At 43.1% G+C, this 144179-nt stretch overlaps 2 protein-coding genes, 1 non-coding gene and 2 pseudogenes across 22 annotated transcripts; 2 read left to right on the forward strand and 3 right to left on the reverse strand.

Annotated features, from left to right (window-relative positions):
* The first annotated feature begins 21795 nt into the window (after positions 1-21795).
* On the forward strand, positions 21796-23130 carry LOC138085548 (tubulin alpha-1A chain-like; annotated as a pseudogene).
* A 1311-nt stretch (positions 23131-24441) lies between these two features.
* HNRNPH1 (heterogeneous nuclear ribonucleoprotein H1) lies at positions 24442-33456 on the forward strand. Of its 19 annotated transcripts, none has more exons than XM_068979908.1 (13): positions 24442-24459; positions 24919-25074; positions 26352-26507; positions 26718-26861; positions 28346-28484; positions 29435-29613; positions 29694-29765; positions 29822-29955; positions 30099-30234; positions 30632-30691; positions 30784-30873; positions 31530-31622; positions 32718-33456. In XM_068979908.1, the coding sequence occupies exons 2-13, from the start codon at positions 24978-24980 to the stop codon at positions 32834-32836; spliced, it is 1419 nt and encodes a 472-aa protein (XP_068836009.1). In that variant the 5' UTR covers positions 24442-24459; positions 24919-24977; the 3' UTR covers positions 32837-33456. The 19 variants fall into 19 exon arrangements, with proteins under 19 accessions (XP_068836009.1, XP_068836019.1, XP_068836018.1 ...); XM_068979918.1 differs by lacking the exon at positions 24442-24459 and adding an exon at positions 32076-32125 and having other exon boundaries at positions 24915-25074; positions 30784-30882; positions 32718-32846; XM_068979917.1 differs by lacking the exon at positions 24442-24459 and adding an exon at positions 32076-32125 and having other exon boundaries at positions 24915-25074; positions 32718-32846.
* Positions 33457-35985: 2529 nt separating this feature from the next.
* On the reverse strand, positions 35986-88537 carry RUFY1 (RUN and FYVE domain containing 1). 2 transcript variants are annotated; one of them, XM_068979526.1, is made up of 18 exons: positions 88458-88537; positions 88167-88340; positions 86706-86823; positions 82960-83061; positions 81270-81393; positions 76360-76421; positions 72750-72815; positions 67418-67487; positions 63475-63576; positions 62502-62618; positions 61957-62124; positions 50385-50482; positions 44575-44694; positions 43812-43941; positions 42114-42205; positions 39518-39566; positions 37765-37842; positions 35986-36572 (listed from the first exon to the last, which is right to left on the reverse strand). In XM_068979526.1, the coding sequence occupies exons 2-18, from the start codon at positions 88324-88326 to the stop codon at positions 36426-36428; spliced, it is 1803 nt and encodes a 600-aa protein (XP_068835627.1). In that variant the 5' UTR covers positions 88327-88340; positions 88458-88537; the 3' UTR covers positions 35986-36425. The 2 variants fall into 2 exon arrangements, with proteins under 2 accessions (XP_068835627.1, XP_068835626.1); XM_068979525.1 differs by having other exon boundaries at positions 42114-42208.
* Positions 46863-50217, reverse strand: LOC138085495 (keratin, type I cytoskeletal 18 pseudogene; annotated as a pseudogene).
* A 2043-nt stretch (positions 88538-90580) lies between the features above and the next one.
* On the reverse strand, positions 90581-90711 carry LOC138086720 (small nucleolar RNA SNORA11). Its single transcript, XR_011145426.1, has one exon. It is a non-coding gene; the product is annotated as a small nucleolar RNA SNORA11 (small nucleolar RNA).
* Between the last annotated feature and the right edge of the window lie 53468 nt (positions 90712-144179).

Consider the following 144179-nt stretch of genomic DNA (forward strand, 5'->3'; position numbering starts at 1 on the left):
AGAAATCTAATAGTGTTTGGCAAGCCTCTAAAGTGCTAGATTGATTGAGTTCATTTCTAAATCAAGTGCTTTAGGCTGGTATGAACACCATCCTTGAATGCCAGTGAAAGCCAGGGCATAGAAACGCCTGTGCCCTTTTGCCCCCCATAACGTGCTTTTTTTTTTAAAGTAACTAACAATTTTGTGATTCATTCCCCCACAGTACAGTTGACAGCTCTGTCTGTTTTTTTGTGAGAACCTTTAAAATCTCCCTTAATTTTTATTTTTCCCACAAATAATGTAAAAGAAAATACTTAAATGAAAGTGGAAATTTGTTAATTTTAAAACATCCTGTAAAAATTAATACAGAAAATATAATTGGTCATTTATATTTTTTAAAATAAGCTGAAAGATAAAGAACACAACAATTTACACACTTTATATTTCTCTTACATTGTCTGGAATCATACACCGTTCTTTTCTTTTTAAAGCACAATATTGAAACCTTTAAAAGGTATTTAAGGGTTTGGTCAAGTGAATATGATAAAGTGTATTTGTCTGTACAAAGAGAAACTGAAATCGTAGTCACTGTTATGTACTGACATTAGTTACAACCTAGTTTTAATTCTTAAAACAATTTTGATTAGCAAAGCTAAAAGGATGTTTCAGTTAAATGTTTTAAAGAGGTACAGATTTTTACAAGGACATAATATAAGTTATTGTTCTGTAGAAATATCCTGTTAAATATCGTATGTCCCTCCCTCTGTACACTTTGTGAAAAAAGTAAAATACATAAAAAGAAAATCATATAGGGATGTGTGACATTATTGTAATTGTGTACTTGAGAATAATGTGCAAAAATAAAAATCAGAATATTTTCCTGTTTAAAAAAAAAAAGAAAGAAAGGCAGATAGGGGAGTGGGGCCTAACCCTTGAGCCATAAGCAGACCTATAAAGAAGCATATCAACTAGTTACAATGAACGGACATTATTTGGTTCCTGACTTCAACCAAACAAAACAGCAACAAAAAACCCACTACCAAAAAAAGTAATGCAAAACAATAAGGGCAGGATTAAAAACAGATATTTGATAATATTTGATAATATTACAGAATTGCTAGGAAATTGCCTGGTGGTCCAGTGGTTGAGACTCAGCACTTCCACTGTTGGGCACCTGCATTTGATCCCTGGTTAGGGAACTAAGATCTCACAGGCTACATGGTATGACAAAAAAAAAAAAAGAATTGCTAAATTTTTGTAGGTGTGATATATAAGCATTAGATTCTTTTTAAAAATCTTCTTTAAGAACAATTTACTGGTGTATTTACAGATTAAAAAGATAAGATGTCTGGAATTTGTTTCCAAAGTCTTGGACTGAGTAGGTATAGTGGGTAAATGCACAGATGAAAAGGATTTGGTCTTCAGTGTTATGAAAGCTGGGTGATGAGTACATGAGGGTTCATCAGACTGTTCTCTAACTTTGTGTATAACTGATATTTTCTGTAATAAATTTCTTTTCAAAGGAATGAATAAGGAAGCCTTCATTTTCCTTGTAACCATTACAGAGGTTTAATTAGTAATTAGAAATCTCACAAAAAAACCCACCAAGCCTGGATGTCTGCATAGGCAGGCTCCATCAAATTGTCAAGGAACAGATCATTCCAGCCATAAAAGAACAAACTTATCTGGAAAACAGAAAGAGAACATTCCTCAGCTTTGAGGTCAAAACCAGCCAAGGACTGTATCAAAAAGAAAACCACAGGCCATTCTCACCAGAAGACAGAAGCAGTTAAACTAGAAGTTAGAAATAAACGCAAAATTTCCCGAGAATTAGCAAATCATCAGTGCATTCAAATTACAATGTGTCATTATTTAATTTATCCCAGGTATACAAAGATAAGTTAATGTTAGAAAATCTATAAATGTAATATACCATATAAACAGATTAAAGGAGAAAAAGTGTAGGATAATCTCAATAGATGCCCAAAATGTATTTGATAAATACTTTGTGCTCATGTGTGCTCAGTTGCTCAGTTTTATCCAGTTCTTTGCAACCACATAGACTGTAGCCTGCCAGGGTCTTCTGTCCATGGAATTTTCCAGACAAGAATACTGGAGTGGGTTGCCATTTCTTACTCCAGGGGATCAGACTGGAGTCTTCTGTGTCTCCTGCATTGGCAGGCAGATTCTTTATCACTATCTCATCATAAACTAGAAATAGAAATAAATTTCTAATTTGATAGAATATATCCTCCAAATACTTACAACATTCATTGTTTTTAAAATTTTAAGTATTATTTATTATCTCATCTACTTTTTGTAAACAACTGCATATATTTAAAGTATATAATCAGATGAGTTTTGGCTTATGTATATACCCGTGAAACCAACAATACAATCAAGTCATGAATATATTCATTACCCCCCAAACTTCTTTGTGTTCCTCAGTAATTTTTCCGTCCTACCCCTCCCTCAGGACACTACTACTCTACTTTTCGTCACATATAGATTATTAATAGTGTTTATTTTTTAGAAGTTTCTGCAAATGGATTTATTCAATATGTACTAAAAAAAAACACCCCACTTTCTTTTACCCTGCATACTATTTTGAGATTAATCTATATTGTTCTGTACATCAGCATTACTTTTTACAGTGAGTGATATCCATTGTATGGAATACCACAATTTGGTTATTCACCTATCAGTAGAAATTTGGGTTTTTCATAATTTTGGGCTATTAAGGAAAAAAGCTGCCAAGAACATTTGTGTACAAGCCTTTCTGTGGACATGTGTTTTTTCTTAAAAAAATTTTTTTTTTTATTTTGTCTTGGTGTTTAGCTGATGAAAGTGCTGTGACAGTTTCAGGTGAAGAACAAAGGGACTCAGCCATACATATCTCTATTCTCCCCTAAGCTCCCCTGCCATCTGAGGACATGTATTTTCATTTCTCTTGAGTATGCTAATTCTGTGTCTAAATTTTTTAGGAAGTCAGGCTATTTTCCAAAGAAGTTATTTTACATCCCTACTAGTAATGTATGAAAATTCCAGTTTCTCTACATTCTCATCAATACTTGTTATTTTCTGTGTTTTTTTAATCAGTGGATGAAATCTCAAAAAATCTCCATCCATACTCCTCTGAGGCTATGGCTGTGCTTACTAAGACTGCAGAGAAATCAATCCGTCTAATTCTATATTGATTAAATTAAAAATTGTGTGCACATTTATGTTTCCAGAGACAGAACTGTGAAGCAAGGTGTGTACATATATGTCTAGCTATACCCCTGTGCCTTCTACCACGATCCTTCCTCCCCATCTAGGGACATGTTTATATTAAAATTTTACATATACCTCTGTTGTTTCTATTTGAAAATACAAGCATATATATACTTGCATTTCTTTTCTTTCTTGGATCCTGCAGCATATGGTAAAATCTGTAAAGCCCCTTTGTAAAGTCAGGCCACTCAAAATGGCTGTTGTTTCGCCCTCTGTACATTCCCTGCTTGACCAGTCCTTGCTTCACGTGCCCCTCCTACTCACCTGACTATCCATTCCTCTTCACCATAGGGCTTAGTGGCTGCCTACCTGTTTGCTGCCTGCCCCAGTCACTGGTTTCCCTTGTCACTGATAAACCAACCTAATGTCAATTCCCCCTTATCTATAGTATTCTCCTTCTCCCCTCAGAAGTGAAGACTGCTGTTCCTGTCTTTCTGCCCTCTGCTGCACACAGTGGGATATTGCTCCAGGACTTTGCTTGAGGCTTCTAAGATTCCCTAGCCACTAAATTGTTGATGTTTCTGTCACTGTTGCTGGGCTCTTTCCTTAGGCTCATGGCTGGGCAATTACAAGGCTTGTAGACCTGTGGGTTACAGCCAAACACCCTTACTTTTTTCACTGAATGACCTATCCTGCAGGTAATGCCTCAGCAATACATAGATACTCCTTTTTCCCTTTCATAGCTGCAGTGATATTCTATTGGATAAAAGTGAAAGTTGCTCAGTTGTCTCCAACTCTTTGCAACCCCATGGATATACAGTCCATGGAATTCTCTAGGCAAGAATACTGGGGTGGGTAGCCTTTCCCTTCTCCGGGGGATCCTCCCAACCCAGGGATTGAACCCAGGTCTTCCACGTTGCAGGCAGATTCTTTACCAGCTGAGCCACAAGGGAAGCCCTTCTATTGGGTAAGGGTTGCATAATCTATTTCACTACGTATTTAATATTTAGATTTCTCTTGTCTCTTTTAAAATTGTGATGAAATACATGTAAAATTTATCATCCTAACTTTCTAAAATCTATAGTTCAGTGGCAAGAAGTACATTCACCTTCTTGTGCAACTGTAACCACCATCTATTTCCAGAAGTCTTTTCATATTGCAAAGCTGAAATTCTGGGACTTCCTTGATGATCCAGTGGTTAAGAATCCACCTACCAACTCAGGGGACACCGGTTCAATCCCTGTTCTTGGAAGATTCCACATGCTGCAGGACAATTAAGCCCAGGCACCACAGCTACTGAGCCCGTGCCCCACAACTACTGAAGTCCACTCACCCTAGAGTCTGTGCTTTGCAACAAAAGAAGCTGGTGCTCTTCAGCTGGAGAGCAGCCCTTGCTTGCTGCGACTAGAGAAAGCCCATGCGCAGCAACAAAGACTCAAGCACAGCCAAAAATAAATAAATTAAATAGATAAAATTACTTAAAAAAAAACCACACCTGAAATTCTGTAGCCATTAGACAACAACTTTCCATTTCTCCCTCCTCCACCCAGCCCTTGCTGACTATCATTCTATTGATACTTTCTGCTTGTATGAATTTGTCTAAGTACATCACATAAGTGGAATCATACAGTATTTATCCTTTTGTGACCGGCTTATTTCATTTATCACAATGTCCTCCAGAGTCATCTATGTTGCACCATGTGTAAGAATTTCCTTGCTTTTTCAGGTTGAGTAATGGTCTGTTGTCAGCGATCAATGCAAAGAAATAGAGGAAAAGAACAGAATGGGAAAGACTAGAGATCTCTTCAAGAAAATTAGAGATACCAAGGGAACATTTCATGCAAAGATGGGCTCGATAAAGGACAGAAATGGTCTGGACCTAACAGAAGCAGAAGATATTAAGAAGAGGTGGCAAGAATACACAGAAGAACTGTACAAAAAAGATCTTCACCACCCAGATAATCACGATGGTGTGATCACTCACCTAGAGCCAGACATCCTGGAATGTGAAGTCAAGTGGGCCTTAGAAAGCATCACTATGAACAAAGCTGGTGGAGGTGATGGAATTCCAGTAGAGCTATTTCAAATCCCGAAAGATGATGCTGTGAAAGTGCTGCACTCAATATGCCAGCAAATTTGGAAAACTCAGCAGTGGCCACAGGACTGGAAAAGGTGAGTTTTCATTCCAATCCCAAAGAAAGGCAATGCAAAAGAATACTCAAACTACTGCACAATTGCACTCATCTCACATGCTAGTAAAGTAATGCTCAAAATTCTCCAAGCCAGGCTTCAGCAATACGTAAACCGTGAACTTCCTGGTGTTCAAGCTGGTTTTCGAAAAGAGAGAGGAACCAGAGATCAAACTGCCAACATCCGCTGAATCATCAAAAAAGCAAGAGAGTTCCAGAAAAATATCTATTTCTGCTTTATTGACTATGCCAAACCCTTTGACAGTGTGGATCACAATAAACTGTGGAAAATTCTGAGACAGATGGGAATACTAGACCACCTGACCTGCCTCTTGAGAAATCTGTATGCAGGTCAGAAAGCAACAGTTAGAACTGGACATGGAACAACATACTGGTTCCAAATAGGAAAAAAAGTATGTTAAGGCTGTATATTGTCACCCTGCTTATTTAACTTACATGCAGAGTACATCATGAGAAATGCTGGACTGGAAGAAACACAAGCTGGAATCAGGATTTCCGGGAGAAATATTAATAACCTCAGATATGCAGATGACACCACCCTTATGGCAGAAAGTGAAGAGGAACTAAAAAGCCTCTTCATGAGAGTGAAAAAGCTGGCTTAAAGCTCAACATTCAGAAAACGAAGATCATGGCATCCGGTCCCATCACTTCGTGGGAAATAGATGGGGAAACAGTGGAAACAGTGTCAGACTTTATTTTTGGGGGCTCCAAAATCACTGCAGATGGTGACTGCAGCCATGAAATTAAAAGACGCTTACTCTTTGGAAGAAAAGTTATGACCAACCTAGATAGCATATTCAAAAGCAGAGACATTACTTTGCCAACTAAGGTCCGTCTAGTCAAGGCTATGGTTTTTCCAGTTGTCATGTATGGATGTGAGAGTTGGACTGTGAAGAAGGCTGAGCGCCAAAGAATTGATGTTTTTGAACTGTGGTGTTGGAGAAGACTCTTGAGAGTCCCTTGGACTGCAAGGAGATCCAACCAGTCCATTCTGAAGGAGATCAGCCCTGGGATTTCTTTGGAAGGAATGATGCTGAAGCTGAAACTCCAGTACTTTGGCCACCTCATGTGAAGAGTTGACTCATTGGCAAAAACCCTGATGCTGGGAGGGATTGGGGGCAGGAGGAGAAGGGGACGACAGAGGATGGGATGGCTGGATGGCATCACGGACTCGATGGACGTGAGTCTGAGTGAACTCCGGGAGTTGGTGATGAACAGGGAGGCCTGGCGTGCTGTGATTCATGGGGTCGCAAAGAGTCGGATACAGCTGAGCAACTGAACTGAACTGAAAGCAATCCTATGCTATTTTTTTTTAAGAAACTGCTATTTCCCATGGTGGTTGTATCATTTTACATTCCCACCAACGCTGCACAAGGGCTCCAGTTTCTCCACATCTTCACCAATGCTTATTTTCTGTTTTGTTTTGCTTAGTAGTTGTTACCCTAATGGGTGTGAAGCGGCGTCTCTCATTGTGGTTTTGTATTTCTTGTAATTAGCTAGTATAGTTTATATTGCGGTGAAGGGCCTGCGTGTGTGCGTGCTAAGTCGCTTCAGTTGTGTCCGACTCTTTGTGACACTTTGGACTGTATCCCACCAGGCTCCTCTGTCCATGGGGATTCTCCAGGCAAGAAAATACTGGAGTCTGTTGCCATGTCCTCCTCCAGGGGATCTTCCCAACCGAGGAGATGAACCCGCATCTTTATGTCTCCTGCATTGGCAGGCAGGTTCTTTACCATTAGCACCACCTGGGAGGCCAATGAAAAGCCTCGTGCCATGAAGATTCTTGTGCACAAGTTGGGTGCTCAATTTTGCTCATAATAACAGAAATACAAAATGAAAGTGTCCTAAGATGTCATCTCTCACCTGCAAGACCAGCAAAAACCCAAGTTTTTGCAACACACTTCGTTGCCAAGGCTGTGAGGAGGCTGGCACATAAATTGTTGGGGAAAATACAAAGTGGTACAACCTTCTGAGCATGAAGATTTGACATGTAGTATTGATACAATTGCATGCACCTTTACCCTTTACCCAGGCAATCCCACTTTCCAGAGTCTATCCCAAACACATACCAACTTTCCCCTAGTATAAATGGCCCTGATGTGAAGAGCTTGGTAGTAATTGTGTTTCCTTAGGGTCCTCTTGCTTCCTTCAGGTCCCTTTCTCAGGAGGGGTTCTGAGCTCATGTGCACCTCTTCAGACTCACCTAACCTCACTCATCTTTATTCTAGCCCTCACTGGGAAACCATCCTAAGCAGGTTTTGCACAGGTACAACTGGACAGAAGCTCCCTTTAGACTTGTGCTGGAAGAAGGGGTCAGGAGCCAATGGATAAATTCCTTTGGTCTGGATTTTCCTGGTGGTCCAGTGGTTAAGAATCCACCTGCCAATGCAGGGGACACGATTTCGATCCCTGGTCTGAGAAGACTCCACATATCACAGAGCAATTAAGCCTGTGCATCACAACTACTGAGACTGTGAGCTGCAACTACTGAAGCCTGTTCTCTGCAACAACAGAAGCTACCACGATGAGAAGCCCGTGCACCACAGCTCGAGAGTAGTCTCTGCTCGCCCACTTCAACTAGAGAAAGCCCAAGTGCAGCAACAAAGACCAAAAATACATAAATTATATACATATACATTCCTTCTGTCCTCCCCAGCAGGATGGTTTGGAGACATTTCATGATGAGCCCCAGAATAACCTAGGGGACTGAATGCAAAGAAGACCAGTTTGGTGACCAGGGGTTACGTTGGTTGTCTCTCTACTGCTCTCTCTCCTCATGGTCACCTGCTCAACCAACATCCCATAGGCTCTGCTTTCAGGGGAATCCAGGCCGAGTCCGATACAGAACATATACGCTATCAAAATGTTGTGTTAGCCATTTAGCTGTGTCCAACTCTTTGTCACCCCATGGACTGTAGGCATCTTGGCTCCTCTGTCCAGGGGATTCTCCAGGTAAGAATACTGGAGTGGGTTGCCATTTCCTTCTCCTTGTATCAAAATGATACAAGTTTATAAATGTGTCAAACAGTATGTTTAGTGTTTAAAGAGCAGGGGTCCTTATCCTGCCCCAGTGAAATTCCACAATGGTAACCAAGAACAATGGTTTCCAACCATTTTCAATGCACTAACAAGGAAAGGACTTCCCAGGCTAAATGAAGTCCCCAGGCCCAGCCTACCTTCAGGGTTCAGGTGGGAGTGTGTGGATGGGGCACCCCATGCTGGTTACATGCAGTCTGGAGTGGCTTGTGCCCCTTGGAGGGGCAGCACATATCCGGGTCTCGGTAGGACTCTGGGTTGGTTTGCATGTTCCTGCTCCTGAGACTTCTTTGAGCTTCTGGGCAACTGCTCTTCCTGGGGTCAGCCAGAAGCCCAAGACTTCTCCCTCACAACAGTCCTGGAATGTAGCTGCACCTTCTTTGCTGGAGGTTGCAACTCACTTAGTGTTCCTTTTGGCCAGGTGCCCTTGGTTCTCCCACTGGCTGGGGTGGAGGAAGGGGTATGGATTTTGGACATGGCCTGGAGTCTAGTTCCACTGTGCCCACTCATTGGATCTCTGACCACGCACATCTTTGAGCCTGTTTCTTGGAGACTTGGGCTTGTTGAAAAGCCCCATTGAGACGAGGATGGTGAAGCACGCAGAAATGAGGTTTGGCCATGAAACAGTCATTGAACCCAACTGCTTGAACTTTTATAACCCCGTTCTACTCTTTCCCAACCCTGGTCCCCTGCCTTGTGACTATCCCCCAAACATTGGCTCGTCTACTCAAGCGGAAACCCCCAACCCAGGGCCAATATCACTCCAAGTGACTTTGCCTAACCACGCACCTTGCTTTTCTTTTATACTAGCCCAGGGACATAGGGAAGTCTTAGATTTCTCAGACTCATGTGACTTAGTAATATGAGTAATATGAGACTCTAAAATAACTATTTGTCAAATTCTAGGACAAAAACACTGGGGCAGATAATACCCCAGTTGGCAGATTTAGCCCTGAAAGGGAAAAAGCCCTGCAAGGGGAACAGTGAGATGCGCCGGTGCTGCAGCCCGGTGCGGGTTATTATTCTCTGGCTGTGCCGGGTCCTAGCTGCTGTGCAGACTCGTCTCCGGCTGCCGAGAGTGGGGCTGGTCTCCAGCGGTGGGGCAGCTCTCGCCTCTTCTCTCGTTGCCGAGCGTGGGCTCTAGGTGCCAGGGCTTCCGCAGCTGTGGCTCACAGGCTGTAGGGCACAGGCCTAACAGTCGAGGCTCATAGGCCTGGTTGCTGCACAGCATGCGAGTCCTCCCAGACCAGGGAGGGAACCCTGTGTCTCTTGCATTGGCAGGCGGATTCCTCACCACTGCGCTGGCAGGTAAGCCCCCACAGTGGGTGTTGTTGACTGGACTGTGCTCTCTGGGGATGCCGCTTTGTCTCCTGACTGATCGGGACAGAATATTGGCTAGGAGGTGAGTCGTTCAAAGGCTAAGTGAAGCTTAGTAGAGCCACCGAGAGAGTGTTTGGCGTTTCCTCTTCCATGTGTGCTCACAAATACAGACACCCGACCTACTGGGCATACTTACTGTTCACTTGATATTTCTGGTTCTTCTCTTTCCAGGCTCATAAGATTTCATTCCTGGTGTCAGCTGGGAAAACAACCACAGAAACACAATGCGCAAACAGTGAGTTTCAGTTTTATTCAGGGACCCTTACTGAGGACTATAGCCTGGGAGACAGCCTCTCAAGATAGCTCTGCGGAACTCAGAAGCAGGAGAGGAACTAGGGCATATGCGGCCTTTCTGACTGAGAAACAGAGTCACACATACATCTTGGTAAAGCATCACTGCTAATCATAGAGAACAGACATCTCAAGTTAATAATTTTAGTGATTTTCTACGTATGGAAAGATGCAAGAATCTGGGGTCATTGAAATCTTTTTTTCTTTCTACAATCCTTTAGATAAGCATCTTAACTGTCTAGGAGCCACATATCTAAAACAGAGACGTCTTCATCCTATTTTTATCCATCCTGAATTCTCCTCAGGGCACACTGTTGCTGGGCAACTGCAGCTGTGGGTTGTTGACTTGATTTTTACAACTGGATGATGAGCAAGACTCTTTGTTCTTTTATGTTTACATTGGCCTCCTGAGGAAAGGTTTGACCATGTGACTTATTTGGTTAGTGAACTGTCAGTAGAAATATACGTGTCATTGCTAGACAGAAGTCTCTAAGGGCCAGAGTGGTGGTTCTGGATGGTGGAGCCTCCGTCCGCCTAAGTCCTTGAAAGAAGCAAGATGGAGCAAAACCCTGTAAAACTAAGATGAATGTGTGGTATGAGCAACGAGAAATCAACTTTTCCATGTTGAGCTACTGAGATTTGGGGTTGTGATTGCAGGATAATGTATCACATCTTGACTAATGGGCACTAAATCCTTTCTAAAGCTGCAATACTTTAGCCACATGATGCGAAGAAGTGACTCATTTGAAAAGACCCTAATGCTGGGAAAGATTGAAGGCAGGAGGAGAAGGGAATGACAGATGATGAGATGGTTAGATGGCATCACCGACTCGATGACATTTTGAGCAAACTCTGGGAGTTGATGATGGATCCTTGTCATGCTGGCATGCTGCAGTCCACGGGGTCGCAAAGAGTCAGATACAACTGAGCGACTGAACTGAAATCCTTTCTGAGACAAAACAGGACAAACAAGCAAGCAGACAGATTATTTCCCTTGAGACTGTGAGCCCTGAGAATCTAGAATTCCTTCTTGAAAAATGGATGACAGATCAAATTATCCTCAAATTCAAACATATCCTGTTCTGATCCCCATTTCTGCTGAAGCGAAACCAAGCTAACCTGCTCTTTAATGGTGACAGTCTCTCCGGATTTAGTCTTTGAGGGGATAATTCCTCAGTCTTTCCATTTTTCTTTCTTTCCTCCTTCTCATTCTGTAGCAGTCTGGGTTGCCTGTATTATCTCTATTCTCTGCTTCTTTGCCTACAGAATTGTGACTGTTTGGGTTCCATCTTTGGAGAAGGTGCCCCTTATCCTGGTTTAGGGATAAATCCTGACTTGTCTAAGGCAATCTCTGCAGAACCATCTCTCTGCCCTTGGCTGGCTGGGGCTGAGAACGTGACAAGGTTCTGACTGTGGAGACAGTGTGGGGTGGGGAGGTATTTGCCTTCAGGCTTTTTAAAAAAAACCAAAACAAAAACCAAACACCAAACAACAAAAACACAGGTTAAGAAATTGATTTTGTTATCCAAACAGTCTCCCAAAGAAAAATCCAGGCTCAGATGATTTCACTGGTCAATTTTATTAAAGTAGAAATAACAATCTCATACAAACACTTGCAGAAAACAGGAATGAGGAATGCTAAGGAAACCTGTTCTGAGGCTACCATTACCTATGAAGTCATTACAAAAAGAAAATTGCAGACCAATAGCCCTCACGAATACAGACTTAAATATCCCTATAAAACATTAGCAAGTCAAATCCAACATTCCATAAAATATAACACATTTATGACCAAGTAGGATTATCCCAAGGATGTAATGTTGTTTTAATACTTGAAAATCAGTCAATATATACTTCTCTCACTGACTGCATCCTTGTCAGCTCTGGAAATTACAGATCTATAAACTCTTACTCAAAATCCTTATGTTTCAGAATACAGAATTTTCTGGATTTAAGGAAATTCTATGACACTCCCAGAAGGCTCTGAGGTAGCATCTCTTAATCAAACACATTAACAGCTATCATAGCTTACAATCAGACAGTCAGTAGGTTAAAAATTAATTACACCTGTGGATGGTGGCTATGAGAGATGTGAAGATGCTGTTGTAATGACTGAGTTTAAGTCCTCCTAGGCAGTACTTCCAGAGAAGGCAATGGCACCCCACTTCAGTACTCTTGCCTGGAAAATCCTATGGACAGAGGAGCCTGGTAGGCTGCAGTCCATGGGGTCGCTGAGTCAGACATGACAGCGACTTCACTTTCACTTTTCACTTTCATGCATTGGAGAAGGAAATGGCAACCCACTCCAGAATCCCAGGGACGGGGGAGCCTGGTGGACTGCCGTCAGTGGGGTCCACAGAGTCGGACACGACTAATGCGACTTAGCAGCAGCAGCAGCAGCAGGCTATAAGGGGCTTCCCTGGTGGCTCAGAGGTTAAAGCGTCTGCCTGCAATGTGGGAGACCTGGGTTCGATCCCTGGGTCAGGAAGATCCCCTGGAGAAGGAAATGGCAACCCACTCCAGTATTCTTGCCTGGAGAATCCCATGGACGGAGGAGCCTGGTGGGTCACAAAGAGTCAGACACGACTGAGCAATATATAAGAAATATTCTCACCAAACAAGTTATGTGAAGACTGCAAAGAGCCTCATAGTAGCTCAGGTTAAGTCTTATGAACTGGCCTCAAATTTAACAAAGCCAAAACATTTTTCAGGTTTCCAGGACTTTATGAATTTTGGATTGGGAATAAATAAGGGATTGTGGACACAAATCGCTCTTAAATTTTAGCCAATCCTGCTGCTGCTATACTTTGCATTTCTCTCCTTGTTAGGCTGAACCCCTATTCATAAACTTTATAAGTAAAGTTCATAAGCCCCTATTCATAAAATATTTACATATCCTGTTTTTTTAAATTTGATCTGTTAAGAATTGTAGTATAATCACATATTAGGGGTTTTAACTTTTTGTCTTTCACATATTTTATAACTATTTTCTCATTTCCTTATGTATTTTATTTTCTACTAAAAAAACTCAAAATTTATGTGCAGTCAAAAAAAAAAAACTTATATATAAGAAGAGAGGAGGCTTCATGGTTTCCAGACTTTGGGAGGACTTTCCACCCCAAAGTTGTATTCTTTTTTTCCTCCCCTGCTATCTTGTTTTATATTTAAATATTTATTATGAAAACTTTAATACATCAGAAAAGTACTTTGGTGTTTGTGTTATTTCAGAGCACGTTTTCTGAACCACAGCACTACTGACACCTGGCCTTAGATGACTGTTTGTTGTGGGGGCTTTCCCGTGCGCTGCACGACGTTTAGCAGCATCCCTGGCATTTACCCACTACATGCCAATAGCAGGCCCCAGCTGTGACAACCAAAATGTCACCAGACACTGCCAAATGTCCTTTGGGGGTACAGTCCCCCCTAGGTGAGAACTGCTGGGTTACAGCCCAGCCTGGCTTTTACTTCTTTTCCCGGTAATCATGGCCTATAATGTCAACATCATTTGTCAGATTAATCATCTTTCCACTCAACAGTCTTAGCCATAGATTAATTTCCAAAATCTATCTGCAGCTACGTCTGAATTCTCTTGTCCTTCTCTTGGCCAGCTCTCCTCCACTACCATTCTCCTGTTCGCAGTGTTCTGGGGTCTACTCAGGCATCTGTTCTTCCTGTTGCACTTTATTGTTTTATGGACTTATTTCTGGCTGTTCTAGGTCTCTGCTCCTGTGCGAGGGCTTGCTCCCGTTTCCGGGGCAGGGTCTGCCTTCCTTGCAGTGTGGTGGCTTCCCTTTGCTGTGGAGCACGGACTCCAGGCGTGTGGGCCTCAGTAGTTGCTCTAGAGCGCAGGCCCCACAGTCGTGCTGCACGTGCTTAGTCGCTCTGCGACATGTGGGATCCTCCTGGACCAAGGATGGAACCTGTATCTCTTGTCCTGGCGGGTGGATTCTTTACCGCTGAACCACCAGGGAAGCCCTCCAATTGGACTTTGAGATCATTTAAACCAGCTCTAATTGCATGGTCTAGCTAGCCCCTCCAACACAATTTTAAGAAGTAGTGGACGTACTTGTCTTGATCTGAATTTTAGTGGAAACAACTTTGAGACTTTTATTTAGTTTGCTTTATACTTTTGAGTTTTGGTAAAAAGTCTCTTTTGTACTTAAGTATTTGACTTCTATTCCTATTTATGATTGTATTAGGGATAGAGACCTATCCATCAATCCTATTTATTGTTTATGGATATATGTAAGCATATGATTTTGTGAGAAAATGAATGATTCCTGGAATAAACCTGGTATTAATTTTCTGTTACTGCTGTAACAAATTACCACAAATTCAGTGGCTTACATCAACATATGTTTATTATATTACATTCTAAGACGACTGGTCTTGCATATGCCCTCCCTTAATCTTCGCTGCGTTTCTAGTCTGGCTTCCAGTCTTTTTGCTCAACCTAAACTGCTCTTGCAAAGGCACCAGAGACATATATTTTGGGACTTTGGTTCCTGTATCTTCTGAGTCCTCGCACCATAATTTTATGTTGTTGACCACACTGTTTCACCTGAAACCCTGTCCTTTGTTTCTGTGACCCTAATGCTTCCCAGGCTTTGCCCATCTTTCTGGTGACTCCCTTTCACTCTTTTGCTGTTTTCTCCCACTGACTCACTCATTCTTTCACTGACACAGACTCCCAATCTGTAATGTCTGTGATATCTGGTGATGGAATCCCTACGAGCCACTTCTCAAAGGTAAGCCCCTTAATTCATTCCTAAGGTTTAAAATATCATCTATATCCTGTGACGTCCACATTTTATATCCCATCTAGATTGCTCTTTTTAGCTTTAAACTCGTAAAATGTCAGCTAAGCTAGGACATCTCCACTTGGATATCTTGGAGGCATTTCAAATTTAACATTTTCAAAATGGATCTACTGACTTGCCCCCTTCTGTCTGCCTCCAGTGCTCCCCATCTTCATCTACCTCAGTGTGCCGACTTTCACATGGCCTTCTTCCTCCTTTCCTTAATTCATCTCTCAGCCAACAATTACTTGTTCACGCCTAGTACATACCAGGCACTCCATCTATTGTTAGCAATGGAATCAACATTCTAGTGTGGGGAACAGGCAATAAAAAGTAATTACATAAATAAATGAGATAATCACAGAGTGCAGAAACACTATGAAGGAAATGAATAGAGGAATTCGATACGGAAAAGCCTGAAGAAGGAGTTAGTGAGGATGAGCATTTGGGGAGAGTGCTCCAGGCAAAGGAAATACCATTTGCAAAGGCCTGTGGGTAGAAAACAGCAGAAAGGAAGTCAGTGTAGCTGGGGTATGGAAAAGGTGGTAGAAGAGTAATGGGGTTATGGAGATGTACACAGCATCCCATCATGCAGGACCCTGAGGACCATGGCAAAGAAATGATCCTCCCGGATAATCATGATGGTGTGATCACTCATCTACAGCCAGACATCCTGGAATGTGAAGTCAAGTGGGCCTTAGAAAGCATCACTACGAACAAAGCTAGTGGAGGTGATGGAATTCCAGTTGACCTGTTTCAAATCCTGAAAGATGATGCTGTGAAAGTGCCGCACTCAATATGCCAGCAAATTTGGAAAACTCAGCAGTGGCCACAGGACTGGAAAAGGTCAGTTTCATTTCAATCCCAAAGAAAGGCAATGCCAAAGAATGCTCAAACTACTGCACAATTGCACTCATCTCATATGCTAGCAAAGTAATGCTCAAAATTTTCCAAGCCAGGCTTCAGCAGTACTTGAGCCGTGAACTTGCTGATGTTCAAGCTGCTTTTCGAAAAGGCAGAGGAACCAGAGATCAAACTGCCAACATCCGCTGAATCATCAAAAAAGCAAGAGAGTTCCAGAAAAACATCTACTTCTGCTTTACTGACTGTGCCAAAGCCTTTGACTGTGTGGATCACAATAAATTGTGGAAAATTCTGAGAGAGGTGGGAATACCAGACCACCTGACCTTCCTCTTGAGAAATCTGTATCCAGGTCAGGAAGCAACAGTTAGAACTGGACATGGAACAACAGACTGGTTCCAAATAGGAAAAAGAGTACATCAAGGCTGTATATTGTCACCCTGCTTATTTAACTTATATGCAGAATACATCATGAGAAATGCTGGACTGGAAGAAACACAAGCTGGAATCAAGGTTGCCGGGAGAAATATCAATAACCTCAGATATGCAGATGACACCACCCTTATGGCAGAAAGTGAAGAGGAACTAAAAAGCCTCTTGATGAGAGTGAAAGAGGAGACTGAAAAAGTTGGCTTAAAGCTCAACATTCAGAAAATGAAGATGATGGCATCCGGTCCCATCACTTCATGGGAAATAGATGGGGAAACAGTGGAAACAGTGTCAGACTTTATTTTTTGGGCTCCAAAATCACTGCAGATGGTGACTGCAGCCATGAAATTAAAAGATGCTTACTCCTTGGAAGAAAAGTTATGACCAACCTAGATAGCATATTCAAAAGCAGAGACATTACTTTGCCAACTAAGGTCCGTCTAGTCAAGGCTATGGTTTTTCCAGTGGTCATGTATAGACATGAGAGTTGGACTGTGAAGAAGGCTGAGCGCTGAAGAGTTGATGCTTTTGAACTGTGGTGTTGGAGAAGACTCTTGAGAGTCCCTTGGACTGCAAGGAGATCCAACCAGTCCATTCTGAAGGACATCAGCCCTGGGATTTCTTTGGAAGGAATGATGCTAAAGCTGAAACTCCAGTACTTCGGCCACCTCATGCGAAGAGTTGACTCATTGGCAAAGACTCTGATGCTGGGAGGGACTGGGGGCAGGAGGAGAAGGGGACGACAGAGGATGGGATGGCTGGATGGCATCACTGACTTGGTGGACATGAGTCTGAGTAAACTCCGGGAGTTGGTGCTGGACAGGGAGGGCTGGCATGCTGCGATTCATGGGGTCTCAAAGAGTCGGACACGACTGAGCAACTGAACTGAACTGAACTGAACTGAAGTGCAGTGGGAGCCACTGAGGGTATAAAGCAGGGGAGTTACATGATATGATCTGCAGTGTTGAAAGATGACTCTGGATAATGGGCATGGGGTTTCTTTACGGGGTGATGAGAATGTTCTAGACCTAGAATATGATGGTTGGACAACTCAGTGAATATATGTTTTAAAAAATTGTGGACTTACCCGGTGATCCAGTAGTTGGGAGTACGCCTGCTAATGCAGGGAACATGGGTTTGATCCCTGGTTTGGGAGGATTCCACGTGCTGCAGGAGAACTAAGCCCATGCGCCAGAACTACCGAAGCCCATGAACCATTGCCTTGCAACAAGAGAAGCCACCGCCTTGCAGCTGGACAGTAACCTTTGCATGCCACAACTAGACAAAGCCTGTGGGAAGCAACGGAGACTCAGGGCAGCCAAAAGTTAAAAAAAAAAAAATGGCATGGCATGTGAATTGTATCTCAGAAAAACTATTGGCAGGGAGAAAAAAAAAAATCGTTCTTCCTGTGGTGAGAATGACCAGACAAAGGCCAAGAGTATAGCCAGGGAGATCAACTGTATTCCTCAGATGAGCGAAGCGATGCCCATGGATTAAGGGAGGATGTGGCGAGTGTCGGGCGAGGTAGGGGAGGAAAGAGGACTCCGTGTGAAATTATTCCCAGCACAGATGTAAGACTAATCTCGGAAGTGTATAAATTGGACTGTGTCACCGCACTCCTAGAGCCTTCAGTGGTTTCCCTCTGAAGGTAGAAGGAACCCCTCCCCGCTCATCGGGCGCTGGGGCTGCCACTCCTGCTTTGGAGTCTGCCACCCTCAAAGTCTCCCCTCTGCCAAATCACCCTCTTCTAACCAGGCCTGGTCACCTGTCAAATCCCAGTTTGAGTGCCACTTTCTCAGCAACTTTCTTATCCCTCAAATTACATGAGGGGCTCTTCCCATGATGCACAGCACTTGGCACAATCTGTAGTCATAGACTGAATTGCATATTTATTAATTTTTGCTTGTCTCCCCTCTAGACAGGGAGTTCCTAGGACCGGGATATTTTCTCCTGTGATCATGCCTCTAGGGCTCCTCCAAGAGCATGGCACGGGAATTGTACTGGAACATTTGTTGGGTGAATAAATTCATGAATAGAATCTATATGTGAAAGCTAGTAAGCAGTGGGTGAAGGAACCTTTCAAAGGGACAATGAAATTAAAAAGACTCAAAAATGTAAGGGGCAAACCATAGAATGAGAGAAAATATTTGCAAATCATTATCTGACAGGGGATTAATATCCAGAATATATAAAGAACCCTTAAAACTCAACAACAGAAAGGCCAAACAACCCAGTTCAAACATGGACAAAGGACATGAATAGACATTTCTCCAAAGGAGATATACAAATGGCCAGTAAGCACATGAAAAAAATGCTCAATGTCACTAAACATTAGGGAAATACAAATCGAAACCACAGTGAAATACTACTTCACACTCTTCAGGACGGTTACTGTCAAAAAACAAAAATAAACTCAGAAAATAGCAAGTGTTGGTGAAAATAAAGAGAGACTTCGAAGCCGCGTGTGTTGCTGAGAGGGATGTCAAATAGTTCAATCTAGGAATGGAATTGCTGAATCATCTGGTAATTTTTTAATATGGTAATTTTATGTTTAACTTTTTGAAGAACTGCCAAACTGTTTTCCATACAGACTGAAAGAATAGAAAGCAGAAAATCAAAGATAGTTGCACATCAAAGTTCAAAGCAGCACTACTTATAATAGCTAAAAGGTGGAACCGACACTTGAATGAATTAATGGATAAGCAAAATGTAGTATATATATACATATATATATATATATACACAACAGAATGTTATTCAGCTTTAAGGAAGAAAACTCTTGAGGACATGGAGAGGCCTTGAAAACAGTGTTAAGTGAAATAAACCATACACAAAAGGACAATTACTGTATGATTCCGCTTATATCAGGTAGTGTAATAGGCAAATTCCTGGAGACAGATAGTAGAACAGAGGTTACCAAGGGCTGAGGAGTTAAGCATGTACATGGTACAGAATTTCAGTGGAGAAGATGAAAAAGTTCTATAGATGGAGAGTGGAAATATTTGCACAACATTGTAAATGTACTGAATACCTCTGAGTTGTACATTTAAAATGGTAACTTTCATGTTACGTATATTTTATTATAATAAAAACATTATAAAAGGTAAGTAATGTTATTAGTTGGGCTCAGCTCGGTGGTAAAGAATCTGCCTGCAATGCAGGGGACTTGCAGGAGACAAGTCTGATCCCTGGACTGGGGAAGATCCCCTGGAATAGAAAATGGCAACCCACTCAGTATCCTTGCCTGGAGAATTCCAAGGACAGAGGAGCCTGGTGGGCTGTAGTCTACGGGATTGCAAAGAGTCGGACACGACTGAGAGACTGAACAATAACAACAGAGACTAGTCATCAGTACATTTTGAATTCATGGCTGAAGGATTCAACCACAGTTGAGTGTCCTGGCTGAAGCTGTGGGAAGCTTCAATATTCAGTATTCAGTAATCAGAATATTCTCAATATTCAGGGCCAATACCTTGAAGGTTCAGAACCAATGGCAGTCACATTTGGCCCAAAGGAGACATGCTGAGTGAACTGAAGAGAGGATGTTAAGATCCCCTTTCCAGGTGGCCACAGAAGCTGACTTTACTCCACCAGGAGCGCCGGGCCCTCGCCTTGGCCAGGACCTGGGCCTCCCTGTGGGGACCCCTTTGTTTCTCTGTTGCATGTAGAAAAAGCAAACGTATCAGAATACACAGAGTGGTTTAGATGGTTTCAAAGCCTGCACCAGGCGTTGGAGGAGCTCTTATTTAAGACAACTATGATCATGCTGATGAAAGGGTCGAGCCACGCTGCACCGGGTTGGAGCGGGCTTGAGACTCTGGACCTAGGTTCTCACAGCTGAACCACAGTCCCTGTCTTTACAGTTTCCAGCTTCAAAGTGGGGTTGCCTGGTCCCCATCACATTCTGAAGCAGTTGATGCTACAATATTAGGAGGATGGAGGAGACACATCCTAACATTCTCAATCCTTCCCACTCAGAAAACGGTCAAGTTTTAAAGCTACAAGTAATGTGTTTAGTATTGACAACTGCAAAGCAGAGAAGAGGGACTTCTCTGGAGGTCCAGGCGTTAAGAATCTCCACTCCCACTGCAGGGTGCATGGGCCCAATCCCTGGTTGGGGAGCTAAGAGTCTGTGCACAGCTCCATGCATGGCCAAAAGAGAGAGAGAGAGAGAGAAAATACACAGGAGAAGAAGAAGCTTACCCATGCCCCTATCACCTAGTCCCTGTAAGCACCTTGGATTCTATCTTTTCCATTCATGTAGAGTTTCTTCCCTATGCACGTGCATAATTATATTTCCAGGATGTTGAGCCATACTGTATTATTGCTTCATAAGTGAAGTCGCTCAGTCGTGTCTGACTCTTTGCAACCCCATGGACTGTAGCCTACCAGGCTCCTCCATCCATGGGATTTTCCAGGCAAGAGTACTGGAGTGGGGTGCCATTGCCTTCTCCAGAGCATGCTCCTGACCCAGGGATCGAACCTGGGTCTCCCACATTGTAGGCAGATGCTTTACCATCTGAGCCACCAGGGAAGTCTTAACAATGCATAATAAGGTTTCATTGTTTTTTTTTTTTCCACTCAACAAATATTGTGTCTTTCCAAAAACATACTTCTAGTCACCATTTTTAATAACTGCAAAGTATTCTACTACATACCTCAGTTTTTCTGAACTTTTTTTTCTCCCCGACGTGAAATATTTATAGCATAGGTACACCGTACCTCTTGTTTACGTACTGTGGCCAAAAACCATTGTAATAGCTTAGTTGTATTCTCTCCTCCTCACACTCAGGAATCAATTTTTCCCCTGTTGATGATGCATGATAAGGTTGTACCATAATTTATTCAATACACCATTTGACATTTAGGTTGCTTCTAAAATTTACCTGTTTCATGCTGTGATGAACATTCTCGTAAATTCTAAACTGTGCAAAAGTGGAAATGGAATGTTTGGGTCAAACGGGATGTATGTATTTTTTCAAACTTTTAAACTTTTTATTTTGTATTAGGATATAGCTGAATGTGTGGTAGTTTCAGGTGAACAGTGGAGGGATTTAGCCATATGTGTATCCATTCTCCCCCAAAACCCCCTCCCAAAGATGTGTATTTTTTAAAGACTTTGAATATATATTGCCAATAGCCCTCCTGTGTACCAGTCCAATGTGCACGGAATCCCACATCTTGGTGACTTCAGCCAAAATGCCCTCTATTCTCCTCTAGCTCCATTTGCAATCGAGGGCAAGCAGCATCACCATGCTTGTCCCATCTGAGTCCTCTTCACACCCAACAATAATTTTCCTTTTCAAACAAGTCCTACTGTACCCGGATGAAGACCTGCCAAGGCCTGCCGCATTTGGAGTTATCACCATTGTCAAGGCCTAAATGGCCTTTCAGGATTGGGCCTGGCCTACCGCTGTGACCTTATCTTGGATTATCTTCTTCTTCTATTCCATTTCCTCTTCAGTTTTCTCAAACCCATTAAAACTGGAAAACGGAGTGTGTTACTTGACTCTTAGCTCGTTGGGGATGGTAGCCAAGACCGGCGTCTACTTCTGTTGCCTGCGCCTGCTGAGCCGTAGCCCCCGCGTGTTGAGTGCGTCTCCATCCGAGTTGGCCAGGCTTGTGTCCAGATCCGCAATGCCTGCTGGGAGCTCTACTGCCTGGAACACGGCATCCAGCCCGATGGCCAGATGCCAAGTGACAAGACTGTTGGGGGAGAGGACTCCTTCAACACCTTCTTCAGTGAGACAGGTGCTGGCAAGCACGTGCCCAGAGCAGTGTTTGTAGACTTGGAACCGAGTCATTGATGAGGTTTGCACTGGCACCTACCGCCAGCTCTTCCACCCTGAGCAGCTCATCACAGGCAAAGAAGATGCTGCCAAGAGCTATGCCCGAGGTTACTACAACACTGGCAAGGAAATCACTGACCTTGTCTTGGACCGAATTTGGAAACTGGCTGACCAGTGCACAGGTCTTCAGGGCTTCTTGGTTTTCCACAGCTTTCGTGGAGGAACTGCTTTTGGGTTCACCTCCCTGCTGATGGGATGTCTCTCTGTCAATTATGGCAAGAAGTCCAAGCCGGAGTTCTCCATTTACCCAGCCCCCCAGGTTTCCACAGCTGCAAGTGAGCCCTACAACTCCATCCTTACCACCCACACCATCCTGGAGCACTCGGATTGTGCCTTCACGGGAGACAATGAGGCCATCCATGACATCTGTTGTAGAAATCTTGATACTGAGTGCCCAACCTACATGAATCTTAATCTCCTTCTTGGCCAGATAGTGTCCTCCATCACTGCTTCCCTGAGGTTTGATGGCGCCCTGAATGTGGATCGGACAGAGTTCCAGACCAACCTGGAGCCCTATCTCTGCATCCACTTCCCTCTGGCCACAGCTGTCATCTCTGCTGAGAAAGCCTATCCTGAACAGCTTTCTGTAGCAGAGCTCACCAATGCTTGCTTTGAGCCAGCCAACCAGATGGGGGAATGCAACCCTCACCATGGTGAATGCATGGCTTGCTCCCTCCTGTTGTACTGTGGTGACGTCGTTCCCAAAGATGTTAATGCTGCCACTGCCACCAAGCATAGCATCCAGTTTGTGGATTGGTGCTCCTCTGGCTTCAGGGTTGGCATTAATTATCAGCCTCCTACCGTGGTACCTGGTGGAGACTTGGCCAAAATAAAGTGAGCTGTGTGCATGCTGAGCAACACTACAACCATCACTGAGGCCTGGGCTCGCCTGGACTACAAGTTTGACCCTGATGCATGCTGAGCATGTCTTGGTTCACTGGTATGTGGGTGAGGGCATGGAGGAAGGAGAGTTTTCTGAGGCCCGTGAGGACATGGGTGCCCTCGAAAAGGATTATGAGGTTGTGTGGATTCTGTTGAAGAGAGGCAGAGGAAGGAGAGGAATACAAATTACCATTCCTTTGAGGCCTGCAGCATGTCATACTCAGAGCTTCAGCATTAGCTAGCTGACAGGCATAAAAACTTTGACTACACTGTCTTCGCTTTCAACTGTGATCATGGATTGCTTTTCCATGTGTATCTGTAAGACTCTTGTCCAGTCTCAAAATGAAGATTTTGAGGAAAAAAAAAAAAACAAACACAAAACCCCCCAAACTGGATGTGGCTTCTACACCATTGCAGGGGTGAAAACATGTTTTACTTGTATCTACCCATGGTGGTACTCAAGACAGACCTGTGCTGTGTTACCCCTGGCTTGAGGACAACTGGGATCAGACAAGGGGAGGACTGGGGGGCAACAGGAACGGTCCCAGTTTCTGCAGTGCTGCAGGAAATCTGGGATTATTCACTAGTCTCAAACATCTCTAGTGTCTTCTGAGCACACGGCGTGACCCACCTGCGGGGAAGCCATAACGGTTATCTGCTTAGCTTTGGCAGAATTAAGCGGGAGCCTGCTCGAGACAGGGGAGTCGGGCGCGCACCGGCGGCTCAACCTGCGCTCACGAGGCGCGGCGGGAAGCGGCATCCGGCGCCCCACTCTCGTGCGAGCGCCCGGCCGGCTGACCCGAGGCGAGGAAGCGGGGGTCGCAGGGCGGGAGTTCGTTAGGGCAAAAGCGGGGTACGGGACTGAGGCACGGGCACGGAGACCCCGCGTGGGTCCAAGCCCCAGGCCCAACGGCGGCAGGTAAGGGGCAGTGGCAGCGCGAAGGCCTTGGATGCGCTCCGGCTACCGCGGAGGTGGCTTCGGGCGCACAAGTATGCCGTGCCGCAGCGCCCGGTTGGTCACGGACTGGCTCTAGGGAGAAGAGGAGTACTGACGGCGCGAGGGCTGGGAGCCTCTGTACCTTCAGGTCGGGCAGGACTGCGGATAACACGCTAGGGACACCTCATCACAACCCTGAGCCCGAAACTCTCATACAGTTCCTATAAAGAACTGGCCGCCGCCATTCCCCTCCCCCTTCTGAAGGGTAAGTCGAGAGCAGTTTGAAGGAAGACGCATGCGCAGGAAACTAAAACCGCTAAGGCGCGCTAATCGCGGTAAGGCGCAGGCGCAAAACAGCCTAGTGGGTTTAAGGAGGTGGGTGGGGCTGAACCAAATACGCATGCGAATAATAATTAGCTGGCTGGAGTGGGCCGGCTCGTAAAACTACGCATGCGTCCGAGCTCTGTGTGACGCAAGAGGGCGGTGCGGGCACCTGGCTGCGCGTGCGCAGAGCTTGTTCAATGGGCCTTATTTAGGTTGCGCAGGCGCCCACTAGCCATTTCGTCTCAGCCGCGCCGAAGTTGTGTTTGCAGGTGAGTGTTTGTTGTTCGGTGTTTCCCACCCAGCGTCCCCCGAGGCTGTCAGTTTTGCGAGGATTGCTTGCCCCTAGGTCTGTGTAGAGCGTGAGGGTCTTTGGCAGGGTGAGGGCTGCCGTTAGGAGCCAGGAATGGTTCGCCGAGTTGCGGCAGGGCCGCTGAGGCCTGCAGGCCGCGCCGACTCTATTGTGTGAGATGTCGGAGGAGGCGGAGCGGAAGCGACCGCCGCCATTTCCTAGCCTCCACGCTGGCGCTAGGCCGGGTTCCCCCTCGGCTGGAGGCCACGATATCTGGTGCGCAGAGCGGCTTCGGGCGTCCGGCTGCTGGCAAGTGGGACACTCGTTGCTACATTCGCTGGGGTCGGAACGTCCTCACGGGCTCGACCCATCCTGAGGCTCCGCGGGCAGGCGGGCCGTCTCGAGAGCCGAGGGCTGTTTCATTTTAACGTTTTTCCAGGTCTGACTGCGGTCCCCCGTCTTGCAGTCTGATTCGACGCCAGCACCCACTAGGAGACCATGATGTTGGGCACCGAAGGCGGTGAGGGGTTCGTGGTGAAGGTCCGAGGCTTGCCTTGGTCCTGCTCTGCAGACGAAGTGCAGCGGTTTTTTTCTGGTGAGTCTGAAACGGAGGCTGGAGTTAAGCACCTGGGGCCGCAGGGCGGGCGAGCGAGGAGGCGACTGCAACGGCGGGGCCGAGCCCGTGGCGCCCCCTAGTGGGGCGCGGGCGGCAGCTGTTCCCGCTGTCGAGCGCGCCCAGCCGGCTGCGGTTACGCAATGGAAATTGCGAAAGCCCCACCCGCCCGGCGCTCTTGGGGGGGAATGCGGCCTCTGGTGGAATTTTTGGTTATCTTTTTAAGTATTTTTCTGTGGATTTCTTTTCTTACAAAGGATAAATGGGAATAGACCGGATTTTCCCCGCAATCTTGAAAAAATTTGCCGAGTAGCTCAGCAAATACCTTACAAATTTAAACTGCTAACACTTTTCAAATTTGGGTATTGATTTGAAAAGGGGCATTCTGTTTCAGAAAAAGAAAATTTCAATTCTTAGTTTAAGACAGTTTTCCTAATCGGGATTTGGTAATTGAAGAGTTCGTGGTCCTGCTCGCTTTACAGTCGAGGGCACTGAAACTCGGGAAAGTTTTCTTGCCTATGTAGCTTTTTTTCAGTATGTAGGTTTCCTTGAATGTCTGCCAAATGCCCGTGTTCTCAGTGTAAGATTAGACTGAAAGATAATATTTGGAAGAAATTTACAGGTTGGAAGGATATTTGTAGTATTGACTTACTATCTGAATTCAGTGTATGTAACGGAAAACGACCTGTAAAACAAGAAGCAAGTACATTGGAAGCCACCTTGCAGTGAGCAAGACTGGGTTTGGCTTCAGCTGTGCGTTTGGAGCATTTTAGCTTGGTAACATTGATCCCCTTTCAGGTGAGTATTGGCCCTGCAGTTCGGATTTGAGCAAGAACCTGATGTTGCTTCTAGTAAGGTAAAACTGTCAAATACCCCGAATCAAAAGTCCAAACCAAGTGTATTCAGAAAAGACCATAAAATCACAAAGTCCAGATTGAAAAATGTGCTGAGGAGTTATTAAAAGTATGTTTAATGGACACACATGAGTAATGAGTTGGAGATAAGTTCGGTAAGAAACTGCTTTGAATATTGGATTTTCTTGATGGATTGGGAATGTGTTTAGGGGAATAAAGTTTGGTCATGAGAGGAAAACTGCTTAATTACTAAGACGCCTTAGGAGTTAGTAACAATGTTGCTCATTCTAGGTTTTTTTGCAAATGACTTCCTTTGTAGTGGGGGTATGTATAGGCATTTTATCTGTATCACCCAGAGGTGGTTTTTCGTTTTAAATTCTGTATTAACGGTTGTTTTCTTTCCAGACTGCAAAATTCAAAATGGGGCTCAAGGTATTCGTTTCATCTACACCAGAGAAGGCAGACCGAGTGGAGAGGCTTTTGTTGAGCTTGAATCAGAAGATGAAGTCAAATTGGCCCTGAAAAAAGACAGAGAAACTATGGGACACAGATATGTTGAAGGTTTGATTTACGTTGCCCTAGTAACAGTAAATAAAACATTAAACGAAATAGAAATCTATCTTACCCCTTCTGAATTTTAGGTATTTGACCGCATGGAAATGGTCATCTAAGAGTTTATGGCAGCTCTTCCTAGATTATCTAAAGACCCAGGAAGTCTGAACATTGTTCTATAACTTTCCAAAGTTGACTAATTCTAAGCACCTCTTTCAGTATTCAAGTCAAACAACGTTGAAATGGATTGGGTGTTGAAGCATACTGGTCCAAATAGTCCTGACACGGCCAATGATGGCTTTGTACGGCTTAGAGGACTCCCCTTTGGATGTAGCAAGGAAGAAATTGTTCAGTTCTTCTCAGGTATGTAGTCGTGTTTGTTGTTGAGCAGTGAGTTCTGGCTAGCAGCTGGCAACATGTGATTGAATAGACTTAAAAGTTGAGAAGCTTAGGTATTTAAATAGGTTGTGAGTATATGCAGATGTTTTCTTCTTCCTGGAGACCGTCAAATAATTTAAGCCCATCTTAAAGGTGGATTTAAGCCCATCTTAAAGGTGGATTAATTATTTCCAAAATGCTAACTTTGCTTATATTTAGTATTGTAGTTCAGAGTAGATCTTTGAGGATTGTCCTCAACAACTTAACTACTTTCCTCACATTGCTGTTCAGCAAAACGCTTCACATTAAAGGTAAGATCCCTTAACATTAGATTAGTGTGTTAGGCTGCTGTAATTTATGGCAGGAGTCTGTATTGTAAGACACAGTAGGTACTGGGGCCAGAAATGTCTCTAATAATCTCATTCTGTTTATGCAAGAAAAAATAGGGAAACAATTAGCTTTAGCCAGGGAATTAAATTTACTGAAAGGAAGTGTAGGTTGAATGTAGTCTTAGTATCTGAAGTACAGAAACTGTTTTGAGATTGTTTTGGGCCTAAAGTATTTGAATGTTTAGCAGAATGTTAGAGCATATATTTTAAATATTGTTGCTTAATATTCTTGATGTTATAAATTGGAATTAACAAATCCTTTCATGGTTTAGTGTAGTATGTATTAAAATTTTGACTATTAGATATGTATCAAGTCCTAATGTTTTGCCAGAATTTTTGAAATCAAGTCTATTTTTACTGTTTTTGTCTAAATTGGTGAGAATTGAATGCTATCTGTCAACATCGTTAAATATGAACATAATTTCATATCTTCTAGGAAAGTGCTTTAAGTCCTTTTTGTAAGCTTGGGAATGTATCCACGGAAAGGATTTTTCATAGACGGAATTTCCAGAAGTGAATCATACCACTGTTAGAGAATGAGAGTGCATGCTTGTGCTGTGTTAGAGCAGTTGCTTGTTGAAAGCTTAGATTGTATGTTTGTCAATTGTATGACTAAGCAATGTTTCAATTTGTATATAAAATGTTTAAATATGTAATTTTTTAAAACTGAAGTTCCACTAACTTTAAAACATTGAAAAATATGAAATGAGGTAAAAGGTGTATCTTTGAATTTAGCAAAACTATTGTATTTAATGCTTGAAAATGTGTATAATTCTTGTATAATTCAACATTAAGTTGCATAGATAAATAAGTGTTCTTAATTGTTGAATTCTTAATGCATCCTGTGTTCAAAGTGTTTTCTTGTATACCATGTCATGGGATGTGTTAAGAATTGAGTTATAGTTTGTAATAATGGAACTTCATATTACTGCAATGCTTTTTTTAAAGAGTACTTGTTGAAAGCATACCATTCACCTAAAGTTAAAATTCTGGTTTATTTAAAGCTATAAGAAGAATCATTTCTGGGCTTGTGATGTTAATATTGCCCCCCTACTGGGGTTATTTGTCCTTGGGTTGAAGGGTTGGAAATCGTGCCAAATGGGATAACATTGCCGGTGGACTTCCAGGGGAGGAGTACGGGGGAGGCCTTCGTGCAGTTTGCTTCACAGGAAATAGCTGAAAAGGCTCTAAAGAAACACAAGGAAAGAATAGGGCACAGGTGGGGATGGATGGTTGGTTGGATTTGTCACTTTTCTTATGGTAAACAATTAAATCCATATTCTCTCTGCTTAGAATCAAGGGAAAAAAATCTGATTTCATAGTCTATTTGATATTTTGCCACAATTTTCAAACTTTTCCAGTGTCAAAAGTCTGATAGTACTTTCAGATTAAATTTTAGATTTTGAAATTGTCCCCAGTTAATTTGATCTACTTCACAATTTTGTAAGATTCCTAAGTAACCCCAGTCAGTGGAGTTGAGAGACTATGGTTTTAAAAATGTTAATGCAAACCTGGCTTTAGCTGTAATAACACCCACCTAGTAAATTAATATTACCATAAGAAAATGTGATACTTTCTGATCTTGTTTTTAAAGTTGAAATGCAACAAACTTTTTCTTGCTGTATAAATATTCTGCATATGTATTAATAAGCATAGCTTTCAAGAAATTGTCACAAAAGGTTTTATATTCTCTTTGCTTGTGACTATTTTTCATTGAAGCATGCGCTTACCTATGCTGATTCCTACTAAAAGCATAGGCTGGGGAATTTATTGGCGGAAGGATATGTGTAGTGTGGGCTAGACTGTTGGTGGAGGCTGGCTTTTTAGCCCACTTGCTATACATGATGCCAATGGATTTAAGACATGAAATGTTAAAAGTTGAGTGGAATTCTTTCCCTCCTAACACATTTACAGTACTCCTCTCTACCCCTAAGGTTGGGCGCTCTGCCTCAGAGGAGGACGTTTTTCTCCTATAAAGTTTACATTAAATCTTAAAATTGAGTGAATTTCTGGTCATTGCCTATGCAAATATAAGAAATCTGGCTTTAAATAGTAGTCAGTTTCATGGCTATGACTTCATTGTTTTCTTGTGTAACTAAATACCTGTATGAAATGAACTAATGTTTTCTCTCCCTCCCCCACCTCCCTTCCTCACGAACAATGCTTTAGGTATATCGAAATCTTTAAGAGCAGTCGAGCTGAAGTTAGAACTCACTATGATCCACCACGAAAACTTATGGCCATGCAGCGACCAGGTCCCTATGACAGACCTGGGGCTGGCAGAGGGTATAACAGCATTGGACGAGGAGCTGGCTTTGAAAGGATGAGGCGTGGTGCTTATGGTGGAGGTATGTAGACTGTGCACGTGTCGTGAGGTCTGTTCTTTGTGAGTGTTTTCATGTGGTGATAGTACTTTTTGTCTTTTCAGGTTATGGAGGCTATGATGATTATAATGGCTATAATGATGGCTATGGATTTGGGTCAGATAGATTCGGAAGAGGTAAGGTAAGAATTGAATTTCTCTTCTGAGGGATACTTACACTCTTGTTCATCTAGACCTCAATTACTGTTTTTCAGGAATGTCTGATCACAGATACGGGGATGGTGGCTCTACCTTCCAGAGCACAACAGGACACTGTGTACACATGCGGGGATTGCCTTACAGAGCCACTGAGAATGACATTTACAATGTAAGTGGAGGACGGGCTGGTGCATTGTCGGTTTCAGTATAGCAGTGAAAACGTGGTGGTTCTACTTAAGTGAAGCAGCATGTTAGAATTTTGTTTCTTGTAACAAGGTTTGATTTTGATTCTTTGAAATGCCTTGTATTTAGTTTTTTTCACCACTCAACCCTGTGAGAGTACATATTGAAATTGGTCCTGATGGCAGAGTAACTGGTGAAGCAGATGTCGAGTTTGCAACTCACGAAGATGCTGTGGCAGCTATGTCAAAAGACAAAGCAAATATGCGTAAGTGTGATTTAAGGATTTTGGGGTCTCTTTACAGGTAGTTGTGTGACTAATGATTATAATAGAGGAATACTGAGGATGTGAAAATTTTTTAATCCAGTGATAGGGTTCTGTGGATCTTTAAAAAGTTCTTGGGTTGCTGTGACTAAAACGAATTTGATAAGTTAATTTGATAAGAACACTGACTTAAGGTATATGCTTGATTGACAGACTTAAGCTATTTAGATGAATGCTTGACTGCTTTTTAAAACCTGCATGAATTAAATCACCTGAGAACAAGCAGCTAGGATTTTTATACTGAAAGTAATAAGTTCACAGATCTACTTAAAAGAACTTAAAAAGAGCTTATTTTTCTTTAACCAACAAATGTTTTCAAACTTTTTTTTTCTCATTTCAGAACACAGATATGTAGAACTCTTCTTGAATTCTACAGCAGGAGCAAGCGGTGGTGCTTACGGTAGCCAAATGCTAGGAGGCATGGGTTTGTGTAAATATCACTTTAGTGTCTTTTTTTTAAGCTAACCTTGTATGCCTTTTCTCTCATTTCAGAACACAGATATGTAGAACTCTTCTTGAATTCTACAGCAGGAGCAAGCGGTGGTGCTTATGGTAGCCAAATGATGGGAGGCATGGGCTTGTGTAAATATCGTTAGTTTTTTTAAAAACCAAAACATTTATATCTATATAAGTGAATTTATATAAGTTAAGTTATTTATAAGGGGTTTAGCAAAATTTAGGCAAAGAAAAGTTTTTATTTGAATAGTATGCTTTAAATGTCTGTGAGTTACATAAAATGCTTAGAATAGATAAGTTGGTTTGAAGTACTTTTGGGGGAGGGGACTGTAGAAAGAAATTAGTTGAATTGTAAGTATGAAGTATAAGCCTAAAGTATTTAGCAAAAAAGCACAGGATCAAAATAAATGGTTGGGCTTAATTAGGTGTTCAGTGATACCTGTGTATTGAAACACCCTTATTATATGGAATCATGGGGGGAAATCCCATTAAATCCAATTAAGCAGTTTCATAAGGTGTTGTCAAAATGCCTCTACTTAAGGAAATGTGGATTCAGTCCTGCTATGTATACTTTTGGCCTTGTGGTTTTTAAGTGTTTGACTAGCTCATACGATGGATAGAAAGGTAGTCTGGTCATAGGCAATAGGCAGAAGGTGGTACAGCAGGCTCTAGTGATACTAAGATCAAGACTGGAAAATAATAGATTTAGAATTACAAGCCGGGTACCATCAGGTACCACATTACATAAGAAACAGGGTTCTAATGCTGTCTTAACTTAACAGCAAACCAGTCCAGTTACGGTGGCCCGGCTAGCCAGCAGCTGAGTGGTGGTTATGGAGGCGGCTATGGTGGCCAGAGCAGCATGAGTGGATACGGTAAGTGTTCTTTTTTTAATATACTTAGAATAAGTTTCAGGCAGGTTTCTTTAGTTGGGAATGTTCAGGCTCCTTGTTTGGTAAAATTGGGTTATTAACTGTATGTTCTTGATCTTAATATAAATATTCAAATAGTTTAATTTTCAAAATCAATCATTGGGAGGGGGAAGTATTCTGTGAATTCAAAATAGTCAATATTGCAACTTTGAATAATGTTGAGCCAGAAAACATCTGCCTCCGTTTGTTAAAACATTAAAGTCTTTCTCTTTTTCTGTCTTTTTGTTAGCAGTAAATCCATGTTAGATGGAGGGAAAATTTAGAATGGTGGTTGGGTTCAAGACCGTATTTACTAGTCAGTTAACCTAGGATTGGTTTTATTAATTAATCTTTTCAGTTGGTCTAAAGAATGGTGATTTTGGTATTATAGTCTTACCCTACAAAATCCTTTTGCAGACCAAGTTTTACAGGAAAACTCCAGTGATTTTCAATCAAACATTGCATAGGTAAATATTTTCTCAAAAAATATAATTTAAATTCCCAATAGCAAATATTGATATGTTGTAATAACACTTTCTATAGCAGTCAATGGCTCTTATTTAACTCCATGGAGGCTGCCATCTTGGGCACAGTGAGTTGCCTTTAGTCCAACCTTGTTGTCTCACTTCCTGCCCACCATGAATAGGAAAAGCAAGAGATTGCCCCTGTGCTCCCTATTCATACATGCCATTCGATGGACACATTGTGAATGTTTACGGTAAATTTTTTTTAAAATGCTTTGTTTAGCTTTAAAAATGACATGAAGTAATTTTGCAATTTTTGAAAAACACTAGTTTTCCTTTAAACTTTTTTCAACGTTGATCCTGAAGCATCCAAATAAATGGTAGCACAAGAGTCTGGCAAGTTGGTACTGCAGAGAAAAGGGGTTTATTGAGACTTGTTTGGAGTCGGGAGTCCCTTTTCCCAAACATGCTTCTCGCCACTTGGACAGCAGCCATTTGTACTCGTATACTTTTTAAACTTTTTTTTGGAATGCTATATTTTAGTTGACTGCTAATCTGATGCTTATCCTGACTTGTCAAATTGATCTCTTTGCAGGCAGCCAAGGAGCAGTGAGCAGCAGCTACTACAGTAGTGGAAGCCGAGCATCTGTGGGAGTGAACGGAATGGGAGGGGTGTCTAGCATGTCCAGTATGAGTGGTGGATGGGGAATGTGATTGATCCTGGTCACTGACTCTTGGTCAACATTTTTTAAAAGAAAAACTTAAGTTTTAACAGTTTTGCAATACAAGCTTGTGATTTATGCTTACTCTAAGTGGAAATCAGGATTGTTTTAAAGACTTAAGGTTCAGTATTTTTGAACACATTCATCTAGGATGTAACAACTAGGTTGAGTAAACTATTACTGTTAAATAATTTTCAGCTTTTCTCAAGTTAGTTCTATTGTAGGATGTACTTAAGCAGTAAGTGTATTTAGGTTAAAGCAGTTGAATTATGTTAAATGTTGCTCTTACATTACATTGAACACTGTCTGGATGCATGTTGAAAGACATGCTTTTTTTTGTAAAACTCAATATAGGAGCTGTGTCTACAATTAAAAGTGAAACATTTGGCATGTTTGTTAATTCTAGTTTCATTTAATAACCTCTATGGCACGTAAGTTTAAGCTTTTTTTTTTTAAGTTAATGGGGGAAATTTGACACGCAATACCAATACTTTAGGATTTTGGTCTTGGTGTTTGTATGAAATTCTGAGGCCTTGATTTAAATTTTTCATTGTATTGTGATTTTCCTTTTAGGTGTATTGCGCTAAGTGAAACTTGTCGAATAAATCTTCCTTTTAGAAACTGCACTTTGTCTGGTCTGTGCTTCAGTGTCACGTGGACTGTTTCTTGGTGCTTTCTTGCTGCCTGGGGCGTAGGTGAACAGTGGCCTGCATCTCTGGCTGTGGCAGACAGGCTTGGCAGTTGTGGCTGTTGTGTAGATGTCTTCAGACTTTTCCTTCCAGTACAACTGAAGGTAAATTAAGCTTTGGGGTCCTGTGGAAGGTCGGTATGTTTGGCCTGGCTGCACAGGATGTGATCTGAATTGCCTTTGACTTGCTAAGCACTTGCACAAGGCCAAGGGGGAGGCAGAAGTGTCTTCTGTTACGCTCTGCATGTCTGTGGAAGCCTTAGCATGGCTGAGTAAGTGCCAGAGGCAATCTTGTGGCGTCTTTTGAATTTTGCTCCTTCTAGAAGGAGCTAGCTCATAGAGGACTTTGAAATGAGATTCAGTCTTTTGTTTTTGCTTTGCTCCTCAAGATCAAGTCTGCTTAGGAGCAAAATTACTTTAAGAGTATAAAGCTATCAAGTACTGAGAACAAATGATTACTTTTAACTCTAATTGAAATCTTTATCCATAGGTAAAACTCAGTGTCATTTGCTAGGAAGGTAGTAAGCAATACAGATATAGTTCTAGAATTACCTTCAGACACTTAACACTGGGAATTTGGGAATTGCCACTCATTCATCATCCCCCTGATGTAAACTGTTTGCTGCATGGAGGTTAGAATTCAGAATTGGAGCTGTGAACAAAGGCTTGTGCTGTTCAAAGCCATTTTTATTTGCTGACAGTGCTGAAGGGGGTGGTTAGTATGGTGAATGTAGAAAGACTGCTTAGAATGATAGCATTTCTTGACGATTGCAGTTGGCAGCGCTGCACAAAGATACACTGAAGTACTCTGCGTGTCCTCTTGGCCCTGCCACATGCTCTGAAAACTGGGTGCATACCTTCAGTTGGGTTGGGGATACCGAAGTATTCTAATGTTTTATAAGTTGTCTTCTGCAGGCTTGGAGAGAATTTTCTGGGGGTGCACTGTTCTAGTAATACCCTTGAGATCTTTACTTGGTCTGTGTCCGGGGAAATCAGGCACAAGGAGAGTGTTCCTTCATCTTCCCTAGTCCTTTAGTTTTTGGTTTTTTAACAAGGAACATCTTTGTTGAAACTTGAAAAAATGCCTAGAAACATTGTGTTTGTTTGGAACACTGTACTCCATGGACCAGCATCTTCACCTGGGAGTTTGTTAGGAATGGTCAGAGTCTCCAAACTTGGTGTCATTTATCATGACCCTTACCCCTCCACAATCTGTATTTAAGCTGGAGAAACACTGCCTTTTATCTGTCCCTTGTTGGCCCAAGTAAGGCAAAGTTTGCCAAACCAGAAACTCAGGGTTCCAAAGTTCAGTTACATAATGGATGTCTTAAATTTTTCTCCATGCAGCTAGATATTTAGTATCCGGCACAAGCACCCTTTGTGAGTGGTGCTTGGGGCATGGGGGCAGGGGCAGGTTTTAGAAGAAATCAGGATGATGAAGTGAGGTAGTGGTGGGAACTGTCAGAACTGTCTTGAGGCAGGAAGGTATCCTGTTCCCCTTCCGTGTGCAGATGAGACAGGCTGAGAAGTGACTTAACCTAAGGCTCCTCGGCAAGTTGCAGTAAAAATTGGGCACACTGCAAACAAGGTACAGACCTAATGCTAGACCAGTTGGCGGAAGTGTGGTATGTCAACTCTGGGAAAGTTGGGCCCTGAATGAGGTTAAGAAAGCTGCTCGGATTAGGGTAGGGAAGAGGAGAAAGTCCCTTTTTGCTGCCATGTGCTTCCTTAAATAGGACTAAAAGAATCTGCACTTGGGAATGAATGTAGCTTTGAAGCAGGGCACATGGTTTTGGAGGCTGGTCACACAGATCTGGGACCTAACGTCACCGCATCTTCATGTTTCCCATCCATAACAGTGTATTTAGGTGAGCGGATGTGGAATCGGCTAGGCTGTGGGTGTGCCTTGTGCTAGGACAGAGTACAGAAGGAAGGGAGAGCCAGACTCTCAAGCAGAGGCTGGACAGCCAAGGTCAGAACTCTGGTGGGAGATGGACTCGGGCACTGAAAAGAGGCCTTGCAGACAGATGGGGTGACCTGATTGTGTTACAGTACTTGTTAAACTTCTGTAACCTGAATACTCAAGGCCATTAACTGGTGGAGGGAAGTTAGGGGTGTGTGTGTGTGTACCCTGAAATCCAAAATGACTGCCTGGCAGGTGTTTTTCTATGGGCGCCTCCATCTGTAATTACACTAACTCCCTATTAGAGAAGGGAAGACATTCTGAGCTTTGGTGAGATACTTCCTCTAGGCCTGTTGATGAACAGCTCGGCTTGTCCTTTATTCATCTGGGCAGCAGCCTGCACCCCAGAACCCAGCAAGCTCAGGCCTCTACCTCAGATGCAGCCACCCTCACTGAGGGCCTCCAGTCCTGAAACGGGGCTTGTTCTGGGCATCCTGTGAAGCTGACATAAGCTTCCTTATTTATACCAGAATGGAAAATAAACAGTTTTATTGCAGGGCTAATGATGGATATTCACAAGGGTGTGAATTCTTGACTCTGAAGCAGGGGAAAGCATGCTGGAGTAGGAGGGAGGAAAAGGACCTGATTACTACAACTAGCTGGGCTGTTGCAAAAGAGGTTAATTCTTTGGAAATTGAAAAACAATAATAGCAAAATCATGAAGTTATATCTGAACCAAAGCCGGTGGTGTCAAGTGAGAATTTCAATCCAGAGGAGTTGATTCCGTACAGCTTGGAAAGGAGAGGCCTGTGTAGCTTCCAGTCCTGCGTGCTGCGTTCCAGAGGGCCAGCAGCTCAGCTTGGGAACCAACCTTCCAAGTCCCGGACCAACTCAAGACCCAGAGAGTTTGGCACTGTTCTGAGGCTGCCCACAGGCATGAAGGTCGGCTGGCAGCTGGTCTAGAAGGCAGGCCCTGCGGAGGCCCCTGCCTTAGGAGCTGGTGGAGGAAGAGCACCGCTGAAGGAGCAGGGTGTGGCAGCTGTCGCACACGCGGACTGGTCTGGGGTAGGAGGGCAGGGCCAGCTCATTGCTGGAGCACGCGTTGCAGAAGATGTGGCCGCAGTTCCGGCAGTGGTGCTGGAGGGTGAAAAGCGGCAGTTACCAACTGCTGTGCTGCCTGGGCCTGCACACCCACTCTAGCTGACCAACCTCAAAAAGCTTAATACGCTACAGTCCCTCCTCCAGAGGCTTGTATCATTTTGAAAGGGTCTCTTCTAGACCTCGTGTTCCCACATTTCTGTTCCTGTAAAATCGGGAGTGTTGGACGGGGCGTCTAATGGCATGAGTAAGGTTCTTTTTCTTTGTGTTTATTGGACTTGACAACTCTCAGTGAGTTGGTAGTCAATGATACTTCAAGTGCCTGGATATGTTCCCTGTAATTGCTGCATTCCATGGTGATGACCCAAGGTTTCTTTATCCAGCCACTCATGCTGCTGCTGCTAAGTCACTTCAGGCGTGTCTGACTCTGTGCGACCCCACAGAGGGCAGCCCACCAGGCTCCCCCATCCCTGGGATTCTCCAGGCAAGAACACTGGAGTGGGTTGCCATTTCCTTCTCCAATGCATGAAAATGAAAAGTGAAAGTGAAGTTGCTCAGTCGTGTTCTACTCTCAGCGACCCCGTGGACTGCAGCCTACCAGGCTCCTCTGTCCATGGGCTTTTCCAGGCAAGAGAACTGCAGTGGGGTGCCATTGCCTTCTCCAAGCCACTCATGAGAAGTCCTTTAATAAAGGCTCTCTGTTTTGTGTGGCATCTGTATCTTGCCCTGCCCAACTGGTCAATCAAGGCCTGGTCAACCTTGGACTGAAAGCTAGGCCCAAGATCACGTGTTCCTGGAACCTGAAGGCGGGCTACACAGGCGGAGGCAGATTCGCTGGACGCAAGTGCCCTGCCCAGATTGCCACCGGGATGCCTGTCTTAAGACTAACTGCCCATAGGTTCCTTATAGATTCTGGTTTTGCCTAACTAGGCCAGATTTTGGTCCTATTGCTCTCAAAGAATTTTCAGCTTATACACACACACACCTAGACCACTTCTGCAAACAAGCAGCCCCAACTCCCAAATTACTGACAGGACTGTGGTGGAGACAAGGCCTGTGCTAATGGGCTGAGGTCCCTGATGGGGGCAGGCTGTGAAGTCATCTGCCAGCAGACCAGTGAGCATGAACCCAATGCAGCGGGCCTAGTCCTACGGGCCTTCTCCAGAACCAGGGCCCAGGCAAAGTACCAACTTAGTCCCTGGGCGAGCAACTGGAGGGCTACCCCACATACCTTTCTCCGGGAGATGGAGAACTCCTTTTCACACTGCTTACAGTGTGTTGCTTCATCGTCTTTCAGCCAAGTATGGCCCTGAGGAAGAAAGAACACACAGTCCTATTTTATGGCTTGGCTCCTGATGAGCCTTTAGCTATGTTCATCCTTCAGCCCAGCAGCCACTGTCCCTAATAGCACCTGGTTTGCCTTTGAGGGACTGCCTCTTCTCCACTAGAAGTGGTCCCAGGATTGTCCCCCACCCTGACCACAGCTGGAGCTCATGTGCTGCAGCCTGCCTGTCCTGGGGCTTCCTTGTCTCCGCAGGTTGCCAGATTCTCCAGCCTTGCATTAACCTGAGACTCCTCCACTCCCTAAGGCCGAGGTGATCAGAATCAGGGTCTGGTGCTTGTAACTCCATCCCTGGCTGAGACATTATCCAAACTGCCCCCTAAACTGGCAGGAGGAAGATGGGCCAACCCTGGCTGCCAGACCAGAAAATCTGTGACAGCAGTCCCCGCTAAGAAAGAAGGGCAACGTGCTGCAGAGACAGGAGGTGCTTCTCCACACACACTGACGTCCTGATTCTCAGAGCTTCCTGGGGAAGCAGAGGAGGCAACTGAGGCTTAGAGAGATGCCTTTCTGGAAGTCTTTCTAAGGGAAAACCGAGATACGCATTTGCTCGGCTCAGAGACTGAGCTGTTCGAGGGTCAAGCGCCCCAGGCACCTTAATGGCGCCGTGGCTTCTGCTGACTGTCGCTTTCTTGATGACGCAGAGATATGACTAGGAGGTGCAGCACAGCCCCAGCATGCTTTCAGCCGTGGGCTCCACCGCTCCAGGAAGCTCCAGGGTCCCATTTCATGACTTCTATCCTCCCTCTAGCACTGTCAGCTGACATTATGTGCAAACACTTGTTTACATCTGCATGGGACAAAAACAGCTCACAGCAATGACATCTAAGGAGCTTTCCAGTCTACAAGGGAGGCTAAAATAAAACTGATGTGAACTGCAAGTCCAGGCTGCTGTTAGTTGCTATGACAACTTGCTGCTTCTAATCTGAGGCGGGCTGGTAATCAAGTGCCTAGAGACAGAAGGGTCTCTGCCCCAGCGTGCGCTGCAGGGTCCCTTGGGAAGAGGGCTGTCTGTACACTGCTGCCAGAGCAGAGCTCAGGCTGAGGGTCAGAAACTCCTGCCCTCTCCCACTCCACTCTCGGCCTCAGCAGGCTAGCTCCGCGCCACACTGGGCCACCTGGCCCACATGTCCCTGCTCCCTTAAGTGGCGTGTGCCGTTCTGCCCTCCCCAGAATGGTTCAGAAACGTGGCCCAGCTGAGGGCTTAAGTGGTCCCCGGAAATGGCCCCGGGCACTTTAACGGGACAATGTGGCCTCTAGCACCTTACCTGGAGGGAAAGGTCTTACTCTGATCATTAAAAAAAAAAAAAGACAACCTGGATCTCTTTCTACCACGTTTCATTTCCTTCATTAGGGCACCTATGATCTAGGTCTAACGTCAAACTGCAGCTGATGGCAGAGAGACCAGAACCAGAGGACCTTGACTCCTCCAGGACCAGTCCAGGCCCTGCCGCTTGTCCGCGCCACCATCTCAGCCTAGACACACAGTTCTGGGCAGCGTTTTCTTATCTGTAAATAAGTGATGGGAGCCAGGACTCAACCGCATATTCTCACGTGACTGCTGTGGGAAAACCTAAGAGCATGCTAAGAGCTGGCTGATAGCTACTAGGGGTGGTTCTTAATAACATTAATAGTCCAGTACCTTCAGTGCCTTATTTACTTCTTTGATGTCTTCCATCTTCAGCTTTGACCTTAAAAAAAGAGAGAGAGAAATTCATAGCCTCACTAAGAGAGACTTTCAAGCTCTCATGAAGTAAATCGACAGTCAACCTTTTGGCTTTGTGAGGGCAACAAGAGGAACGTGATAACATGAATTCTTACAGAATGACTTCTTCCCACCTTTTTACCATCCCTGAGTCATCTCACTGTATTGGCTCATGTCTGGGGAGGTCTTGAGGCTGAGCCTCTGGACCGAATCTGGCCCAAGATATACGCTATTGAGTTGCGGCAGGGTTTAAAAAGGCTTTGAAACAGTTACAATCATTTAACACCTGAGAATGACCTCATCAAAGCCCATGTTTCTGGCTTCTCTAAGCAACTGTTCCCACCTGTGACATGTGCGAGGGGCAGGGGCACTCCCTCGCCAGGTGCGGGACCCCTCGTCTGTAGGCCCCTCTGCCCCTCCTGCTGCCAGCTCTGTCTAGAACAGCCAGGCTCAGGGGGCACGGTTGCTTGTTCTTGTCTCATTCTCAGTCATTAATGGAAGCATAATTCCTTAGTTCTCCACATAGAAGACAGGACCGAACATGGTCTAAAATGGCAGAACTGAGCCAGATAGAGCAGAACACTATGTGTATGTCAAAGCCCTTCTTGAAGAGCTGACGTTAGCTTAAACTGTCACCGGATTCGCCTAGTCTAAGTGTCGGAGAGGAAGGCTCTGAGTCACAGGTTAGACTTCTAGGGAAGGATGAGGAAACCAAACATCAAAGCCTTTGAAAGAAAACACCCTGTGGCCTCCAGGAATGCTGGCAGGGGCTCCTCCCCTCCCCGCCCGGCTGCAGAAGCAGGCGGGGTAGACCGACACGGCCAGAGGCTGCCCGAGACACAGAAGAACTTCCCTGGGAAACATGATTTGAGCATTCAGATGTGTGTCTGCAGCTGGTGGAGGCATCTGACAGGAGGCTTTCCCTTCCCTGTCGTCTGGTGGGGGCTTGCACAAAGGAGGGAACGGGGAGAACCCGCGTCTCGCTGGCAGCGCTGACCCACCCCGGCTGTGAAGGGCACTCGGAAGGCTGCTCAGGGCAGGGGTGCCTTTCCAAGACAAGCCTTTGTCTGCTTTTCTGAGGCCTCTGCCTTACTAGGAGTGTCTCTCTAACTCTGCCGTTTGTCCAACGTGAAGAGGACAGGCAGGAGGAGAGAAATGGGGCGAGCCATGTGAGAAGTGGGAGGGCGCCCTGAGGATGCCTCCCTCTCTCTCTAAATAACGCTCGCATCCAAGAAGCGGCAGCATGTCAGCGTCCACAGCTGGTTCTCAGTTTCAGGGAGCACTGAGCTGGCCGGTGCTCTCTGAGAGCTGCCCCCAGGCGGGGGCGGTGCATGGCAAGCTCCGCCTGAAAGGGGGCAGGCAGCCCTCAGGGGAAGGGACCAGCGGCCCTGAGCTGGTCTAGAAAGAGCCGCTGAATGGGAAAGGAGGGCAGATGGGCAGCATCATCACATTAAACTACTGAAAAGACCACCTTCTCATCAGAGTCATAACATTCTCCCTTATACTTTTGTGGGCCAGCCCCCCGCACTGCTTGAGGCCTTCCAGCTTTGCAGACAGAAAGCTCCCAAGCTTGTGAACACCTGTGCACTACTCGAGTGTGTCTCATCTCCTCTCCACTGAGCTCCTGTCTCTGGCCAGTGTGTCCTGCTTTGGGCCTGAGCCAGGCTCTGCTGCTCACTGAGTCTGCACCAGGACTCAGGTGGGCCGTGAGTCAACCTGGGATCTCTGTGGAGGGACAGGAAAGAGGAACTCTCGTTCCTCTGACAGACAGCCCTGCTGGGGGCCAGGCCCACCTGCAAGGCAAGTGACAGAGAGGTAGTAACTGACTCCTGATGACTTTTTTGCTTAAGCCAGTTTGAACTGGATTTCTGTCACTAGCAACCAAAAGAGCTGTGACTTGAGAAAAAGCGACCCACTTTGTTTAAAAATGCAACAGTCACACAAATGGGCAAGTTCCACCGCCCGTGGTGTGACCTACCAGACTATCCAGAACAACCTGGCAGGACTGGGACGTCAGGGAGGAGACCTGTGCAGTCAGAGGGCAGACGGAGCCGCAGGGTGTGCACTCCCGCAGTATCACCCACCGGTCGGAGGCAGACAGACAGACTCTGGCAGATGCGAGTTTACAGGCTCCAGGGAGGGACGCGGTTGCCAGACTTGTACTGTGGCGGGCTCACAGTCTCAAGACACAGCACTCCCTCTGGAGCTAAACACACAACCCTCTTATCACCCATCTGGTTCCCCTGCGACACAGACAGTTTGTGACCGTAAGACTTCCTTCCGGTCACTAGAAAAGGGTGTTGTCGATGAATTAATTAACCCAAACCAGTGCTGTGTCCCTGAAGCCTGACTTCCTGGGCAGGGGGTTCCCCCTGAACAGCTGGCAGGCCTCCGATTGCCCTTCCCTCCTTGGACAAAAGGACACAGGTTTGCGGCTCGAGCGGTGCAGTGGGCGGGCTGGCGAGACTCTCTAGGGGGAGGGGGACCCGGTGGCCCTGATGCGGGTGGCAGACAAGGGGAGAGGGTTTCTTACTGGCTGAGGTGCAGACCCATTTCCTGGAGGGCTTGTTCCTGCTCATCACAGATCTTCTGTAACTCTGCCTTCTCGTCCTGGAGCTCCCGCAGCTCCTAAAACAAACAAACCAGGTGCCTGACACAGAACTCAAAGTCCTTTTTAAAAAAAAAGGTTTAGTCATCACAGTGACAAGCAGGTCGGAATGTTTCTTTTCTTTTCCTATTTTTCACTTTGGTCATGTCGCATGGCATGAAGGGTCTTAGTTCCTTGACCAGGGACTGAACCTTTACCCCTCTGCAGTGGAAGCATGGAGTCTTAGCCACTGGACCACCAGTGAAGTCCCTAGAAACAGTTTTGTTGTATCAGTCTCATTCACAACAGGGTTATTTCGAGAAACACTTGTGTGTTTCTCCAGAATGGACAATTGGAAGAGAAGCGCTTCATGAGTGGCTCTGCAGTGTGCAATGTGGGGCAGGAAACATTCAAAACAGATTGGCACCGTGCAAAAAAAGTTTTTTCTGTTTCTATTAAAAGTCAGATTTATATCAGGGAAAGCTAGTTTATAGGATAAACTGTTTTTTGGAAAGAGCTGGTCAAAATTTTCTGAAAATAAATGAGCAAGGCTGATGAAAGCCAAGATCTGGGATCTCCTTCATGGCCCTGAGGGTGGCAAGTCCTTCCAGGGGCCCTGAGCCATGGAGCGAAGCTCAGCGGGGACGATGCTGATGACTGTAAACTGGGGTGAGTGCACCTTGAGGACACAGGCTGGTGAGGGCAGAGACGAAGACCCGGAAAAGTAACTTGGTTTTCAGGGCTGATCCCAGGGCAAGCAGCAGGGCTTAAGGCCTGAGTGGTGGGCAGTTCCCACCTCAGCCACCCCTTGGCCTTCTGCCCTGGAGACAGTTTAACAAGGGCTCACAAGGCTTCCCAGTGAGGTCAGATATGCTGTTTGGTTCCTTTTGCAGGGTGTGTGTAATTCAAATCTTAGACCAAAGTATTCTGAAGTGAAGGGGGAGTGTTCCATCATGCAGAACTTTCTAGAAGTCCTTTCTTCCCATCTCTGAGCTTGAGTAGCTCCTGGAAAGCTCTCTCCTCACTAGCAACCCCCATGCTGGGCCTAGCAGGCTCTCCCATGAGGGACTCTAGGTACTCTCCAATAGAAATCAAAGGGCTTTTACCTCAGACTACAGTGGTGCCCGTAACCGTGCTCAACAAGACAAAACCCGTGTCTGGGAACCACCCCAGTGGCACGGGGAGGCCGTCTGGGGTCGCTGCCCAAGCCCTCCTTCCTCTGCTGCCACACCTGGGGCACACAGCCCCTCTCTGGTCTTTCACCGTGACGGTCCCTCACACTTCCTGGCGGCTCTGCACGGCTGGCCCTGGCTCACCATCCAGTTCTCTGCCTAACTGTCACTCTCTTCCCAGGCCACCCTCCACCCCGGTGTGGGGACACGCTCCTGTTTCCTTCTCTTCGTAGCCCTCAACACTGAACCTCTCTGGTTTGCTCGCTCTTTGTCTTTTCCTCCTGAAGCAGAGGCTCCGAGGATGTGGGAACAGTGCCCCAGACCCGGGGCCGGCGTGTGCACAGTGGGGACGGACTCTGCAGCCACAGGTTGAAGAGCCGTGCGTGCGTCTCACTTGCTGGCTGGGAGGCTATTGGGCAGGAGTTTCTGGAGATCTGGAAGCTCTTTTTCTCCCCAAGACAGCCCACCTTACCTTTTTTAATCCTTCTACTTGTTGTAGCTCTGCTCGGAGTAAAGAGGAAGTGTCTTTCTCATGCTGTAACTCTCGCTGAAGAGCTTGTCTTTGTTCTTTTTCTGATTTCAGCTCTTTCTCTAGACTTGCGCTGTTTTTGCACAGGGAACTTGAGTTAGTCTCAATGAGAGATCTTCATGGAAAAGCACAATCCACAGCCCGAGTCACCACATCAGAGACAGGGGATTCACCGCAATGTGAACTGTGATGTGAGCATACAGACCCTTCCACAAAGCACAGAAATAAGGCTCCCGCTCCCCCAGGGCCAACTGCACCTCCGTAACAAAGACCAGGAGCACGCCACAGAAGGCAGGCACAGGCACACATCTGACAGTTACACAAATGGGAAGGGAGGGAAACAGCGCCAACACTTGTGGCTGCACACAGAACCTACTACTGAGATGGAGATATTTATTCTGCAACACTCATCCTGCTTTTTAAAGGGGCCAGCTAACAGTGGAGGATACTGGGGGGGCTCGGGACAAGCAGGAAGCTACTAAGGGGTGGGGGTGAGTTTCAGTTTAATCCTGATGCCTTGCTCACCAGCTGAGTAGCCTTGGGGACTATACTGAGCCCCCATGAAGTCATTTTTCTCATTTGTGAAGCAGGGAATAGACACTTCATCTCTCATCCTAGTCCTAGCCTTGTAGGGGCCCCACTTGGGAGATGGCCTCCCCAGTCCTTGCCACACCACGAAGCCACGCGCTGCCTCTGGGGCTCCTACCACTGCTCATGCAGCTGGGCAAGCTGCTGCTGCAGGGCGCTGCTCCTCCCACCGAGCTCCTGCTGCAGCTTGCGGCTCCGCTCCTCGGCCCCCTGCCTCGCGCTCTCTGAGTGCCGTAACCTAGGCCAAAGGAACCAGATACTTGTAAGGAAAAGACCACGCCTCACATTTACCATGATTTTTGCATATCTTTGCTGGCTTTCATTTTTAAAAATTAATATATCATAAAATTGACTCCTTTGTGTGTATAATTCTATTTATACAGGTATAAATTCATGTAAGAATTACCACAAGCCATTCTAACAGGTGACATAGACTATTTCCATCACCCCGCAAAACACCTTACCACTGCCCCTTTGAGTCACACCTCTCCACCCCAAATGTCATATATTAATACACAGAATTCTATTTCACACAACCTTTTGAGACTGGCTTCTTTCTTTCAGCGTATCTTTGAGATCAATCCGAGTTTTTGTGTGTATTAGCGGCCATTCCTTTTTATGGCTGGGTAAAATTTCACTGGGTAGATGACCCGTTTATCCATTTGTTTGATGAAGGACATCTGAGTTGCTTCTAGATTTTGGCAATTATGAATAGAGATGCCGTAAGCATTTGTGCACAGGTTTTTTTGTGAACATGGGTTTTCACTCCTTTCGAGCAAACAGTCAGGAATGGGATTGTTGGATCCTATGAGAGGAGCATGTTTGGCTTTTCGCAGAGACTGTTTTCCAAAGCGCATTCCCACTAGTAACGTACGAGCGCTCCGGTTGTTTTGTAGCCTCACCAGCACCTGGTATTGTCATTAAAAAAATATTTCGCTGTTCTAATACGTGTGCAGTGGCATCTAATTGTGACTTTAATCTGTACTTCCCTAATGGCTAATGCTGAACAATTTTTAAAAGTGGAAATATAGTTGATTTTGGGAAAAAAGTTATGACCAACCTAGATAGCATATTAAAAAGCAGAGACATTACTTTGCTGACAAAGGTCCGTCTAGTCAAAGCTATGGTTTTTCCAGTAGTCATGTATGGATGTGAGCGCTGGACTGTAAAGAAAGCTGAGTGTCGAAGAATTGATGCTTTTGAACTGTGGTGTTGGAAAGGAAGACCCTTGAGAGCCCCTTGGACTGCAAGGAGATCCAACCAGTCCATCCTAAAGGAGATCAGTCCTGAATATACATTGGAAGGACTGATGCTGAAACGCCAGTACTTCGGCCACCTGATGTGAAGAACTGACTCACTGTAAAGCCCCTGATGCTGGGAAAGACTGAAGGCAGCAGGAGAAGGGGATGACAGAGGATGAGACAGTTGGATGGCGTCACCGACTCAATGGACCTGAGTTTGAGTAAACTCCAGGAGTTGGTGATGGACAGGCAAGCCTGGCGTGCTGGAATCCATGGGTTCGCAGAGTCAGACATGACTGAGTGACTGAACCGAACTGAACAAGATATTGAATATAGCTCCCTGTGCTATAAAGTATCAGAAAATCACCGTGTTTATCTAGTTTAAAGTGGTATATATCTATTAATCCCATTCTCCCAGTTTATCCCTCCCCACTTTCCCATTTGGTAACCATAAGTTTGTTTTCCTGGTCTTTTTCTGTTTTGTAAATAAGTTCATTTGTAACATTCGTTGTTTTTTTTTTTAGAAAGTGATATCATATATTTGTCTTTCTCTAACTTATTTTACTTGGTATGATAATCTCTAGGTTTATCCATGTTGTTCCAAATCAATATTTCGTTATTTTCTATGGCTGAGTAATATTCCACTGTACATATGTACCACATTTCTTCAGCCATTCATTAACTGATGGACACGAAGTTTGCTTCCATGTCTCAGTTACTGTAAACAATCTGCTATGAACACTGGGGATGCACAGGTCTTTTTGACTTAGAGCTTTCATCTTTTCTGGATATACACCCAAGAGCGGGACTGCTGGATCATACGGCAACTGTACTTTCAGTTTTTTAGAGAATCTCTATACTGTTTTCCATAGTGGCTGCACCAATTTTTTATTTCCACCAAGTAGAGGAGGGTTCCTCTTTCTCCACACCCTCTCCTGCATTTATCTGTAGACTTTCCATGTTGGCCCTTCTGACTGGTCTGAAATGACGCTTTACTGTAGTCTTGATTTGCATTTCTCATAAATAGCCATGTTGAGCATCTTTTCATCTGTCTCCTTTGAAGACATGTTTATTTAGGTCTTCAGCTCATTTTTTTTTTTTTAATGCAATAATGTCTCAACTTTTATTGGCCTCCTGCTCCACAGGGCACACTGCTTCTATTGATTCAATGCCTCAAAACTTCAGCGTCTGAGGCTTCAGACACCACTTTACTATCCACGAGCCTGAGGGTGGTGGTCTTCTGGATGGCTTGCATAGAGTTGCTGCTGTCCAGAGCATCATCAAGACTGACGTCTTCCCCATTTTCCAGCAGGTGGCAGGAGGTGTTGATCTCAGCCTCTAGCTTGACCTTGATGTTCAGCAGGGCCTCATATTACTAGGTCTAGCATTACCCCTCTGCCTTGGTCTGGGCTGCTCTGACTCCAGGTGCAGGAGGACCCCAATGGCCTGCTCCATCTGCATGGCATATCGGGCCTCCACCTCCCTCAGGCTGTTTTCCAAGCTGGCCTGCAGATTTCTCATGGAGGCCAGGTTGATCTCCAGGGACTAGATGGTATCTCTGCTCTGAGAAAGTCATCTCAGGAGCTCCTACCTCAGACTGTGTCAAGTGACCACTGTGGTGCTCTCCTTGATCTGCTGGGACCAGTACTGGTCTGGCTCCTCCTGGTTCTCCTGAGCCAGCTCATTGCACAGGGCCCAATGTCTGCCATGATCTTGTTGAGGTCCTGAGGTTTGAGGGCATCCAATTCTACGGTAACCCAGAGTTGGCAGTCTGGTTTTGCAGACCCTTTACTTCCTCCTCATGGTTCTTCTTTATGAAAAGCAGCTCCTGCTTGAGAGCCTCTGTCTCAGTCTTTGGCTGAAGCTGGGTGACACAGTGTCATCAATAACCTGCAGAGTCTGTGGATGTCACTTTCAACAGACTGGCGCATGGCCAGCTCTGCCTCATACTTGACTCTGAAGTCAGCAGCATCAAGATAGGATGGGGCATTGTCAATCTGTAGAACGACGCGGGCATTGTCCACAGAATTTGGAAAAATCTGAGCCCCTAGGTCCTCAGTGGTCTTCAAGTAATTCCGCCCCACCCCCCCGCCACCACTTCCCTGTCTCCTGAGAAACCTATTTGCAGGTCAAGAAGCAACAGTTAGACCCAGACATGGAACAACTGATTGGTTCCAAATCAGGAAAGGAGTGTGACAAGGCTGTATATTGTCACCCTGATTATTTAACTTACATGCAGAATACATCACACAAAATGCTAGGCTGAATGAATCACAAGGTGGAGTCAAGACTGCTGGGAGAAATATCAATAACCTCAGATATGCAGATGAATCCACCCTATTGGCAGAAAGTAAAGAGGATCTAAAGAGCCTCTTGAAAGAGGAGAGTGAAAAAGCTGGCTTGAAAAAGATTAGAAAAACTAAGACCATGGCATCGAGTCCCATCACTTCATGGCAAATAGAGGGGAAAAAGCGAAGCGGTGACAGATTTTATTTTCTTGGGGTCCAAAACCACTGCGGATGGTGACTGCAGCCATGAAATTAAAGATGCTTGCTTCTTGGAAGGAAAGCTGTGACCGACCTAGATAGTGTATTAGAAAGTACAGACATCACTTTGCTGACGAAAGTCTGTATAGTCAAGGCTATGGTTTTTCCAGTGGTCACATACAGATGTGAGAGCAGGACCATCAAGAAGGCTAAGTACCAAAGAAATGACGCCTTTGAACTGTAGTGCTGGAGGAGACTCTTGAGAGTCCTTTGGACTGCAAGGAGATCCAACCAGCCAATCCTAAAGGAAATCAGTCCTGAATATTCATTGGAAGGACTGATGCTGAAGCTGAAGCTCTAATACTTTGGCCACCTGATGCAAAGAGCAGACTCATTGGAACAGACCCTGATGCTAGGAAGAATCGAATGTAAAAGGAGATGGGGGCAGCAGAGAGTGAGATGGTTAGACAGATAGCATCACTGACTCAATGGACATGAATTTGACAAACTCCAGGAAATACTAGAGGACAGTGCCACAGTCTGTTGGGGTTGCAAAGAGTTGGACATGACTTATTAGCAACTGAACAACAACAACTTACATTTAAGTCTTTAAACTATTTTGAGTTTATTTTTGCATATAGCGTGAGGGAGTATTCTGACTTCACTGATTTACATGAGGCTGTCCAGCTTTGCTAACACTTGCTGAAGAGACCATCTTTTCTCCACTGTATATTCTAGCCTCCTTTGTCAGAGATTAATTGACGTAGGTGTGTGGGTTTATTTTTGGTCTCTCTATTCTGTCCATTGATCCATGTCTGTTTTTGTGCCAATACCATACTGTTCTGACTACTATCACTTTGTAGTATTGTCTGAAGTCTGGAAGGGTTATGACTCCAGCTTTGCTCTTTTCCCTCAGGATGGCTTTGGCATTCAGGGTCTTTCATGGTTGCATATAAATTTTAGGATTACTTGTTGCAGTTTTGTGAAAAATGTCATAGGTAATTTGATAGGGATCACATTAAGTCTATAGGTTGCTTTGGGTTGTATGGTCATTTTAACTATATTACTTCTTCCAATCCAAGAACATGGCATATCTTTACATTTCCTTGAATCATCTTCAAAGTCTTTCACCTCCTTGGTTAGGTTTATCCCTAGGGTTTTTTTTTTTTAATGTGATTTTAAACAGCAATTTTTTTCTTACTTTTTCTTTCTAATATTTCATAGTTAGTGTTAAGAAATCCAACAGATTTCTTGACTATCTTTTTGTGTGCTTATTTGCCCTCCATATGTCCTATTTGATGCAGGGTCTTTTCAAGTCTTTTGTCTGTGTTAGACTGGATTGTTCATTGAGAGTTCTTTATATATTCTAGATATGAGTCCTTTGTCAGATATGGGATTTTTATTCTCTTAGCGGTGTCTTCCACTGAACAAAAGTTTTAAATTTTGAGGAAGTTCAGTTTATCAAGTTTTTCTCTTATGAACAGAGCTTTTATGTCACATCTAACTCTTTGTCTAACCTAGGGCCACAAAGATTTTTCTCCTACGTTTTCTTCTAAAAGTTTTTAGTTTTAAGTTTTACATGTAGATTCATGATTCTTTTTAACTTTTATATAAAGGTGTGGTCTAAATTGAGGTTCATTGTTTGGCTTATGGATACCCAATTGTTTCCAATATCATCTATTGAAAAAACTATCCTTTCTCCATTGAAATGCCTTTGTACCTTTGTTAAAAAAAACAAACCAACCAGTCACCTATATTTGTAGGAGTCTTTTTTTTTTTTTTTTTACTGTATTCTGATCCCTTACTGGCCTGCTATTTATTCATTTACCTTTCATTTTTTGGTCATGCTGTGCGGCATGTAGTTCCCTGACCAGGGATCGAACCTCTGCCCCTTGCAATGCAAGTGCAGAGTCTTATCCACTAGACTGCCAGGCAAGTCCCTGACCTGATTTAAATGTGAGCTCACTGGATAGTTCTGACTCCCCGAGATGTCAAAGTGATATAGTAGCCCCAAAGTTGAATAACTGAATACATGCTTAGGCAAAACTAGGGAATCCAGTCCCCTTTCTGAGCAAGACTAAAGACCTGAAGGAAAGTCATTCCAACTTGTCTATGCTTTTGAGAGAGACTCTGAGTAAGTCTCCGGGCCCAGACCATGCCTAGTACCTTCTAGGGAATATCTGCCAGGAGGAAGTGTTTACCTTTCTTCCATTTGTTTCATGCTGGACATGACTTGATTGGTTTTTTCTTCAAAGGATGTAATGACTTCATTCTTCTGTTGTAAACTGCTCTCTGCATTCTATAAAAGCAAGGAAAGAGGGTCATTTTCTGCTTCTGTCTCACCCCCCTGCCTGTTCTGCACTACAAGAGGGTTCAACTGTTCTCTGTGTACTTTTTAAATAACACTTTCAAGAGTGTTCCATTAACTGCGGCTCTTCACTACAGAGCTGGGAGACAAACTAGGCCAACGTTCCCAGTGTCGTCAACGTAAAGAAAGGCAGAGGGGGACCGTCCTAGTGGTCCCGTGGGTAGGACTTGGCGTTTTCACTGCTGTGGCCTGGGTTCAGTCCCTAGTTAGGGAATTAAGATCTCGCAAGCCAAGCAGAGTGCTGAAAAAAAGGCAGAGAGGGAGGTAATGAAGCCCTGTGTTGGAACAGGCCAGATCCCTTTTTGAAAAGGAACTTCAGAGTCAGACCTGACTCAACATTGCTGAGCCTTCTCATGTGCCAGGCACCTCCAAGAGTTTCCATGAGTCTTGCAGAGTTCTCATGGTGGGCATTGTGAGCCCCCACTTCTCTGAGCAAGAGACGGAGGCTCGGGAGGAGAAAGCACCTGGGTAAAGGTTACAGCACAAATGCGGTGCAGCTGGGTTGGTACCCACACCCCCGTGACTTTCTCAGCCAAGCTTTCAGCTGTGGCAGACGCTGAGTGATCAAGAGGCAGCAAACAGACAGACAAACAAACATGTTTCTGTGTGTCTGCAAGAGACACTCTTAAATACAAGGAAACAGAAAGACTGAAGACAGAAAAAAGTACTGATATATTCCTAGGAATACACAGACTCTATTTTCTGGCTTTAACGTAATAAAACTAGGTGTAAGCAACGAAAGAATAGCTGAACATCTCACATCTGGAAATGGAATAGCATATAACTAAAATACATTGAGCTAAAAAAAGCAGAAGAGAAATTATGAAATAGAGCTGAAAGACAATGAAAACACTGCAGTATTTCATTACATTGAAGATGCATCCTAATTTTATATACCACTAAGAAAGGAAAAGACTGCTACTTGAAACACGTCATGACATTGACTATAAGACGTGTCCTAATTTCAGAGATGATATGAAAAATATGCTTTCTATTGGGTTGGCCACTAAGGTACTTTGGTTTTTAGGTAAGAAATAAAAGACATATTTTTCATTTTCAACAAGAACTTTACTGAACAACATGTTATTTTGTTCCACAACCTTCTGCCATTTTTCAGGCAACTTCATATTCCATCTTCCCCAAACTTTTTATCTTTTTGCACAAAGAAGTGTTGCAGGTGCCTTTTACATTCTTCCAAGTAACTGAATTTTTTTCCATGAAGAGAATTTTTTAAAGATTTAAATAAATGGAAATCCGAGAGTGCAGTGTCCGGTGAATACAGTGCATGAATCAGAACTTCCCAGCCAGGACTTTGCTGATGATCCAGCGGCTGAGAGCCCAGTGCAGGGGGCCCAGGTTTGATCCCTGCTCAGGGAAATAGATCCCACATGCAGCAACTAAAGATCCTGCATGCCACAATTAAGACTTGGCGGAGCCAAATAAATAAATAAAACCAAACAAAACCCTATCTTTTTTTTTTTTTCAAAGAAGAACTTCCCAACCAAGCTGTAACAGTTTTTACCTGGTCATCAAAGAAACATATGGTCTTGTGTTATCCTGATGGAAGACTATGCGTTTTCTGTTGACTAATTCTGGACACTTTCCATCAACAGCTGCTTTCAGTTGGTCTAATTGAGAGCAGTATTTATTGGAATTAATCGTTTGGCTTTTCTGGAAGGAGCTCATAATAGAGAACTCCCTTCTAATCCCACCATATATATAACACCTTCTTTGGATGAAGACCTGCTTTTGGCGAGGTTGGTGGTAGTTCATTTTGCTCACCCCATGATCTCTTCTATTCTATATTATTGTACAGTATCCACTTTTCATTGCCCTTCACAATTTGTTTTTAAAAAGGAATGTTTTTATTATGTTTCAGAAGAGAATGACATGTGGAAATACGGTCAAGAAGGTTTATTTCGCTTAACTTATGTGGAACCCAAGCCATTAAAATGATTAACATAACTAAGGGGGTGCAAATAATTTTCAACACTTAATTTGGATATTTTGAGTATGTCAGCTCTCTCTCATGTAATTCAACACTGATTGTTGTCAACTGATGTCTTGATTTAATCTCTATTGACTTCAACAGGTCCATCTAACTGGGGAGCATCATCCAGCAAGAAATCTCCAACAGGAAACTTCACAAACCACTTCTGACACAATTGACCAGCACTTTCTCCACACACTGCACACATACATTTTTCTGCATTTCAGTTGCATTATTACCTTCCTTGCAATAATAAATAACAACAACATGCCCAAAATGCTGCTTTTTCCCTTCCATCTTCAATATTAAAAGAGCTTTACAAAAATTCACCAATTTTGCTAAGTTTTTTTGAAAATGCAGGCCGATATGACAACTGTCATGATACAATCTAACAAAACTGTTTTGAGTGAAGTTAAAGATTAAATGTTGAGAGAGCTGTCTACTGGAAAAAACCAAACCAACCTTTTGGCCAACCCAATCAATGAAATACTTTGCTCACAATTTGAGTGCCATAGCTAAAGCAGTGAAGTGAAGTGAAGTCGCCGAGCCGTGTCCAGCTCTTTGTGACCCCATGGACTGTGGCCCACCAGGCTCCTCTGTCCATGGGATTTACCAGGCAAGAATACTGGAGTGGGTTGCCATTTCCTTCTCCAGGGGATCTTCCTGATCCAGGGATCAAACCCAGGTCTCCTGCACTATAGGCAGACTCTTTGCCGTCTGATCCACTGGGGAAGCCTAGCTAAAACAGAACTTGTGGGCAATTTTAAACTTTAAATAAAATATTTAATGAAATTAAAAAAAATAAAACAGATGAGGTAAGTATGCATTTCAGAAGCTGAAAATGAGCCACAGAGTAAACCGTAAGAAATAAGAAAGAATATAATGAAAGTGAAGGTAGAGATCAATGAAATAAGAAACAATAACAGTGCACAATAAGGAATATTAGGGAACACGCCAGTTCTTTGAAAAGATTATTAGAACGGATACAATTCTTGCAAGATTAGATAAGGAGGAAAGACAGAAAATGCAACAAGAAAACACTGAATTAAAGAGATTTAAAAATTCTGCAAAAGAATATTATAAACAATTATGAGCTAGAACACTTGAAAACCTAAATAAAATGAGACACATTTTGTGGAAAAGTATAAAATATACCAAAATTGGTCTGAGAAGAAATGGAAAATATGAATAAACCAGTAAGCATTCAATAAATTGAAATGGCAGTCCTAGTCTCCTTGACCCAAAAAGCCCAGCCCAGATGAATCCTATATTATGGATGGGATTCTCAAAACTTTTGGAGAATAAATACTTGCTATCTTATAAGAGTTACTTCTAAGAAAGAGAACAGGAAACCTTATTTTACAATGCCAGTCCAACCATGATTTTGAAGCCAAATAAGGTTAAAAAAAGTTAGAGGTCTGTCTCATGTATAAACATACATATCAGTTACATATTTAAATATATCATAATCAAGTAGGAATCCAGGAACGTTAATCTATAAATTGCCACATAAATAAGGAAGAAAAAGAACTGTTCTGTCACAATAGATAAAATGCAAAAAAGCCTAAAACATTTAATAAAGTTCAATTATTTATTTATGAGAAAAATCTCTGAGCAAAGAACTTCATGGACTTCTCTGGGGGTCCAGTGGTTAAGAATCTGCCTGAAAATGCAGGAGACATGGGTTCCATCCCTGATCACGGAAAATCACTCATGCCATGAGCAACTAAACCCGAGCGCCACAGCTGCTGAGGCTGTGCTCTAGAGCCCACGCACCGCAGCTACTGAAGCCCACGCGCCCTGTGCTCCACGACGGGAAGCCGCTGCAGGGAGAAGCCTGTGAGCGACAATCAGAGCAGCCTCTGCTCCACGCGGCGAGACGGAGCCCGTGCACAGCAACATAAATAAATAAATTTAAAAAAAAAGAACTCCTTTAATTCAGTAAAGATTACACACCAACCATCTAGTAAGCATTATTCTTGATGGGGAAATCTTTTTTAAAAATAATTTTATTTACATATTTTTGGCTGTGCTCAGTCTCGTTGCCGTGTGGGCTTTCCTCTAGTTGCAGAGAACAGGGGCTACTCTCTAGCTGCGGGGTGCAGGCTCCAGGGCGTGTGGACTTCAGCAGCTGTGGCTCCCAGGCTCCAGTGCACAGGCTTCATAGTTGGGGCACACGGGCTTGGTTGCTCCGGGGCATGTGGGATTTTTCCCAGTCAGGGATGGAACCCATGTTTCCTGCACTGGCAGGTGGATTCTCTTTTTTTTGATTTACAATGTCATGTTAGTTTCAGGCATACAGGAGAGTGATTTAGTTATTTATATATACACATATTTTCTATTTCAGATTCTTTTACAGGTTATTACAAAATAGAGTATAGCTCCCTGTGCTATCCAGTAGATCCTTGATGTTTATCTATTGGAGGGATTGGGGGCAGGAGGAGAAGGGGACGACAGAGGATGAGATGGCTGTGAGTCTGAGTGAACCCCAGGAGTTGGTGATGGACAAGGAGGCCTGGCGTGCTGCGATTCATGGGGTCGCAAAGAATCGGACTGAACTGAACTGAAGTGTATATATGTTAATCTCAACTTGCTAATTTATCCCTCCCCTGCTTTCCCTTTTGGTAGGGCAGGCGGAGTCTCTACCACTGAGCCACCAGGGAAGGCCTGATGGAGACAGTTTTACGTGCATTACCTTTAAGATCAGAATCACAAGTCTGCTCACTATTTCTGTTACTATTTAATGTAGTCATGGAGGCCGGTGCGAAGAGAAACAAAAATAATGGGCACAAGACTTGAGAGTGAAGAGATCTGTCTTTATCTGCCTACAATATGATTAATTACAACCAACAAGATCAATAGACTAACTATCAGAACCAGGTGGTGGGCAAGGTTGTCAAATGCAAGGTCAACCTATAAAGCACAAAAGCACTTCTCTATATTAGTAAGACCTCACTTGAAGATGCAGCCAAAATAAGGAAACCACCTCGCTGCCAGCAAGAACTAGACAGAATCAAGGAGCTCACCTGGAGAAAATGCAACTCTTACGGAATAAAAAGGACAAAAGGAGAGAAAGCTTTGAATTCAATGTAATTTCAACTTAGGAAATTCAGCTGGAGTTTTGAAAAAGGAAGTTTATACCTTATTCTAAAATATTTATCAAGAATCAGGCTACACTACAAAGTTACAGGAACCAAAGCAGCATGATGCTGGCACAAAACCAGAGAGAGATCAGTGGAACAGGAGAGAAAGCCCAGAAATAAACCCGCGCACTTATGGTCAATTAATCTACAGCAAAGGAGGAGAGAAAATGGAGAGAAGAACTGTCGCCTCAATAAGCGGTGCTGGGAAAGTGCCCAGCTACGTGTAAAAGAATGAGAATAATACATTTTCTAACACTATATACAAAGATAAACTCAAAATGGATTAAAGATCAAGGTATAACACTGGAAAACACAGGCAGAACACTGAGATAAATTGCAGCAATATTTTTTTGGATCCATCTCTTAGAGTAATGGAACCAAAAGTGAAAATTAACAAATGTGACCTTAATTAAACTTATAAGCTTTTGCACAGCAAAGGAAACCATAAACAAAATGAAAAGACAACCTATGGAATGGGAGAAAATATTTGCTGATGATGTGACCAACAGAGGGATTTTGAAAATACACCAACAGCCAGCGTTATAGTTGTTGTTCAGTCCCTAAGTCGTGTCCGACTCTTTGTGATCCCATGGACTGCAGCACGCCAGGCTCCCCTGTCTTTCACTGTCTCCCGGACTGCTCAGATTCACGTCCACTGAGTCAGTGAGGCTATTTCACCATCTCTTTCTCTGCTGCCCGCTTCTCTTTTTGCCTTCAATCTTTCCCAGCATCAGGATCTTTTCCAGTGAGCTGGCTCTCCACATTAGGCAGCCACAGTACTGGAGCTCCAGCTCCAACATTTACGCTTCCTCTTTGTGGCTTGCCTGTTCATATTTTTTGCCCCTTTTTCTTTTGGATTTCCTATCTTTCCCTTGTTGATGAGTAGTAATTCCATGTATAGTCTAAATATTAGTCCTTTACTGGTCTACAGATGGTAAATATCTTCTAGTCATCTACTATCCTTAAGTCCCTCGTTTTGATAGAGTCTAATGTGTTGATTTTTCACATATGGTTTGCACTTTGGAGGTTCTGTTTTAGAAACATTCTCATGCTTAGGTGACAAAGATATTCCACACTAGTTTACTCAGCCTCTCACATTTAGGTGTGTAATGTATCAAGAGTTAACTTTTGTATATGGCATTATCTAGGGATCCAGTGTTCTTCCAATGAATATTCAAGGTTGATTTCCTTTAGGATTCACTGGTTTGATCTCCTTGCAGTCCAAGGGACTCTCAAGAGTCTTCTCTATCATCACAGTTTGAAACCATCAATTCTTTGGCACTCAGTCGTCTTTATGGTCCAACTCTCACATCCGTACATGACTACTGGAAGACGAGAACCTTGACTATATGGACTTTTGTCGGCAAAGTGATGTCTTTGCTTTTTAATACGCTGTCTAGGTTTGTCACAGTTTTCCTTTCAAGAAGCAAGCATCTTTTTAGTTTCATGGCTGCAGTCACTATCTGTGGTGACTTTGGAGCCCAAGAAAATAAAATCTGTCACTGTTTCCACTGTTTTCCCATCTATTTGCCATGAAGTGATGGGTCTGGATGCCATGATCTTTGTTTTTGAATACTGAGGTTTTTTTTTAATTAACTTATTTATTTTAATTGGAGGCTAATTACTTTACAATATTGCGGTGGCTTTTGCCATACATTGACATGAATCAGCCACAGGAAAGGGGACTCAGGATGGGGGGACACATGTGTATCTGTGGCTGAATGCTGAGTTTTAAGCCAGCTTTTTCACTCTCTTTCATTTTCATCAAGAGGCTCTTTAGTTCCTCTTCACTTTCTGCATTAGAGTGGTATCATCTGGCTATCTGAGGCTGTTGATATTTCTCGTGGAAATCTTGACTCCAGCTTGTGATTCATCCAGCCCCCAGCATTTTCCAAGATGTACTCTGCATAGAAGTTAAATAAACAAAGTGACAATACATAGCCTTGTTGTACTCCTTTTCCAATTTGGAAGCAGTTAGGTTCTAACTGTGGCTTCTTGATCTGCATACAGATTTGTCAGGAGGCATGTAAGGTATTCTGCTATTCCCAGCTCTTTAAGAATTTTCCAGTTTGTTGTGACCTACAAAATCAAAGTCTTTGGCGTAGTCAATAAAGCAGAAGTGGATGTTTCTCTGGAATTTCCTTGCTTTCTCTATGATCCAATGAATGTTGGCAATTTGATCTTTGGTTCCTCTGTTTTTTCTAAACCTGGCTTGTACATCTGGAAGTTCTTGATTCATGTACTGCTGAAGCCTGGCTTCATGGATTTTGAGCATAACCTTACTAGCTTGCGAGATAAGCACAACTGACTAGTAGTTTGAACATTCTTTGGCATTGTCCTTCTTTGAGATTGGAATGAAAACTGACCTTTTCCAGTCTTGTGGCCAATGCTGACATATTGAGTACAACACTTTTACAGCATCATCTTTTAGGATTTTAAATAAATAGCTCAGCTGGAATTCCACCACCTCCACTAGCTTTGTTTGTAGTGCTAAGGCCCACTTGACTTCATACTCCAGGATGTCTGGCTTTAGGTTAGTGACCATACCGTCATGGTTATCCTGGTCATGAAGATCTTTTTTGTATAGTTCTTCTGTGTATCCTTGCCACCTCTTCTTAACCTCTTCTGGCTCTGTTTCTGTCCTTTATCGTGCCTATCCTTGCATGAAATATTCCCTTGATATCTCCAATTTTCTTGAAGAGTTCTTTAATCTTTCCCATTCTGTTGTCTTCCCCTATTTCTTTGCACTGTTTATTGAAGAAAGCCTTCCTATCTCTTCTTGATATATGAAAAACTTACATAGCTTAATATCAAAAAACCAAACAACCCAATCAAAAAATGGGCAGGAAACCTAATCAGACATTTCTCTGAAAGACATACAGATGGCCAACAGGCACATGAAAAGATGCTCAACATGGCTAATTATAGAGAAATGCAAATAAACACTACAGTGAAGTATTACCTCACACCAGTCAAAATGGGCATCATCAAAAAGTCTACAAATAATAAACACTGGAGAGGGTGTGGAGAAAAGGGAACCACCTGCACTGTTGCTGGGAATGTAAATCAGTACAGACGCTGGAAAACAATACGGAGATTCCTTAAAAAACTAAAAACAGAGTTACTATAAGATCCAGCAATTCCATTCCTGGGCATATATCTAGAAAAGATGAACGGTCTAATTAAAAAAGATATATGTTCACTGCAGCACTATTTACAATAGCCACGGCGTGGAAGCAACCTAAATATCTATCGACAGGTGAATGGATAAAGAAGATACGGTGTGTGTGTGTGTGTATATATATACATATAGTGCATACAGACACACATACAACGGAATATTGCTGTTGTTTAGTTGCTAAGTCGTGTCTGACTCTCTTGCATCCCCATGGGCTGCAGCCCGCCAGGCTCCTCTGTCCATGGGACTTCCCAGGCAAGAATACTGGAGTGGGTAGCCATTTCCTTCTCCAGGGATCTTCCTGACCCAGGCATCAGACCGGAGTCTCCTGCATTGGCAGGTGGATTCTTTACCACTAAGTCACCAGGGAAGCCCTACAGAGCCATAATAAGAAAGAAATAATGCTGTCTGTAGGAATATATATGGATGGACCTGGAGATCATCACTCTAAGTGAAGTCAGTCAGCCAAAGACAAATATCATACCACTTATATGTGGAATCTAAAAAAAGGATACAAATGAACTTATTTACAACACAGAAACAGAGTCAGACTTGGAGAAAAAACTTATGGTTACCAACGGGGAAAGGGGTAGGGAGGGCTACATTAGAAATTTATGGTTAACAGATATATATCACTATATATAAAACAGATAAAGGCCTACTGTATAGCACAGGGAACTATATTCAATAATTTATAATAACCTAAAATAGGAAAGAATCTGAAAAAGAATCATTTTACACCGGAAACTAACACAACATTGTGAATTAACTACACTTCAATTTAAAAGAAGATAAAAAAGAACAAACATTTATAAATAGATAAGTCAATCGGAAAATGAAGAGAGAAAACAGGGAAACATGGGCAGGCTTGACCAACATTATGGGCTGAGTCACATCCCTCCCAAACCTGTTATGTTCAAGTCCTAACCCTCAGTATGACCCAGGACCTCATTTGGAAGCAGGATCACTAACTGCAGACATAATTAATCAAGATGAAGTCACAAAGGGGTTGGGTGGGCTCCCTATACAATACGACTGGTGTCCTTATACAAAGGGGAGACGCGGACAGGCATGCGCACACAGGGAAAATGCTGTGTGGAGAGGAAGGCAGAGATGGGGTGGTAACTCCTTCAAGTAAAGGAATCCCTGAAATTGACAGCAACCACCAGAAGCTAGGAGAGACGGCTGGGACTGACGTTCTCACAACCCTCAGAGGAAACCACCCCGCCAATACCTGACGCTGAAACCTCTGGCCTCCAGCACTGTGAGGTGGCAAATTCTTGGTAAGCCACTCAGTTTGTGGTGTTCTATCATAGCAGCTAGAGCAAACTAACAGAACCAACCAGACATTAAAATCCACTACAAAGCTATGGCAATTAAAATAAACAAACCGTCAAGCAGAACAGAGACCTCAGAGACAGTTCCATTTATTTACATAGGAACTTGACACATGATGAAGGCGGCACCACACGCCAATAAGTGAACTTGAAGCAGTTTACTAGATGGACAAAAAGAACACGGGATCCCTGGGTAATGCCATATACAAAGGCTAACTCTTGATAACAGTACAAACCTAACGTGAAAGGTTGAGACAACTAGCGTGGACTATATCTGACACCTAGGCATGAGAAAGTTTCTAATACGAAACGTCCGAAGTGCAAACAAAGAAAGTGAAAGTGCAAGTCGCTCAGTCGTGTCTGACTCTTTGTGACTGCACGGACTATACAGCCCATGGAATTCTCCAGGCCAGAATACTGCAGTGGGTAGCCGTTTCCTTCTCCAGGGTATCTTCCCAACCCAGGTCTCCTGCATTTCAGGCAGATTCTTTACCAGCTGAGCCACAAGGGAAGCCCAAGAGTACTGAAGTGGATAGCCTATCCCTTCTCCAGTGGATCTTCTGGACCCAGGAATAGAACCAGGGTCTCCTGCATTGCAGGTGGATTCTTTGGGGGCTATCACGGAAGCCCCCAAAGTGCTAACCATATGTGAAAAATCAACACATTAGACTACATCAAAACCAGGGACTTAAGGACAGTAGATGACTAGAAGATACTTACAATCTGCAGACAGGTAAAGGACTAATATTTACACTATACATTACTACTCCTCAACAAGGAAAAGAGAAAACACAAAAGAAATAAAGGACAAAAAATATGAACAGGTAAGCCACAAAGAGGAAACATAAATGGCTAACTGCCACATGAAAGGAGGCTCAAGCTCACGAGACTGAGAAATGAATAGTAAAACAATTGTACACTCACTCACAATACAGGTGCCACATGGCACAGCTGCAGGGAGTGTGCGTTGGTGCAGCCCTTCTGGAAAGCAGTGTGGCTGGATTTGTGCAAACCAAGAACACAAAGGAAGAAAGAAGTGTCTGGCTGGAAGGACACTACGATTATGTCTGCCAGAGAGATTCTCCCAGGTTTCAAAGGGAGATGGGTACACTACTTGCCAGGGTGTGGCTTGTGCTAGCATAGTGAAGGAAGACCGTTTGTCCGTCACTGGGCAAGAAAGTGCAGTGGGTACACACACTGGGAAGCTAAACTGTACTACGAAGCCAACACCAGACAAGTACGCAGACGAATGTCACACTGAGGCAGAAAAAGGAAAAAGAGCGCCACAGCACAATACCACTGATGGAAACTAAAATTTGTATCTCCAAATGGTACACGTTTTAGAGTGACAAATACAAATGAAAAGATAAACGCTTTCGAATGTTGGGCTACAGAAAAGAGGATGGGAGTGGGGTGGGGGGTAAAAGGAAATAAGAAAACAGGCGGGATGTTTCTTTCTAGTGCTCCAACCAGGGATCCAAGTGTTGACTCAACCTTCTGCATCTGAAGCCCAGAGGGAGAAAGAGTGTGAAGCAGAATTCTAGCAGCGCTAGAGGGATGTGGGGGTGGTCCTTGGAATCCAACTATGCTGTGCTGACTCTGCACACAGGGGTTTGGCGATGCCAAAGCAGATATCATGAGCCTTGCGAGTTATGGCCGACATTAAGTCAAACTGTCACTTGCCCAAACTTGGAAGACGGAATCCATGCCCACTGTGTCAGGGCTCTGTGTGATATGGACACAAAGCCAATTCCCACCTGGACTTTGTGAAACATCTGTAAATTAATGGCCTTGACTTCCTCCAGCTGCTGGCGCAGGGCGACTAGAGTGTCCTGCTTTTCATGGGTGTCCTTTTCTAGCAGCTTCATTGCAATCTCCATTTCGGTTTTCATTCCAATCTGTAACTCCAGTTCTTTTTCGAGTTCCTTAAAGGATATTAATAAGGAGAATATTATTAAAGTAGGTCCGAGAAATGAACTTAACTGATACTGTATTTTGGGCCGTGCTGAAACTATGAAGGTCAGAATAGGTTAGGGAGATGCAGACAAGTCTGTCTGGAGCATAACTAGATTTAATTTTACCCCTTTTCTCATTTTACAATGAACACTGGCTCAGCAACAAGTCAACAGAAAGTAGGTAGGTGCCAATGAGGAATACTCCAGGAATATTTTTTTTAACACGTTAACAGCCTTATTTCCATAAAACTAATTCATTTTAAAGAAGGCTGAACCAGGTGTCTGCAAAGTGCTGATAGAAGTTAGCTCACAGGGAATGAACTGGGAAATCTTCCCGACACACTCACCAAGCGGGCTTTCCTCTCCTGCTTCAGCTGCTTCCACACATCGTTGTACATTTCATCCAGACCTTGCCGAGTCTGCTTGTAAGTCTCCAGCTCAACTTTTGTATCTTGTTTTGTTATCTGTGACCAAACAAGAGCACCAGAGGAATGGTGTGTTTACAAAGCAAGCTAACTACTGGGTTGGCCAAGTACAAAGTATTTTAACGCATTATTGGCTGGGGAATTATTGCAGAAACTAACACCTGTGACTGGCGATTTGTTATGTAAGTGAGTAATGAAACACTCTGGTCAATCACGTTCAGGTAACAAAAGATATATTAATACATCTCTGTTCAGTAAGTTGCTAAAATATACCAAATATATGTTTTAAAAAGTAGCATAATTTCTAATTTCTATTTTTTAAAATATAATAGAGAAAAGTTAAAAATTTAAAGATATTTTAATGTGTTTGAACTTGAAGGGTGAAAGCAAACTAGTAGATTTTTGAAAAGGTGGGCTCAGAAACTATTTAATTTTCCTTAAAACAGAAAAGTTGTTCTGAGTGGGAAAGGTCCCCATTCAATATTTATCTAGCATAATTTTTGGCACTGGGTAAATTTCGAGATAAATCAGATACAGTCTCTACCCTCAAGTCATTGGGTGAGACAGCTGCAAGTCAGCAGTTCTACAAAATAGCAAATGGCTTCTATAGTGGAGGGAGACGTGACGAGTGATGAGAACACAGGAGAAGGGCCCAGGACCACTGCTGGGCACCGGGGCAGCACCACAGGGGCCTGGGCGCACAAGAGGAGCTGAGGAGGGAACAGTAACTTTCACTTACAAAGGCCTAGAGGGACTTGGGAAACCCCAAGTGGTCCAGGTGGCCTGAGAGTGACATGAGGGTATCAAAGCATCTTTGAAACAGAGCATCTTTGCACGTTTCAAGCTTGAGGTCTGTGATGGACATGTCTGAGTGCCTGCAAGACCCATTTCTCACCTCTACGCTTTTTTCACTTTTCTCACGAATTAATTCATTTTGTTCTCTTAATTGTTGCTGTTCTTCTTGGAGTGAACAAATTCGGTCTGTTGCGGCTGAAAGCTTATTAAGAAAGATTTTTATATTTCTTAACATCAAAATGAATCTTACTGCTCAAATTAAAAGCTAACATTTAGCATCCTCAAAATTGACAATGCATTTTTACATATGTGAAATTTTGTTTTTTATCCTTGTTTTGAATTAGGTAATACGGTCACAAAGTTCCAAAGATAAAAAAACAGACAGCAAAATCTCTCTCCCACCCTTGCCCCAGTGATGTCTGCCCTTCCCAGGTACTCTTTCACAAAAATGACAATATACCATCTATTTCACATGGGCAAAGATTTATGGACACAAAATATTAGAAACGGCCTGAATGTCCAATACTAGAAATGGTTTAACAAATCACAGTGACAGCAAAAAAAGAAACAAGTAGTTATTAAAATATTTATAAAAACTTTTAATGACTTGAGAATATATTTATGATATAATAAAATAAAGAAGGTTATAGAGTATGTTCTCATGACTAATTTAAAAACAACAGCAACAGCAATGGACCTCCCTGGTGGGGGTAAAGACTTGGTGCTCCCAATGAAGGGGACACGGTTTTGATCCCTCATTGGCGAACTAACACCCCACGTGCCACATGGCACAGCCTAAAACAAAACAAAACAAAAACCCCACAACTTAAAAATGCTTAAGAAGAAAATCAAAAGCAAACAACCAAACAAAACTTAGGACACGATGGGGATGCTATATACCAAGTGTTGAAAAGAGCTGTCATTTAGCCAAGGGATTATGGGTTTCCTGCCCCCTCCCCGCCATTCTTTTTAGTTTTTCTAGCCAATGAGCAAAAGTATATCTTATCACTAGAGAGATAATTAATGAATGTGGGCGTATAATCACTACCAAACCACTAAAGATGTGCCTGAGGAAAACATCTTCCTTGCCTTGAATGAGTTAACATAGTTTAGGGAAAAGTGTACAGGGGCAGGTGCCTTCATGGGTGCCTACATTCACAAGTAGTGAATGCCCCAACCAGCCTGGCCTTATCCAGCCTCTGAACCAGCCTCGAGAGAGAAGGTGAGGCTGGGTAAGGAAAAAGAAGCAAGACGTGTGCCCCCAGTGTGTGGCTGTGCTCTTAGCGTCATTCACGAACGGGGGGCCCTGAAGCCTTCTCTTGGTCAATGCATCTAGGTCCACTCGGACTCAGAAGCCAGGACTGAGGTTTCTAAACATAACTTCTGTGCCCAAGCTAAAAACTGTAAGGCTTGAAAGGAGGTGCTAGTTGCTACAAGGGAAGAAGCAGGCAAAAACCATATGGTAATTCCAGTCCTACTCTCTGAGGACACAGAGAGCACGCCCTGAGTGAGAGGTGTACTTTTCTCTAAAGCACATTTTCTATTACAACTGTTTGCTTTTGAAGAAAAAACAACCCAGTTGTTCAGTTTCAAAAGCTAAATTAGACCTTCATTCAAAGTGTGCCAACTCCCCTCGGAGTGGGAGAAAATATTCGCAAACAAAGTAACTGATAAGGGATTAATCTCCAAAATATACAAACAACTCATGCAGCTCAGTATTAAAAAAAAAAAATCCAATCAACAAATTGGTAGAAGATGTAAACAGACATTTCTCCAAAGACATACAGATGGCCAAAAAGCACATGAAAAGATGCTTAACATCACTAACTACTAGAGAAATGCAAATCAAAACTACAGGTCAGAATGGCCATCGCACAAAACCTACAGACTGTAAATACCAGAGAGGGTGTGGATAAAAGGAAGCCCCCTTACACTGCTGGTGGGAATGTAAACTGGTGCAGCCACTGTGGAGAACAGCGTGGAGGTTGCTTAAAAAACTACTCCTAGAGCTGCCATGACCCAGCAATGCCAGGCCTGGGCGTGTAGCAGAGAAATCCAGAACGCGAGGTTCATGGACCCAGTGTTCACTGCCGCACTGACAAGAGCTGGGACACCGAGGCAGCCTGGATGTGCAGCAAGAGAGGAGGGATAAAGAAGGTGCGGGACATGTACTCAACGGAAAAGAAAAGAATGAAATGGTGCCAACTTGCAGAAACATGGATGGACCTAGAGACTGTCATATCGAGTGAGGTAAGTCAGACAGAGAAAGGCAAACATCACATGATACTGTTTATATGTGGAAACTAAAAAACGGGTACAAATGAACTTATATAGAAAATGGAAAGGGTTACAGATGTAGAAAACAAACTTATGGTTCCCAGGGGTAAAAGGGGGAGGAAAGGGGTAAACTGGGAGACAGACTAACATATGCACACTGCTGCATATAAAATAGTTAACTAATAAGGACCTACTGTATAGCACCGGGGAAGGCAATGGCACCCCACTCCAGTACTCTTGCCTGGAAAATCCCATAGATGGAACAGCCTGGTGGGCTGCAGTCCATGGGGTCGCTAGGAGTTGGACAGACTGAGGGACTTTACTTTCACTTTTCACTTTTATCCATTGGAGAAGGAAATGGCAGCCCACTCCAGTGTTCTTGCCTGGAGAATCCCAGGGACCAGGGAGCCTGGTGGGCTGCCATCTCTGGGGTCGCACAGAGTCGGCCACGACTGAAGTGACTTAGCAGTGAAGCACAGGGAACTCTACTTAATACTATGCAATGGTCTATATGGGAAAAGAATTGAAAGAGTGGGTGTGTGTATTTATATAACTAATTCACTTCGCTGTACACCTGAAACTAACATACCATTATAAACCAACTACTCTTCAATAAAAATGATTAAAAAACCCTAAAACAACAACAACAACAAAAAACAAAGCATGCCACCTCATCTGGGAAAGAGTGAATCTGCTTGTTCTAAAATCAACTAAGGTCTCTCTGAGTGCCTCTACATGCCAGGTGTCAGGCAAGGCACGTTTATGTGGTATTAACCTAATGTAATCTATACAGCACTACGGTAAGGCATGACTTATCACCCAATTTGGAGATGAGGAAGTGAGGCCCAAAGGCCCACTCCATCCCCAGAGGAATCTGAGTGCTCCAGTTCTAAATGCCATGAAGTCTCTCCTGTGACGCTCATCTTTGAACTTCCGCCTCCTCTCACAAATCTGAGCTCCTCTCCTGAAAGCTGTTCGGTCATGGCCCTGAGAAGAGTGTAGGAAGTCTGCAGTGAGCCTTACACTGGAGTCCTCACTAACAGGCGTGCTCCGCGACTCCTCCCGGCCGTGAGCTGCCCCACGCCATGGGCGGCCGTCCTCCGGCCGCTCTCGCAGCGCCTCCCTCCCAGCGAGAGCTGGGGGGCCCGAGCAGCCCGGGACCGCTACCTGCGGGCGCGCACCCCTCCTGCTAGCAGGAGGCGAGCTGTGTCCACCGAGCGGACGGCCGGGCGCGGGCAGCAAGCCTCTTCCTCGGCCTCAGCCCTCCTTCTTCCTGGCCCTTCATTCTCTCTCTTCCTAGTGAGAAAGCAGAGAAAGACCACACTGTGGGGAGACGGGCTCCATGCACCAGCGAGGCCGAACCACCAAAGAGGCGGGTAAGGGTACTTCCACCCCATGGCAGAGCCTGCGCCTTCCGACAGCAGCAAGACACACTCATCAAGGCACACGTGGTAAAAGAGGGAGAGAAAGCACGTTCACAAGAGGGCCTGCACTTGTCTCCTACTGGGCCACTGTGGCGTGACGAAGCCTAAGTCACCGAGAGCTGGCTTGCAGTCAGCTGCACTGGCTCATGGGAGTCCTGGCCAGGGCAGAACATAGACATTCCGAGGATGAGAAATTCTGAGAGCGCCTGTCCTGTCTGCAGTTCCACCCAAGGTTAGCACTTCCCATTCCTGTCAGTGAGCAGCCCTGGTGAAATATACCAACCATAGCATTTCTCTTAGCCTTGGGTCATTCTGGTTTAAGCATTTCAGGAAGTTACAAACCTCTTCTTGAAGCTTTGAATTAGTCTTTTCCAAGCCATCTATCTTGGTTTGAAGATCCCCAACTGTGCAGCTGTAAAACACAAAATATTAAGTAAATGTGAACCGATGAAGGTTGTCTTCCCAATTTTGAAACAATGAGAATAGAGATTTCCAGATTTCCTGTATGAAATGGAGAGTCAAAGGGTTTCCAATTAACTCATAGATGAGGATTCTAAATATATATGTATATTAATTGAAAAATTTTCAATGTTTTCTTCCCCAACTATGCTACCCATTCGTTTTTTAGCCAACTGGAAAGAAAACAAGAGTTTCTCCCAACACAATAGATGGGAACCATCCATCTAAAGTAATATTTATACCAAGATATTGGTACTTTTGGGTAGTAGGATCAAAGTTGATTTTTACATCTTTTTATACTTTGTCCCATTTTTCACATACTCTTCAAGTAACATGCTCTGCTTTCATACTGAAAAATATACAAAAAGCTAGTGTAGACTTCATAAACAACACCAATAGCTACAACAATAATAGTAGTAATTTTCTTTTTGGATGATGGCTCTCTTTTGAGGCTCTCTTTCGGTCTAAGCATTTTAAATGCATCAACTTATGTAATCCTCCCCACAATTCTGTGAGGCAAATTTTATTGTTAATCTGTATTACAGATGAGGAAACCATAAATTTACATCGAAAAACTGAGTTCAAACCCCTATGAACCCAGGAAGTCTGCCTCTAGAACCTGCACGTTTAGGCAACAGATCCTACTACCAAAAACTGAGGTTTTTTTGTGATGGGGATATGTACCAAGAAACAAATCTTTCAAGGCTAGTGAACCAAGGTTCAAGAATCGGGTGGAAGATAAAAATACAAATTGACACAAAATGAAAAGGCACAAAACAAAAGATATGGAAGGAATTACAAGTTTAAAGAGTATGGCATTTTTAATTCTGTACTGACTATATAACTCACAAAGTATCAACAAAATTGCTATTTTTTCTTAGGAAACATAAATTTCCAAACATAAATCTTAGAACAAATCTTAGAAAACATAAATTACCAAAAAAGATATATCCTCAAGAGGAGAATATCCTCACTAGAGAAGGGAATGGCAAACCACTTCAGTGTTCTTGCCTTGAGAACCCCATGAACAGTATGAAAAGGCAAAATGATAGGATACTGAAAGATGAACTCCCCAGGTCAGTAGGTGCCCAATATGCTACTGGAGATGAGTGGAGAAATAACTCCAGAAAGAATGAAGGGATGGAGCCCAAGCAAAAACAACTCCCAGTTGTGGATGGGACTGGTGATAGAAGCAAGTTTCGATGCTATAAAGAGCAATATTGCATAGGAACCTGGAATGTTAGGTCCAGGAATCAAGGCAAATTGGAAGTGGTCAAACAGGAGATGGCAAGAGTGAACGTCGACATTCTAGGAATCAGCGAACTAAGATGGATCGGAATGGGTGAATTTAACTCAGATGACCATTATATCTACTACTGTGGGTAGGAATCCCTTAGAGGAAATGGAGTAGCCATGAGTCAACAAAAGAGTCCGAAATGCAGTACTTGGATGCAGTCTCAAAAACAACAGAATGATTTCTGTTCGTTTCAAAGGCAAACCATTCAATATCACAGTAATCCAAGTCTATGCCCCGACCAGTAATGCTGAAGAAGCTGAAGTTGAACAGTTCTATGAAGACCTACAAGACCTTCTAGAACTAACACCCAAAAAAGATGTCCTTTTCATTATAGGGGACTGTAATGCAAAAGTAGGAAGTCAAGAGATACCTGGAGTAACAGGCAAATTTGGCCTTGGAGTACGGAATGAAGCAGGGCAAAGGCTAATAGAGTTCTGCCAACAGAATGCACTGGTCATAGCAAACACCCTCTTCCAACAACACAAGAGAAGACTCTACACGTGGACATCACCAGATGGTCAACACCAAAATCAGAGTGATTATATCCTTTGCAGCCAAAGATGGAGAAGCTCTATACAGTCAGCAAAAACAAGACTGGGAGCTGACTATGGTTCAGATCATGAACTCCTTATTGCCAAATTCAGACTTAAATTGAAGAAAGTGGAGAAAACCACTAGACCATTCAGGTACGACCTAAATCAAATCCCTTATGACTATACAGTGGAAGTGAGAAATAGATTTAAGGGACTAGATCTGATAGATAGAGTGCCTGATGAACTATGGACAGAGGTTCACAACACTGTACAGGAGACAGGAATCAAGACCATCCCCATGGAAAAGAAATGCAAAAAAGAAAATGGATGTCTGAAGAGGCCTTACAAATAGCTGTGAAAAGAAGAGAAGCGAAAAGCAAAGGAGAAAAGGAAAGATATATCCATCTGAATGCAGAGTTCCAAAGAATAGCAAGGAGAGATAAGAAAGCCTTCCTCAGCGATCGATGCAAAGAAATAGAGGAAAACAATAGAATGGGAAAGACTAGAGATCTCTTCAGAAAATTAAAGAGATACCAAGGGAATATTTCATACAAAGATGGGCTGAATAAAGGACATAAATGGTAGGGACCTAATAGAACCAGAAAATATTAAGAAGAGGTGGCAAGAATACACAGAAGAACTGTACAAAAAAGATTTTCACGACCCAGATAATCACGATGGTGTAATCACTCACCTAGAGCCAGACATCCTGGAATGTGAAGTCAAGTGGGCCTTAGGAAGCATCACTAAGAACAAAGCTAGTGGAGGTGATGGAATTCCAGTTGAGCTATTTCAAATCCTGAAAGATGATGCTGTGAAAGTGCTACACTCAAGATGCCAGCAAATCTGTAAAACTCAGCAGTGGCCACAGGACTGGAAAAGGTCAGTTTTCATTCCAATCCCAAAGAAAGGCAATGCCAGAGAATGCTCAAACTACTGCACAATTGCACGCATCTCACACGCTAGCAAAGTAATGCTCAAAATTCTCCAAGCCAGGCTTCAGCAATACGTGAACTGTGATGTTCAAGCTGGTTTTAGAAAAGGCAGAGGAACCAGAGATCAAATTGCCAACATCCAATGTATCATCAAAATAGCAACAGAGTTCCTGAAAAACATCTATTTCTGCTTTATTGACTATGCCAAACCCTTTGACTGTGTGGATCACAATAAACTATGGAAAATTCTGAAAGAGATGGGAATACCAGACCACCTGACCTGCCTCTTGAGAAATCTGTATGCAGGTCAGGAAGCAACAGTTAGAACTGGACGTGGAACAACAGACTGGTTCCAAATAGGAAAAGGAGTATGTCAAGGCTGTATATTGCCACCCTGCTTATTTATCTTATATGCAGAGAACATCATGAGAAATGCTGGGGTGGAAGAAGCACAAGCTGGAATCAAGATTGCCGGGAGAAATATCAATAACCTCAGATATGCAGATGACACCACCCTTATGGCAGAAAGTGAAGAGGAACTGAAAGCCTCTTGATGAGAGTGAAAGAGGAGAGTGAAAAAGTTGGCTTAAAGCTTAACATTCAGAAACTAAGATCATGGCATCCGGTCCATCACCTCATGGGAAATAGATGGGGAAACAGTGGCTAACTTTATTTTTCTGGGCTCCAAAATCACTGCAGATGGTGATTGTAGCCATGAAATTAAAAGACGCTTACTCCTTGGAAGGAAAGTTATGACCAATTTACATAGCATATTCAAAAGCAGAGACATTACGTTGCCAACAAAGGTCTGTCTAGTCAAGGCTATGGTTTTTTCAGTGGTCATGTATGGGTGTGAGAGTTGAAGTATAAAGAAAGCTGAGCGCCGAAGAATTGATGCTTTTGAACTGTGGTGCTGGAGAAGACTCTTGAGAGTCCCCTGGACTGCAAGGAGATTCAACCAGTCCATCCTAAAGGAGATCAGTCCTGGGTGTTCATTGGTAGGACTGATGTTGAAACTGAAACTCCAATACTTTGGCCACCTGATGCAAAGAGCTGATTCATTTGAAAAGACCCTGATGCTGGGAAAGATTGAGGGCAGGAGGAGAAGGGGACGACAGAGGATGAGAAGGTTGGATAGCATCACTGACTCAATGGACATGGGTTTGGGTGGACTCCAGGAGTTGGTCATGGACAGGGAGGCCTGGCGTGCTGCACTTCATGGGGTTGCAAAGAGTCGGACACAAGTGAGTGACTGAACTGAACTGAACAAGAGGAGAAAAGCTAGATGAACTAACAACCAAGGAAAGATTGAAAAGCTGGCAAAGGATTGCCACTATACAGGCGCTTCAGATTTTCAAGGAGCTCATGAAGCAGAAGGTATTCCCAGGCACAGAAATAAGGCAAAGCTTTCTGATTCATTTTGCGAGGCTGCACTGAGACCATACCAGAAGGAAAACGATGGAACAATTACATTAGATTATGCCTTAAGAGAATGATTAAATCATTAAAGCTATGATCAAGTAGTTTATCCCTGTGGAAAAAATACATTAGTAAACTGTATCATGTCAATAGATTAAGGGACAAAAGTCAAGCTTAACTTAAAGAATGCTAAAAGGCGTTTGATAAAATTCAACATGTACTTCTTACAAAAGTTTTCAATAAACTAGGAATGAATTAAGAATCTCTCTCTCAAAACAATAGTCAGCATCATACCTCAGAGAGTTCAGAAATATGCTTCCTACATACTCCTTCCTTACATAAAGGATCTGAACACACCAGATCCTTTGCCTGATTCATTGGCTTTGGGGGTCACAGAGGGTGCTCCCATAGAGCACTGCTAATGTGCACAGTAAATTTTCTAAATGGGTTGAGGGTTCAGAGAGAGAATTGTATCTCCCAAAAATGTTAGGCTGAGAATCTCCATCCATTCCCCTCAACACCTGCAGCAACTAGTGTTTCATGACACACAGGAGCAGCTTTCCAGTTAAAAAGAAAACTCAAGATAAAGATACCTGCTTTCAAAAAAAAAAAAAAACAAAAAAAACTTGCTATTAAATCACTACTGAATTGCTTTCAAAGGTCTAACCCAGTAGTTTTCAACTCCTTTTCCTGCTCAGCACACTGGAGGGATGTGTGCTGATTCCCAGCAGCAATAGTGCTTTGTAGGCAGTGATCTCCAACTAAGTTGTTGTAGGCTGATGGGTGGAGAGTCAGGTTTCATTCATTGCTCTCTAAGTTACATAACTACACAGAACAAGGGACCAAAGGATTCCCCAAAGCTCTTTATCAAGAAATCATACTTCTATAACCTGTACACATGAGCACTGAATGACAATCTTTCTTCCTGATTAGGAAAAAAGTTAGTTATAAATATACGGCAACTCAAGAAAGTCCCATGAGGCAATCATTGGGCACTGAGAATGAACACTGGACAAAGAAGGGAGTCCTACCTTAAGTGCCGGTTAAGTTCTTCCACATAATTTTTTTGATCAAGGACATCTGTGATTCTTTCGTGCCTTTAAAAAAGGGCATAAAAATAGAGAAATTATTTTTTTGCAGTGAACAGGTTTAAAAAATGCATTTACTTATTTGGCTGCGTTTGGTCTTTTTGATGTGGCATATGGACTCTCCAGTTGTGGCGCGCGGGCTTAGTTGCTTCCTGACGTGTAGGATGTTAGTTCCCTGACCCACGATGGAACCTGTGTCCCCTGCATTATCAGATGGATTATTTTTACCACTGGGACACCAGCGAAGTCCCAAGGAATTCCTTTTACTCAGGGCTAATACTCTGTAATTGTCCCCCAACCTTCCAATTACATTGTCTGAGGACCAACGTCATTAATGCCATCAGGAGACCAAGAGACAGTCAGAGTGGAGTCACGTCTACACGGTCCTGAGTGAACCAGCATGACTGGCTGGGAAGACATGGAACACACTGGAAACGCTGCCTGGAAAGGACCCTCCCTACAGATGGTCCTCCCACCTCATCCCTAGCATTTGAGAATGCCACCAGGATGCAAGGTGGAAACACCAAAATCCATACGCGAATGGCTCCTGAGGTAGGAGATGAAGCAGCCCTTGGTATGCTGAAGGAAAAGAAGTTGGCTCATAAAAGAAGATCACAAGACTCTTCAAAACACAAAGCTCATTAGTCTGGGTTTGAAAAAAAAAAAAAGACATTGGGAATTCCTTGGTGGTCCAGTGGTTAGGGCTCTGTGCTTTCAATGCCAAGGGGGTGGGTTCAATTCCTGGTTAGGGAACTAAGATCCTCAAATCCATGCAGTGTGACAAATAAAACAAAACAACAACAAAAAATGGCATATATATTTATATATATAAAAAAAAGACTAACATTTTAAAGTTAGCCTCCCCCCACCAATTTCTTTACATACGTATGTATGTAAATGAGATTATTCAACCCACACTCATGCCACAGGTGCTGGATTTACTGGTCAGTATAGTTTATTATTATTATTTTAACCTTTCTGCCCTCACATAGCTTTCCCAGGTGACACATACTGAGAGCCTGTTGAGTAGCCTCTGTGCATATAGTCATAATATCGATCTATATTTTTATATATAGTATATGCAATTAAAATATAAAACAGATTTGGAGGTTTAAAAAAAATGGGATATATATACTTCTCAGTATTATACTTTTCTCACTCAATAATACCTGTGGAAATCCCTCTAAATCTACTATACACTAGGTAAGATTTGCTTTTTCTCATGTCTGTGTAATATACCACAGTGTGGAATATTTTGGATTTTCCACAATTCATTCAATTACAGATGTCCCTAAGTGTCCACAGGGGACGTGTTCCAAAACCTCTGTGGATACCAAAATCTGCAACTGCTCAAGTCTCTCACACACATGGCATAGCACGGCTGACCCTCTATATCTGTGGGTTCAACATCTGCAGGTATGAAAGGCTGACTGCATTCCCTTCAAGGTGGATCATCAGCTCATTTCCAGTTCTTTTCCACATTAAGAATATATTTTTAATTCCAAGTGAGCAAATCTTAGTACTCTGTGTGCATAAAGCATGCCTTCCTTGGTAAGGTGCACTGCCAGGATACTGAGACCAGGAGAGTCCTCAGTACGAAGGTGTGTGAACGACAAGTGGTGGATGTTTCTGGTAGAGGATTCAAACACAGCCCAAGGGTTTACAGTGAGACCCTCCCACACCTGTGCTCAGGTCCGTGTGCCTCTCTAGAAGTGACCCATGTATATGGAAGTACAACACAGAAACACAAGTGTTAGGTCTTCTTTATTATAACATAGATTTTAGCATGGTATACACATTGTTTGCTTTTCTTTCTCTTCTGTCTCTTTTTTCAGGGTGACTTCTCTTAATGCTCTTGTTAACAAGATGCATCCTTGTTAACAAGGATGAAGTAGTTACATGCGGCGTGAAAAGGCATCCAAGACACACTGTGATCAGAGTAAGTCTAGTGGCAACCTAAATATGTAATAGTGCTTTTCCATTTACATCCAAACAATCTATAAAGCAAATTACACTACCAACAAATATACATCTGCAAGGCATTAAAAAAAAAAAGACTTGGAAGGAGTCATGCATGAGTAGCTTCCTCTGAAGAAGGAGGCGGGGAGTGGGACTGAGATGGAGACTGGGGGATAGTGTGGATGGGGAAATTGCCCTTGTACGCTCTCTTCTTCCTCAGAGCCTAATTCCTCAAACAACAAGAACAGTAACGTATTACCATTGTCATTAAAAACAGCTATAATAAAAACTAAAATTTCAAACAGTGCAAAAACAAAAGTAGCATTCTTTGTCAGCAGTTACATGAAAGGATGCTCAACATCACTAATTATCAGGAAATGCAAAACAAAACTGCAATATGGCAACACCTCATACCTGTTAGAATGGTTGTCACTGAAAAGACAAGAAATAATACGTGTTGGCCAGGAAGCAGAGAAAAGAGAACTCTTGTGGAGTATTGGTGGGAATGTAAATGAGTACAGCCACTATGGAAAACAGTATGGCATTTTCTCAAAAAATTAAAAATAGAACTACTAAATGATTCAGCAATTCCACTTCTGGGTATTTACCCAAATAAAGTGAAAACTTACATGAATACATATATGCACCCCCATATTCACGGGAGCATTACTTACAATAGCCAAGATACAGCAACAACCTTCCTGATAGCTCAGTTGGTAAATCAGGAATCTGCCTGCAGTGCAGAAGACCCCGGTTTGATTCCCGGGTTGGGAAGATCCACTGGAGAAGGGATAGGCTACCCACTCCAGTATTCTTGCCTGGAGAATTCCATGGACTGTATTTTCCATGGGGTTGTAAGGAGTCAGACACAACTGAGTGACTTCCACTTCACTCCTTTAGAGCAACAACCTAAGTGTCCATCAGTAGATGAATGAAGAAAATGTAGTATATTTATATAATAAAATAGTATTCATCCATAAAAAAAATCCTACCATTTCTGACAACATGAGTGGATTTGAGGGCATTATGCTAAGTGAAATAAGAAAAATAGTGAAAGACAAATACCTTATGATCTTACTTATATGTGGAATCTAAAACAAACACAGAACCAAGCTCACAGATACAGGGACTGGTGGTGGTTGCCAGAGGCTGGGGAGTGGGGGAGAAAGGGAATGGGGTCACAAGGTACAAACTTCCAGTTATAAAATAAAGGAGGCTTAGCGAGGCAACGTGCAGCATGGTGACTACCGTTAACAGCATTTTATATATATAGTTAACGAATATAATTAAGTATAGCTAGTGACTATAGTTAATAGTACAACTGCATATTTGAAAGTTGCTAAGACAGTAGATCCAAAAAGCTCTTGTCACAAGAAAAAAATTCTTTTGTAACTAACTATGTTAAGGTCATGGATGTACGCTAGATGTACTGTGGTGATCACTTTACAATACATACAAGTATCAGACCATTAGGTTGTACACCTGAAAATAATATAATGTTATATGTCAATTACACCTCAGTTTTTGAAAGAGTAGCATTCTTTGCTAGAATTTCATTAAAATCACGAAGAGCAGCATACAATGCAGAACTTACTCTTTGCCGCCATCTAGATCCTGCACGTCTTTAATGTAGAGAGAAAAATCGATCACTCCAACCTGATTGAAAGAAAAGGCACCAGTGTAAATGGAAGATAATTCCCCCACTTTCCACACACCTTACTACCTTTAAAATGCATGGTGTTTATACGCCTATCTCCTTCCTAAACAGTCAGTTACATGGATGAGCTTAAAGTAGCAATCAAGCAAACAAACCGAAAGAAAAATAACCCCATCATCTTCGAGAAGAAAAACTTACTAAAAATCAGAATTCAAGGGAATATTCTGAAGTTTTACCACTTAGTAATGATTAGTTTTTCTGTCTTCATTCAACAATCAAATTGTTGACAAAGATCAACAAAGTTCTTCGGGTACAAAGTAATTAAAAAAAAAAAAAGAGAGAGAGAGACCTGGATCTTTCAAGCGGTGACCTCAGCTGATAACTCTGACTCCTTCTTTCCCCAAGTTGGGATGAAAAGGTCCAGTCTGTATTTCAGGGAAAATTCTCTGCTATAGGGAACTAGGGAGGTCCAAGATCCCTCAACATCTCAAAGTTAGGCGCTTTGTCCAGAAATAAAGCACCTGAGACAGAGTGAATGAGAGCCCTAGCCTGCCACCACGGACTCCAGTGAAAGTGAAGCCATTCCTTTGAAATACAGGATAATTGGGTCCATCAAGACAGAAATATGTAAATCAATCACATTGTAGCCATATTGCAGAACCCTCTGCAACCATAACAAAGAACACAGGGAATGAAAATGTAATGAAACGAAGAAAGCTCCAGGATAAAATTTTAAGTCAAAGAATACTATGTACAGCATTAACCCCAATTATATATATAGAGAATAGCAACCCCACTTATGTTAAAAGCCAAAGCTGTATGTGACGTCTTCTGCAACTTCCCTGCTGAGCCTCCCACCAATCTCCATTCCCAACCCTTGAACCCGGGTGGCCTTACTACCTGTCTTAACGAGCAGAAAGCAGCAGGAAGGAGGCTGTGACTTTTCAGCTAGGTTAACAAAGGCAGTACACACTTCGTCCTGGCTCTTTCCCTTGGGCACATGCCTCTGAAGTTCTGAGCTTCTACGGGGAAAGTCTGGCTACCTTGAGGCACCACGCTGGAGACCATGTGGAGAGGGCAAATGCAGACAGAGATGCCCAGGAAACCCCTGCTGCTCCAGCGCCTGCTCACTGCCCTTCTCAACTCAGAGGGCAGTGACAGCACATGCCTTCAGCCACTTCAGTCCTAGCCACCAACTGCCCATAATCACAGGTGTGCTTCAGAATCAACCTGCTGAGCCCAGCTAACCATCAACGATGAGTGACTGCTATTTTTAGTGTGACTGTTAATTTGTTACACTGCAATAGAAAGCCAGGAAAGATTTAGTCAGGAACAAAAACCTATGTACACATAAAGGCATAGAAAAAGTAGTCCCTCAAGTTTTTACATCACCTGTGGGGACAAAGTGGGACTGAAGGAGGAGGAGAAAAGGGAAGCTTGAATTTCACTTTTCACTTTACATGCTTCTATAATTGCTTAATTTTTTTCAACAAGCATGTACTTCTTCTATAATACAAAAAAGAGTAAAAAAAATATATACATTTGCCTGGAAAAAAGGAAACTATAGAAAGAATGAGAAAGAATTAATACCCAAAGTAGAAATTAATGGGACTAGAAGACAAATAAAGTCCTCCTCCCAAAGCAGGAGTGATGAGTAAAGAGCGAGATCTGGGTTTCGAGCTCAATGTGGCAGACAAACTCTGTCATGTGTACAATATTACAATTTGGAAATGTGAGATTTTAAAAAGCTGCAAGAAAATACTCTCATGCAACTAACAGAGGAGATCTGAATGAAATAAATGATTTCTGGAAAAATATAAATGACTAAAGGTTTTCATAAGGCTTGCTGCTGCTGCTGCTGCTTAGGAAACCAATAAACTGACCAAAGCGGTGCAAAAAATAAAAGTGGTCAAAGTATGCAGATCATAAAGAGCTGAAATGGTTATACCAGCAAGTTTCAACAAACATTTAAAGAAAAATAATTCTTGCTATAACCAACTTTTGCAGAAAATAAGAACGAAAAGAATATTATCCAGCTTATTTTATGAGGTTATACAATCCTGATACTGAAAAGTTACAAAGACAGTATAGAAAGGGAAGATTCAGACAACTGTCGCTTGTAAGTAGAAACACAAAAATCCCAAATAAACCACAGACATTAAGTCTAGGAATACACTAAAAGTATATGTACGATGACCAAATAAGATTTATTTTAAGAATGCAGGAATAATATCACAATAGGAAGCCCAAGAATTAATTCAAGTATAATTATGGGCTAAAAATGGACATGACATCTCAATAGATGCCAGAAAGTGTTGGACAGCATTCAATATTCATTTTTTAAAAATTAATTTCTTTATTTTAATTGGAGGCTAATTCCTTTACAATATTGAGGTGGTTTTTGTCATAGGGGTTGGGACGGCAGCACACATGTACACCTATGCCTGATACACGTCAATATTCATTTTTAAATAAAAATGCAAAGTTAGAAGAGAACAGCACTTTCTAAACATGAGAAAGAGGGTCTCTCAGACAGCAGCAGCAAATACTCATGCTTCATAGTGACATGCAAGAGGCATTATGTGGACGATAAGAATAGGCCAGGGGCTCAACCACATCTATTATTTAATAAAAATCCCAGACAAATTTTTATTTTGGAATCCGACAAAATAAATGATGTTCAAGGTCATCTGGCAGAATAGAAAATGGACAGCCTCAACTAAATCTGAAAATGTGGCATAACAAAGTAGGTAGGAGGTGAACTGCCAGAGCATGAAACACACTATATGGCTTCGGTAGTTAAAAGGCTATGTTACTAGCATAGAAATAAAAAGATCCAGAGACTAAACAGAGAGTCTACAAATAAGCCTCTGAGTATAATGGATATTTCAACACATGATCAAGGTGGAATTTCAAATTAGTAGGCAAAATAATGATATTTGATACATGATACTGAAAGAACTGGTTTACTACTGTACTTACAGGGAAAACAAACCCTGAGAGAGCAGAAAAAAATTTTATAACAAATATTCTGACAAACGGTAAATATCCTTATCTATAATAAAGGAGTGGAAAAAGATGGAATATTCAAAAAAATGGGCAAAGGATATGAACAGGTGAACCACTGATGGCTTGTTTAATGTTTGTAATACAAAATGAAAAAACCTTGTATGATATTTATAATAAAACATGAAAAAAAAAACCAACAACTCCATCATCCTAGTTTCAAAAACACAAATTTGAGATGAAGAGTTTTTTCTGTCTGGTTGAAAAAGACCAAGAATGCTCACATGCTTTCACAACACTCATGCAGAACTTGTACAGTCTGACGCAGCAATCTCAAAACTTATCCTGAGAAAATAAACGGACAAGACTTAAACACAAGTATAAGGATATTCATAACACTGTCATTATAACATGAAAATGACTTACATTAATAAGTACCGGTTAGGGAGGGAAAATCAAGAAGGAGGGGATATATATATTATATATATAATTATATGTATATATATAAAATTATGACTGATTTGTGTTGTTGTATGGCAGAAAACAACACAACACTGTAAAGCAATTATCTTTCAATTAAAAAAAGTATTGGTTAAATAAATTATTGTCTATTCATAAAATGGATGACTCACATGGTCATTTTAAATGGTTTATATCTCTTGACATCAAGAGCTGTGTGGAACACACTGTTAAATAAAGAAATTGCAAAATGGTGTTCTTGGAATAATCACATTTTGGTTTAATGAAAAAAGAAAGCTCCAAACATCTGCCTCTGAGATACAAAGATACACACACACTCACACCTTTTATTCATGTGCTGGAAGGATATATCCCAAAATTTAACACTGAATCAGCTGTTTCTATGAAACGGGACAATATGTGATACTTTGTTTCTTTTCAAAAAAACTTCTTAAAAAAAAAAAAAACTTCTTTATATTTTTTGAAAAATATTCAACAGGCCAAAACAAGAAAACTACTGGCGAAAAAAAGAAGCTGATCTGGTCATGGAGGGATTGGGGAAGCTTTAGATTCATGTTCAAACATGTAGTGGGAAGAAGGTGGGGCAGCGGCCCAGCCACAGTTCCTGATGCCCTGAAGTGGGGTGGAGGTTATAATGGGGCAGAGTGTCTGGATTTACAGCCTCCAGCACCTCGAGCTTAGGCCTCAGCCCTGGCTACTGGCTCCCGTGCAGGAGGAAAAGCCCATCACAAGGCTGTCTCCAGCAAGGGGCACTCTGCACCTCACGGCCTGAAAATTCCTGCTCCGTTTTACCATCTGACTTTCCAAATCTCTCCTGAGTCTGTTTTCCCACTCCTCAAGCAGACTTGTCTGCCCCAGACTTCCTGACTTATCTGCTTCATGTTTCTCCATTCCCCATTCTTGGCTGCTTCTAACTCATGACCCGGATAGTTGCTAGCTTCAACTTTCTCAATCTCAGGCCTGACCATTTCAATGTACTGCCTAAAAACCTCCAATGGTTCCCGAAGTTCCAGGGACAAAAGCTGAAGCCTCTAACATGGCGCTGATGATGTAACACCTGGGCCGGCCTCCACCTCCACCTCACTCACTGAGCAGGCTGTGTCCTAGCCACGGAGAACCATTTCCTGTTCCCAGACATGCCCTGCTGTCTGTGTGTGCCTTTGTGCCTTTGTCCGAGCTATTTTTCGCTCTTCCCTGAGACTTTTGCCAGCTGTTCCAGCTTTGGGCCAGCACAGCACCCTGCACAGCCCTTTACCAGATACCCCCTGCCATCTGCCCCTTCTTGCACACGTCTGCAAATCCAATGTAAAATCCCTGGCCCAAATAAGACATTTGATCTAGAGTCAAAAGTCCCACCTTACCTGAGAATCCAAGTCTTCTCCTTTTAAGCAGAGGTTGGCATCAAGCACATTGAGTCCCACCAGCAGACCAACAATCACCGTCCCTTCTTCCTCCATCATTAATGCCTCAGGCTCGTAGAACTCACTGAAAGAGATGGATAACACCGGAACACCTTCACCACCTGCTACTGGACCTATCCTGACTTTTCACCTCTTAGCTCGTGGCCTGGCTGCCAGTTTCACCAGCAGCCAGAGGCTGCCTTGTGTGCATGCCCTTCTGCCTTTTATTCCCTCTCTCACTCTAAGTTCTGTGATCTCTTCCCTCTCCTCTCTTCCTGGGGCTTAGAATGGACCCCTCCCACCTCTGGTCTAAGGTTAACTTCTCTGGTTGGACCCTGGACCCCAGCTCTTCTCATTAGGCCCCTGTGTTCCTAAACGCCACTCTGTCCCTCTTGTCCACCTGGCTGCTTCTTTCGTCTTCCTACGTGAACTACTTCTACACTCACATTCATGTCAACATGAAGTGCAATCCTGTGATCTCCACCGCCCCCGACCCGGAACAACACTCTTCCCTCTCTCCCGCGTCCCGGGGAACACTGCCTGCTTTGACTCCCTTCCCTCCCAGTCCCCCTGGCCACGTGTAGTGAGGCTCCATCCGTCAACGTGCTGGTCACCAGCGATTAGCTAATATACCAGCGTGTGTGTGAGTGCATAAGAACTTGCTATCCTCAGAATTATTTATTTATTATCGTTTATTTTTGGCAGTGAGCCATGTGGGATCTTGGTTCCCAGGCCAGGAGTGAAAGCTGTGCCCTCAACAGTGGAAGTGTGAAGTCTGCACCACTGGACCAGGAGGGCAGTCCCAGAACTAGCTGTTTAGAACAAAATCCGTACCTCAAAGTTATTCAGTATAACGGTCAGAGAAGAGTACAAGGTACGTAAATTATCTGAAATCAGTATTTATCATGAAAGCATTTGTTCAGTAATAAGCCATGACTTGAAAACAATCGAAAATTTTGGATGATAGGCCATACTGTAAAAGATATTTTTATTTCAGTTAGATAAGAGCATTACCTCTATAAAGATTTTTTTCCTCATAAATTCTCATATCATAGAGAAAATTCCTCTTATAATGATGTCCTTTGTCTAAAAAGTTATAAATATAAAAAATGAATCCAGTCATAAATTTCAGAGATAGTTTGTCTTTACTGATGCCAAGAGATATAAAAGTTTACAAACTGAATATGGAATCCTAAAGTAGGTAATCTAGGTATGTTCTCTTATAAAAAGCAGGGTTTTACAATTTAAAATTGCCCACTGAATCTAGCTCAAGCCATTTCCCCCCTATTATCACCCAATCAAATACTATTTTGTTGAAACTTAATGGAGTATGCTGTCAGTTACCCGATCTTAGGTATTTTTGAAGAATTACCTTCAAAATGAAAATATGAATCTTCATTCATAAAGATTTCAGACAGTGCTCAAAAAAAAATTCTGCTATTTAAAAAGTAAGCCACAGAATAATTACACTTCATAATAATCTGAATAAAAACTGTACAGGCTTGTTCAGGTTTTTGCATTAACATCTTACAGAGAAACATGAATGAACCATTTGGCCAAGTCAATACATTCGTATTTCAATTCCTAATGATGTACAAAACTATGTCCTAATTACGAAGCAAAAACTAAGCGAAGATAGGTGATGAAATACCTCAAGAGATTTTTATTGTCTACAAGCACTTTCAGATAATCTGCCAGTTTCTTCTGCATGAGTGCAAGATAAAGCCAAGCTCTGCCCCTTCCCACAGCCGTCCTGTAATGCAAACAGAGGATCAGCCTATTAAAGCATTACAACAGCAAAAACAAACGGAAAAAAAGCCAACTTAGCCAAGGGGAAATACACACACACACACACACACACACACGCACACGCTTGTGAATGCAAAGCTTCCCTGGGGGTTGCAGGATCACTCTGGGAAGGCTGAGGAAATGGCTCACTGCATTTTTTTTTGGACTACTTGAAGTCTATATCATAGGCATACATTTCCCTCCCTCCCCCTCAAAAAAAAAAACACACACACACACAACAAAACCAGCAAAATATTTAAGCCAGAAACATCTGATTTCTGGAACAAATACAATTAGATAAAACTTTGTATGTACTCATAAATTTCACAGGAAGCCAGGAAATACCAGGTTAGATTGTATCATGGATAAACATGCTTTTACATTTATTAAAGTACTGAACTCACAAGATTTCTAAGGCATTAGCTGGAAATTTATCACGTCGAGTTTATTTTTGGCACAGTAAAATACACACAATATGAAGCTTACCACCTCATCCATTTCTAAGTGTACTGTTTAGTACTGTTGGGCACATTCACGTGGCTGTGCAACCAGTCTCAAAGGTACAATTTTGATAAGATCTGTTTCAAAAGAAAAACAAAAAAGCCTCCCAAATATAGACCTAGCACTATTGAAGGAAAAAAAGATACTGTTCTAAGCAGAGTAACTGCATTTGTAATGTCCAAGAGAGCATTAGCGGTACTGCTGTAATCAATATCTGCCTCAAAGGGCTAGAAGGCACACAACTTAATATAAAAGGCTTTGGATTCCCCCCACCTTTCAATAAATGATGTGAAGTTCCAGTAAAAGAAGAAAAGAAATAGGAAAAATGCACACTGACATGTCCTGCTTGGTGGGGGTACAAACTGGCACAATTCTTCCAGCAGCAACTTAATGCCAAGCAGTTTCTCAAAGTTCTGCATCTAGCAACGTAAGGCAGTAACTGAGGATGTACACAAAGATGTGTGTTGGGTTTGGTCAGCACTGCAGTTTGGAAAATGAGGATTTGAAGACAACCACGAAGCCCAAAGTGGGAGGGGCTACACAACAGAACGCTATGTGCTCACTTCAAAAACAAAGTTGCGGATGAATATTCAATATGGAAAAAGGTTTAAAGTCTACTATTAAATGGGAAAAAAGCTACAGTATGTACAGTTTAATACTTGGTGTTTTCCCCAGTTCTCCTCTGTTCATTAATATACTGCTCCTAGTTAAGGTTCACTTCCCAAACATTTTTCTGCACTGGAAATAAACACTAATTTTTTTTCCCTTCTTACAAAAATATTAGTATGTTACATATGCCATTCACTGAATATCTGTCATTTTGCCATTCTTTCTGTACACAGGGAATTTCCTGTTTATGTTTTCATAGCTTTAAGGTGTTTCACTATTGGACTGTGCCATGACTTATTTACCTAGTTTTTAATCTAGGCCATTTCTAATCTTCTGCTGTTACAAATAATGCTGCAACAGACATTTCTGTACATGTGTCATTTTCACATGTTAGGTCTATGAGATAAAAGCCCTAGAAGAGGAATTACTAGGTCAAAAGGGAGACGCACTGGTGGCTTCCGTGGTTAGCGCCAAACCGTCTTCCATGAGGAGCGCAACAGTGATGCCACTCGGGGAGGCAAAGGCGAATTAAAATAGAATCTTCTTTATTTGTCTGCCTGACTTTGTACTGAAAGGATCTACAAGGATATTGACCAAGATATTAATTGTAGTTTTGTTTTTTCTGAGTAGTAAGCTAATAGAAGCACCTTTTTTGCTTGTTCTTATTTCCTAATTAAAAATTATGTAATAAGAAAAAAGACTGTTTTTAATTTCCAAAAAAGGAGAGAACCTTGTCTGTTGTCTGGGTTTAAATGCCAATACGTGAAATCGTATTCGTTGTAAAACAGTATGTTTAATAATGAACCATGATATGAAAACAATGAAAAGTTCTGGGTACTGGGCCACACTGTAAAAGACATTTTTATCTCAATTAGACAAGGAAATTAAACTCCAGAGAGAGGACTCTCAGGACTCAAAGTCTGTCCTGCAAGTTTCAAACTACCTCAGAGCAAACAGTCTCTATTCTCCAAAAAATACTAATCATAACTTCCAAAATACTGTAGAAATTTTAGAACTTTTGCTGCTGTTTCATGAAATAGTAAAAACACCACAGCTCTTTATGGAGCAAAGCCAGTAGTCTTTTCTCACATGGCTCCCAAAAGGCTACTACTCCAGAGGCATCAAGAAGAGGGAGCTACTCTGTATTTTCTTTTTGGCAGTCAAAGGCAGGATTTTGATACTTAAAACTAGTTACTTGTTTAGCATCCACAGTGTTAATAAGGGAACAGAAGCAGTGAGTTCAGCTGAAAAGAAGCTCTTTGTTAGCATAACAAGACTTCAGAAATGCCCCTGTGCCTAAGTGGAAGTAGAAGCCTGAGTGCAGGAGAAGGCAGAACCCTGCTCTATCCGATCAGAGCACCCAAGGACAGGGTCTCTAGAGGGAGCGAGCTGGCTGGAAGGGATGGACAGTAGGACCACACACAGAACAACTGAAGAAACAAGGCAGATGTGGGAGGCTCGTGACAGTGACAAGTAAAAGGGCTAGTTGCTCAGTCATGTCCAACTCCTTGAGACCCCATGGACTGTAGTCTGCCCATGCAATTTTCCAGGCAAGAATACTGAGTTGGTATCTATTTCCTTCTCCAGGGGATCTCCCCACCCAGGGATCGAACCCGCATCTCCTGCATCGCAGGCAGGTTCTTTACTATCTGAGCCACCAGGGAAGCCCAGGAAGATCACAGCTGGTGGGGGTGGCGGGGTGGGGTGGTGTCACCAAATAAATATATGAAAGTCTGTCACCTGCTATAGGCTTTCACCTTAGGTGGCACAGGCCCACAGGGCTGAACCCAGGTCAGAGACAGAAGGCTTAAATCCTCAGCAGCAAATGAGTTTAGCAAGATGCAGAGGGTTTCAGAGGCCAGGAGACCTGTGTTCTCTTCCTGGTTCCACCACTCAGTTGCCAAAGGACCTTAAGCAAGTTACTTAACCACTCTGAGTCTCAGTTTCTGCACTTGCAGATGGGAACACCAACAGCTTAGCTCCTAGGGATTTGTGGAGGATGAAATGAAATAATGAAGTGCTAAGGCATTGTCCTTAGCACAATGCCTGGCACTTGGCAGGGCCTTAGTCATGGCGGCTAATGCAATTACCCTAAAATGGAATGGGCTGGCTCTGCAGAAGGTCAAAGAGAGCCTGGACAGTTAGGTTCCTTGTGGAAGACTCTGCAGGGGGCTCTTGTATCGACCCCAAGATCTCCTTCTCCTCCTGGAACTGCTCTTGCAGTGACAATACTTTTTCATTACAGAACCTTGTATGACAAGCAGGAATCACGGTCCTCATTTTAAAGAAAAGGAAACTGAGGCTCAGAATGGGGCAAATTTTGCTCGTTTATGTGGAGATTGAGCAGCAGAGCTGAGACTAAAGTCTAAGTAAAGTGTGGCTTGTGCTACAGTCTGTTCTAAATTAGAAGATGCTTTATTAGCAAGGAATTGAGAAATGGATAAATACAAGGGAGTTTTTTTTTTAAACATCAAATTGATGTAACTACTTCTCACTCACTTTAATTCTGGTAGATTTCTGACACTAGTGGCTATATCTGATGCTTCTGGACAAAGTTTCTCCACCAGCTCCAAAGGACCAAAGAAAGATTTATTTTGGCCAATAAAACTCTTCTTAACTAAAAGGGAAAACAGAAGTATTATTCATAAGAACAGTTTGCAAAACGTCTTCAGGCGCCCTCAGTCTCTCTCCCAAAAGCCAAATGAAAGCTATGGAGCTGCCCTGCTTACTTCTTCTGATTCAGTCTTGGGGACTGGGAGAAGCCAAGTACCAAATGAGCTCTCCCTGCTTCTGATGACAGGGTTTTTCTGTCATACCCATTATGCTCCCTCAAGTATTTATTGCCCACAAAATAAAACAAGTGCTCAAATAATCATCTATGAAATCCTTGCCCTTCTCCCTCTTACCTGATGCCAAAGTCAATTCTTGATTGACTTTGTCAAATCATCATCACCATCCCTCATCTGAACTGCTGCCAATAACCTCCTAATGGGTTTCCTTGCTCCTAATATTGTTACCACCCCACCTTTCTAATTTGTTCTCCACATAGGTGAAAGTTTTTTTTTTTTTAATGTAGGTTAGATCTTATTTTTCCATGGCTGAAAATCCTCCAAATACTCATGAAATAAAATCCAACTCCTAACTTGACCTTTAAAGGCCAACGTGATTCAGCCCATCCCAACTACCCTGACCTCCTCTCCTCCTGCTTGGCATGCCTCACTTACCTGGTGTCTTCAAACCAAAGTTGGTCCCACTCAAGACCTCTGCACCTGTTTTGTTTTTCTAGAAAGGCTCTTGCCCCAAACCTTTGCATAGTTGACTCCTTCTCTCCTTTAGCTCTCAGCTCACATTTCACTCCCTAGAAAGACCTTCCCCCTTTACCCTAACTGGAAAGATTTTCCCTTGATTCTCTATCTTTTAACCAATCTTGCATCCCTGAATTAGTAGCATTTTGCAACTATTTTGCTTCTGAATTTGTTGTCTTATCTCCTCTCTAGAACTGTGCTGTCCAAGGTAGCCACTAGCCACAAGTGGTACTGAAATGTAGCCAGTGCAACTGAGATATGCTGTTAAGTGTAAAATACACAGTGGATCTTTAAGCCTCACTTTAAAAAAGAATGCAAACTATCTCACTAATAAGGTTTATACTGACTATACATGTCAAAATGATACTATTTTGGCTATATTGGGTTCAATAAAATAAATTACTAAAACTTCATGCGTTTCTGCTTTTTAAAAACGTGGCTACTAGGATCTCGGAAATTACACATGTGGCTTGCATGGCATTTCTACTGGACAGCGCTGCTCTAGAATGTCATGTCTTGTGGGCAGGGATCTTGTTTGTTTTGTGCACAGCTGTTATCCCAGCACCCAGAACAATGTTTGGCATTGAAGAGGCTGAGCGAACTTAGCCTGAATTTTCACGCCCCCGAAGCCCCCCGCCCCACCGCCGCGGCTCACCTCTCAGCCCATGTTTGAGGCAATGCTCCAGCACTACAAAGAACTGCTGCAGGGGGGCATGATCTGCATCCAGGCTGCGGCCCAGGCTCAGGGCAGACTGGAGCAAGACCTTGATGCTGAGTTTCATCATGTGCATCAGGTTGACACGCTCCTCCATCATCTGGCCCTTGGAAGCTGGGGAGCGGAAGCAGGGACAGCTTCGTTAGTGCACTGAATGCAGTCCCGGGTGAGGAGGCTAGACGCAGAACAACGAAGGGAAGACCCGTCGGCTGGTCTGCTCTGAGCACTCACGTGCGGATTAACTGGAGTTCTCAGCCAACCGGCCCCTAACCCCGGGAGGTCACAGGCTCCCCGGGCGGCTGAGGAGGTGGGTCAGTCTCCGAAGGCTTCTCCCAGGTAGCTCCGCGCGTTGCTACGGCGACGGCCCTATCAGCACTCACTGCGATTGGTGTCTCCCACGCCCTTATTCCATTTTCGACCAATGGAACGATGCATACTCCAGAAAGCCTTGCCCTAAGCTAGAAGGCTTGCTGGGAAAGTGATCTACCCCCTCCCGTTCCTATTGGAGGAGTCCAGCTCGAGGCCACGCCCCCAGAGCGCGCGGGCGCCATTTTGACTTCTCTGCCAGGAGGGAGGTGGCGGCTTCCGGGCTTGCTTGGGGTGGGTCGTATACTAGCCAGAGGGATTCTTGAGCCAGCTGTTTTGTCTGTGAGTGCCACCCGGAGCATTCGGGGAAGCACCCATCCCTTGGTACAGGGCTCAAATTCTCGTTGCCCGTCTTTCATACACAATTAGTGGACTGTTAGTTTCACAGTTCTTTTGTAAGGCAAAACTTAGAATAAAATGCAAGCACTATAAACTGGTTCAATTAATAAAAGTTCAATCATTCAAGGTTTTTTTAATCTTTATTTTATTACTATTATAAATAATTATAAAATATAATGTGCTATGAAGTTTCTTTGTATTAATTGTATTTATACTTAATAACCACTGGAGTTCAGCAATCTTTCATTAGATTATTTTTCATTTTGTTAGGTCTCATTTCAGTTCTCCATCTCCTCTGTTCATGGGATTCTCCAGGCAAGAATACTGGAGTGGACTGCCATTTTCTTCTCCAGGGCATCTTCCCAACCCAGGGATCCAAGGCCCGTCTCTTGCATTGGCAGGCGAATTCTTTACCACTGAGCCAAGAGGAAAGCTCATTTAATATGTAAAAATGTATAAAGGTGAAACAAATTTTGCTAAAAAGTCTACCCTGAGTTAATTTTTTTTGGGGGGGGGAGAATTTTTTTTTTTTAATAGTTGTAAGTTTATAACAAAATTGACCGGAAGGTACAGAAATTCCCTTCCCTCACATGCATCTGGAGAAGGCAATAGCAACCCACTCCAGTACTCTTGCCTAGAAAATCCCATGGACGGAGGAGCTTGGTGGGCTGCAGTCCATGGGGTCCCTGTGAGTCGGACACAACTGAGTGAGTTCACGTTCACTTTTCACTTTCATGCATTGGAGAAGGAAATGGCAACCCACTCCAGTGCTCTTGCCTGGAGAATCCCAGGGACAGGGGAGCCTCGTGGGCTGCCGTCTATGGGGTCGCACATGACTGAAGCAACTTAGCAGCAGCAGCTGCACATGCATCAGTTCAGTTCAGTCGCTCAGTTGTGTCCGACTCTTTGTGACTCCATGAACCGCAGTTCGCCAGGCCTCCCTGTCCATCACCAACTCCTGGAGTTTACCCAAACTCATGTCCATTCAGTCCGTGATGCCATCCAACCATCTCATCCTCTGTCCTCCCCTTCTCCTCCTGCCCTCAATCTTTCCCAGCATCAGGGTCTTTTCAAATGAGTCAGCTCTTCACATCAGGTGGACAAAGTATTGGAGTTTCAGCTTCAACATCAGTCCTTCCAATGAACATGCATAGCTGTTATCAAGACTGGAACTTTTTTTTTAAAATAAGGATGAACGGCATTGACACATGATAATCAAGGTCCCAGCTCATCCTCTATGTTCGCTGATGAAGTAAGTAGTATTGCACCTTCTCTGGGTTTGGACAAAAGTATAACATCATTACATTATAATGACGTCATTATAATGTCATTCAAAGTATTTTCACTGCTCATAAAAACTTCTGTACTCTGTCTATGCATCTCCCTGCTAACTCCAGGCAACCATTGATCTTTTTATTGTCTCCATAGTTTTGCCTTTTCCAGAATGGCATTTAGTTGGAATCTATTTTTCTTTTTTCTTTCTCCTTGACAGGTTCAAAGCCTTTTTAAGACCACTCATGGCCGACCCATGCACGGATCAGAACGGCTCTAGGTGGCAAGCTCCCTGACTAAGCACTGCAGCTCTTCTTCCAGTATCGAGACCTGTCCCACTGGTCCTGCCCAGCAGCCACATGGAGGTGAACAAGGACACAGTTTGGATATTTGTTCATTGACACACTAGAAGATTTTGTGCCTCTTGTCACAGTGAACCCAGATTCCTGTCTGGTGGGTTGCAAACAGATGAGCCATTTATTTAGGCCTTCTGCTCTATGTGCAACCCAATCCATGACAAATTCTTACCAAGTGACCTCTCAAGCCCTGGAAACTGTCACTCTGGAAATTAAAACTGTTATAGACCCTCAAACTATAACCTACTTCCCGCAGGAAAATAAGCCCTGGTTGGTGCACCCCTCTCTCTGCACCAATGCCACCTTTTGGTCTTTTAAATGTTTGCCCCTTGGATTGGAGGATGGGGCGGGGAGTATATGGTTGTTTACCAGTTGTTCATTATATATGTTAAGCAGACTTTCATGTTTATTGTTTCTTAGTATTATTTCTATGACTTGCCTGTTAAATCTTTTAACTTTCTTGATTTGTTTGCTTTTGTCTTATGGGTCTGTGTATTGTGGATATTAATCCTTTGTTTACCCGCTTTCTTTCATCAGCAATAATTAATATGGATATATAGTTAAAAGAGCATATATGTGTATAGCTAAATTGAAAAGAATGATACTATGACTGTGAATTTATAATACAAGTATTAAGTAAATATGAATGAAACTCAAGACAGCCTGGGACTGAAAATGCTAGATTCTCAGCAAAACCCAAGAAGACAGCTATTGGGAAAGAAAAACTGGTCTAAATATTTCATCTTGGTTTTGGAAAAATAAAAACGGATTTTAAGTAAAGCATCTGGGTGGGGATGGTATATTTTAAATATTGAGAGACTCCTATGTATTATTTATAAATCTGAAAAGTTTAATGAGATGGGTGATTGGGTGCAGTCTCAAAAAGGCAGAATGATCTCTGTTTGTTTCCAAGGCAAACCATTCAATATCACAGTAATCCAAGTTGATGCCCCAACCACTAATGCTGAAGAAGGTGAAGTTGAACGGTTCTATGGGGACCTACAAGACCTTCTAGAACTAACACCAAAAAAAGATGTCCTTTTCATCATAGGGGACTGAAATGCAAAAGAAGGAAGTCAAGAGATACCTGGAGTAACAGGCAAGGTTGGCCTTGGAATACAAAATGAAGCAGGGCAAAGGCTCACAGAGTTTTGCCAAGAGAACTCACTGGTCATAGCAAACACCCTCTTCCAACAACACAAGAGACGACTACATGTGGACATCACCGGGGGGTCAAAAATGAAATCAGACTGATTATATTATTTGCAGTGAAAGATGGAGAAACTCTATACAGTCAGGAAAAACAAGACTGGGAGCTGACTCAGATCATCCTTATTGTCAAATTCAGACTTAAATTGAAGAAAGTAGGGAAAACCACTAGACCATTCAGGTATGACCTAAATCAAATCCCTTATGATTATACAGTGGAAGTCACTCAGTCGTGTCCGACTCTTTGTGACCCCGTGGATTGTCCATGGAATTCTCCAGGCCAGAATACTGGGGTGGGTAGCTGGTTCCTCCTCCAGGGGATCTTCACAACCCAGGGATCGAACCCAGGTCTCCTGCTTGGCAGGCAGATTCTTTACCACTGAGCCACCTGGGAAGCCCCTGATTATACAGTGGAAGTGACAAATAGATTCAAGGGATTAGATCTGATAGAGTGCCTGAAGAACTATGGATGGAGGTTCATGATGTTGTACAGGAGGAGGTGATCAAAACCGTCCCCAAGGAAAAACATGCAAAAAGGCAAAATGGTTGTCCGAGGAGGCCTTACAAATAGTTGAGAAAAGAAGAGAAGTGAAAGGCAAAGGAGAAAAGGAATGATATATCCATCTGAATGCAGTTCCAAAGATTAGCAAGGAGAGATAAGAAAGCCTTCCTAAGTGATCAATGCAAAGAAATAGAGGAAAACAATAGAATGGGAAAGACTAGAGATCTCTTCAAGATAATAAGAGATACCAAGGGAACATTTCATGCAAAGATGGACACAATTAAGGACAGAAATGATATGGACCTAACAGAAGCAGAAGATACTAAGAAGAGGTGGCAAGAATACACAGAAGAAAATACACGAAAAAGATCTTAATGACCCAGATAACCACGATGGTGTGATCACTCACCTAGAGGCAGACATCCTGGAGTGTGAAGTCAAGTGGGCCTTAGGAAGCGTCACTACGAACAAAGCTAGTGGAGGTGATGAGATTCCAGCTGAACTATTTCAAATCCTAAAAGATGATGTTGTGAAAGTGTGGCACTCAATACGTTATCAAATTTGGAAAACTAGGCAGTGGCCACAGGACTGGGAAAGGTCAGTTTTCATTCCAATCTGAAAGAAAGGCAATGCCAAAGAATGTTCACACTACTGCACAATTGCACTCATCTCACACGCTAGTAAAGTAATGCTCAGAATTCTCCAAGCCAGGCTTCAACAGTACATGAACCAAGCACTTGCAGATGTTCAAGTGGATTTAGAAAAGGCAGAGGAACCGGAGGTCAAATTGCCAACATCTGTTGAATAATCGTAAAAGCAAGAGAGTTCCAGAAAAACATCTACTTCTGCTTTATTGACTGCATTAAAGCCTTTGACTGTGTGGATTACAACCAACTGTGGAAAATTCCTGAAGAGATGGGAATACCAGACCACTTGACCTGCCTCCTGAGAAATCTGTATGCAGGTCAAGAAGCGAGTTAGAACCAGACATGGAACAACAGACTGGTTCCAGATTGGGAAAGGAGTATGTCAAGCCTGTATATTGTCACTGTGCTTATTTAACTTCTATGCAGAGTACGTTATGTGAAATGTTGGGCTGGATGAATCACAAGCTGGAATCAAGATTTCCAGAAGAATTATCTATAACCTCAGATATGCAGATGATACCACGTTTATGGCAGAAAGCGAAGAAGAACTAAAGAGCCTCTTGATGAAAGAGGAGCGTGAAAAAGCTGGCTTAAAACTTAACATTCAAAAAACTAAGATCATGGCATCTGGTCCCATCACTTCGTGGCAAATAGATGGGGAGGTAATGGAAACAGTGAGAGACTTTATTTTCATGGCTCCAGAATCACTGCAGATGGTGACTGCAGCCACAAAAAACACTTGCTCCTTGGAAGAAAAGCTATGACCAACCTAGACAGCATATTAAAAAGAAGAGACATTACTTTACCAACAAAGGCTCATCTAGTCAAAGCTATGGTCTTTATGTAGTCATGTATGGATGTGAGAGTTGGACTATAAGGAAAGATGAGCACCAAAGAATTGATGCTTTTGAACTGTGGTGCTGGAGAAGACTCTTGAGAGTCCCTTGGCCTGCAAGGAGATCAAACCAGTCAATCCTAAAGGAAGTCAGTCCTGAATATTCATTGGAAGGACTGATGTTGAAGCTGAAACTCCAGTACTTTGGGCACCTGATTCAAAGAACTGACTCATTGGAAAAAACCCCTGACGCCAGGAAAGATTGAAGACAGGAGGAGGAGGGGACGACAGAGGATGAGATGGTTGGATGGCATCACCAACTCAGTGGACATGAGTTTGAGCAAGCTCCGGGAGCTGGTGATGGACAGGGAAGCCTGCCGTGCTGCAGTCCATGGCGTTGCACAGTCAGACTCAACTGAGCGTCTTAACTAACTGATACTTAAAGAAGATACCAATCCCTAGGGTATAAACGAAGTCTAGTGGTCTTTGAATGGGAATAAATATGCAGGAAGTCCTGCAGAGGGCTAGGCAGGTCCAGATATTTTGAGGAAATTGATTTTTAGATCCTCAGGTTTCACAGGCACTCTTTCTTTACCCACTCTATGGAAGAATCACAGTTCACTCCTTGTCCCATATCTTCCTCCTGAGGCACTGACCTGAGGTGCAGAAAGTACCACATACCAGATAGGGGTGAAGCTTCCTTTGATGATTAATCAGATCACTAAAAACTATTCCAGTCTTTCATTTGCTGAACTTAGTTAAAGAAACTTGACCTTGGGGGAGAGGAGTGGTTTCTACCCATCTGCTGGGTATCCTGAATTTAGAAAGTTTTTTTAAAAAAATTTATCTACAAGTAAAAATATATGTAATTGTTTTTGGTTGGTCTCAATACTTATTCCTTGGATGTGCCATTAACTTGATGGACATGTTCTCTAAATTAAATAAGCCAAGCTGCAGCCCTTGAAGAACATGTACACTAACTCTTTTTTATTAATTCTGGCCACATCTTGGCATGTGAAACCCTAGTTCCCTGATCAGGGATCAGACACGTGTGCCCTGTGGTGCAAGTGCTCAGTCCGAACTGCTGGACCACCAGGGAATTTCCTAAAGTCTTTTTGTCAAAACACAATGTATTGGCAAGATATAATGATATAAGCAATGTTTAGATGTCTCCAACCATTTTGAGTATCTAGGTTAAACAAAGTGAAAGAATTATAAGGCATAATTATAATTTGATAGGTCTTGGTAAAGCCATTTTTGGAGAACTTCCCAGAAAGAGAAATATCTTTAATGTTTGCAAGAAAGGTGATTTTCATTCGAACAAAATGAAAATCTGAACAAAAATTTTTTTGATCAAAAAAATGTTTTTAGATCAATGTGATTTGGGGCATATAGTTTAGAAGGAGTTCAAAGACCTGAATAACATTACTATAACAAAGCTGTCCATTTCATATCTGAGTTACTTTATTGTACAGGAGAAATTAACACAAGATTGTAAATCAGCTGTACTTAAATAAAAAATTTTAAAATGTTTGGTAGAATTTACAAATGGGGGAAAACAAACCAACCTGTTCAGTCCTGTTTTTTATTTATATGAGTTAGAGTTCTCAAGGATCACATCTATTAAAAAAACAAAAATAAAATTGATGCTGAGTTCCATCACATTTACATCAGTAAATCATGTATATTCATCTGCATTTTTTTAAATTAGAAAAGACACCATTCAGTTCATTAAGAGAAGTAATTCCAAGAAAAAATTATGTATAATTACTTATAAAATTATATTTGTATCCCTTTCGAGTAGTCATGTATGGATGTGAAAGCTGGACTGTGAAGAAGGCTGAGCACCAAAGAATTGATGCTTTTGAACTGTGGTGTTGGAGAAGACTCTTGAGAGTCCCTTGGACTGCAAGGAGATCTAACCAGTCCATTCTGAAGGAGATCAGCCCTGGGATTTCTTTGGAAGGAATGATGCCAAAGCTGAAACTTCAGTACTTTGGCCACCTCATGCGAAGAGTTGACTCATTGGAAAAGACTCTGATGCTGGGAGGGATTGGGGGCAGGAGGAGAAGGGGACGACAGAGGATGAGATGGCTGGATGGCATCACTGACTCGATGGACGTGAGTCTGAGTGAACTCCAGGAGTTGGTGATGGACAGGGAGGCCTGGCATGCTGCAATTCATGGGGTCGCAAAGAGTTGGACACGACTGAGCAACTGAACTGAACTGAATCAACTTCGGATTACTAATAATTTTAATGGTAATTCATTATAGAAGAAAAAAATTTTTATACACACAGAGCTAAAGTCACAAGAAAAGTTTATTATATTTCAATTAATTTACAAATTTTTTCTGAGATGTATGATAGGATGACCAATAAAAAAATTTAAAACATACATTAAGTGGATTGGAAATTCAAGGAATAAACGGGAAAAGTGCAAAATTTACAAATATTAAATAATTTTATTATTAACTAGATGGCAGAGTTATCAAGTTGTTAAGGCATTGATCACTTGATACACTTAAAATAATGATACAGTGGTTTTATTTTAAAAAATCAATTTTTACAATAAACCAAAACGTTTATTGAAAATTATGATGAATTTTATGTATCACCTTTAAAAGTTGAAGTTTTTTTAAGGGGGTCATGTGAACAAAAAATGTGAAGACTAGTGTTTCAGGAAGTGGCTCCTACAGTCATTCTTGGGAACACAGTAGTGTTTTGCAGCCATCTCATCCATTCCCCAGTTAGGTTAGTCACCAATTCCCATTCGAGCACAATTTAGAGTCATGGAAAATTTGATTGGAAGGAACTTTAAGTTGTTTCATTTCTCCATATTACTAGCTTTGTGACCTTGGCTAAGCTATTTACATCTCTAAGCTTCATTAATAATAGTCCAACACAGCACACAGAATATCATAAAATTCTACACTTATTGAATTGCCAAGTAAATGGTCTGATCAGGGATCTCGACCTTGACTGTCACAGAGGGGCTGAGCCTGTAACATAGAAGAGTGACCCAGTGAGAGGAAAAGCTGGAGAAGACATAAAGACACCTTGCTAGAGGAATGCTAACTGATCATGTATGCCAGATGGGAGTTAGAAGAAACTGGGATCTGGATTTTTAATAGAAAACCTGGTAATTGGCTAAAAAAAAAAAAACCTAAATGCTTTTACACTGTGCAGGATGGGAAAAAAAATGCAGCTACCAGCGCAAACATCTCAGAGGGATGCCAGTGTGTTGTAACCTTGGTATAGAGAATACATATTCAGGAGAGTGGGCTCTACAGAATTTTTTTTATTGGGTTCTGAATTAAAGAGAAGTAACTAGAGTCTTTATAAATTTGAGTTTTCGTTTTGATTAGCCCTTTGGTGTCTCAAAAGATCTTATAATACAGTATGGTGTTACGCTGTCCTGACAAGAAACCCATTTTACACTTTCGTAATTTTCCAGAATTTTCACTTATCATCTCAATGGTAACTTAAGGAGTTCAGCAATATGCAATGAAAAAGGCACTGTACTTCATTTTAGAAGGAGGCATATTACTTTGCGCAGTGGAGCTCTCACACATGGAAAATAAAATTTGCCACTGGAAGACAACCAAGAAAGGCATAATATAACCCCACTTACCTAATGGCAACTATATATCTAAATACTTTTAAAATTAAAGAGTGACTTCTTCAGTGAGTTTTGTTACTCATCCTTTAGAAAAAGAATACCCCCAAACCAAACAACTACAGAGAATGCAGTCATTGTGGCAAGCTGTGCTACCAGACCCATGTGGGTTAACATTTTAATACAAGTCGTTTCATGACATTCCACAGCATCTTCCTTACACCTGGATCACCACAAAAGCTATCTGGCAAGAGCGCTGCTCATATGCAGTCTCTGCTCCTTCACCGCTCCCTCTGAACTCTCTCTGACCTCACTGCTTTTGTAAGCAGATAAGCAGATCAAAGGAAAAGAAATGAGCCAGCCCTGGCTGGAGTGGTGACCACTATCTTCTGACCTGCTTTTCTGAGGCCTCTGCAGAGCATGTTACCTGGGGTTCAGTTCCTTTTCCCCATTCCCACTCCTGCTCTATCTGATGACTTCAAATCTGGCTTACCATTGGGAAACCGGTCACATAGCTCACGCCAGCTGTTCCCCACCCTTTCGCCCTCAGTAAGCCATGCTCACGACTTTTGCCAGATTTCAGTGGCAGCTGTTTACTTAATTGACTAAAAAATCCATATGTATATTATAGCATATTACAACATTATTTAAAAACATCAAGGCATTGAGGTGATGTAACTAAGCACTGGCTTGAGAGGTAGCTTGTCTTGGTTCAAGTTCTGGCTTTGCCATTTCTAAGTAACTTGGTCAATTTACTTTTTAATTCAGCCTCCCTCTTTATAAACAAGGAATAATAATGGTATCTATCACATGGGGCAGGCTACATGAGTGGAGGCACGAAGTCCACCACTCCTTCCCATGGCCCTGCTGCTGCTGCTAAGTCACTTCAGTCGTGTCCAACTCCGTGTGACCCCATAGACGGCAGCCCACCAGGCTCCCCCGTCCCTGGGATTCTCCAGGCAAGAACACTGGAGTGGGTTGCCATTTCCTTCTCCAATGCAGGAAAGTGAAAAGTGAAAGGGAAGTCGCTTAGTCGTGTCCGACTCTTCGTGACCCCATGGACTGCAGCCTACCAGGCTCCTCCGTCCATGGCATTCTCCAGGCAAGAGTGGGGTGCCATTGCCTTCTCCAATGAAAAACGCATTGTACTTCACTTTGGAAGGAGGCATATTACTTTGTGTAGTGGTGGTCTCATGGCCTTCTCCCATGGCCCTAAGGGACTGCAATTTCCTGCAGGGATGCAGTCCCCATACGGTTGGGCGGGTGAGAAGTCCCTGCCCAGTTCCTGTCTAATGTGCTGTGGTGCTGGCAGCCTGAGGCAGGCCGGTGGACACCGGGCCCCGCCCTGAGAGTCAAACGGCATGACATCAACCCTCCCTGGGGCAGCATGGTCATCCAGTATGTCACACACAGGTAGGGAGAAGCCCGAGGGAAGTTCAAGTGGACCAGAGTGGCAGAGAACCTGTCCCACGGAGACAGTGGGAGATGGGACCACACAGGAGCCCAGCTCCAAGGCCCCACACCTGTTCCTTTGTCCCATCAGACTTCACTTAACACAAATTTAAAGATAAGAGTTTCTATCGTGGGTACTTCTGAGGGCCTGGCCCTGCGCAATCATACTGATTAAAGCCTGCACTTCATGAACATCATGAAGCCAGTTCAGCTATCACCTAAGATTACCGTCAAGATGAAATGAACTAATATATGTACAGATTTAAGACTAATATCTGTCACCTAGGAAGCACTATATAAGTGCTGCTTATTATTTATAGCATTACCATAAATAGAAAAGTATTTTTCAAATATTTGTTCAAATATTATTCTGTGCTAGGCACAGTTCTAGGCACTGGCACATTTCCTCGCCAAACAGCTAACATTATTTGCTTACTGACAAGCCTCTAAGAAGACCTTGGGCCTTGACTCCCTGGACTGAACACCAGTGGGTGGGCATACAGTCAAAACGTGTAAAGGTGGCAATTTAGTGGGAACTAGATTCCTGAGTTAAATAGGTTCCTTCATTACCTTCTAGTCCTACTTTCTATTGCCAGAGAGATACAGTTTCCTATCTCAAAACAAGTGAGATTTTAAACTTTATCAATCTTTCTTGGCCATTGAAACTATCACAATTCACTATCTGTGCTTTCTACATCAAATATACATTGGATAGGATGGAATCAAGAAACCTCACAGGCACACTATAATACTTCTTAGGGAGTACTTCACAGTCTTAAGTGAGCTCTGCCCCATAGCACTATGATGAAATGTTCTCAGGTCACAATCCAACACAGTAGCCTCTAGCTACATGTAGATTACTGAGCACTTAAAATGTGGCTGTTGTGACTGAGGAACTGAATTTTTAACCGTTAAACATCACATGTGGGTAGTGGCTATTGTATTGGTTGGCAGAGCTCTAAATATTTGGCTTTACAGGACTTTCTAAGTCACATTGTGTCAATCATTTAATGTTTCCATTCTTACTCATGTGCTGAAATATTCTAGATGACAAAGGCTTAAAAGAGTTGACTATAAGAGATCATTGAAGGCTATAAGAACTTTGTGAATCACAAAATTCCTATTTTACAGACTGGAAAATGTGATGACTTGCCTGTATCATACAGCTTGTTGGTTGTAGTGGTCGCCTGGAATTAGAATGGGAAAGACTAGAGATCTCTTCAAGAAAATTAGAGATACTAAGGGAACATTACATGCAAAGATGAACACAATAAAGGACAGAAATGGTACGGATCTAACAGAAGCGGAAGATATTAAGAAGAGGTGGCAAGAATACACAGAAGAACTATACAAAAGGATCTTCATGACCCAGATAACCACAATGGTGTGATCATTCACCTAGAGCCAGACATCCTGGAGTGCAAAGTCAAGTATGCCTTAGGAAGCATCACTATGAACAAAGCTAGTGGAGGTGATGGAATTCCAGTTGAGCTAGTTCAAATCCTGAAAGATGATGCTGTGAAAGTGCTGCATTCAAGATGCCAGCAAATCTGGAAAACTCAGCAGTGGCCACAGGACTGGAAAAGGTCAGTTTTCATTCCTATCCCAAAGAAAGGCAATGCCAAAGAGTGCTCAAACTACCGCACAATTGCACTCATCACACACACTAGTAAAGTAACGCTCCAAGTTCTCCAAGCCAGACTTCAACAGTACTTGAACCAAGCACTTCCAGATGTTCAAGCTGGATTTAGAAAAGGCAGATGAACCAGAGGTCAAACTGCCAACATCTGTTGGATCACTGAAAAAACAAGAGAGTTCCAGAAAAATATCTACTTCTGCTTTATAGACTACGCCAAAGCCTTTGACTATATGGATCACAACAAACTGTGGATAATTCTTAAAAGAGATGGGAGTACCACCAGATCACCTGACCTTCTTCATGAGAAATCTGTATGCAGGTCAAGAAGCAACAGTTAGAACTGGACATGAAACAACAGACTGGTTCCAAATTGGGAAAGGAGTATGTCAAGGGTGTATATTGTCACCCTGCTTATTTAACTTATATGTAGAGTACATCATGCAAAATGTCAGGCTGGATGAAGCACAAGCTGGAATCAAGACTGCTGGGTGAAATATCAATAGCCTCACAAAGGCAGATGACACCACCCTTATGGCAGAAAGTGAAGAAGAACTAAAGAGCTTCTTGATGAAAGTGAAAGAGGAGAGTGAAAAAGTTAGCTTAACTAAGATCATGGCATCCAGTCCCATCACTTCATGGCAAATAGATGGAGAAACAATGGAAACAGTGAAAGACTATTTTTATGGGCTCCAAATTCACTGTAGATGGTGACTACAGCCATGAAATTAAAAGATGCTTACTCCTTGGAAGGAAAGCTATGACCAACCTAGACAGCACATTAAAAAGCAGAGACATTACTGACAAAGGTCTGTCTAGTCAAAGCTATGGTTTTTCCAGTAGTCATATACGGATATGAGAGTTGGACTATAAAGAAAGCTGAGCGCCGAAGAACTGATGCTTTTCAACTGTGGTCTTTAAGACTCTTGGGAGTCCGCTTGGACTGTAAGGAGATCAAACCATTCAATCCTAAAGGGAATTATTCCTGAAAATTTATTTGAAGGACTGATGCTAAAGCTGAAACTCCAATACTTCGGCCATGTGATGTGAAGAACCAATTCATTGGAAAAGACCCTAATGCTGGGAAAGATCGAAGGTGGGAGGAGAAGGGGACGTCAGAGGATGAGATGGTTGGATGGCATTACCAACACGATGGACATTAGTTTGCGTAGGCTCTGGAGTTGGTGATGGACAGGGAGGCTTGGCGTGCTGCAGTCCATGGGGTTGCAAAGAGTCCTACAGGACTGAGCGACTGAACTGAACTGAACCGAACCCTCACCCTCTAAACTCCATCTGGTGTTCTGACTCCGCGGTGAGTCGGTATGCGCCATCAACAACTGGAGATGTGAGCTGGGATGGAAGTTTGAGATTTAAAGCAGAGAAAAGTACATTTTCATTTCCTAAGTAAGTCTTTTAAAAATAAAGAAGGACTAAACTTAAATCCGTCCATTTTTTAGTATGAAGTTTACCAATGAGAATAAGAATGCTGTCTGGGGCACACCATAGGAAGTGAAATTGCTCCAATCTCAGGCCACCCACGCCCAGGTATTTATCTTGACTCGGACGCACGGTGTAAAGAAAACTGACGAGTAGTTACGCGTGTTAACAACCTGTCTAACAAGCTGAGTCAGTTAAACAGTCTTGCCAGCCTGGCACCCGTGGCAAAACAACCACCTGTCTGATGGAAAGCTCACGCCGCGTGCCCGGCTGGAGCCTACCTGCGCGCATCGCGTCGTCCGCGCCGCCGTCCGCGCCGCCCAGGCTCGCGGCCGCGCGCAGCGCGCTCCCGCAGCTGGCCGACAGGCTGCCTGTGGCCCTCCGCGCCAGGGTCAGGATGGGTGCGGACCAGGCTTCCGTCGCCGCCCGCGACTTCGCCGCCCTCCGCAGTTCGCCTGGGCCCGGCACCTGGCTCCGGTCCACGATCTCAAACTCTTCTCCCGGCTCCGGCCCCGGCTCCGGCCCCGGCCGGCAGCCGTCGCCCCCGTCAGCCATTTTGGCCGTGTCACGTGCCCCCGGCGGGCGGCGGGCGAGGCGCTGGCGGGCGCGCGGGGGGCGCGTTTACGTCCTCGCCGCTCGTTTTCGTGTTCGCGCCCGGTTTTCTTCCTCCTCACAGTTCTACTCTCCTTTCTCTCAGTTTAGAAAAGCTCGGGAAGGCGCAAGTCATAAAATAAGCATCCACGTTCTCATCAGCTGGGGGGACTTGTTTCCGTTGAAGTTCCTCTTGGGTTTTCTCCCTTTTTCGTGGTTCCTCCTATAACAGAGCCCCAAAGGCCGTAGTTTTCTTTGTGACAGAATTCCCTCTTTTAAATTTTCATTTCATATTTTGCTTTGCTTAGCCATTATTCTGGGGGTAGTTTTCAGAACAAGCCCTAAAAGAGCGGGTAAGGAAACTCTGGAACAGTTCAGGCAGGAAGGCAGGACTTAAAAAAAATTAAATAACTGAAAACTGACAACTTGGCAGTGTTCTTTTGAACATAACTGTGGTGGAATGGGAAGCAGAAGGTCCGGTTGCTTTTGACCAGTCGCTCAGTCGTGTCTGACTTTTTGCAACCCTAGGGACCGCAGGACATCAGGTTTCCCTGTCCCTTACTGACTCCTGGAGTTCGCTGAAACTCTTGTTCATTGAGTCACTCGATGCCATCTAACCATCTCATCCTCTGTCTCCTCCTTCTTCTCCTCCCTTCAATCTTTCCCAGCATCAGAGTCTTTTTCCAGTGAGTCAGCTGTTCCCATCAGGTGGCCAAAGTATGGGAGCTTCAGCATCAGTCCTTCCCATGGATGTTCAGGGTTGAGTGCCTTTAGGTCTGACTGGTTTGATAACCTTGCTGTCCAAAAGACTCTCGAAAGTCTTCTCCAACGCCACAGTTCAAAACCATCAATTCTTCAGCACTCAGCCTTCTTTATGGTCCAACTCTCACATCCATACATGACTATTGGAAAAACCACAGCTTTGACTATATGGCCTGTTGTCGTCGGCAAAGTGATGGCTTCGCTTTTTAATACGCGTTCTAGGTCAGTAGTAGCTCTTTTTTCAAGGAGCAGGCATTTTTAATTTCATGGCTGCAGTCACCATCTGCAGTTGTTTTGGAGCCCAAGAAAATTAAGTCTCACTGTTTCCATTTTTTCCTCATGTATTTGCCATTAGGTGATAGGACTCGATGCCATGGTCTTAGTTTTTTGAATGTTGAGTTTTAGGCCAACATTTTGGATTAAAAAGAGAACGAGCCAACTCTCCTCTTTCACCCTGGGCAAGAGGCTCTTTAATTTTTAAAAAAATTTATTTATTTTTTAATTGAAGGATAATTGCTTTACAGAATTTTGTTGTTGTCTGTCAAACCTGAACATGAATCAGCCATAGGTATACATATATCCTCTCCCTTTTGAACCTCCCTCCCATTTCCCTCCCCATCCCACCCCTCTGGGTTGATGTATGTGTGTGTGTGATCTGCTCAGTCGTGTCTGACTCTGTGACCCCATGGACTGTAGCCTGCCGGGCTTCCCTGTCCATGGAATTCTCCAGGCAAGAATACAGGAGTGGATTGCCATTCCCTTCTCCAGAGGAACTTTTCAACCCAGGGATCAAACCCTGGTCTCTTGCATCACAGGCAGATTCTTTACCATTTGAGCTACAGAGAAGTCCCAGGTTTATACAGAACCCCTGTTTGAGTTTCCTGAGTCATACAGCAAATTCCCCTTGGCTCTCTATTTTACATATGGTAATGTAAGTTTCCACGTTACACTTTCCATACATCTCGCCCTCTCCTCCCCTCTCCCCGTGTCCATAAGTCTGTTCTCTATGTCTGTTTGTCCATTGCTGACCTGTAAATAAGTTCTTCAGTACCATTTTTTTAGAGTCCATATATATGTGTTAGAATACGATATTTATCTTTCTCTTTCTGACTTACTTCACTCTGTATAATAGGTTCTAGGTTCATCCACCTCATTAGAATGGACTCAAATGCATTCCTCTTTATGGCTGAGTAATATTCCATTGTGTATATGTACCACAACTTTTTATTTAGTTCCTCTTCACTTTCTGCCAGTAGGGTGGTGTCATCTGCATATCTGAGGTTATTGATATTTCTCCTATCAGTCTTGATTCCAGCTTGAGCTTTGTCCAGCCTGGCATTTTTTATGATGTACTCTGCATATAAGTTAAATAAGCAGAGTGACATACACAGCCATGATACTCCGGTCCCAATTTTGAACCAGTTCATTGTTCCATGTCTGGTTCTAACTGTTGCTTCTTGACCTGCATACAGGTTTCTTAAGAGGCAGGTAAGGGGTCTGGTATTCCCATTTCTTTAAGAATTTCTGACAGTTTGTTGTGATCCACACAGAAAAGAGGCTTTAGCGTAGTCAATGAATTAGATGATCTTCTGGAATTCAATTGCTTTTCCTATGATCCAACAGTTCAGTTCAGTTTAGTTCAGTCGCTCAGTCGTGTCCGACTCTTTGCAACCCCATGGACTGCAGCACTCCAAGCCTCCCTGTCCATTTCACCACTCCTGGAGTTTACTCAAACTCATGTCCATTGAGTTGGTGATGCCATGCAACCATCTCATCCTCTGTCATCCCCTTCTCTTGCTTTCAATCTTTCCCAGCATTAAGGTATTTTCAAATGAGTCAGTTCTTCACATCAGGTGGCCAAAGTATTGGAGTTTCAGCTTCAACATCAGTCCTTCCAATGAACATTCAGGACTGATTTCCTTTAGGATGACTGATTGGATCTCCTTGCAGTCCAAGGGACTCTCAAGAGTCTTCTCCAACACCACAATTCAAAAGTATCAATTCTTCAGTGCTCACAGGACTAATGGAAAAATCATAGCCTTGACTAGATGGACCTTTGTTGGCAAAGTAATGTCTCTGCTTTTTAACATGCTGTCTAGGTTGGTCATGGAGAAGGCAATGGCAACCCACTCCAGTACTCTTGCCTGGAAAATCCCATGGACAGAGGAGCCTGGAAGGCTGCAGTCCATGGGATCGCTGAGGGTGGGACACGACTGAGCGACTTCACTTTCACTTTTCACGTTCATGCATTGGAGAAGGAAATGGCAACCTACTCCAGTGTTCTTGCCTGGAGAATCCCAGGGGCAGGGGAGCCTGGTGGGCTGCCGTCTATGGGATCACACAGAGTCGGACACGACTGAAGTGACTTAGCAGCTAGGTTGGTCATAGCTTTCTTTCCAAGGAGTAAGTGTCTTTTAATTTCTTGGCCGCAATCACCATCTGCAGTGATTTTGGAGCCCCTCAAAATAAAGTCTTCCACTGTTTCTCCATCTATTTGCCATGAAGTGATGGGACCGGATGCCATGATCTTTGTTTTCTGAATGTTGAGCTTTAAGCTAACTTTTTCACTGTCCTCTTTCACTTTCATCAAGAGGCTCTTTAGTTTTTCTTCACTTTCTGCCATAAGGGTGGTGTCATCTGCATATCTGAGGTTATTGATATTTTTCCTGGCAATCTAGACTCCAGCTTGTGCTTTATCCACCTGACATTTTGCATGATGTACTCTACATATAAGTTAACTAAGCAGGGTGACAGTAAACAGCCTTAACGTACTCCTTTCCCAATTTGAAACCAGTTCATTGTCCATGTTCAATTCAAACTGTTGCTTCTTGACCTGCATACAGGTTTCACAGGCATTGGGCAGCTGGTCTGGTATTCCCATTTCTCTATAAATTTCCAGTTTGTTGTGATCCACACAGTCAGAGGCTTTGGGGTAGTCAATCAAGCAAAAGTAGATGTTTTTCTGGAACTCTTGTTTTTTTATGATCCAACGGATGTTGGCAATTTGATCTCTGGTTCCTCTGCCTTTTCTGAATCCAAGTTGAACATCTGGAAGTGCTTGGTTCATGTACTTTTGAAGCCTCGCTTGGAGAATTTTGGGCATTGTTTTACTAGCATGTGTGATGAGTGCAATTGTACAGTAGTTTGAAGATTCTTTGGCATTGCCTTTCTTTGAGATTGGAATGAAAACTCACCTTTTCCAGTCCTGTGGCCACTGCTGAGTTTTCCACATTTGCTGGCATATTGAATCCAGCAATTTCACAGCATCATCTTTTAAGATTTGAACTAGCTCAACTGGAATTCCACCACCTCCACTAGGTTTGTTCGTAGTGATACTTCCTAAGGCCCACTTGACTTCACACTCCAGGATGTCTGGCTCTAGGTGAGTGATCACACCATCGTGATTATCTTGGTCATGAAGATCTTTTTTGTACATTTCTTTTGTGTATTCTTGCCACCTCTTCTTAATATCTTCTGCTTCTGTTAGGTCCATACCATTTCCATCCTTTATTGTGCTCATCTTTGCATGAAATGTTCCCTTGGTGTCTCTTATTATCTTGAAGAGATTTCTAGTCTTTCCACTTCTATTGTTTTCCTCTATTTCTTTGCATTGATCACTTAGGAAGGCTTTCTTATCTCTCCTTGCTATTCTTTGGAACTCTGCATTCAGATGGGTATATCTTTCCTTTTCTCTTTTGCCTTTCACTTCTCTTCTTTTCTCAGCTATTTGCAAAGCCTTCTCTGACAACCATTTTGCCTTTTTTCATTTCTTTTTCTTGGGGGTGGTTTTGATCACTGCCTCCTGTACAGTGTCCTGAACCTTCATCCATAGTTCTTCAGGTACTCTTTCTATCAGATCTAATTCCTTGATCCTGTTTGTCACTTTCACTGTATAATTGCAAGGGATTTGATTTAGGTCGCAACTGAATGGTCTAGTGGTTTTCCCTACTTTCTTCAATTTAAGTCTGAATTTGGCATAAGGAGTTCATGATCTGAGCCACAGTCAGCTCCCAGTCTTGTTTTTGCTGACTGTATGAAGATTCTCCATCTTAGGCTGCAAAGAATATAATCAATCTGATTTCGTTTTTGACCCCCTGGTGATGTCCATATGTAGAGTTGTCTCTTGTGTTGTTGGAAGAGGGTGTTTGCTATGACCAGTGAGTTCTCTTGGCAAAACTCTGTTAGCCTTTGCCCTGCATCATTTTGTACTCAAAGGCCAGTTTTACTCCAGGTATCTCTTGACTTTCTACTTTTGCATTCCAGTCCCCTATAATGAAAAGGACATCTTTTTTTGGTGTTAGTTCTAGAAGGTCTTGTAGGTCTCCATAGAACCATTCAACTTCAGTTTCTTCGGCATTAGTTGTTGGGGCATCAACTTGGATTACTGTGATATTGAATGGTTTGCCTTCGAAACAAACAGAGATCATTCTGTCATTTTTGAGATTACAATTCAGACTCTTTTGTTGACTATAAGGGCCACTCCATTTCTTCTGTGGCTTCCCTGATGGCTCAGATGGTAAAGAATCCACCTGCAATGCAGGAGACCCAGTTTGATTGCTGGGTTGGGAAGATCCGCTGGAGAAGGGATAGGCTACCCACTCCAATATTCTTGGGCTTCCCTTGTGGCTCATCTGGTAAAGAATCTGCCTGCAATGCGGGAGACTTGGGTTCGATCCCTGGATTGGGAAGATCCCCTGGAGAAGGGAAAGGCTACCCACTTCAGTATTCTGGCCTAGAGAATTCTATGGATTGTATAGTCCATGGGGTTGCAAAGAGTCAAACACGACTGAGCGACTTTCACTTTCCATTTCTTCTAAGGGATTCTTGCCCACAGTAATAGATATAATGGTCATCTGAATTAAATTCACCCATTCTGGTCCATTTTAGTTCACTGATTTCTAAGATGTCAATGTTCACTCTTGCCATCTCCTGTTTGACCACTTCCAGTTTATCTTGATTCATTGACCTAATATTCCAGGTTCCTATGCAGTATTGTTCTTTGCAGCATCAGACTTTACTTCTATCACCAGTTACATCCGCAACTGGGCATTGTTTTTGCTTTGACTTAGCCTCTTTATTCTTTCTGGAGCTAATTCTTTGGTCTCCTCCAGAAGCATATTGGGCATCTACTGACCTGGGAAGTTCATCTTTCAGTGTCATATCCTTTTGCCTTTTCATACTGCTCATGGGGCTGTCAGGGCAAGAATAATGAAGTGATTTGCCATTCCCTTCTGCACATTTTGTCAGAACTCTCCACCATGACCTGTCCATCCTGGGTGGCCCTACACAGCATGGCTCATAGTTTCATTGAGTTAGATAAGGCTATGATCCAAGTGGTCAGTTTGGTTAGTTGCCGGGGGCCAGCGTGAGGAACTCCGCCCATGGCAGTTAGTTTTTGTGGTTTCCATTCTGTCTTCCCTCTGATGGATGAAGATGGGAGGTTTGTGGAAGCTTCATGATGGGAGGGACTGGCTGTGGGAGAATCTGAGTCTTGCTCTCATGGGTGGGGCCAGGCACAGTAAATCTTTAATCCAACTTTCTGTTGATGGGTGGGGCTGTGTCCCCTCCCTGTAGTTTGGCTTGAGGTGACCTCCTTTGAAATATGAAATTCATATTGTAGGTTTATTTCTCTTTTATATTATGCTTATGACATTGTATTAATTTTTTTTTGTAATTTTGAGTGTTCATAGGTTTATTATATATGTTTCATTTCAGAATAGCAAGTGGAATATTATAAAATCTGTATTTTTGATAGGTGGGCAATTGAGTTTGCATGAATTTATCTTAATGGTCCTAGCAAAGTGAAAGTGAAAGTCATCTCGTCGTGTCTGACTCTTTGTGACCCCATTCCATATAGTCCATGGAATTCTCCAGGCCAGAATACTGAAGTGGGTAGCCTTCCCTTCTCCAGGTGATCTTCACAACCCAGGGATCAAACCCATGTCTCCCACATTGCAGGTGGATTCATTACCAGCTGAGTGACAAGGGGAAGCCCCAAAAGAAACATGGCAATTCTAGGTTCTTTCAATTTTTACTGTATACGAGATCAACTTTGGATAAAACTTGCTAAGGAGGTTCTGGTGAAGAGGATATGTCTGACTATTTTAGGTACAAATAGTGAAATTTAGATGATACTCTAATGTATTTGTTATGTTTTTTCTATAATTTTCCATGTGCTAGAAATATTCGATAATGATTAAAAAGTTCCTACCCCAAAATAGTAAAGCAGAAGTAGATGTTTTACTGGAATTTGCTAGCTTTTTATATGATTCAGTGAATATTGGCAATTTGGTCTCTGGTTCCTCTGCCTTTTCTAAATCCAGCTTGAATATCTGGAAGTTCTCAGTTCATGTACTGCTGAAGCCTGGCTTGAAGAATTTTGAGCATTACTTTGCAAGTGTGTGAGATGAGTGCAATTGTACAGTAGTTTGAGCATTCTTTGGCATTGCCTTTCTTTGGGATTGGAATGAAAACTGACCGTTTCCAGTCCTGTGGCCACTGCTGAGTTTTCCAGATTTGCTGTCATGTTGAGTGCAGTACTTTCACAGCATCATCATTCAGGATTTGAAATAGCTCAACTGGAATTCCATCACCTCCACTAGCTTTGTTCATAGTGATGCTTCCTAAGGCCCACTTGACTTCGCACTCCAGGATATCTGACTTTAGGTGAGTGATCACACCATAGTGGTTATCTTTTTTTTTTTAATAAGGCCTTTTTTTCTATAGTTTTTCTGTGTATTCTTGCCACCTCTTCTTAATATCTTCTGCTTCTACTTCTGCTTTATTGACTATGCCAAAGCCTTTGACTGTGTGGATCACAACAAACTGTGGAAAATTCTTAAAGAGATGGGAATGCCAGACCACCTTACCTGCCTCTTGAGAAATCTGTATTCAGGTCAAGAAGCAACAGTTAGAATCGTACAACAGACTGGTTCCAAATTGGGAAAGGAGTACATCAAGGTTGTATATTGTCACTCTGCTTATTTAACTTATATGCAGAGTACATCATGAGAAATGCTGGACTGGAAGAAACACAAATTGGAATCAAGATTGCCAGGAGAAATATCAATAACCTCAGATATGCAGATGACACCACCTTTATGGCAGAAAGTGAAGAAGAACTGAAAAGCCTCTTGGTGAAAGTGAAAAGGGAGAGTGAAAAAGTTGGCTTAAAACTCAACATTCAGAAAATTAAGATCATGACATCTGGTTCCATCACGTCATGGCAAATAGTTGGAGAAATAATGAAAACAGTGAGAGACTTCGTTTTCTTGGGCTCCAAAATCACTGCAGATGGTGAGTGCAGCCATGAAATTAAAAGACACTTGCTCCTTGGAAGAAAAGTTATGACCAACCTAGCCAGCATATTAAAAAGAAGAGACATTACTTGGCTGACAGAGGTCTGTCTAGTCAAAGCTATGGTTTTTCCAGTAGTCATGTATGGATTTGGGATTTGGACCATAAAGAAAGCTGAGCACCAAAGAATTGGTGCTTTTGAACTGTGGTGTTGGAGAAGATTCTTGAGAGTCCCTTGGATAGCAAGGAGATCAAACCAGTCAATCCTAAAGGAGATCAGTCCTGAATATTCACTGGAAGGACTGATGCTGAAGCTGGAGCTCCAATGCTTTGGCCACCTAATGGGAAGAACTGACTCACTGGAAAAGATCCTGATGCTGGGAAAGATTGAAGGCAGGAAGAGAAGGGGACAACAGAGAATGAGATGGTCAGATGACATCAACAACATGATGAACATGAGTTTGAGCAGCCTCCAGGACTTGGAGATGAACAGGGAAGCCTGGCGAGCTGCAGTCCATGGGGTTACAAACAGTCGGACACAGCCGAGTGACTGAACACAAAGCACGTACATGTTCACACACATGCATACTACATCTTCTTTATTCATTCATCTGTTGATGGACACTTAAGTTGTTTCCGTGACTTGGTTCATATGTCTTTTCAAATTAGAATTTTTGTCTGTTCTGAATATATGCCCAGAAATGCACCCCAACATTTTTAACAAATGCCTTTTTTCTGGTTAGGCCTAGACATTTTTCTCCCTTCTCTGACTTATTTCTTGTGGCTTGGGTTTCATGCATCTGCTCCCTCTTGAGCCTGATCCATCCTGTGCCCATTGCAGTCACTCTCACTTAAAAAGAATCCTTTGGAGGATTCTCATCACATTTCTTAGACTCCATGTCTCACATCAGGCCCTGCATTTCTTTGGCCAGTGCCCCTGCCTGAGTGGATTCTTGCCTGGTTTGTAGTCACTCGCCAGGACATTTCCTTGTGCCAAGAAGGCTGAGTGCCGAAGAATTGATGCTTTTGAACTGTGGTGTTGGAGAAGACTCTTGAGAGTCCCTTGGACTGCAAGGAGATCCAACCAGTCCATTCTAAAGGAGATCGGTCCTGGGTGTTTTTTGAAAGGACTGATGCTAAAGCTGAAACTCCAGTACTTTGGCCACCTCATGCAAAGAGTTGACTCATTGGAAAAGACTCTGATGCTGGGAGGGATTGGGGGCAGGAGGAGAAGGGGACGGCAGAGGATGAGATGGCTGAATGGCATCACTGACTCGAAGGATGTGAGTCTGAGTGAACTCTGGGAGTTGGTGATGGACAGGGAAGCCTGGCGTGCTGTGATTCATGGGGTCGCAAAGAGTCAGACAAGACTGAGCGACTAAACTGAACTGAACTGGGGCTTTACTTCCTGAATCTGTTCCAGCTCAGCCAAGGACTTCCAAGACCCAGGGCTGATCCTTTCCTTCCTGTTTTCAAACCTCCTTTTGCTTCCCTGTGGCAGGAGGCTGCAGTTTGCAGATTGCTCATTTTCTCCTTGGCGTGGGCTAGATATCGAGTTATGCAGCATCCAGTGGTGGTTGGATGATTTGTGAGTCTGAAGTGAGAGCCAAAGAGATGGATCCTTGTGGCTTCAGTAGGATTGCAATTGGCCTATCAGTAGACAGTGCTTTACTAATTGTGTCCCATATGTGTATAATTTGTGCACTTTGATTGGCATTTTATAATCTAAGCGAGCCTCACTATCTGGACATAATTGGTACCCTGTGCCAAGAACGGCCAATTAAGGTCAAATCATTTTTCTGAATAACACAATGTGCCATTGGCTGTGGTCTTCTGCCAAAAGTGTTTACCTAAAGCAAAATATGCTTTTTGAGCAGCACTGTCTGATAGAACCCTTAGCTGTAAATGTTCTGTACAGTGGCCTGTGACTGTACAGGAGTCACAGGCAGCTGCTGAGCACTTGCAATGAAGATCATGTGACTGGGTTATAGGAAATGCAAGGGAGAAAGGAAGAAGAGAAACAGCGCCTGTAGCAAGCAGTGAGACATTCCTACAAGGGGCAGCATCTGCCATGACCTGGTAGAACAGGCAACCCTGATGAGACTAGAACTACCTTCTGAAAGAATTCTTTCTAGAACGTCAAGAAAGTATTTGGTGTGAATGTGGCAAGATCTTGACAGTTTTGAAATCTAGGTAATGAGTGTAAGAGAGTTATTATTCTACTTTTTGAATGTCTGGATTTTCATAATAAAAAGTAAAAAGATACATAAAAAAGTGAATCCATATGAAATGGGAACCAATGTGTCATAAAGACTGAGAAATCCTAGGGAATTTCTTGACAGTCCAGTGGTTAGGACTCTGCACTTTCACTGCTGTGGACCTGGGTTCAATCCCTGTTTGGGAATCTAAGATCCTGAAAGCTACACGGCATGAAAAAAAGAAGACTGTAAAACTCTCAAAATGTCTTGACTGAGATGAACATAGATGCAAAAATCCTCAACAAAATTTTAGCAAACAGAATTCAGCAACACATCAAAAAGCTCATACACCATGATAAGTTGGGTTTATTTCAGGAATGCAAGGATTCTTCAATATACACAAATCAATGAATGTGATATACCATATTAACAAATTGAAAGATAAAAACCACATGATAATCTCAATGCTGCTGCTGCTGCTAAGTCGCTTCAGTCATGTCTGACTCTGTGTGACCCCATAGACAGCAGCCCACCAGGCTCTCCTGTCCCTGGGATTCTCCAGGCAAGAACACTGTAGTGGGTTGCCATTTCCTTCTCCAATGCATGAAAGGGAAAAGCGAAATCTCAGTAGATGCAGAAAAAGCCTTTGACAAAATTCAATGCCCATTTATGATTAGAACTCTTCAAAAAAAATGGGCATACAGTCTATGTCTGACGCAGGATACAGCATGCTTGGGGCTGGTGCATGGGGATGACCCACAGAGATGTTATGGGGAGGGAGGTGGGAGGGGGGTTCATGTTCGGGAACACATGTAAGAATTAAAGATTTTAAAATTAAAAAAAAAAAAAGGGCATAGAAGGAACCTACCTCAACACAGTAAAGGCCATATATGATAAGCCTACAGCAAACCTTATTATCAATGGTGAAAACTGAAAGCATTCCCCATAAGAATAGGAACAAGACAAGGCTGTCCACTTTCATTACTGTTATTCAACATAGTTCCAGAAGTCCTAGCTACAGCAATCAGAGAAGAAAAAGAAATAAAAGGAATCCATATCAGAAAAGAAGTAAAGCTCTCACTGTTTGCAGATGACATGATACTGTACATAGAGAACCGTAAAGATAGTACCAGAAAATTACTAGAGCTAATCAGTGAATTTAGCAAAGTTTCAGGATACAAAATCAATACACAGAAATCACTTGCATTTCTATATACTAACAATGAAAAATCAGAAAGAGCAATTAAGGAAATCAATCCCATTCACCACTGCAACAAAAAGAATTAAATATCTAGGAATAAACTTAGCTAAAGAGACAAAAGAACTGTACAGAGAAAATTATAAGACACTGATGAAAGAAATCAAAGATGGTATAAACAGATGGAGAAATATTCCATGTTCCTGGGTAGGAAGAATCAGTATTGTGAAAATGACTATACTACCAAATGTGATCTACAGATTCAATGCGATCCCTATCAAATTACCAATGGCATTTTTCACAGAACTAGAACAAAAAATTTCATAATTCATACGGAAAGACAAAAAGACCCTGAATGGCCAAAGCAGTCTTGAGAAAGAGGAATGGAGATAGTGGAATTAACCTTCCTGACTTCAGATTATACTACAAAGCTACAGTCATCAAAACAGTATGATACTGGCACAAAAACAGAAATATAGACCTATGGAACAAAATAGAAAGCCAAGAAATAAGTCCATGCTCCTATGGGTACCTTATTTTTGACAAAGGAGGCAAGAATATACAATGGGGCAAAGACAGCCTCTTCAATAAATCATGCTGGGAAAACTGTACAGCTACATGTAAAAGAATGAAATTAGAACCGTTCCTAACACCATACACAAAGATAAAATCAAAATGGATTAAAGACCTAAATATAAGACCCAAAACTAGAAAACTCTTAGAGGAAAACATAGAACACTCGATGACATAAATGAAAGCAAGGTCCTCTCTGACTCACCTCCTAGGAAATAAAAACAAAAGGAAACAAGTGGGACCTGATTAAACTTAAAAGTGTTTGCTCAGCAAAGGAAACTATAAGCAAGGTGAGAAGACAACCCTTGGAAAGGGAGAAAACAATAGCAAATGAAACACCTGACAAAGGATTAATTTCCAAAATATACAAGCAGCTCATACAACTCAATACCAAGAAAACAAACAACTCAATCAAACAGTGGGGAAAAAAGACCTAAACAGACATTTCTCTAAAGGAGACATACAGATAGCTACAAACACATGAAAAGATACTCAACATCGCTCATTATTAGAGAAACACAAATCAAAACCACAATGAGATATCACCTCACACCAGTCAGAATGGCCCTCATCAAAAAGTCTACAAACAATAAATGCTGGAAAGGATGTAGAGAAAAGGGTAGCCTCTTGCACTGTTGATGGGAATGTAAATTGATACAGCCACTATGGAAGAGGGTATGGAGATTCCTTAAAAAGCTAGGAATAAAACCACCATATGACCCAGCAATCCCACTCCTAGGCATATACCCTGAGGAAATCAGAGTTGAAAAAGACACGTGTATCCCATGGTTCATATAGCACCATTTTCAATAGCTAGAACATGGAAGCAAGCTAGATGCCCATGAACGGATGCATGGATGAAGAAGTTGTGGTACATATACCCAATGGAATATTACTCAGCCATAACAATGAACGCATTTGAGTTAGCTCTGATGAGGTGGATGAACCTAGAACTTATTATACAGAGTGAAGTGAGTCAGAAAGAGAAAGATAAAAATCGTATTCTAACACACATATAGGGAATCTAGAAAAACGGTACTGAGAAATTTATTTACAGGGCAGCAATGGAGAAACAGACATAGAGAATAGACTTACAACATGGGGAGAGGGGAGGAGAGGGTGAGATGTATGGAAAGAGTAACATGGAAACTTACATTACCGTATGTAAAATAGATAGCCAACAGGAATGTGCTGTATGGCTCAGGAAACTCAGACAGGGGCTCTGTATCAACCTAGAGGGGTGGGATGGGGAGGGAGATGGGAGGGAGTTTTAAAAGGGAGGGGATATATGTATGCCTATGGTTGATTCATATTGAGGTATGACAGAAAACAACAAAATTCTGTAAAGCAATTATCCTTCAATTTAAAAAAAAAAGAAAAAAGTCTTGACTGAGATTTTGATACTATAAACAAAAGTAAATTTATTTTATCTTATACTTAACAGAATTGAAAATGTTTGCAACCAGGTACTAGTTTGTATAATGAGTAAAGAATGAATAAGTGCTAATTTTCTTTGCACAATTTTTCTGAAGATAATCACATTGTATAGCATTATTTATTTCACATCTGATTCACAATGGAGTGAGAAAGAGGGTCCAAAAATATTTAGGCTTCATATTTTTTCTCAAGGCCCTTTTAATCCTGAGGTAGATTAAACCACACCCTATTTTGGCTACCTTTTCATTTTACTTGTATCTCTTTGCATGTACATAGAATTCAAGCTAGTTGGCCCAAAGTGGTAAAGTAATTATCCTGTTTATAATGCTATTCCTCCTTCTGGATATTTTGGTGGGATATCTCATAGGGAAAAACAAGCCATTTTGCCCATCTAAGCTCACTCTTCACTTGTCATATGTTTTAAATTTACTATTTCTTCCCAACTATTCTCTTTTGAAGCTCCTATTGGATCAGCAGCATTAATTTTCTTTTCTGCTGATCTTATATGTCGGTGGCTTTGTGTGGGATTGGCTGGGACTTTAGTATCACTTTTGTTTATTCCGTGAGATCTTGCAGTGTGTGCAGATTTATAGCTTCACTGTACAATTGATTTGCTTTGTAGACATCTGACAACCAGCCAGAGACTGGCTAGCCATTGGCTCAGTACCTGAGGTATGGTACTTTGGGGTTCAGCAGGAAGAGAGCTTTGAGCAGGGATGGATTTTATAAGTGGTAATACTAATATTCTCATTAGTAAATATTTTAACATTTTAAAGACTTCGGCTTCTCTGAATGGCCTTGTAACTACAGGGATTTGGGTAAAATACCCTACGATGATAAGTTGAATTGTAGAACTTGCGGTGGTTGGTTGTAACTGAACGAGATGTAAGTACTCGTTGCTGAAATGGCATCAAAGTGTGACAGTTTAAAGGGTAACCAACTGAAAGGAAAACTTGTCTTCCTACTCACAGTACTTCTGACACTAACTGTCTGGAGTTAGTGTGGATCCCACAGGGTGAGGCCTCAGTCCCACAAGACTGACCCCTCCTATGGCTAATTCATGTTGATGCTTGACAGAAAGCAAGAAAATTCTGTAAAGCAATTATCTTTCCATTAAAAAAAGATAAGAAAAGACTGTCCCCTCATTCAGAGGCCAATCTAGGCCTTCAGTGAAACTGAAAGTGAAGTCTCTCCGTCATGTCCGACTCTTTGCAACCCCGTGGACCGTAGCCCACCTGGCTCCTCCGCCCATGGGATTCTCCAGGCAAGAATACTGGAGTGGGTTGCCATTTCCTTCTCCAGGGGATCTTCCCGACCCAGGGATCAAACCCAGGTCTCCCACATTGTAGGCAGATGCTTTAACCTCTGAGCCACCAGAGAAGTCCCTCTAAAACTGAGTTCATTTACCGAGTTTATGATTAATCTATTTAAAACTTTATTCCCTTTCTTTTCCCCTCTGACCTCAGTCCTATGCTAACTGAACCCTAGTCAACCAGAGTTGGATGACTAAAATTGCTCTTGTCAATAATATTGTTGAAGTACTCAAGTTGCTATTGTAGCCATCATCATTAATGTAAAAACTCAGGTTGCTTCTCCAGGGCAATATGAGCTCACAGACCCCGAGCCGTGGACCACACATGGCTAGAGAATCTTAAACCGGAGATATCCTGACCTCTGAAATTAGGATGAAGAATTGTCACAGGATAATGTTTAAACACAGCTTCTTTGTTCTTCCCTTTAAAAAACACCCCCAACCCGAAAATCAGGTTGGAGTAGATCTGGGGCTTGCTTGATGCCCTGTAAATACACTCTCATTTTCCTGCAGACACCTGCTGTTCGGGTTTGGCTGTCTGTGCTGCGGGCACAGAAGCCCTTGTTTGGTGACACAAGTACTTCTAACTGACTGGCTATCAGTAAGCTGTTCCCACTGACCCCTCCTCAGGTTTCATAACTTGCTGGGATGACTCATGGAACTCAGGACAGTGCCTTCCTTAACTATCCTCTTTGTGGTGAGGACGTAGCTAGGAAACCGATGGAAATGAAATGAAAGAGATGCACGGGGCAATGGACATGGGAAGAGGTTTGGAGCTTCCATGCTCTCTTTGTGTGCATTACCCTGTCAGCACCTTGATGTGAATCCTGCTGCTTAGGGTTTTAGTGGAAGTTCAGTTAGATAGGTATGATTGATTATTAACCATTGGTGATTGAACTCAATCTCCAGCCCCTTACCCCTCCCAGGAGGTGGGGGTTGGGTAGGCATGAAATTTCCAACTCTCTAATCACAGGGTTGGTTCCTCTGGCAACCAGTCTTTATCCTCCAAGAGTCACCTCATTAGCATAAACTCAGGTATGGTTGAAACAGGCTTTTTAGAAATAACAAAAAAGATGTTCTCATCTCTCTTTCACTCAGGGAATTACAAGTTTTAGGAGCTCTGTTCTGGGGACCAGGAGCAGAGTATCAAATATGTCTTTCTTATTATGCAAGACAGTTATTCTAGGAAACTAATCTTGTATTAATTTAAAAATAAATTGTTGTTTAGTCACCAAGTTGTGTCCAACTCTTTTGAGATCCCATGGACTGTAGCCCCCTAGGCTCCTCTGTCCATGGGATTTATTTCCCAGGCGAGAACACTGGAGTGAGTTGCCATTTCTTTCTCCAAGGGATCTTCCTGACCCAGGGATCGAAGCTACATCTCCTGTGTTGGCAGGCGGATTCTTTACTGAGCCGACGTGGTGCTGGTGGTAAACAACCTGCCTCACAATGCAGGAGACAGAAGAGACACGGGCTCGAGCCCTGGGTTGGGAGAAGATCCCCTGGAGGAGGGCATGGCAACCTACGCCTGTATTCCTGCCTGCAGAATCCATGGACAGAGGAGCCTGGCTGGCTACAGTCCACAGGATCGCAGAGTCAGACCTGCCTGAAGTGACTTAACATGCATGCGTATCTTTGTGTACCTGTCTCCTAAGTAACTTTCTGGGAGTGGAATTTTGGGGTCAAAATGTTTCATTAAGAATAGATTTTGGGACTTCCCGGGTAGTCCAGTGGTTAAGAATCCACCTGCCAATGCATGGGACACAGGTTCGATCCCCGGTCTGGGAAGATCTCATATGCCTTGGGGCAACTAAACCCGTGCATCACAACTACTGAGGCCACACTTTGTAACTAACGAAGCTTGTACACCGTGGAGCTTGTGTCTGCAACAAGAGAAGCCTCTGCCTGAGAAAGCCGTGCGCTGCGACTGGCGTGCAACACGAAGGACTAGCGCAGCCAAAAACAAATAAAAAAATTTAAAAATCTTGATTTGTAGTAGATGGCCAGATGAAGACTGTACACTTCTGCCAGCAAGTTATGAAAACGTTCACTTTCCTCCATCTCTCCAACACTAGATATTGTCAGCCTTTAGAGATGTGGGCCAACTTGATAAGCGAGAAAGAGCCCTCCTTTTTGTTCATTTCTTTGTTTATTAGTATAGGTGTTCTTTTATTTTTTTTTTTGCCAAGTAAATGCTGATTTTGTTAATAGGCTCAACCCTAGGTGGGATACTGATGTTTATTACCTCCCTGGCAGCTAGGTGTGCCATGTAGCATAATTCTGACCAATGAACTATGACTAGTGTACTGGGGCTTTTGGGAAGTCTTTTGCTTTTCCTGATACGTGGGAAGCCATATAACATTTACCAGGTCTATCTATGTATTCACCAGCTGCTGATCCACTTCCTTTTCCTTTTTTCCCTGCCTTGAATGTGGACACGATGCCTGGAGCTATGCCATTTTGGCATCATAATGTGACAAGCATGAGGGTAAGTAACTCTGTTTAAGCCACAGTAAATGGCTTACTTTCATCTTGCAGCTGAAAGCATTCCTAAGTGATGTACCGGGTGAACCTGAACTTCATTTTGTGTGCTAGCTGCACAGCGTATTTATTACTGTATGAAAGTATTTGGTTTGTCTGTCTGGCTCCTCTCTACAGTGGGAGCTCCTTGAAAAAAGGGGCCACCTGACAATCACATTCACTTCTGTATGGCAGAGAAGACACAGATTGAGTGTTCACTAAGTCTATTTGAAAGGAATGCATGATATTATTTAATTACACATGCAAATTGTTTTTAAAATGGAGAGCTCAGGGTGGACATTTACTTTTTCGGTGAATTTCAGGTAGATGGCTGCTCCAGGTCATCACGCTCTGTGGCCTTTGTACTCCTTTATCAGTCTGAGAGATTCTCATTCCTAAAGCTGTGCTTCCTAACTGTTTTCATATCGTGAATCACTTGGAACATAGTCATGTTAGTGGTAGAACACTGCACTGGAAATGAATGGAAGGTTTCTTGCTGCAGAAGTAGCACCTGGGGAGTCTTGCTTCCTCAGACTTCACTGGGTCACCCCTGGGCCAAACATATCAGCATCTCTGAACCGCTAACTACTGAGTAGCCTTATTAGTCTGGAAGCTCTGCTCTGCGGGCAGGGGAAGGCTTTTCTACTTTCCAGTAGGGAACATCATGAAGACTTTTAAATTTATGCCGTTAAGAACCGCACGACAGTGTAACAAGTATCAGTGTTTGGCTCCATCTAGTGGTCTAAATGGAGCCAAACACTGATACATCTACTGGTCTAATTGGAGAAGGCAATGGCGCCCCACTCCAGTACTCTTGCCTGGAAAATCCCATGCATGGAGGAGCCTGGTAGGCTGCAGTCCATGGGGTCGCTAAGAGTCGGACACGACTGAGCGAGTTCACTTTCACTTTTCACTTTCATGCATGGGAGAAGGAAATGGCAACCCACTCCAGTGTTCTTGCCTAGAGAATCCCACGGACGGGGGAGCCTGGTGGGCTGCCGTCTATGGGGTCGCACAGAGTCGGACACGACTGAAGCGACTTAGCAGCAGCAGCAGCAGTGGTCTAAATACTTCCTCAGATCTCAGTGATACTTCATTGCGACTGTGCTGCTAAGTATAGTAATCATCTTGATTTTACACACTTTCATCAGCCTTTTTGGAGAATGAAATGGCAACCCACTCCAGTATTCTTGCCTGGAGAATCCCATGGACAAAGAAGCCTGCTGGGCTACAGTCCATGGGGACACAAAGAATTGGACACGACTGAGCGACTAACACACAGACAGAGTGGTCTAAAATGGATTTGGGTTTCTAACAATCCAGGCTTTGACAAGTTGCATCAGTCTATTCTTGTTGCTGTTCAGTCACTAAGTCGTGTCCGACTCTTGGCAACCCCATGAACTACAGCACGCCAGGCTTTCCTGTCCTTCACTATGTCCTGGAGCTTCAAACTCATGTCCATTGAGTCACTTGATGTCATCCAACCATCTCACCATCTTCTGTCCACCCCGTTCTAGTCCTGCCTTCGATCTTTCCCAGTATCAGAGTCTTCTCCAATGAGTCTGCCCTTCGGATCAGGTGGCCAAAGTACTGGAGCTTCAACTTCAGCATCAGTCCCTCCAGTGAATATTCAGGACTGATTTCCTTTAGGATTGACTGGTTGGATCTCCTTGCAGTCCAAGGGACTCCCAAGAGTCTTCTCCAGCACCACAGTTCAAAAGCATCGATTCTTCCGTGCTCAGTCTTCTTTATGGTCCAGCTCACATCCATACATGACTACTGGAGAAACCATAGCTTTGACTATGTGGACCTTTGTTGGCAAAGTGATGTCTCTGCTTTTGAATATGCTTTCTAGGTTTGTCATAGCTTTTCTTCCAAGAAGTAAGCGTCTTTTAACTTCGTGGCTGCAGTCACTATCTGCAGTGATTTTGGAGCCTAAGAAAAATAAAATTTGTCACTGTTTCCATTGTTTCCCCATCTATGTGCCGTGAAGTGATGGGACCAGACGCCATGATCTTCATTTTTTGAATACTGAGTTTTAAGCCAGACTTTTTCACTTTCCCCTTTCACCTTCATCAAGAGGCTCTTTAGTTCCTCTTTGTTTTCTGCCATTTCAGTGGTTTCTGTATATCTGAAGTCGTTATTTCTCCCAGCAATTTTGATTCCAGCTTGTGATTCATCCAGCCCACATTTTGCATGATGTACTCTGCATATATGTTAAGTAAGCAGGATGACAATATACAGCTTTGTCATACTCCTCCTTTCCCAGTTTTGAACCAGTCCATTGTTCCATATCTGTTCTAGCTGTTGCTTCTTGTCTTGTATACAGGTTTCTTAGGAGGGGGCTTCCTTTTTGGCTCAGCTGGTGAAGAATCTGCCTGCAATGCGGGAGACCTGGGTTTGATCCTTGGGGTGGGAAAATCCACTGGAGAAGGGAAAGGCTACTCACTCCAGTATTCTGGCCTGGAGAATTCCATGCACTGTGTAGTACATGGGGTCGCAAAGAGTTCGACATGATTGAGCGACTTTCGCTTCTTATGAGGCAGTAAAGTGATCTGGTATCCTCATGTCTTTAAGAATTTTCCACAGTTTGTTGTGATCCATGCAGTCAAAGATTTTAGTATAGTCAGTGAAGCAGAATTAGAATTTTTTTTTGAATTCCATTCCAAAATGAAAGGAATTCCTTTTTCTATGATTCAATGGATGCTGGTAGTTTGATTTCTGGTTCCTCTGCCTTTTTGAAATCCAGCTTGTATATCTGGGAGTTCTTGGTTCACGTACTGCTGAAGACTGACTTGAAGGATTTTGAAAATAACCTTGCTAGCATGTGAAATGAGTGCAATTGTACAGTAATTTGAACACTGTTATTGCCTTTCTTTGGGATTGGAATGAAAACTGACTGAGTTTTCCAAATTTGCTGACGTATTGAGTGCAGCACTTTCACAGCAGCATCTTTTAGGATTTGAAATAGCTCAGCTGGAAGGGTTATGTAGGCATACATAATTTTCTTTCTTTCTTTCTTTTTCCTTTCCTCTTTTCCTGCCAAGATCCCTCGCTCCTCCTTCCCTCTCTCCCTTACTCTTCTCTCTCTTTCTTTTCATTTCTGTTATGGTTGGAGAACAGAGGTGTTATGATATTGAATTTTTGGAATTATTAAAGTGTACTTTAAGGTGCATTCATATGTTTAATTATTATAAATGCTCTGAATTACATAATTACATATGTAATTACATAATTCTGTTTATTGTGGATATAGACACATACATATAAATTTAAAAAGCACTTTGTAGCTCTGACCTAAATCAAATCCCTTATGATTATGCAGTGGAAGTGAGAAATAGATTTAAGGGACTAGATCTGATAGATAGAGTGCCTGATGAACTATGAACGGAGGTTCGTGACATTTGTATAGGGGACAGGGATCAAGACCATCCCCATGGAAAAGAAATGCAAAAAAGCAAAATGGCTGTCTGGGGAGGCCTTACAAATAGCTGTGAAAAGAAGAGAAGTGAAAAGCAAAGGAAAGATATAAGCATCTGAATGCAGAGTTCCAAAGAATAGCAAGAAGAGATAAGAAAGCCTTCTTCAGCGATCAATGCAAAGAAATTGAGGAAAACAACAGAATGGGAAAGACTAGAGATCTCTTCAAGAAAATTAGAGATACCAAGGGAACATTTCATGCAAAGATGGGCTCAATAAAGGACAGAAATGGTCTGGACCTAACAGAAGCAGAAGATATTAAGAAGAGGTGGCAAGAATACACAGAAAAACTGTACAAAAAAGATCTTCATGACCAAGATAATCACAATGGTGTGATCACTCACCTAGAGCCAGACATCCTGGAATGTGAAATCAAGTGGGCCTTAGAAAGCATCACTACGAACAAAGCTAGTGGAGGTGATGGAATTCCAGTTGAGCTGTTTCAAATCCTGAAAGATGATGCTGTGAAAGTTCTGCACTCAATATGCCAGCAAATGTGGAAAACTCAGCAGTGGCCACAGGACTGGAAAAGGTCAGTTTTCATTCCAATCCCAAAGAAAGGCAATGCCAAAGAGTGCTCAAACTACCACACAATTGCACTCATCTCACACGCTAGCAAAGTAATGCTCAAAATTCTTCAAACCAGGCTTCAGCAATACGTGAACCGTGAACTTCCAGATGTTCAAGCTGGTTTTAGGAAAGGCAGAGGAACCAGAGATCAAATTGCCAACATCTGCTGGATCATCAAAAATGCAAGAGAGTTCCAGAAAAACATCTATTTCTGCTTTATTGACTATGCCAAAGCCTTGGACTGTGTGGATCACAATAAATTGTGGAAAATTCTGAGAGAGATGGGAATCCCAGACCACCTGACCTGCCTCTTGAGAAATCTGTATGCAGGTCAGGAAGCAACAGTTAGAAGTGGACATGGAACAACAGACTGGTTCCAAATAGGAAAAGGAGTATGTCAAGGCTGTATATTGTGACCCTGCTTACTTAACTTACATGCAGAGTACATCATGAGAAATGCTGAGCTGGAAGAAGCACAAGCTGGAATCAAGATTGCTGGGAGAAATATCAATAACCTCAGATATGCAGATGACACCACCTTTATGGCAGAAAGTGAAGAAGAACTAAAAAGCCTCTTGATGAGACTGAAAGAGGAGAGTGAAAAAGTTGGCTTAAAGCCAACATTCAGAAAACGAAGATGATGGCATCTGGTCCCATCACTTCATGGGAAATAGATGGGGAAACAGTGGAAACAGTGGCAGACTTTATTTTGGCGGGGGGAGGGGGCAGCGGTGGGCTCCAAAATCACTGCAGATGGTGATTGCAGCCATGAAATTAAAAGACACTTACTCCTTGGAAGGAAAGTTATGACAAACCTAGATAGCATATTCAAAAGCAGAGACATTACTTTGGCAACAAAGGTCTGTCTAGTCAAGGCTATGGTTTTTCCAGTTGTCATGTATGGATGTGAGAGTTGGACTGTGAGAAAGCTGAGTGACGAAAAACTGACGCTTTTCAACTGTGGTGCTGGAGAAGACTTTTGAGAGTCCCTTGGACTTCAAGGAGATCCAACCAGTCCATTCTAAAGATCAGTCCTGGGTGTTCATTGTAAGGACTGATGCTAAAGCTGAAACTCCAATACTCTGGCCACCTGATGCGTAGAGCTGACTCATTTGAAAAGACCCTGATGCTGGGAAAGATTGAGGGCAGGAGGAGAAGGGGATGACAGAGGATGAGATGGCTGGATGGCATCACCGACTCAATGGACGTGAGTTTGAGTGAAGTCCGGGAGTTGGTGATAGACAGGGAGGCCTGGCGTGCTGCAATTCATGGGATCGCAAAGAGTTAGACACGACTGAGCAACTGAACTGAACTGTGGCATTTCGTATCTCTGCTTATGGTTTTATCTGCTATGTTTATTAGTTCCAAGAGAGATGTTAAAATTATTGATCTAGCTATTACTCCCTACAGTTCTATCAGTTTCTGAGAATGTATTATTAACTTATTATTTCTCTTAAAATTTCTTCCAGTTGTGGCTTTCTCCATAACTAGAGAACAAATTAAGCTGATTTTGCATACATATTTCAAGCCATTGTATTGTATGCTGCTAAGTCGCTTCAGTCGTGTCTGACTCTGTGCGACCCCATAGACGGCAGCCCACCAGGCTCCCCCGTCCCTGGGATTCTCCAGGCAAGAACGCTGGAGTGGGTTGCCATTTCCTTCTCTGATGCAGGAAAGTGAAAAGTGAGAGTGATGTCGCTCAGTTGTGTCTGACTCTTAGCCACCCCATGGACTTCAGCCTACCAGGCTCCTCCGTCCATGGGATTATTCAGGCAAGAGTACTGGAGTGGGGTGCCATTGCCTTCCCCAGATTTGTACTGTGTACCTTAAACTAAAACAATGTTATATATCAATAATATCTCAATACTGCTGGGAAATTTTCATTCATTTTTATGGTGCAATAGTATCTCTTCATCAGCTTTCATCTCAACAGAGTTTTACACTGCTCTGACACCACCTCACAATCTGTAACACCCATGGTTTAACTGCAGGTTTCTAGGGGGACATGATGTCCCAAGGAAATGGGTGGGTTGGGATCTGGGGGATGGAGTGAAAAGCTCTACTCCAACATGCCTTCTCACTGCAACTTCTGCCTTTACTTATGTTTTAGTCTTTTCAGAGCTTTCTTGGGGATTATTATTTTGGTGAGATGGTTATTTCCTGGTATTCATATTTCCTTCTCCATTCTTGGGAGCAAGTCTGCAGCCTTGGTTTGCTAAGTTGGCAGGAATTAGGGCTGTATGGCCCCTTGATTTAATTTTTAAAATTCCAATTTTATTGATTTATTTTTAATTTCAGTTTTATTGAAATATAATTGACATAGTCCATTGTATAAATTTAAGGTATGCAATGTGATAACTTGACTTACATATATTGCAATATAACTAGCATGATAAGTTTACTTACCATCCATCATCTTTTCTAGATACAAGAAAAAAAGGAAAAAAAATATTTTTCTTGTGATGAAACCTTTTGTCAGCTGTCAAATAGATTACACAGCAGTGTAAACTAATCATCATGTTGCATATTTCATCCCCAGTGGATTTTGAATTACGATTTGAAAGGTCATTCTTCTAACTAGTGGGCACTTTTAATCTGAAAACTTGTATTCTACTTTTCTGGGAATGGTTTCACATTATTTCTTTGATAAACCTGTCTGCTTAGTTTTCTTGGATTTCTCTTTCTAGACCTTATATTATTCTTTTATTTTATGTCTTTGCGGTTTTTTTAACTCCCCCCTGCCACCATCTCAAGATTCTAAACACGGACTCCTATATTTTGCTTTAGTAGTATTACAAATTTATTCTTTATATTGATATATTGATCTGTCTGGAATTTATTTTGGTGTCTGATATAATACAGGAAATTAACTTCTCCCCTAAATGTTAGCCATTTATTCAAACACTGTTTATTCAATCGTCTATCTTTCCTCCACTTACTTGAAATGTAAAATTTTGATTTTTTATTTATTTATTTTTTAAAATTTTATTTTTACTTTATTTTACTTTACAATACTGTATTGGTTTTGCCATACATTGACATGAATCTGCCACGGGTGTACGTGAGTTCCCAATCTTGAACCCCCCTCCCACCTCCCACCCCATATCATCTCTCTGGATCATCCCCGTGCACCAGCCCCAAGCATCCTGTATCCTATATCGAACATAGACTGGCGATTCGTTTCTTACATGATAGTATACATGTTTCAATGCCATTCTCCCAAATCATCCCGCCCTCTCCCTCTCCCTCAGAGTCAGTTTATTCTTTTATTAATAATTCACCTATCAATTGACCCGCTTGAATTTTCTAGGTAGGCAATCACATCTTTTGCAAAACAGTGTCAGTTTTTTCCCCCCCTTTTAAGATTTATGTCTTTGTCTTTTGCTCCTATTATTACTGATTGATTGCGTTCGACTATGGCATTAGTTTCTTGTTATAGATTTGTGGGGAGACATTTTTTTTTTTTTTTTGATTTCATGAAGTTAAATAAGCTTCTTTCTCTTTTCAGCTTTAAAATAAAATCAGGAATGGTGTCAAACACTATAAAATGGTTTACAGACACAGGTATCCCCTGCTTTACACCACTTCACTTTTACAAAGACTTCCCTTAAAAGACCTGTCTTTAACCTATTTTGAGGGCAGGAATAGAGAGGAACATGTAGAGAGAGGACTTGTGGACACAGAAGGGGAGAGAGAGGGCAGGACCAGTTGGGAGAGTAGCATTGAAATATACACAGTGTGTGCACAGCATGCTCACTTGTGTCTGATTCTTTGCCACCCCACGTTCGGTAGCCCACCAGGCTCCTCTGTCCTTGGGATTTTCCAGGCAAAAATACCATGTGTAAAATAGCTAGCTAGTGGAAAGCTGCTCTATAACTCAGGGAGCCCAACTTGGCGCTCTATGATGACATAGAGGGGTGAGAGGCTCACGAAGGAGGGATATGTATGTACACATACACATATATATGTACACATACTTATGGCTGATGCAAGTTGTTACACGGCAGAAGCCAACACAATAGTGGGAAGCAAGTATCCTTACTCAATTAAAAAAAGACCTGTTTTTGCTTTGAACTGCAAGAAATCTGAAGAAGACTTTTGCTTTTGCAAAAAAAGGCAAGGAGCTAAAACAGCATTCAGCTTTTTTTGCTAGCCAGATGAGTCTGTGTGGAGGCAGCTGAATCCCAAACATAGAGTGCCCCGCCCAGCTTCCTCCCTGGGAACCGCTTGGCGCCTCAGCAAGGAGCTGCTGAAGCTGTGAACCACGTCTGTGAGCATCTGTGCTTTGTCTAGATGTATTTCATGTGTCCTTTAGCAAGATGTATCCTGAGGTAATCACTTCTGGCTTTATTGCCCTTTTGTAGTTTTACAAAAGTTTTCATAGGAATGCTCTACTTTTGGGTAGTGGGAGAAATGTGTTTATCAAGATAGTGGTGAAATTTCTCTCAGTAATCTGTTAATGTGGTAAGAAAATTTCCACTCTTGGACCATTCTTATATTCTTTAAATAAGTTCCACTAGATTGTTATTATTATTCTTTTAATAGAATGCTGGATTCTATTTCCTGATGTTTCATTTAGAAAATTTGCATTTGGTTTATAAGGAGTTTTTTTTTCTCCTTTTGGATTCTTTTTCCTTTCTTCCTGGCTTCCCTTTCTTCCTTCCTCACTTCTTTCTTTCCTTCTTCTCTTACTTCTTTCCTCCTTCCATGTTTCTCCCTTTTAAAAAATATTCTACTTTGCCTAATTTTGGTGTGATGGTTATAGGAGCTGCCAAGAATATTGCGGTCAGGGAAGGCAAATTCATACACTGAATCTATGTCAGTCTCTATTAGGACAAATTGCTGTCCCCTTCATGACAGAAGTGCCCAGTGTGAGCCCCTGGAGTGGGCCGATCCCCTTCCTGACAGAAGTGCCCAGTGTGCTCACCTGGAGTGGGCCGATCCCTTTCATGACAGAAGTGCCCAGTGTACTCACCTGGAGTGGGCCGATCCCCTTCCTGACAGAAGTGCCCAGTGTGAGCCCCTGGAGTGGGCTGATCCCCTTCCTGACAGAAGTGCCCAGTGTGCTCACCTGGAGTGGGCCGATCCCTTTCATGACAGAAGTGCCCAGTGTGCTCACCTGGAGTGGGCCGATCCCCTTCCTGACAGAAGTGCCCAGTGTGAGCCCCTGGAGTGGGCTGATCCCCTTCCTGACAGAAGTGCCCAGTGTGAGCCCCTGGAGTGGGCCGATCCCCTTCCTGACAGAAGTGCCCAGTGTGCTCACCTGGAGTGGGCCGATCCCCTTCCTGACAGAAGTGCCCAGTGTGCTCACCTGGAGTGGGCCGATCCCTTTCATGACAGAAGTGCCCAGTGTGCTCACCTGGAGTGGGCCGATCCCCTTCCTGACAGAAGTGCCCAGTGTGCTCACCTGGAGTGGGCCGATCCCCTTCCTGACAGAAGTGCCCAGTGTGAGCCCCTGGAGTGGGCCAATCCCCTTCCTGACAGAAGTGCCCAATGTGCTCACCTGGAGTGGGCCGATCCCCTTCCTGACAGAAGTGCCCAGTGTGCTCACCTGGAGTGGGCCGATCCCCTTCCTGACAGAAGTGCCCAGTGTGAGCCCCTGGAGTGGGCTGAGTGCTCTCCCTGGAAACTGGTGCCATCTGCCTTTGGCAGGGTAGGCACTCAGCAGCCGTGTGGCCAGAGCCACCTCTCTGAGGGAAAGCCCACGCAGAGCCTCCGTCTTGTCTGCGTGGCCACGTTGCACCCAGGCTTAATGAACACGCGCTGGGCGAGTGGGGAAGAGGCTGACTGACATTCACGAGAACACTCTCTTCAGGAGACAGGCGCTGTTTTCTAGGTATTCTACTTCTTTCCAAGTCCTAGACCAGCTGGCCAATCTGTTAGCAACGGCATGCGAACCATGTAGACCCATATCACAGGCCATCTTTCCTTCCATACAACATGGACCACCAGACGTCTTGCCTGAAGTTCTTTTGGAAGATCTCCAAATACTGTTTTCTAGCATTTTCCCTGAGTGGTTGTCCACTGTAGGCTGGTGCTGGCACATTGTGCTTTTTTCTCTTCATTTTATGGTCATAGGGAATACCCATGAGATCGCAGAACAGTGGTGGGCCTGGCAGCAGTAGGGGCAGGTCCTGTGGAATCTGACACACACACACAGGTATTTTATTGGGTCTTTTGGAACCACTCAGACTTTTCCAGTATGTACCCCTTACATATCATAATGAAATGCTTCTGAACACACCCAGTTTTTTGATTTGGTGGTTCATATAACACCTAGTTCCTAATGGGCAGTTTAGTAAAGTTATTTCACAAAGCAGATTATGGTTTTATTCAGATTTCTCATTCATCAGTATTCCTTGTATACACTGCCTTCTCTTGTCTTGAAGTCACTGTTCTGATTTAATTTTCATGTTCATGAAACTATTCTTGAGTTATTTCCTTAGAAAGGACATGTTTATGGTAGCCCGTATGAGAAATGCATTAGAAGTATGGTTATCTTTGGCAGATAGCCTGTTCTTTCTTTCTGGAAGCTCCTAAGATTTTCTTTTGATAATCACAGTTCAAAAATTTACAGGAAACGTCATATTTATGATTTTGAAAAGTTAACTCTGCTTGGTACTTAGCTTGTCATTTTCAATCAGAAAATTCAAGTCTTTTTTTTCAGATAAGGAAGTTTTCATGTATTATATCTTATATTATTACTTTCTCTACTGTTCCTTTCTTTCATTTTGGAACTATTATTATTCACTCTTTTTTTCTCCATGCTTCTTTTCTTGTCATGAATATGTGTTTGTGGTGTTATTTATTTATGTATTTACTTAACACACATTTTTGAGTACCTCCTCTGTGCCCAAATTCAGGCACTTGGGTTATAACATGAGTAACACAAAGAACCCTGCTTGCAAGGAGCTTGCATTTTAGCGAGAAGAGATAGATGACAAAGAAGTAAATTCCATAATATATTTGGAGATGATGAGTACTAAAGAAGAAAGAGACAAGTAGGGGAGGGCAAGGAGAGTTGGGAGTGGTATTAATAATATAGAGATGATCTGCAATTTTAAATGGGCTGTTCAGGGTAGGCCTCTTGAGAAGGTGAGAATTAGTAAAACAAGGTGAGGGAGTGAGCCTTGCAGGACCTGGGGAAGAACATTCTAGGAGGCAGATAGTGCAAAGGCCCTGAGAAGGGAGTGTACCTTGTGTGTTGGATGAAGAGCAAGAATGCTGGTATGACTGGTGCAGAGTGGATATGGAGGTTCTGATGGATAACAAAACCTATAGGGTCTTTATAGACCACGGTAAAGACTTTGGATTTACTCTGGCTAAAATGGGAAGCCACTGTAGAGTATTGAGACAGAAGAATAACTTGATCTGACTTATTATAAAAGGGGGAGAGTGTTGCGGAAAGGATGGAATAGAGGGTTGGAGTTAGCAGCTGTAAGTTATTATATGTAAAATGGATAAGCAATAAGCTCATACTGCATAGCACAGAGAACTATATTCAATATCCTCTGATAAACCATAATGGAAAAGAATATGAATGTGTATGTATATAACTGAGTCACTTTGCTGGACAGCAGAAATTTATACAACATCGTAAATCAACTATACTTCAATAGATAAACATGTTTTAGTATAGTTTCATAAAAAATAAAAGATCTCCCTGGCTAATCTGTTAGGCTACATAGTGTACAGGTATCAACTGTATAGGAATAGATTGTAGAGGTAGAAGTGGGAAACTAATTGGAAGTGATTCTTTAACAATGAGTGTGATAGTGGCTGGGATCAGGGTGGTAGCAGTGGAGTTTGGTAGCAGTGGACTGTAAAGGCTAGCACAGTTTCCACTAGCTGAAATGAGGAATGCTATGAGAGTAAAATCAACAATTTGGCTTGGGATATGTTAAGTTTGAGACGTCTAATGTTTCAAGTGGAGGTATTGGGTAGGTAGTTAGATATTTGAGTCTAGAGTCCAGGAGACAACTTTGGCAAAATCTATAAATTTGGGAGCAACTGGCGTATGTAGTTAGTAGTTAAAGGTATAAAATTGGATCAGGTAACTGTATTGGTCAGAATAGATGAGGCCTCTGCCTTGGTAACAAATATCTCCCAAATACGAGCAATTGATACACAGATGTTTGCTCAGTGATATGAAGCTTGAGGCACATCTGGGCTCATTTCCAGCACATCTGTCTTTTATAGAGTGACTCAGCAAACAGGCTGCTTTGGTTTTTTGGTCCCACACATCAACACGAGGAATTCTCTAAATAGCTACAGCAGGAGAAAAGACAGCTGGAAAATTTTATGCCAGGCTTTGCTGGGAAGTGACCTGTCTCTTCTTCTCAGTCTGTTGGCCAGAACTAGTCACATGCGGTCTTCTGGTTGCTGGGAAGGAGTGGGAGGAGATGTGGATGTCATCCGGGAAGTTAGAGGGGGAAAGAAGGTCATGGAGAGGAGGAGGTAGCAAAGGAGACAGGGAAGAAATGTTCAGGGGTTGAAAGGAATTCCAGGAGATGGTATCCTGGAACCCAAGGATGAAACTATTACAAGGACGGGAAGGTGGCCTTGCTGGGACAGTGAGATGCAGACAGGCCATGGGATCTATACGGAAATGATCTGTAATCTGGAGGAGAGCAATTTATTACTGTCACGTGGAAAAGCCTGATTGAAGTGAGTTAAAGAGAGATGGTGGATGGAGAAGAATTTGAGACAAATACAGACAAGAAATGGCAGGAGAAGTAAGTTCGAGACTAGGGTGTTTTGAGGACTTCCCTGGCTGTCCAGTGGTTAAGACTGCATGCTTCTGCTGCAGGGGGCATGTGTTCGATCCCTAGCTGGGGGACTGTGATCCCACAAGCAGTGCTGTGTGGCCAAAAAAAAACCAAAACAAAACTGCAGCGTTTTTTTTTTTTTGATTTATTTTAGTTGGAGGATAATTAGTTTACAATATTCCATTGGTTTCTGCCATATATCAACATGAATCAGCCATAGGTCCATGGAGTCGCTAAGAGTCAGACACGACTGAGAGACTTCACTTTCACTTTTCACTTCCATGCACTGGAGAAGGAAATGGCACCCCACTCCAGTGTTCTTGCCTGGAGAATCCCAGGGATGGGGGAGCCGGATGGGCTGCCACCTACGGGGTTGCACAGAGTCAGACATGACTGAAGTGACTTAGCATAGCATATGTATGTCCCCTCTCTCTTGAACCTCTGTCCCACCCCCCACCTGATTCCACGCCTCTAGGTTGTCACAGCACCAGATTTGAACTCTCTGCATGACGCAGCAAATTTCCACTGACTATCTAATTTTACATATGGTGAAAGTGAAAGTTGCTCAGTTGTGTCCAATTCTTTGGGACCACATGGACTTCTCCAGGCAGTCCATGGAATTCTCCAGGCCAGAATACTGGAGTGGGCAGCCTTTCCTTTCTCCAGGGGATCTTGCCAACCCGGGGACTGAACCCAGGTCTCCCACATTGCAGGCAGATTCTTTACCAGCTGAGCCACAAGGGAAGCCCAAGAATACTGGAGTGGGTAGCCTATCCCTTCTCCAGCAGATCTTCCCTACCCAGGAATCAGCCCGGGGTCTCCTACATTGCAGGTGGATTCTTTACCAACTGAGCTCTCAGGGAAGCCCCTTGCACATGGTAATGTATATGTTTCAATGTTATTGTCTCAGTTGGTCCCAGCCTTTCCCTCCCCACTGTGTCCACAAGTCTTTTCTTTATGTTTGTAACACTAGGGTGTTTTTGCTTGTTTTTTTCAGCCGGGAGAGGTAACAGCATTGTAATATACAGTTGAAGAAGATCCGAATGAAAGAATGAAGACTGATGATGTAGCAGAGAGAGCAATGTTGTTGGAGCAGGACCCTTGCATCGGTTAGGAGGGACTGGCTGTGGGTGGCAGCTTGGACAATCCATCTTAGATTGTGGGTGGAAGGCGGGAAAGGTGGACAGACTCTGGTGGAAGGGGGCTGGCAAAGGCAGAGTATTGGGGGTTTGCGGTGAGTGTGGAAAGGGAGAAACAGCCTCTGGAGACTGCAGAGTGGACAGATGAGGGACGTACATGACCTGGGAAGGGCAAACTGCCTCTTGAGGCTCGCAGTCAGGGATTGGAGTGAAGCCTACCCATGCGACTTGTGAGTTTCCCAGCTATCTTCTGCTGGAGAGCTGGATTTAACATGGTTAAGGTTTCATTAAGAGAGTTCAAGGAAGTTAGGGGCAGGAGCTCGGGGTGTGTGTGGGAGTGATAATTATGACCATGCCGGAGCATCCATTTTGTTTTGCATTATCTCTACTGGTTTTTTATAATTTGAATTGATGTATATATGTTCTGTATGTGTATAGAATAAAAAATGTAATAAAAATAAAATAAAAAATAAAGTACACAAGTATATAAAATGTAAAAATAAATAAGTTAAAATTATAACAAAAATCTAAAAAATAACTGTAATGAGAACTCTTAAGGAGGGTCAGGAAGATATTACCAAGAACCAATAAGAACAAACAAAGATTTTGGAGTATATCTATACCAAATCTGTACCTAATTTCTCTCTATCTATCTGTATGACATATTTCCTTAAGGGTTCTCATCACAGTGTCTCTTGTGTTACTCTTAGTACTGTTTTTGTTTCCTTTCTGAAGTCTGCCTCTGCTGGGGCCACCTTCTGTGATGGCTGGCCTCTGTCCCCTTCCTTCAAGCCACCTTGGAGGTCCTTTGAATTAGTGCTCTCCCTGTGGCCCCGGGCCAGGGCATTAGCGTCACTTGGGAGCTCTGTGGGAATGCAGATGCTGGAGACACCCTGAATCAAATATTTGGGGGGCAGGGCCCAGGAACATGTCTGTTTGCTAGCTCCCCAGGGATTCTGTTGAGAACTGCTGCTTGTATCCCTGTGGCCTTTGCTTTCCTATTCATGTGAGGGATGTGGTCCCCTCCAGACCTGCACTGGTGAGATTCGGGGGCTCTTGCCCAACCACACTGGGGAGTTGGCATGAGGCATGAGAGCAAGTCCTTCCTTCCCTGGGGGTGTGGGGGCAAGAGAATGGTGAGTGAGCTGGCCAACAGAGGTTTGCATTCCCTTTTCTCTACTTCTCCATCTGTAGGTTTTGGGTTGAATCAGCACCCAGCCAGCCCTGTGCATATTAATTACCATTCTTACCTCACTGTGGTCCTTGTAGGCTTTCTCGGGCCTCTTCCTGGCTCAGGGAAGAATGGAGGAAACTAAGATCTCAGACCCAGAGAGAACACAAAGACAGCCAAGTTTCTAAATGGATTAACTTAAACAACCAAGGAAAGACTAATCTGAAAATCATGATATTTTTGATTTGCTTAGGCAAATCCTGACAGACTCATCCAAACATTTTTTCTGCATGAAGAACTGAATGGGGAAGATTGCAGGTTGATGTGAGAAAGACTTCCTCAGCGATCAGTGCAAAGAGATCGAGGAAAACGACAGAATGGGAAAGACTAGAGATCTCTTCAAGAAAATTAGAGATACCAAGGGAACATTTCATGCAAAGATGGGCTCGATAAAGGACAGACATGGTATGGACCTAACAGAAGCAGAAGATATTAAGAAGAGGTGGCAAGAATACACAGAAGAACTGTACAAAAAGATCTTCATGACCAAGATAATCACAATGGTGCGATCACTCACCTAGAGCCAGACATCCTGAAATGTGAAGTCAAGCGGGCCTTGGAAAACATCACTGAGAACAAAGCTAGTGGAGGTGATGGAATCCCAGGTTGAGCTATTTCAAATCCTAAAAGATGATGCTGTGAAAGTGCTACACTCAAGACGCCAGCAAATTTGTGTAAAACTCAAATTTGTGTAAAACTCGGCAGTGGCCACAGGACTGGAAAAGGTCAGTTTTCATTCCAATCCCAAAGAAAGGCAATGCCAAAGATTCCTTAAACTACTGCACAATTGCACTCATCTCACACGCTAGTAAAGTAATGCTCAAAATTCTCCAAGCCAGGCTTCAGCAATACATGAACCGTGAACTTCCAGATGTTCAAGCTGGTTTTAGAAAAGGCAGAGGAACCAGAGATCAATTTGCCAACATCCGCTGGATCATGAAAAAAGCAAGAGAGTTCCAGAAGAACATCTATTTCTGCTTTATTGACTATACCAAGGCCTTTGACTGTGTGGATCACAATAAACTGTGGAAAATTCTGAAAGAGATGGGAATACCAGACCACCTGACCTGCGTCTTGAGAAATCTGTATGCAGGTCAGGAAGCAACAGTTAGAAGTGGACATGGAACAACAGACTGGTTCCAAATAGGAAAAGGAGTACGTCAAGGCTGTATGTTGTCACCCTGCTTATTTAACTTATATGCCGAGTACATCATGAGAAACGCTGGGCTGGAAGAAGCACAAGCTGGAATCAAGATTGCCGGGAGAAATATCAATAACCTCAGATATGCAGATGACACCACCCTTATGGCAGAAAGTGAAGAGGAACTGAAAGCCTCTTGATGAAAGTGAAAGAGGAGAGTGAAAAATTTGGCTTGAAACTCAACATTCAGAAAACTAAGATCATGGCCTCTGGTCCCATCATTTCATGGCAAATAGATGGGGAAACAGTAGAAACAGTGGCTGATATTATTTTGGGGGGGCTCCAAAATCACTGCAGATGGTGATTGCAGCCATGAAGTTAAAAGATGCTTACTCCTTGGAAGGAAAGTTATGACCAACCTAGATAGCATATTCAAAAGCAGAGACATTACTTTGCCAACAAAGGTCTGTCTAGTCAAGGCTATGGTTTTTCCTGTGGTCATGTATGGATGTGAGAGTTGGACTGTGAAGAAAGCTGAGCACCAAAAAATTGATGCTTTTGAACTGTGGTGTTGAAGACTCTTGAGAGTCCCTTGGACTGCAAGGGGATCCAACCAGTCCATCCTAAAGGAGATCAGTCCTGGGTGTTCATTGGAAGGACTGATGCTGAAGCTGAAACTCCAGTACTTTGGCCACCTCATGCGAAGAGTTGACTCGTTGGAAAAGACCCTGATGCTGGGAGGGATTGGGGGCAGGAGGAGAAGGGGACGACAGAGGATGAGATGGCTGGATGGCATCACTGACTTGATGGACATGAGTTTGAGTGAACTCCGGGAGCTGGTGATGGACAGGGAGACCTGGTGTGCTGCGATTCATGGGGTCGCAAAGAGTCGGACACGACTGAGCGACTGAACTGAACTGAACTGAACTGAACTGAACTGTAGGAGCTGAGAGATGAGTCCACTGGCTGGGAGCCTTGCAGGACTGCAGGTGGGCTGTGTGTGAGCACGGAAAGCTTGCTGACTGTGGGGTACCAGGGCCTCAGCACATCAGGACTTTGGGCAGGAAGTTCAGGTGAACAGCCTGGATCTCTTGAGAGAGGACATCAGGGACTATCTCAGCAGGGACAAAAGCGTGAAGAGTGCCTCCCCTGCCAGCAGGTGGCCATGGCTGGGGGCGGGCTCCCGGGAGGCACAGATGCTCGTCCATCACGTGCTGTCTGGGAGGATGCTGGTGGAGCTGAGCCCAGGTGTCAGTCTTGCAGCCAGGGATCCACCCAAGAAAAGAGGGGCAGGGTGGGATGAATCTGCCTGAAGTGTCTGAGGGACCGAAGATGGGACCAAGTTTTCCTTCAGGAGGCTAGAAGAAACTGTACAGAAACTGGAATCAGAAATTCAGATTGGAGAATTCCCTGGTGGTTCAGTGGTTAAGACATGCGCTTTCACTGCTGTGGACCCAGGTTTGATCCCTGGTTGGGAGATCCCACAAGCCATGCAATGTGGAAAAAAAAAAAAATCAGACTGCATTATGAAAAATAGAGCTAGGTTTTGAACATGTGATTTTGAGGCTGAAAATTTGTATTTGTTATGTTTATACTTGAATGTGAAAATATGCTCAGTGCCTGGCATACAATCGGTGCCCAGTAGGTGTTAGTTAATACCTTTTCAATTATTCATGTAGCCTACATATGTGCCCACACACCAGTGGAAAGGGTAATGGAGCAGAGAAAATGCCCAAGTGATGCTATTTTCATTTGGAAATTTGTTTGCCTTTTAACATGCTGCTGCTGCTGCTAAGTCACTTCAGTCGTGTCCGACTCTGTGCGATCCCATAGACGGCAGCCCACCAGGCTCCCCTGTCCCTGGGATTCTCCAGGCAAGAACACTGGAGTGGGTTGCCATTTCCTTCTCCAATGCATGGAAGTGAAAAGTGAAAGTGAAGTCGCTCAGTTGTGTCCAACTCTTAGCGACCCCACGGACTGCAACCCACCAGGCTCCTCCGTGCATGGGATTTTTCCAGGCAAGAGTACTGGAGTGGGGTGCCATCGCCTTTGCCTTTTAACATATTTTGGATCATATCATATAGATGATTTTTACAACTTAGAAGCAATCATTAGTGCAGATGACTAAATTCCAAGTTGATCAGAAGACCCAGGTCTGAATCCTAGGTCTACAACTCTCTAGGTATGGAACCTTGAGCAAGTACTTTACCTCCAAGAATCTTCCTTGTCAATGAAGATAAAGCCTGATTCATGAAGCTGGTGGACACCAATGAATGTCTCCTGAGGGCTTACACCTGTCTGGAGCTGTGCTAGGCAATCTAAGAGCAAGTGTTCTCTCGTGTTCACATACTACACAACAATACACGCACATGCACAGCACACACACAGTATGGGCGCTGCAGCAGGACACACTGCAGGCACACACTCCACACACATACTCACCATGCACACGGTGTGTTCACATACACAGGCCCCACACATGCCTGTCACACAGACACCTAGACACACAACACATGCACATGCACCACACACACACACACAATATGGGTGCTGCAGCAGGACACACTGCAGGCACACACTCCACACACATACTCACCATGCACACGGTGTGTTCACATACACAGACCCCACACATGCCTGTCACACAGACACCCAGACGCACAGCACACGCACAGCACACACACACACATACACACAGTACGGGCACTGCAGCAGGACACACTGCAGGCACACACTCCACACACATACTCACCATGCACACGGTGTGTTCACATACACAGGCCCCACACATGCCTGTCACACAGACACCCAGACACACAATGCATGCACAGCACCCACATGCAATACGTGCACACAGGCCACAGCCTCACGTGTACCACATGCCACCCACACACACACTTATGTCACTTGCATGCTCAGTACACTGCATCACACGCATGACCTATGTGAACACATACCTGCACACACCACACACTAAATGCATACACACATGTGGTAACCAGTACTTGCAATAATTAGAGATACCACCAGGTGGCACAGTGACACTTTTATTTGGGTGTTTTTACTTGTCTATATAGTAGTTCTCCCAAGTGTAGCCAAGACTATCTTCATAATAATACTAAGATGTCATTTGCCTTTTTAAAACTCTTTCTCCCAGGTGTATACAGTGGAGTTTTCAGGAGACTACAAGATGTGTGACATGGCAACAGACTGAAGGCTGAAGTAGATCTGAGAATCCAGCTGTCATCTGCAAAGCCAGACCTTAAAGAGATTTGTAAACATAAGACAATACCACTACATTTTTAGAAGATACAGTTAATTTTCATAAAACGTATTTTATATTAACATGCACTAAGTTCATTAAGGCTATTTTAAAATAAATAAATATCTCAAGATCTCCTCAGTTTCACTATCTAATACAGTTAAAATTGATCGATACAAACTCACATAACAAAAGTTATTTTGGGGGTCTGCAATATAGTTTTTTAAGAGTATCCTGAGGCAAAAACATTTGAAATCACTATTTCATATGTAATCACATATCCAGATACATTTCAAAGTTTTTCTTTTTTTTTTAAGTCTTTATTGAATTTGTTACAACAATGATTCTCTTTTATGTTATGGTTTTTTGGCCTAGAGGTATGGGGAATCTTAGCTCTTTCACCAGGGATTGAACCCACACTCCCTGCATTGGAAGGCAAAGTTCCAACCACTGCACCACCAGGGAAGTCACCAGGATTTTCTTTCATTATAAATTTGAAAAGAACCAAAACATTACAGAGAAGAGGAAAGTCACTTTTAAAAGTACATATTTCATTTTTTATTACTGATAAAAACTAAATTCCATAAGTATGTATGGTATGGGTGTCCTCAGTCATGTCGGACTCTTTGCAGCCCTATGGCCCGCAGCCCGCCAGGTCCTCTGCCCATGGGATTTCCCAGGCAAGAGCAGTGGAGCAGCTTGCCATTTCCTCCTTCAGGGAATCTTCCTGACCCAGGGGTTGAACCCATGTCTCCAGGGTCTCCTGCACTGCAGACGGATTCTCTACTGCTGAGCCACTGGTGAAATCCCTAAATTCCATACATTGTTTCGCTGTTTTGTGACAAAAGAGTCACACTCATGCCAGGGCCAAAGTAAATCACAAAATTATACAAATTAAGGTCTTATGCAAGACAGATATGAGTTATCTGCTATGCTGGCTGTGTCTTGCCTGTCCATTTGGAGGCCCCTTGGGAAAGTCTGCTCATGGGCAGACACAGGGAGTGGGCTGGCTCCAGGGCATGGCCAAGAGACCAGAGACGATCACTGTTGATGTCTTGCCATGTTTTGTCCCAGTGTTTCTGCACGTATTTCTGCACAGTTGGGGTGCTCTGAGTATAAACTCAGAGTCCCAGGTTGTGTCAGCCGAGTCTTGTTTTGCTGACATTGCCATGTGTATGTGGCAGCTCAGAGCCTTCACCTGCTCACGCTGCCACCCGGGGCCCAGGTGGGCCCTGCCCCTCAGCGTCTTTATGGGTCTTACTTGAGTGACCCAGCTGCCTCTAAGGTGTCACCTGTGGATTCCGGCTAAGGTGTGTCCCCAAGTGTTTCTGCCTTCGAACAGCAGCCCGTGGCCCTCCCCCTGGGGCCCTCTTGGCCTCTGGGCCGTGGCGGCCATCTCCCATCCTGCGCAGGGCTGTGGCCTGCGGTGCCCTGGTCCTGCTCCTCTGGCCTTTGCTCGCTCTGCCCTCTCAGGTGAGGGGCACCGGCGTGACCTGCTGCTCTGCTGACGCTATTTTCAGACTCTGTATGGGCCTCAGTGTGTCCACTTCGTTAGTACCTGTAGTAGGGCCAGCACCCAGGAGCTTCCCATGCATCTCCCTCCTCTGACAGAGATGAGAAGAGCCTGCACGGGCCACGTTCCCCTCTCACACGGGAAGGACTGCTGGACTACAGACTTACATAAGTCCCTTGGCGAGCCAAGGTGGGAAGGGGGTTCACTGAACAGAGCAGCCTGTGAAGCAGGCTCTCCCCTGCCTCCCCAGGGCCATGGGACTCCAGGCAGGACTCCTCCGGAGGGTTCAGCCATGCCCTGTTTTCGCTCTGCACACCTGCCTTCTTCAGCCTCCTTCCCATGCAGCAGATACGCTTCACTGCAACTGTCAGCCCAGTTGAACTTCTTTCCCAAGATTCGTCTGGGCCCTCAGAAATATCTAGAGGTGTGCCCAGACCCCAAGCCCATGAAATGTGTTCCAGAGTCTTCATGAGAGTGCCAAGCTTTGTCTACCTGGAGCCTGCTGAGTGTTGGGGGCTGTCCAAGTCCACAGATGGGCCTTTCTGTCCCTCAGCTTCAGCCAGATATCATCTCCAACTCCACACACATAGATTTTAAAACTGAGGTATAGCTCAGTTAAATGCACACACCTTAAGTATATTTAGATCAATGACTTTTTTTTTTTTACTAATATTTGCATATCTGTGTGGCCAACACCCCAGTCAACTTAGAGAACATTGTTTTCACCTTAGAAAAAATCCTGCCTGTTCCTTTCCCCTCTGTCTCCCTCCTGCCCCCATCTTGCTCCCCAAGCAAACACTGTTTTGATTTCTATTCCAAAAGATTAGCCTTTTTTTTGTAGTTTTGAACTCCATATTAACAGATCATAAAGTACGCGCTCCTTTGGATCGCATCTAGCTCAAAGCACACTTTTTAAGGGTATTCTGTTTCTGCTTGTATTAGTAGACCATTCCTTTTGGAAACTGTCAAGTAGCGTTCCGCTGTGTTGTTGCCACTGTTGTCTAGTCGCTCAGTTGTGTCCGGCTCTTTTGCAACCCCGTGGACTGTAGCCCGTCAGGCTCTTCTGTCAGTGGAGTTTTCCGGGCAAGCCTACTGGAGTGGGTCGCCATTTCCTTCTTCAGGGGAATCTTCCAACCCAGGGACTGAACCTGCGTCTCTTGCGTCTCCTGCACTGGCTGGCAGGTTCTCTACCACTGAGCCACCGGGGAAACCCATACCACAATTTACTTATTCATTTTCTTGTCGATGAGCATTTGGGTTGTTTTCAGTTTTTCCATTATGAATAAAGTTGCAATAAACATTCTGGCACAAGAATTTGTGTGGACACATGTTTCCTTTCTCTTGGGTCAATGTGTAGGGGTGGAATTGCTGGGTCATAAGGTAAGAGAGGGCTTCCCAGGTTGCACTAGTGGTCAGTTTATTTCACCAATGTCTTATACTTTTCAAGGCCTTTTACTTCCTTAGATAGGTCTATTACTAGGTATTCCCAGGGATACAAGGATTTTTCAATATCCACAAATCAATTTATATGATACACCACGTTAACAAATTGAAGAATAAGAAGCATATAAGCATCACAATAGATGCAGAAAGACTTTTGATAAAATTTATGATAAAAATTTTCCAGAAAGTGATCATAGAGGAAACATACCTCAAAATAATAAAGACTACATATAACAAATTCACAGCTAACATTATACCCAATCTGAGATGCAACGTGTACATGCTAAGTCACTTCAGTGTCCGACTCTGCAATCCTATGAACTGTAGGCCCACCAGGCTCCTCTGTCCATGGGATTCTCCAGGCAAAAACACTGGAGTGGGCTGCCATGCCCTCCTCTAGAGGGTCTTCCCCACCCAGGGACTGAACCCGCATCTCCTATGTCTCCTGCGTTGGCAGGCGGGTTCTTTACCACTAGCACCACCTGGGAAACCTTGACACTATACCCAATGGTGTAAAACTAAAGGCCTTTCTTCTAAGATCAAGAAAAGGACAAGGATGCCTACTTTTACCTCTCTTATTCAACTTAGTTTTGGAGGTCCTATCCACAGCAGTCAGGGAAGAAAAAGAAATAAAAGGAACCTAAGTTGGAAAGGTAGAAGAAAAACTGTCATTCTTTGAAGATGACATGATACTGTACATAGAAAATCCCAAAAGTGCCAACAGAAAACTGAAAAATTCATCAGTGACTTTGGTAAACAATAAATAAAATTAGGAAACAAATTTGGTGCATTTCTGTACACTAACAGTAAACTATCAGAAACAGAAATGATAGAAACAACCTCGTTTAGCATTGCATCAAAAAGAATAAAATTATTGTGTGTTTTAAAATGGCTGCATAACAGTCCAGAGTGTGAGTGAACCGCATGCTTTCTTCTGGCTGTTTTAGGTGGGACGGCATGGAGGTTAGGACCATGGGCCCTGGAGCCAGCAGTCCAGGTTTGAAGGGGAATGCACTGGAATGCTGGTTCCTGGGCCCATGGTCCTAGCCTGCATGTTATACTGTCTACAGCAGAAACTAACAACTATACTCCAATTAAAAAAAAAAAAAAAGGGGAGCATAAAGATGGCGGAGGAATAGGACGGGAAGACCACTCTCTCCCTCACTAATTCCTCAAAAGAACATTTCAACGCTGAGCAAACTCCACAAAACAACCTCTGTAGGCTGGCAGAGGACAGCAGGCAACCAGAAAAGCAGACCATTGTCTTCAAAAACAGGTAGGGAAAAATATAAACGACGAAAAAGGAGACAAAGGAGGTGGGGAGGGAACTCCGTCCCGGGAAGGGAAGCCCGTCCCGGGAAGGGAAGCCCGTCCCGGGAAGGGAATTTTAAGAAGAGAGGTTTCCAAACACCAGGAAACACTCCCCCTGCCGAGTCTGTGGCGAGTCTTGGAAACCCAGAGGGCAACATAACAGGAAGGAAAAATAAAGAAATAATTAAAACCAAGAGATTACAAGCCCAACAGTAACTCCCCCAGCGGAAAAGCAGCATAGACGCCTGCATCCGCCATTGGGAAGTGGGGGCAGGGCAGGGACGCGCGGGAGGCGCGGGCTGCAGTGCTTTGTAAGAATCGGGCAGGAACGCCCCACGCGCAACCAGAACGATCTAACTTGCGCTAGCAATCCAGACTGTGGGATAGCTACCGCACGAAAAGCTCGAACATAAGACGCCGCCAGGACCGAGCACAGAACAAAGGACGGAACGGAAAAAGCCGGCTGCAGACCATCCCCCGCCGGGGACAGGCAGCCAGAGCCGTAAGGACTGGAAAGGGGCAATTGCAGACCCGGAGAGA

This window comes from Capricornis sumatraensis, chromosome 9, assembly GCF_032405125.1.
Source record: "Capricornis sumatraensis isolate serow.1 chromosome 9, serow.2, whole genome shotgun sequence".
Classification (NCBI taxonomy): domain Eukaryota; kingdom Metazoa; phylum Chordata; class Mammalia; order Artiodactyla; family Bovidae; genus Capricornis; species Capricornis sumatraensis.

Bases quoted from the DNA above. Each gene is read 5' to 3' on its own strand.
- HNRNPH1 (XM_068979905.1), top strand. From the start codon at position 26,222: ATGTTGCTCATTCTAGGTTTTTTTGCAAATGACTTCCTTTGTAGTGGG. The intron at 26,862-28,345 runs GTATGTAGTCGT...CTTGGGTTGAAG, and splicing joins AATTGTTCAGTTCTTCTCAG to GGTTGGAAATCGTGCCAAAT. The intron at 29,956-30,098 runs GTAAGTGGAGGA...CCTTGTATTTAG, and splicing joins CTGAGAATGACATTTACAAT to TTTTTTTCACCACTCAACCC.
- RUFY1 (XM_068979525.1), bottom strand. From the start codon at position 88,326: ATGATGGAGGAGCGTGTCAACCTGATGCACATGATGAAACTCAGCATC. The intron at 86,824-88,166 runs GTGAGCCGCGGC...TTTCCCTTTTAG, and splicing joins CCTCAAACATGGGCTGAGAG to TTAAGAAGAGTTTTATTGGC. The intron at 62,125-62,501 runs GTGAGTGTGTCG...ATATCCTTTAAG, and splicing joins AGGAGAGGAAAGCCCGCTTG to GAACTCGAAAAAGAACTGGA.